This window comes from Erpetoichthys calabaricus, chromosome 2 (assembly GCF_900747795.2).
Source record: "Erpetoichthys calabaricus chromosome 2, fErpCal1.3, whole genome shotgun sequence".
Taxonomy (NCBI): domain Eukaryota; kingdom Metazoa; phylum Chordata; class Cladistia; order Polypteriformes; family Polypteridae; genus Erpetoichthys; species Erpetoichthys calabaricus.
In genome coordinates, this window is record NC_041395.2 from 67,495,688 (window position 1) to 67,639,866 (window position 144,179).

At 37.5% G+C, this 144,179-nt stretch overlaps 1 protein-coding gene across 1 annotated transcript; it reads left to right on the forward strand.

Moving 5' to 3' along the window:
* Positions 1-35,347: 35,347 nt before the first annotated feature.
* On the forward strand, positions 35,348-98,791 carry eif3m (eukaryotic translation initiation factor 3, subunit M). The gene is made up of 11 exons (XM_028793876.2): positions 35,348-35,504; positions 53,314-53,446; positions 59,459-59,597; positions 62,196-62,319; positions 68,031-68,125; positions 76,760-76,843; positions 79,187-79,286; positions 91,228-91,309; positions 97,235-97,378; positions 97,724-97,784; positions 98,575-98,791. The coding sequence occupies exons 1-11, from the start codon at positions 35,463-35,465 to the stop codon at positions 98,696-98,698; spliced, it is 1,128 nt and encodes a 375-aa protein (XP_028649709.1). The 5' UTR covers positions 35,348-35,462; the 3' UTR covers positions 98,699-98,791.
* The last annotated feature ends 45,388 nt before the right edge of the window (positions 98,792-144,179 follow it).

Genomic DNA, 144,179 nt, shown 5'->3' on the forward strand with positions numbered 1-144,179 from the left:
CTCTTTCTAACTCACTTATCCACCACAGGTCCACAAGGAACTGGGTCCTTTCCTTGAAGTCTTCAGCTAAAAGCAGAAAACAGATTTGAATATGGTACCGACCCATCATAGGGCACAATTTGTTACCAAGTTAAATTTAGCAATTAACCTAAGCTGCATGTCTTTAACATGTGAGAGAATAATCTATGCATCCACGATTAGAACAGGCAAGCACCAAGTTCATTTCAAACAGCAGCACAAACTACAGTGTCACAGTGCGTCATGGTGTAGCACCATCTTTCATTTATTAGCTATGTTTAAAATCTATCTACTGTATTTTAGAAAAGTGAATAATATAAGCCAAGTAGTGTATAGAATAAAAATCTTTCTTTTATAATTTTTACTAAGAACTAGCAGAAACTCATAATAGGCTGGTACCCCCTCTAAAGCTGGTTTCTTTCTAATGCTCTTAAAAATAAAGGTGCCAGAGTGGTTCTTCAGAGCGTTGCTATAGAAGAACCATATTTTGGTTCCCAAAAGACCCATCCACATGAAAGTTCCAGAAAGAACCTTTATTTTCACTTTCTCATATCCGAAGTATAGGGAAAGTATTGTAATCGTCCAAAAGATTTGATGTCGAGATTTTGATGAATGTCGACGTTTTAGACCTCCCTGACTTTCTCGTATATGAATATTGAAATCCTGCAAAAATTCCATTTTGAGATTTTAAAAATTCTTGACGTTTTATACCTCCCTTGTGTATATCTATGTGTGTGTGTGTGTGGGTGTGTGCAAACACGATAACTTTCACTTAGGTCAACCAAATTTTGCATACAAGTATTAGGTACAAAACATAGATTTCTATCAACTTTTGGGCTATTTCTGTTAACTGGAAGTGGTACTTTATCTTTTATTCACGCAGCTGCAGAGTCCAATTTATTCAACTTTACTTTTATAATTGTTCAATATATTATTAATTTGATTGGATTTGTTGTTGATGGTTCTTTAATTCACATAATATTTTGTGGTTTATTCATTACAAATCCATCCCTATATCTAAGTATATGAGAAAGTCTACGGGAGACTACTCCCGATTTTTTAGATATATTACATGCTTCATACAGTAAATAACCGCAAATTGATGGCAACAGATTTGTGAAATACCAATAGCTCATGATTTCAAAAGAACTCTTGTTGTACAATAGCACAGGCTAAGTCCATATTTTCTTTATATGTTAGTGTCCTGCTAAGTAGCTTACCATACATTAAAAATTTAGTTTTGTTTCCCTACATAGTAGGTCATTTTTTCAAAGTACAAAGAACCGACTATATATGCAAAGATCTGTTCCCAGAATTAAATGTTGATTTATCAGGCAATAGTTCTACAGGGAACTGCAAAATCCAATAAATAACCATGTAATGTCATTAAAGAACCATTATTAAAGTGAAGTGAGTGAAGTTCACAGAACAAGTGTGGAGTAGAAAGAGAAACTCACAAGACTATTGTAAATGCCAATAGGGACTCTGCTCTGTTGGGCCCTTGAGCAAGGCCCTTAACCTGCAATTGCTGAGCGCTTTGAGTAGTGAGAAAGCGCTATACAGCTGTGTAAGGTCAAAGAGTTGCTATTGTTCCATGGACAGAACTCAATCCTCATTGCCTATGTAAACACTAAGACCAGCTATTGAAAGGAGACTTTGCCCCAGTACCGGGGCACAGGGATTTTCAGAGAAGGTGACAAGAGCAATGTTCACAAAGCTGGAATAAAACTGCAGATTCCATTTGAAATGTGGTGTCTAGATTGTGAATAGAGAGGTACTGTCTTTCAAGAGATATGTTAGCCTCCTATTTCAAAGTCCAGTATCACCAATGAAATTGGCCTAATCAAAGTCAGTCTTCTAAGCCCTCTGAAAGGAGTGTGTACTGACTGGGATTAGGAATAACTGAATATGCCTTTTTGATATCTTCAAAATATCCCCAACAAAGGTCAGATTCTTGCCAATGTTCTGCTCACCAGTTCTGCTGGCTGTTTTACACAATCATCTGAGCCATTGATGTAGCCTGACCACCAGGCTGTTATCAAAGAAAACCAGCTTTCATCCTGGTTCATTATAAATGTTTACTTTAAGATGAGCCTCCTACAGCTCACGTGCACAAAGGTCCACTGTGAGAACCAATAAGTGTGAACTGCATTCAATGTTCTTTATTGGTGAGTGCATAAACTGACTAAGAATGAATATATAAAGATTGTATCTTTATTTTGTTATTTTTTTTGGTAAAATTTGTAATTTCTCCTTGTTCCCTTGCTTATCCTCTATTTACATTTATTGTAGTATTTGGAGTTTTGTCACAGACTCTTTCCTCACTTGTTTGCAATTAGGGCATTCATGTGTATAACCTTAATACTCCCATATATTCCTCCTTTTTGCTCTAATCTGCTGCTGAAGCATTAGCTCTAGCCGTTGTTGTTCTGCTCCATGGTAATTCTTCTTTAGTGCTGTCTTTGCAATGTTTGTGTTTTTCCTGTGTTTGTTTTTTTTTTTTTTTAATTTTTACCTTGTTCTTTGGATTTCTCCATTGGCTTTTGATTTTGGCTTTATTCACTTATACTTTTTGTGAGCTTTGTTAAATAAACTTTATTATAAAGATCATTGTTTTTTGGCTTCTTTGGGTCAAGAGGATTTATAGTTCCCCTCTCTCTCTTCTTTCTTGAGAGTCATAGGCCTGACCTTCTTTATGATTATGGGCAAAGCGTTTTTGTGTTTTGGAAGCCTTCTAGGAGTACTTGTGGCCTACTTTACACTTTGAAGCCTTTTTAAATATAGAGGACAGGATATCACAACATACTGAAAGAACAGTCAGGACATGAGAAAAATTATAAACACTGTGACAGATAGGGGGTGCTGTCGTCCCCATGAACCCTCAGACAATGCATCAGACACCAGATAAAAGTCCAAATTATTATTTTATTAATACAAATAAGTGCACAAAGCACCTCCACCTCCACTATACTCAATAAACAATCAATAATCTTCCAATAACAATTCCTCCACTCCACCCAGCAGCTCAGTCACCCTTCCTCCCAACTCGCCTCACTGCTGGGATCTCCCAGAGTCCTTTTATAGTCCCTGACCCAGAACTGCTTCTGATCCCCCTGTCCACGTGATTTCCCAGCACATCAGATGAGAAACTCCTTCTTTTCTTCAACCCGGAAGTACTTTATTTCTTCCGTCCTTGTGACTGGGAAGTACTTCCAGGATATACTGCAAATATAAATCGTTGAGCCTCCCTGCAGCGTCCCCTGGAGGCCCCCATGGTATCCAGCAGGGCTGTGATGTAAAACTCCACTGTCCATGATGCCCTGCTGGAACTCGGGGCACCTCCATGTTGCAAGAAGGGCTCCACCTGGCAGCATGGGGGTATTGGCCGGGATGAACTGCCGGCCATATACCACAACACATAAACACAAACTGGAACAAAGAGCAAGACAATATCTAAATTCAGCACAAATCCAGAAATTGAAATACAAAAGATCACTAAGAAAAAAAATTAAAGATTGAGAAACAGAAGCACAGCCTGTCTAGACTGTCTTAGTGTGCAAAAAGGGGTGCCTAGAGATACAACTTGCACAAAGGTGTGATGCTAAAGAAAAACCAGCAACAAAGCCAGAGAATGAAAGCACAGTTACAATACTGGCTACATAGGTTTTTTTCTTTTACCCTTTTTCCAGCTGAAATTTTCCATTTATAGGTGTCAAATTCACATTTTTCTTTGACCATTCAGCTCAGATGTTTTTGGCAAGGGTACACCTATTAGGAGTAAATGAAGTTTGTGACCATCCCTTTTGAGTTATTGGTGCTCCCGAAGTGAACATGGAGATAATGACCAAACTTGTCATAGGTTTCTCGGTTGTATGAAAGAGAGCTCAGCTGATGTCACCTGGAAGTGCTTTGCTTGCAGTGCTTGGAGGCAATCCCTCTGTGAATGGGCATGGGAGCTTACTAATTTGCAGTTACTAAAGGGCAAAATGTGTATCCTGGGATGGATCGTGGTGTAATTCCAAGACAAAACGCTTGCCGTAGTCAGCAGCATTTGCTGTGGATGGGCTGAATGTAGTGATGGGGCTCTGAAAAAACGTTGGGGCCTGACTGAAAGAGAGCTCTGGTGACATCACCAGGAAGTGCTCCAATCACAGTGCTTAGAGGCAGTTCCTACATGAATTGGCATGGGAGTTCTACTGTTTGCTCACACTGTAGTCAATTGCTCCTCTGGGCCTTTGTGGGTTCATGGCTGACCACGGTCAGTTATCACAGTTCAAAATTTGTGACCTGGGGTGGATCATGGTGTGATTCAATGACTGTTAGCAATGACTGTGCATTACATTTCATGATCTAGCACCAGTTTTAAGGGATTTTAAGAGGCCCTGAATACATTTCTGTTTTTTGCTATTCTAGTCCATTTGAGTTGCAAATTAATTTTTGGACTGTCTCGGTCACCATTTTGTATTTGCATATTTGCTTTGAATTTGGGTGCCCGTATTAGGACACACGATGATTGTTATGGGCGTATCCTTGGAGGTCATGACTTGCATATTTTGACACAACAGAAAAAAAGGTCTTCCAGGGCAATCCTTCCCTGTCCAAGCTACAGATTAAAAAACCTGTCCTATCACTTTCTAAAAATGTTGTATTTCATTTGTTTCTTTATTGATGTTTTGTTTATGTCCTTGAATTTTGCTGTTCAGTTTTGACCTTGATACATGGTTTTCTTTGATCTGGCATTGACCCATTTCTGTTTTCATGTTTTTCACCTGGTATTCCAAAGCTTGTCTGCCCTACAGACATAACAACAAAACAGGCAGTAGTAGTGCATACTGTGCCCATATTGTATGTTTAGCAATCCATTTACTGCACCCACTTATCCAATTCAAGGGTTCTAGAAGCTACAGACTACCCTAGAATTGCCCTGAATGGAGTGCTGGTCTATTGCAGTGTCCCTTAAACCAGATAATTATGCTCATTACCACAAAGCCAATTCTGAGTCTCTTTGTGATGTGTGGAAAAAACTGGAGTACAAAATAAAAATGCACATGGATAAAGGGAAAATGTACATAATCTTAATGGACAACATCTAAACTGAGACTAATACCCAGTCTCCTGTGAGCCATAAGACTGCAACTCGAACCATGCACCACTGTGTGGCCTCATATTTTATGTGCATAATGTACAGTAAATAAGTTGTAGTTATAGATTTTCAAAGTGAAAAGTTCATATAACAAATAAGAATGCTGCTAACTTTGTCTTGCATTTCTTGCAATTTGCATTTTACTTCATAAAGAATACATTCATATGATACTGATTATTTGTTTTTTTCCTATTTTGAGCCATCCTGAAAGCAGGTATAAAGTCATTTATTTTCTACAGCAGATAAAAAGCAAACCTTTTGAGTAAGCAGCCTAATTTATGACAATTTGTGTGCCAATAAAAACGTTCTTGGTGCAGTCAGTATAAGATGGAAAGCACCTGTGTCAGAGCACTGTTCCCCTCCATTAAATCACCACTGGGGCCCCAAAGAGCTGGGCTCACTAGCCAGCAGACTGGAAGATGATGTCCATAGCTGACATACCATTGACTCACTCAGACGTAAAGCTGTCAGCTCGGGTCCAGAATGTATGATGAGAACCTGGGACTCTGGGCACCCTCGTGAAAAATGAGACCTTATTTACTAATTGCGAGATAACAGAGAGGTCTACGGCAATCTGAGAAGGAAGGGTAGCAGGGAATACAATCTACACAATAATGTCTACAAAAACAAAAACCTAGAGTGAAATGTTAATCCTGTCATGGTGTTAACTCAAATTAGCAAAGCAAGCACAAGGGCAAAAGCAGTGACGGTGGTACACAGTTGGGCTTTATGTCTCTATCAATTATAACTCCAGTGGTCAGGCATTGCTTTGGTTGAATCTTTTAATTGCGGACTAATTCAAAGCCTGTAAAATTACAAACAACAGGTGAAACTTTATATTTCAACCAAGACAATGATCAAATAAAAATTAAGACTTTATACAATAAGTGTGCGTGGTGAAGCCTGGGAAGCGAAAAACACTTCAAACTACTTAAGAAACATTTCATTGTGTTTTTGTTTTTGTGTTTACTGTTCAGCTGTATCTCCACATGTGATTCAAATAATTGTCAGTTTTATTTAGCTCCTGAATAGGAAGCCAGACAGCTGCAATATTTTAAGTTTTACCTTGAAACTGTAACTTTTTTTGAAACAAACTCAAAGCCAAACTGAATGAATTATTTTACTTAATTGTGGACCGATGTAGAATTAAGCCAATTTAAAATATGTGATTTAATTTATCTTATAAGTCCTGGGTTCAGATTCTAGGCTTGGCACTGTTTTGCATGCAGTGTGCATGTTTCTTTGGAGACTCTGGCTTTCAGCCCACATCCCAAGCATGTGCTTGTTAATTTACTAGTCGCTCTAAATTGTTCTTGTGTGAGTGTACTGAGCAATGAACTTGTCTTCCATCCATGCGTTCCACCACTGGGACTGTTAAATTGATAAAGTGGGTTTGATAACAGGGACATCAGGGTGGAATTAGTCTGTTTTTCTTTCAGTTTTCAGCATCATTGTGTTCACACTAAAGTTAAGGTCAACTTTCATGATATGAGAACCTTCTGGTAATGCTAGTGATTTGTATTATGGTTCATTCAGATATGTTTTTAAATTAGATTCTCCTATTTGTGCCTCACTCCCAAAAGGCTTTACTAAATCCGAGCCCTGGAATTATTTTTTTTCTTGTCATTACAAATTTCTATGAGAGTGCTGAGCACTACGTGTGACTATAGTTCATCAGTAAATATATTCACATAGAGTATGTACCAACTTCCAGCAGGTAGTGGCTGGGTTAGGATTCAAATTAAACCCCTTCGATCTTTGAACTCTGAGCTTAAACCTTAACCTCTAACCACTGAGCCATTGTGTTGTTCTACAGTGGAGTAATCAGAACAACTTTAAAATGCACATTTCTAGGGAATTCATAATGTAACCCCAGTTAGCGAATACTGAATGGGATTAATGGAAGGGTTTTTGAAATTTGAGAGCAATATCAGTATATTTTTTCATCTTAAATTAAGAAGTGTGTGTGTGTGTGTGTCTTTACTGTGCACAGATGGATAATGCTAGAAGCTGTCCCATTTAAGCAAAGACTACATAAGCCATTTAATTCCTTGGGATAGATCTAGACCCTTTTTGCTACCATTTAAATATAGTAAATTAGTCAATGTTCAACTGTCTGTGTTTTTCTTAGAACACTGTAAATAAATTGAAAAATACTCCATTTTCTGACCCATTCAATCAACTGCTGGATGACAGAATCCAGAGACAATCATGGCTGCATCTAAAGTGAAGCAGGAGCCAATCTTGAATAGGGTACTTGCTAATTGATTGCAGAGCAAACTCATGTGCATACTTACACTCCTTCATCCGGAACAAATTTAAAATGATTTAAAGAATTGCACAGCCATATCACAGTTTATGTACAGTTTCTGTATTTCCTTTTCTAAGTCCATTTTTCTCAAGGCACTCTAGGTTTCCTCCCCAGAGACATCTGTGGTGAGTTAATTTGTGATTCTACCTGTCCCAGAGAAAATATGTGTGTGTGTGTGTGTGTGTGTGCGTGTGTGTGCGTGCATGTGCGTGTGTGTGCATGTGTGTGTGTGTGTGTGCGTGTGTGTGTGCGTGTGCGTGTGCGTGTGTGTCTGTGTGCGTGTGTGTGTGCATGTGTGTGTGTGTGTGTATGTGAGTGGGCCCTGCAATGAACTTGCAGGCCTCTTCCAGGGTTGGTTACTGACTTGCATCGGATGCTGCCACTGAAGGCTCTGGTCCACTGGAACAAATGGGTTTTAGAATGTTAGGATTTTTCTGGACCTGCCATACTGCAGTTGATGTTGCTGGTAAGTTCTTAAATATCTATTGTTTTAGGGATTCATAAAAGTAAACAGTGACTTATAATAGATAGATAGATAGATACTTTACTGACATATAGTATCAAACCATAAGTTATCCAAATTGTTTTTGTTTATGTTTACCAATATATATTTTTAAAATTTCCTGTTGCCTCACAGTATTATATAAGCATGTTTCCTTTAGGTTACTTTGTTAATTTCAGCTGTTTATCTATGGCTCTCTATTGAACTACAGATGTCTGTCTCGTGAAACTATGAGAGAAAGATACCAAAGGAAGGAAGAGATAGTACATTTTTCATTATTTCAAGTACATTGAAATCTTATTTTGAAAGATGCTATGTGAGACTTGACAGAAGAACAAAAAAACATTTGTTGGTTTTAGACATTTGTGGGGCACTATGGCTCTATCCACCAGTTTCTGGCTTCACAAAGTAAAGAAAAAAATGGCAGGGCCAAAAAAACTTGGACGGTCTGGTGTTTTCTTTCATAACTTTTTATCCATGCAGACAAGCTTGCATAGTGCACGCCAAGTCGAATCAACTTACTTTAAAATTAAACATAGCACAGTTCCACTTAGGATTGCATCATTTTGGCATGTAGTATCTGTGAAGATTGTTGTTTATCAGTAGTCTTGCGTACAGCGTTTATCCACTTGATTTACAGTATTTGAGCTGCAATGGACTTATGTGTTATTGTAATTAATGTATTAATCATAAGCATATTAACTAAATTGTCTATAAAATATATCTATTTTCAGTCCCACTATATCAGTCTCAAGGTCGTGAGGAGGGTGGAACATTTCCCAGCAGCACTGGATGTAAGGCAGGAACCACACCTGAATATAGTGTTAGTATATTTCCATATATCTTTTGCACTTTTATCATTTATTGAGAATATTAATTAAGTTAGACAAAAATACAATTCATTAACTACAATATGTAAAGTTTTTTTGGAAATGCAAATATTTTTTTCTGGCGTGAACATTTGTTTTTCAGTAGGTGCTGCTGCTAAATGTCCCTATTTCATTTTCCACACTGGTTCTGGAGAGTATTGCACTGTCCCCGGGCAGGTGGCCTTTCACAGTTCACAGGGATAGCAATAACGCAGTGACCACTTGAGAGAATAAGAGTCTCATTCTTCAAGGAAGACCTATCAAAGGTCAGCCTAATGATGCATGCCAAACTGCAACAAGCAAGGCCAGTTTCCATGTCTCTTATCTTTTCAGCTTGACTGAGCTATCTGTGGTAAAAAGCAGGATTACCATTATCAGCATGGTATTATATACAATTAAGACATAAGGGAAGACCCTTGTTACTGTGGCAGTTATGGCGGGAGAAAAGTATGATAATGTGCAACTGAAGGTATTCAGGCCCGATGGCAAGATAATGAGGTCTGAGACAGCTAATACATACATCAGAATATATCCTTGTGTTATCTGGACAGAAGAATAAAAGCATAGATGAGGATTTTAAATGTTTTACCTTCCAAATTAAGAGAAGTGCAGATGATGGAGCATGTCTTGAAAAGCGTTTTACGTTCACTTGTAAAAGGCATAACTCAAACCAGTTGCTCTTTAGTAACTTTACATGCAAATCCTTCAAAGTTTTTCCTATCCAACTAGAAAAGTGTCACAACTGATAAATCTGCTTTATTTTTTGTTAGTTTATAAGTTTAATATGCCTTCTATATCATTAAATATGCCATAATATACAATATACAAATAACTATTTATCTATTTTTATTACCTTAATTCTTAAATTCAAAAACTAATACATGGATTAAAAGTTAATAATTTCTTACTAGGGAACTGGCAAAAGAAATCTAAGCAAAAATAATCTACATTGTATACTTTTTATGATTAGTTTTATTTACATGAATGTAAATCTATGGGTGAATCTAGTAGATGTAAATGAAAATAGAAATTCACCTGTATTGAAGCTTTGTCATAACACAGGGCTGTTATTTAAGAAATGAAGTATTTGATGTATTATAAAGTGCTGCAATAAGCATTGCAATTTTATTCTACTTAGAAAATAAAACTAAAAATATACTGAGATTGTGTTAAAAAGAATATTTTTTATATTAATAACATGACTGATGTCTTTACTGTCATTTGAAGTGCTGCAGGTCAATTTCTTTGCAGTTCAATTTTTAGCATGGTTTAACATGTTAATTCAACATTCCAAAGATTGCAGGGATTGCATTGTGCTCAAGGAGTTGCCAGAAAAGAAAGAGTGGCATGCGACCAGGACGGGTCCAGCAAGGCACTAAAAGAGAGAAAAGTGTGACCAAGGAGGACTGAGGTAATATTCGTCCAGGAGTGCCAAGGATGCATGACTGTCTGTTGAAGGTGAGAAAGAAGCCTTGAAGGGCTTACGGCAGGTTAGATCATCTCTAGGCCAACAAAGGACCAGACATGATCCTACACTAACTGAAATGGGACAATGTTACCCTTTAAAATGTTAGCAGTGGCAGAAGGCTTCTTCCAGTCTGTTAGATGGCAGCACACAGTCCCAGAGCAGAAGGAGTGGGACCATGTTACTTTTTGAAACAAAGCACCTTGAAGACCGCCACAGAGATCTGATCTTTTAAAGGCTACGGAAAGCTCAGAGGTATAGTGATCTCACAGGCCAACACAGGACTCAGGTGCAGCACTGCCTTAGAGTTTTTAGTAATTGTAAACCTGGACTGACATGAGCCTGTGGACACATGCCAGCTCAAGCCTGAATTCCTATATGCCTGGACCTAGAAGGGCTCACCTGAAATAGAAAATGAAGCCAGGAGTGCATATGTGTGTGTGTACAAGAGGCAGATAGAGAGGGGACGAGAAGAATATGTTTTTTTGTGAGTCACTTCAAGGTGGAGAAATGGGTAAACTTATTGTAGCCAATGAGTTGTTTAGTTAGTCAATATAAGGCTTTTGACTTGAAGATAACAAGTAGGGGATTAAATGTAGGAATTGTCTGATACATAGGTGCAGGCTGTAACAAAATAACATAGTGAGCAGTTAACAAAACTAAAATAGAAGATTGAAGTTATACCCAAAAAACTGGAGCAAGAGGTCCAAACTGTAATTAAACACTCCATTACCTAACTAAATAGATTGCAAACATTCACCAAAGAATTTAGTTAGTATAAATCCAAAAGCTTGGATGCCGTATGCTGTGCACTGCCATTTTAGATAGTGTGACAATGATGATGTCATATGCAAGCCAACATCCAATCTGCATGATCAGCAGTGGGACTGTTGCCAACAACAACATGGCAATGTAAGGAATGAAAATATTTTAAAATGTGATTTATTTTATTGCAGCTTTGTACAGTAACAATGAAGAATAAAACAGCAAAACAATAAAGGTTGAGCTTTCCAATTCTGAAATTCCAAAAGCTGAATTCCTCCAAAATCTGAAATTTGTTGAGCATCAACAAGACACCACAATTGGAAAGTTCCACACTTGACTTCACTGACCCATGTGGGGTTCTGGCCAATGTTCCCTCTAATTTCGTGTTACTGATGAATAGATGTGAATAACATATGAGCTGATACTTACTGTTTATAACTGATTTCTTCACCCCACTTTTAGTTTTGGGTGCTGTGAAGCACAAACATGTGAATGACAAACACTGGGGGGCTTGGACCACAGGTGCATTACAAGGGAAAAAGGTGTGAAAACTGTTGTGCAGCAATTCCAAACTACACCCACACAACGTACAGGGAACATAGGCCCTGACACACTGTTGACGTCCATTTGTTATCAACCATCATCACCGCCAGACCTATGTGCATTTTTAACTTATTGTGTTTTTAACTTATTCTCTGTGTACAGTAACCTTTTAATTAAAACACAGCATCGTAGGTGAAGACTCAAAGCGTGCTGTTCTTTGTTCTCACAGCACTTTGCACCTGCACTTAGTGAGGAACGCTGTGCAAGAACAAAATATTTTGTATTATTGTATTTCTGAGGTGGCAATGATAGATTGGCCATATAGCTGTGTGAAGAGGATTACTTGTATTCTGTTTTATGTGTTGTATTTACCCCATTTTTGATACCCATTGCATGCTAAACCTACCTGGGAGGTGGTCTCTCTCTCACACAATTGCCCTTCCCAAAATTTCTTTCATTTTTTTTTCCTACAAGTTCTTTTTGGGAGTTTTCTCTTGTCTTCTTGAGAGTCAAGGCTGGGGGCTATCAAAAAACAGGGCCAGTTAAATCTCATTGAGGCATTCCTTGTGTGATTTTTGGCTATACAAGAAATAATTTGTTGTTGTTGCTGTTGTTTAACACCTGATGCAGGTATTATGCTGATACTATTATTCACAAACTTTGTTTCATGCAGAAATTATTAAAAATATTATATAAGATGACCTTCAGTCTATTTGTTTAAGGTATGTATGAAACATAAATAAATTTTGTCTTTAGACTTGGGTCCCATCCTCAAGATAACTCATTATCCATCCATTTTCCAACCCGCTGAATCCGAACACAGGGTCCCGGGGGTCTGCTGGAGCCAATCCCAGCCAACACAGTGCAGGAACCAATCCCGGGCAGGGTGCCAACCCACCACAGGACACACACAAACACACCCACACACCAAGCACACACTAGGGTCAATTTAGAATCACCAATCCACCTAACCTGCATGTCTTCGGACTGTGGGAGGAAACCGGAGCGCCCAGAGGAAACCCACGCAGACATGGGGAGAACATGCAAACTCCACGCAGGGAGGACCTGGGAAGTGATAACTCATTATGTATATGAAAATATTCCAATATCTGAAAATAACCACAATACTTCTAGTCCCAGGCATTTTTGGTTAGGGATGTTCAACCTGTTATGTAACATCTTAATTTAACAGAATATTATGAAAAACAAACAAATAAATTTGCAAAACAAACTATGATAGAACCACCTCACCTTGTAGTCTGGGACCAAAGCCTGAAAGACAGGCCCAGATAAATTGTAGGATTGTTGTTTACTTTCTGTTTGCACTTTTGAGTGTTCTCTGGTACATCCCTTCCTGGACACTTTATTTGTTAATAAATGTTCAACTTTTGTATAATTTTCCTTTATTGATATTATTCTGGGTGGGATGGCCAATATGAGGGAACTCTCATCTTGTTACGGCACAAAGATATATACCCTAAATTCTAAATAAAAATCATCAAAATTCTTAGTGAGTCCTAATTAATAATTTAATATCAGTTATTCAAATTACTGTATATTTTCACTTTGAGAATTAATGATGTCATGAGCAAATGCGAATTCTCTGTTGTATGTTGCATTGTAATCTGTTATTTGTTTATATATGACATTTTGTGAGTTGAAATGTGTTACTTTATACAGCGCCTAGTGACTATGATGGCTATGAAGGGATGTTTGTTGCATATAAATGCATTAATAGCATGTTGGCAGGAATGGACTGGCATGCTGTTTCTAGTCTTTCCTTTAATTTGTATTTTAGGCAAGAACTAGACTGGAGCTTTGTGTCTTATCCTACCGTTTGAACATTATTTCCTCCCAGATCTGTGACTATCACTACAACTATTATGAAGCAGTTACTTGAAAATGTGCAGGGGAAATAAAAAAAATAGAGGATGAATTTGCTCAAGTATTATGTATGGTTTACCTGAGTGAGGACCGTCTTCTGAGCTTCTTGTGACTGTTTGGACTTATGGCAACTTTTGACGTTTGCATTGATGTTTGGATTTGATGTTGTTGATGTTGATTTTTGATGTTTGTTCTGGAGTTATCAGATAGCTGGGCAACTACAGCAGAAGCGGTAAGGGAGACAGATAGAATGGTGCTTGATGTGACATCTGGACAGAGAAAGGAGAACAAAGAAACCTGTTGGTGGAATGTATACAGAAGAAGAAGTTGGAGAAGAAGAAGTGGGCTAGTCAGAAAGATGCAGAAAATAGGAGTACAATGAGATAATGCGCAAGGTGAAGAGAGAGGTAGCAAAGGCTAATGAAAATGTGTATGATGTGTTGTATGAGAGATTGGACACTGAGGATGGAGAAAAGGACAAGTACTGATTGGTTAGACATAAGGAAAGAGCTGGAAAAGATGTGCAGCAAGTTAGGGTAATAAAACATAAAGATGGAAACATACAAGCAATGAGAGTGTGTTGAATAGATGTAAAGAGTACTTTGAGAGGCTGATGAATGAAGAGATGCCTCACAGTTAGGAGACCTGGGTTTGCTTCCCGGGTCCTCCCTGCGTGGAGTTTGCATTTTCTCCCCGTGTCTGCGTGGGTTTCTACTGGGCGCTCCTGTTTCCTCCCACAGTCCAAAGACATGCAGGTTAGGTGGATTGACGATTCTAAATTGGCCCTAGTGTGTGCTTGGTGTGTGGGTGTGTTTGTGTGTGTCCTGCAGTGGGTTGGCACCCTGCCTGGGATTGGTTTTGCCTTGTGCCCTGTGTTGGCTGGGATTGGCTCCAGCAGACCCCTGTGACCCTGTGTTCTGATTCAGTGGGTTGGAAAATGGATGGATGGATGGATGAAGAGAAAGAGAGAGAGAGAGAGAGAAGTTTGGATGATGTGGAGATAGTGAATTAGGAAATGCAACAAATTAGCAAAGAGAAAGTAAGGACAGCTATGAAGAGGATGAAGAATGGAAAGGCTGTTGGTCCAGATGACATACCTGTGGAAGCATGGAGATATTTAGGAGAGATGGCAGTGAAGTTTTTTAACCAGATTGTTTAATTGAATCTTGGAAAGTGAGAGGATGCCTGAGGTGTGGAGAAGTGTACTGTTACCGATTTTTAAGAATAAGGGGGATGTGCAGAGCTGTAGTAACTACAGAGGTATAAAACTTATAAGCCACAGCATGAGGTTATGGGAAACAGTAGTGGAAGCTAGGTTAAGAAGGGAGGTGACAATTAGTGAGCAGCAGTGTGGCTTCATGCTGGGAAAGAGCTCTAAAGATGTGATGTTTGCTCTGAGGGTGTTGATGGAGAAGTATAGAGAAGGACAGAAGGACTTGCATTGTGTCTTTGTCGAGATAGAGAAAGCATATGACAGAGAGCCTAGAGAGGAGTTGTGATACTATATGAAGATGTTGGAAGTTGTAGAGAAGTATGTAAGAGTGGTACAGAATATGAATGAGTGAAGTGTGTACAGTGATGAGGTCTGCAGATGGGATTACATCAGGGATCAGCTATGAGCCCTTTCGTATTTGCAATTGTGATGGACATGTTGACAAACTAGATTAGACATGAGTCCCCGTGGACTATGATATTTGTGGATGACACTGTGATTGTGATCTGTAGCGAGAGTAGAGAGCAGGTCGAGGAGACCCTGGAGAGTTGGAGATATGCTTCAGAGAGGAGAGGAATGAAGGTCATTAGGAACAAGACAGAATACATATGTGTGAATCAGAGGGAGATTAGAGGAAGGGTTAGGATGCAGGATGTAGAGCTGGTGCAGGTGGATGAGATACTTGGGATCTACACTACTGAGTAATGGAGTTTGTGGCAGAGAGGTGAAGAAGAAAGTGCAGGCAGGGTGGAGAAAAGTGTCAGGAGTGATTTGTGCCAGATGGGTGCCAGCAAGAGTAAAAGGGAAGGTCTACAAGATAGTAGTGAGACCAGCTATGTTGTATGGGTTGGAGATTGTGGTACTGGCCAGAAAACAGGAGACAGAGATGAAGGTGGCAGAGTTAAAGATGTTAAGATTTGCTTTGGGTATATTTGGACATGTGCACTGGAAAGTGCTGGCTATATTGGAAGAAGGATGTTAAGGATGGAGCTGCCAGGTAATAAGAAAAGAGGAAGGCCTAAAAGAGGGTTTATGGATGTGGTGAGACTGGACATAAAGGTGGTAGGTGTAACGGAGCAAGATGCAGAGGACAGGAAGATATGGATAAAGATGATCCGTTGTGGTGATCCCTAATGGGAGCAGCAGAAAGAAGAAGAAGACTGCTGTTTGGATTTTGTTTTTTGTCTAGTATTCTTTTTTCTGGATGTTTACAGCTATCTGTATATATTTTAGATTCAGTTTGACACTTTCATTTGGACATTTTGCTGTTCTCTACAGCTACCTGTGTTTTATCCTCAGCAGTAGAGTGTTGTACCATGTTAGCCATAGATTGATACAGGAGAAAGTAGGGTGAAATGCAAGCTTTAGAGGCAACTAAGGCCCCATCATCAGGTAAGCAGCTAAGGCCCCTTCATCAGGCAAGACACCTGGATGAAGGGGCCTTAGCTGCTTTGAAAGCTTGCATTTGTAATCTATTTAGTTAGCCAATAAAAGGTGTAATTGCACCCTACTTTCTCCTGTGTTTTATCCTGTTTTTTTGACAGGATATATCTGCATGTAAGCGAATTTGTTTAAATCTGCATTCCACTTCAGGTTCATGCAGCTGGTTGTGCTTTACATAGTGACACATGATGTTATGCCCCAATAGCTCTGCTCATTTATCAAGAGGGTCAGATCTGGAAGGCTGTGCTGCAAGTGCTATTGTTTAGGTAGACACATCTGTACAGCATGAGTCTGACAATTATAATTTTGTAAGTGGCCTCCTTAAATAGTTAATAGATTTTTCTTTAATGAAAGCGATAATAAAAATAAACATGTTTAGCTTGGTTCCCAAGGGGGTTCACATCCTAGACCAGTCACTGTCATCTTCCTAAACATTTTCTCAGTATTCCCATCCAGGATCTACCCAATAATGCCTTCAAGCTCATTATCGATGCAAATCTGTCCACACTGGCACACAGTAACTACCCATTTTCCATTGTGCATTTTAATTTTAATCTTTCTTGTTTATGATATTTTCCTTTTTTTGTAGTATTATGTGAAATTTTACTCCAGACTAAACCTTCCCTAGTGGCACCTGGTCTTCCTTCATCCCAGAGACTTAACGGCTAGAATGTGCTCTCTGTATAATGCCACTGGGGCTTATCTATCTCTCTCTCCCTCTCTCTCTGGTACCCATAGGTAAGCATTTCTGCAAAACCTATTCTACATAAATCTGCCCAATTTCACAAAAAATGCTTACTGAAGCCTGTATGTCTTTGTCTTGCCTTTGCAGTTGCTTGAATTACAACCAAACAACAGTGTCCTTGTTACTGTTCCCCCCACATAAGCAGCACCTTCCTTATGTCTGTCCTGTCTGTGCGGCTCAATACTAATAAGTAACTGACTTATTCCAATTTGCATAGCCAGATAGCCCACGTGACTGGTAACAATCTTGCCCTAATAAGTTGCTATTGATATTCTGAATTCATGCTTCTGATCCCTGAATGTCCCATTTTGAAGATTCTGGTACTGTGTATTTAAGATTCCCTCCCTTTAGCTGGCACTTAGGGTTTGGACACTAGTTCATATCCCTTGTATTCATCTGTTTTCAGGGTTTCCTTTTTGTTTTTGGTCATAATTTTCTAATCTTTAGGTATTCAAACTCTGCCACTCAAAGGTGCAATCAGCAACCCACTAATCAAAAAATATTTTTTCTTCCAGCTGGATCATGGCAGAAACAATAGCCAGTTTAATGATAAGCTGTACTGTATTTGGAAAGTCCATCGTGTGTGCCTTTGAGTTCTTCTTTATTGAGACATTCAATATTTCCCAATAATGACTAGTATGTCTTTTTGCTGAGTAACTTCCTGTTGTTTACTATATTTTAATTGACCATTAAAGGTTCACAAAAGGGAAATATATTGCATAAATATTAGTATGCAAACATTTATGGTATTCATAAAAGGGGCAATTTTATCGCACAGTGCAATGTATTTGATGGGTATAATTTGGCCTGTGGACTATTGTGTTATTTACTTCTTTCTTACACCATTATAAGTGGTAAGTATTTATTTTGAAATAACATACTTTATTATTACCAGCAGCTTTATGGGATTGCAGCTCATATTTTATTAATGTTCCTGAAGAATCTGAATGATTCCTATGAATCTTTTCTCCTACAAGGATAGAAGCTCAGTGCATTATTATTTTGACCATTCAGTTCATGCTTCAAAATGAAAAACATAAAAACTTGTTTGTCCATTTGACCCTCTCTCCACAAATCTTTAGCTCCTTGTAAATGACACCACAAACGCTAAGAAAACAGTTAAACTAAGTGATTTATATATATCTTGTCACGTGAAAAGTGATTTCTAATACATTTGTAGTGATTGCGTCTGTAGCTACATCACTGTTAGACATTCCATTTGTACAAGTGAAACATAAGAAGGCTTCAAGGATAAAAGTGGATTAAAGCTGTATATTAATTGTCACTGAAGTGGGTCATCCTTTACAGAAAAAAGTTACTCTTTGAGATCTAGGCAGTTTTGACAGATCTTTTGGTTGTGGGAGTAGCATGTACCATGTGATGTCTATATCCTTCAGAAATTAAAAACTTATGCTACCTGCATGGTGGTCCTCACAGACTTTAATTTAATAATAGTCTCTTGATGTATTTCTGTTCCTCGAAAAAAAATCCCTGTTAAATTTGGGTAGAGTTACTTTACACAACTGATAACCAAAGCAAAGGGAAATCACAGAGAAGAAATTTACTTTTTTATGTTAGATAAATGTTGATCTTTAAACTCTAAACCCTCAGCGACCTTCCTTGGAGGTGGTAAACTGCTTATAGCAATATATTCACTGTCAGAAAAAAAATGATAACACAAAATAACACATTTCATAGATAGATAGATAGATAGATAGATAGATAGATAGATAGATACTTTATTAATCCCAATGGGAAATTCACATCATTATTATTATTACCACTATTCTGGATAAAAAAGGTCAGGCAGACAAAGATGAACTGTGGCACTGAATTCATACTTAATATTTACTTTTAATTATGGTTTTACATTTCATATTCCTAGATGTGGAATAAGAGATTTAAAAAATGATATATACATTGAAATTCAAAAAGATATCTTCAACATTACAAGGCATGAATAAAAAAGAAACTGAGCAGTTTATTGTGTTCTGCTAAAATGAATGAAAATGGCAGACCATGAGGGTACTAATACTTTAAACAGACCAGAGGATAAAAGTCAAAAGAAAAGCAAGAGTTATAGCAGGGAAGATAGAATTTTCAAACCTCTATGTCAAAAATGCTATCCAGGAATAAAAATGTGAACATAGCAAAGGATTAAGAACTTGTAGGTTGCAAAGCAAGTTTCTTTCACACCTTAACAGGCTTTGATGTCTCAGTAATTTAGATGTCAGCTTCATACCATCATATGGATGACATGTTGTCACACAACCTCCGAGGCTAAAACCCCAGTGAATGACAGTTGGGTCTAGGCAGCGAACCTGCAAACAATGGCAGTGGCCACATGAAAACCTAACAAAGCAGAATAAAAAAAATAATTACTTTGTAAAATACTCTTTCAAGAAGACAGAAAAGAATTAAATTCAGTTATTCAGATAGGAAAGCCCCAAAACCACCTTCACATACTAAATTAAATAAATACATTTTTTTTAAATATATGAAACATAATAATTTTAAAAGCATTTAAAGCTTTTGCATTTGAGAGCAGGCTATGCGATGGAGAGACACCCTGTCCAGGGCTGTTTTCTGCCATATGCCCCATAGTGCAGGTATAAGCTCCAGCTCTCCATGAACTTCAGCTGGATCAGGTAGTCTTAAAATGTTTTGTTTCATTACAGTATGAGCATTTAACAAATACAAGAACTATCATTTCACAGGCACCTTATATACAGTTAAACATCATCCACACTCTCATTTTCTGATACAGTTTCTTCCATTGAAGGGTTCTGTGGTGCCTGTGCTTATCCTATTAGCATCAGGGCTAAGTCAGGAGCCAAACCTGGATAGGATGCCGGTCAGTCACAGGGCTTGTGTTACACTTGTGTGCACACACCCTTACATACTCATGCACACATCCAGACACTCACAATCACACTCAGAATTAATTAACATGAACATCATTGAAATGTGAGTGTAAACAAGCATACTCAAAGAAATCCCATGTGAACTCATGCACTTTGTAAAAACTCCACCAATGTTGTGACAGAATTAAACTGGAGTTCCTGGAGCTTTGTGTGCTTCTTAGAGAATTATTGTTGTCATTGCTGCAAAAATAAGTAATTTTCCACAGTTGTCTTTCATTCTATTATTTTGTTTACAACTGTAAGAAATTGACAAAAAGTAAAATGAATATGTTGTGATTCCTGCCATAAAAAGCAGAGGAAAGAAAAGAAATCCTCACACAAAAGCCCACTGCATTGAACTCAATCCAGCCAGCCTAACCCCAACTCAAAGAGGCAAGTTTTTGGCCTTCACAGTCCCAGAAATGGGGTTAAGGCTTTCAAGGTACAAATTATCCACAAATAGGATGAGAGGAAAAACATAAAATATCTGGTCCCAAAGGACAACAGAAGCAAAGTTCCTTAAAGGACAAGTTTGTTATTTTTCAACTTGAAATTATTTCTTCACAAACATTGTATATATGTATTTACTACACAAAATTGTGTTCTAAAGTTATGCGTTTTCTATAAATTAAGAAAAAAACAGTCCTGGCATTTTATAAAGGAGCCTATGGGACAGAAAACAAAAGCCTAAAAACTTAAGAATATATCTGTTTTTCATGCCAAGAAAGTTGTCGAGAATTAATCTGCTTGTTGAGATTACACATACATTGTAAAGTAGTTTATACATGTAATTTTCAAATGTAAAATAACAATATCATGAGATTCAGCCATTTTAAAATGAAGAACAGCTGTATGCACTACATCAGTGCTTGTTTTCCTCCACAATAACCCTTCAGCCCCCAAGGGTGTGGTTTCGTTTCAAAAGACAAAAGCGCAACCACACTAAACTGTTCATGCTATGTACTTGGTATCATGTTAATTTAAATTCATATTTAAGTGAAGGCTAATTCTATCACACAAATGCATAGAAAACGCATCCTTACCTCATGAAGAATTGTACCAGGAATATGAGATATAATGATCTTTGTTTATTGTCATAAATATACACTACAAACACAGAAGGTCTGTTTTCTTATATTGAAACTTTTCCAATAAGGTTGGGCTTTTAGGTACCCCATCCCACACAGGCTCCATTACAAAAAAACAGGACTGGCTATGTACAGTATTTTTAAAAATTTATAGAAAACATATAACTTTAGAGCTCAATTTTGTGTGGCAAATGCATATATGCTATGGAAATTTGCATCAGTGTCCGGTTTTCCTAACGTAATTATGGTTAAGGACAGCACTCATATTCCAATAAGGGTACCTTGCAAGAATGACACTGTTTTTGTTAACCGTAAGCAGTTACATCATGTATGCTGCCAACATGAGATTGATAAACATTGTGGTTTGGCCTGGGTCAACCAATGAATCATTTATTTTTGGGCAAAGTAGCTTTGATCAGAACACTTACTGATGGTGCTTGATGTGATAGCTGTCTTGTTGGCAAAGTAACTGGCTGAACCCGCCATATTTCATATGGCCTGTACTACTCATTATAATAGCAACCATATCATTACATACAGTATGCCAGGTGATAGCTGCTACCCTTTCAGACACTGGTCCCTTACTCCTTTCCCTGACCCCCAGAGCTCAAAGGAGAGAAGCTACAATGCTGTGTAGAGAGTGCCATAGAACTTCTCAAATGCAGTTAGCAGTGGCTGGATGCATCAGGTGGGAGACTGCTCAACCATGCAAGATTTGCATCATAGTGATTACATACAGTATATACAAGATTCAATAGCATAGTTCATATATGGTTGTTTCAGGATGGAACTGGGTGTGATTTCACATTTACAAGATGATTGTGATTTATAAAGGTAAATTGTATAGTAATGTGCATACACCGGATTTTATGAATTAGATTTTTTGATATATACATTTTCTTAGTACCAATTGAGCATTGTCTAAATGCCAAAGCCTTCCTGAGTATTGTTGCTGACCATGTCCAATCCTTTATAACTGCAGTGCACTGGAAGTACTGATGGCTACTTCCAGCAGGACAATGCACCATGTCACAAAGCCACTGATGATCTCAAACTGGTTTCTTCAACATGACAATTAGTTCACTGTACTCAGATGGCCTCCACAGCCACCAGATCTCAACCCAATAGAGCACCTGTGGGATGTGGTGGAATGAGAGATTCACATAACGGATGTGCAAATCTGCAGCAACTGCATGAAGCTATCATGTCAACATGTTCCAAAATCCCTGAGGAATGTTACCAGCACCTTGTTTAATCTATGCCACGAAGAATTACAGCAGGTGTGAAGGCAAAATGGGGCCAACCTGGTACTAGCAAGCTGAACCTAATAAAGTGGCCGGTGAGTGTAATTCATGAACAGATTACTTCTGTAACTGCTGTCTTTAGCCTGTCAAGGCTAATAAATTGGGTTTTCCACCTAGACTTCAACTTTTCTGATTTTTTTGTCATTTCTCTTGTTAAAGTGCCTTAATTGGCAGGATTCTTCTGGAAACGATAAATTAGTTGATCCTGCAAAATCTAGTAGAGTCACTGCAATAGTTCAAATTCCCAAATTACAACTACAGGTAGCCAGTGATTAGACCACATTGAATTAGAGAGAAGGAGGAGGTCCAGATGACAGGGTTGCATTTTTACTTCTCAGTGCTCTTCAGTTCTGGGGATGAAAAGGAACATGTGGTAGATAGTATGTTACTCTTAAACCCTTTCCTCATTTTACCTCTGATGTTTTCTATTATAAGACTTGTAATCTACTGACCTCAAGCCTCTTTGAAACAATTCTTGGTATTCTAGCCAAGGGAAGAATCATTTACAGGGTCTAACAAAAAGTCTCAAAGACAAGTAGCCACAGTGATTTTGACCACAGCACCACTAAGAATTCAATAGCCTGTGAAGGGCTAAATAGTTAAAGTCCTTCCACTCAGAAAACAGTTGTTGGCATCTCAAGGGTTGGAAGGACACAACTGGTCATATGACAGTCTACCCAGAACTCATCTTTAAAAGGGCAACATGGTCCCAGCTCTGGATATGGACAATGTGTTACTTTCTTTCAGCTAGGAGGTGTTCAGCCTTCCTGCTAACCTACTCTGACCTCTTCCTGTATGCAAAAATAATAAAGTCAGGAATTGACACACTAACAGGGCTTATAGCCCACTGACAATGCCCTTCTTCCCACACAGTCAGTTCATTATAAAACTGTCAGTGTAGGTATTCCTCTCATTTTTATGACCCTTTTTTATGACCATATTCTCTTTCTATAACAGTCTTTCCTGCCAGGTAAACCCTGAAATACCAGGCAACCCATTGTATACCTAAGATTTTTTTTTATAACTTAAATTCTTTAATGCATGTGAACATTAGTGATCCTCTGAATTGACATGTGCGTGTATTACAACATTCCAATATTTGGGCCAATATTTAGTGTAAAAACTCTCTGTTAAAAGTTACAAAGAATTAGAAGGTAAATAAGACATAAAAATGACAGAATAGAAGGTAAGAAGGACAGAGAAATGATCTCAGTGTTTAAAACTGTGGAACCTGTTAGTCCACCAAGAAGCTTAAGGTCTCCTTTTTGAGATCATAACATAACACGTAGATACTTGCAGTACAAACACTTAACCAACATGCAAGAAGTACTGCTTGTGCATCTGTTCCTCGTGACCCTATCCATGAAAATATTATTTTCAGAATATGCATGAATGGATATATAGGAAGAAGTGATCATTATTGGAAAAGTCAAGTAACGTTAACCAATAACCCCAAACAAGTGTGTAACACATATATGTCAGTCAGTTTCCAACCCGCTATATCCTAACATAGGGTCACGGGGGTCTGCTGGAGCCATTCCCAGCCAACACAGGGCGCAAGGCTGGAACAAATCCCCGGGCAGGGCGCCAACCCACCGCAGGGCACACACACAAACACACCAAGCACACTCTAGGGACATTTAGGATCGCCAATGCACCTAACTTGCATGTCTTTGGACTGTGGGAGGAAACAGGAGCACTCGGAGGAAACCTACGCATACATGGGGAGAACATGCAAATTCCATGCAGGGAGAACCCGGGAAATGAACCCGGGTCTCCTAACTGCGAGGCACCACGGTACCACTGCACCGCCCTAACACATATATGTTTCATTTCATTTTTTTAGTTATGCACAAGTGTTGAAAGAAGGGCAGTGCAGTGGTCAGCCCTTCTACCTCATGGGTCCTGCATCCTGGGTGTGAATAGCATGCTCAGATGTTATCTGAGTGTAGTTTACACTTTCTAACAGTCTGCATGGCATTTCCTTCCACACACATACTGTATGTATTAAGTTAATTGGTCACTCTACATGGTCTTATTGTTGCTGTAGGCCCATGGGCCCTGTGATGGATGAGTGCCCTGTCTGGTGTTGGTTCCGACTTTTACCTGATGCAGCTGGGATAGGCACCCTCCTAATCCTTAAATAGAATAAACCATGAAAATGTTATGTACCTCTGAAAGAAATATGCATTTGTTCCATTCTAATGTTTTATGGTTTGTTTTTCTAAACATTCTACATCATATATTACATCTCTGTTAATCTTATTCATGTTGCTGGAGGGACAAAATTTATTCTGACAACAATGAGTACAAAGCAAGAATTCTCACCAATTCACCATACACTGACAAACTTGCATACACTGGGGCCCTTTAATGTCTGCATTTAATCTGACATCAACTATGTGGAGGAAGCCAGAGTCTCTGGAGAAAACGTATAGCCTGAAAATTCAACCCCCAGCCTCATTCAAAAGTGGGACAAAAATGTAGGCATGCCATGTGTACTTGCACAAGAGAAATTTTCAAAATCATCTTTCTTGGAATTATGTACTACAGAAATATTTAGTGCTTTCGGTTTTGTCACAACCCTCTTTTGCACAGCATACATATTTTGAATGTTTTAGCTATTAAATTGTTAAATACATCTAATTATGATGGGTCACTGCAGTCTGACATCTGCATTGACCTGATCTTGAATTCAAAAAATGGGTCGATGGATGAGAGCAAGCTAAACCTAGGCATTTTTGTAAAATGTCAAAGCTCAAATTGTTAAAGCTCTCTGTGAATTAGTATATGGAAAGAAAACAGGACATTGATCATTTGACACTTTACAAGGAGAAAATGCATTTTACAAACATACTTTACTAAATTTTACATAACATTTTTCTGGTGTGTAGACACACACAAGACTCTGGATCCTTTATTTCCATAGTTCTAACCGGTGAAACTCTGGAAAGTTAATTGACTTGCACATGATCATGCAGTGACTTAGGAGTGAGAAATTACCTGGTAGCCTCAAATTTAGGGAGACAGGCAGCCAGAGCCTGTCCCGGCAGCATCAGGTGTAAAGCTGGAATCAATCCTAGATAACATTCATGTACCTTTAAAGGCATACACCCCCTTATATTGACCAAATTTAGAAATGTCAATTAACCTAACACTCACATATTGGATACAACAGAAATTACCTTGAGAGAACCCAGGAGAAAAAAGGAAGAATGTGCAAGCAGTGATCAGGCTGGACATTGCCCAAAAGTCCATAGTGCTATTTGTCCATACCATACCCTTTTCTAAGCCCACTTAATCCTGAGCCACTTTGCAGGGGGCTGGAGACCATCCAGCAAACATAGGGCACAAGGCAGGAACAATCCACTGGCAGAGAGTCAGCCCATCGCAGGGCAGCACACTCACACACATACACACATCACATGCTCTCTAGGACCAATTTAATCATCAGTCAAAACTACTTTGCTACCATTTATTATTATAAATCAAACCTGCTTAATCCAGTTCCGGTAGTGCAAGGTAGAACCAATTTGGGACTAATTCCCACTTCATCACATGGCACAATCATCCATGCACACACATGCACAGGGCCAATGTAGAATTACCAAATAACTACTGCACCACCATGCTGCTCGATCATTAGAATTTAAGACCAATTCTACTTAATGCTAAAGACTGCTAAATGAGAAAATCACATTTGGTTGTATTTAAGTACAACCAAGATATTTTTTATAAGTTAAAAAAACTGGTCTGCGGTGGGTTGGCACCCAGCCCGGGATTGGTTCCTGCCTTGTGCCCTGTGTTGGCTGGGATTGGCTCCAGCAGACCCCTGTGACCCTGTGTTCGGATTCAGCGGGTTGGAAAATGGATGGATGGATGGAAAAACTGGTTGATACTTTAATAGCTAAAAAATAAACATTACTCTTCAGACAATTGCAGGACAAAAAAAGTAAGATGAATAACACAACAGCTTTGCGAGTATTTTTAGTTCAACAGCTGGAGCATTTCAGTTAGATCATGAAGGGCCAAGCTGCAATCATCCAGTCATTCAGGACATATTTTCCCCAATTTAATAAGATTGCCTGACATAATTTGCAAAGAATGGCTTTTGAAGTAAAATGGCATTATTTGATAAAATGAGCTTCCTATAACCCCCAGGAAACAAATTTAGCAAACTACTTCTGCCTTTTAAACTCTGTTCCTTACCATGCTAAATTATTTGTCCCCCAAACATTTAAAAAAGATTTTTAAACAGGCAACATCTTTTCAGATAGCAGTTTGTGTTAAACATGAACAGGTGCAAAGTGCAATAATTTACAGAAAGGGCTATTATATTACTAAATTAAATAGATTTGTACAGTACATGAGGCAGAATACTAGATGTGCAATACAAAGGATGCATTACTTTATCAAACATCTAACTACCCTATTTCAGCCCTGCCTAGAGTAACTGTTCTTTTCTATGCTATTTCTCTCATGCTAGGCCAGCTGATTATTTATCTTTTGTACTTCAGAGTATTTGTAAAGATGTTAACTACATACCCACTAATAAGCAATCAACAACACCTTCAGTCAACTGGATCCTATCCGTAATGACAGTTTTGAGATGCTTGAGATATTTCCATCTGAGCTGGCCAAAGGAATGCATTTCCTCCTCATTTTTCTTTTCACTCTTGGGTCTAAGAATAGGAAGTAAATTCCAAAAGCAAGAAATCCACATTTTTTTAACACCAAATTCTTAAGTTTCCAGACTGATATTTGTCCTGGGCATTTGCTCAGGTTATTTTTTATTTATGGGCATTTGCTTCATGTGTGGTTGGGAGGAGGGTAATTCTGAGGCAAGGCTTGTGCTACACTATCATCATTCACAATGTGTCAAATGCATGAATCTTTTCAGTGTTCCTATTGCAACAATATAAATTCTTTAAAAGACAGCATAAATAAAACAGGTAAAGAAAAACATGTCAACTCTAATTTAAACTCCTGACATCAAACTTCCCCCTCTCCTCGGCCCACTGTGTCTCTCTCAGATTGGCGCAAATAAATTGGTACCGCAAGGAACTATGATACATAGTGCGATGAGAGAGGTCGCAAAATCAACTGGAATGTTCAAGCAAATTATAGGAAAAAAGCCAATCTAAATCCGTTAAGTAGCTCTCCCGTGAAAAGCGGACAGACATACAGACAGACATTGGATTTTATATATATAGAGATATATAACAAAACATATTCAAGAGAAGGACAGTATGGTGGTGCAGTGGTAGTGCTACTGCCTTGCAGTAAGAAGGCCAGGGTTCACATTCTGGATCCTCTCTGCATGGACTTTGCATTTTCTTCCACATGTCCATATGGATTTCCTCCAGAGGCTACAGTTTCCTCTCATAATAAATATGCCCTGTTGCATGTACTGTATACGTGTGTTCACCCAGCAATGAACTGATGTCCTGTCCCAGTGATTGGTCCTGCCTTGCACCCTATGCTTACTGGGATTGGCTCCCACCTCCCGTGATCCTGCTCAGGATTAAACAGGCTTATAAAATGGTATAGTATTCAGGAGAAAAGAAATATCAACATTATATACTAGTAAAAATTATTAATAATGTAGTATACCACAAATTGTGGTACTGGTTTTATTAATGTTAGCTCATAAAGGAAATAGATAGATAGATAGATAGATAGATAGATAGATAGATAGATAGATAGATAGATAGATAGATAGATAGATAGATAGATAGATAGATAGATAGATAGATAGATAGATAGATAGATACTTTATTAATCCCAAGGGGAAATTCACATACTCCAACAGCAGCATACTGCTAAAAAACAATATTAAATTAAAGAGTGATAAAAATGCAGGTATAACAGATAATAACTTTGCATAATGTTAATGTTTAACATTTACATTAAGGTTTTTAAAATAATTTGTATTAATTTTATACAGTAAGTTGCACTACAATGAGTGATTTTCTACCCAGTCATACATACAACATCATATCAGATCCAATGTCTACATACTACCCGGCACCACCTACCAATAACGAATTGGAGCAGAAAAAGAGTAATTTCTTGAATAATCCTTGATGGAAACTAAATCTTTTGAGGCATTTTAGATAGTGTGGATGTATCTGAGAATGAAGGGTTTAAAATTAAGTTAAAATCTCCTGGCAACACAAATTTTTGGCTACACATGCTACATCCTAGTTACATGTATATATGTTAGCCAGGATTCATTTAGTTTTCTTCAGTTTCCCTACTACTATAATATAGCACTCTACAGAATCAAAGATTCTTTGAGTCTCTACAAGTAGGGTGGCTTTATGAAATAGTATTCTAACTCTACTGATCTTATTGCCCTAACTGGCGTGAAATATATATCCAACCCATTGTCTCTTCAAACCAGAGTATGCTGATCTGTAATATTTAAATGCTTCTCCTGTAAAAAGATCATATGTGGCTTCAAACAGCTAAGATATGATAACATCTTTTCAGTTCATGATAAAAACTTTTGACATTCCTGCTTATAAGGTTTAGTGACTGATCAGTGACTAATCAAGAGTTATCAAGTTCTGTTTTTTAGACTTCTTATATCTTTGATATATAGATACTGGTCATCTTTTAATTTGTATTTAGAATTTTTAGTAAAGATTAACATTTTGTCCTGCTTGATATAACTGAAACATTTTACATATTGAACCCTGTAGCCAGTAGAATCATTATATTAAGATAAAAAAAAAAACGGATGAAAATAGTATCCCACTAAAAGCCTCCCACACCATCACCATCTTGTACCCCAAAAACAAGGTTAAGATCCAGTGATTCATTGTTTCACTTTATTGACACATCACTTAGTAAAACATACTATAAATACTGTGGCAAGTGGCTGGGGGTGGTACCCAGCCGGGATGCCCGGGAGGACCGGAGGAGGGCTCACGCCTCCTCCAGACCACGAAGGGGCGACCACCCTGGTTGCTTTGGGGACCATGGGAACTGAGCTTGGAAGCTCAACCCTATAGTAACTATATAACTCTATATGTTACACCAATTCCTCTCCCACTTGGACAGAGGCAGTGGTGCTATAAGAATTATGTTTCTGGACTTGCTCTAGCGCCTTCAACACCATCCAACCTCTGCTCCTTAGGGACAAGCTGACAGAGATGGGAGTAGATTCATACCTGGTGGCATGGATCGTGGACTATCTTACAAACAGACCTCAGTATGTGCGTCTCGGGAACTGCAAGTCTGACATTGTGGTCAGCAACACAGGAGCGCCGCAGGGGACTGTACTTTCTCCGGTCCTGTTCAGCCTATATACATCAGACTTCCAATACAACTCGGAGTCCTGCCGTGTGCAAAAGTTTGCTGATGACACTGCTATCGTGGGCTGCATCAGGAGTGGGCAGGAGGAGGAGTATAGGAACCTCATCAAGGACTTTGTTAAATGGTGCGACTCAAACCACCTACACTTGAACACCAGCAAAACCAAGGAGCTGGTGGTGGATTTTAGGAGGCCCAGACCCCTCATGGACCCCGTGATCATCAGAGGTGACTGTGTGCAGAGGGTGCAGACCTATAAATACCTGGGAGTGCAGCTGGATGATAAATTGGATTGGACTGCCAATACTGATTCTCTGTGCAAGAGAGGACAGAGCCGGCTATACTTCCTTAGAAGACTGGCATCCTTCAACATCTGCAATAAAATGCTGCAGATGTTCTATCAGACGGTTGTGGCGAGTGCCCTCTTCTACACCGTGGTGTGCTGGGGAGGCAGCATTAAGAAGAAGGACGCCTCACGCCTAGACAAACTGGTGAGGAAAGCAGGCTCTATTGTAGGCACGGAGCTGAACAGTTTGACATCCGTGGCAGAGTGACGGGCGCTCAAAAAGCTCCTATCAATTATGGAGAATCCAATGCATCCACTAAACAGTGTCATCTCCAGACAGAAGAGCAGCTTCAGTGACAGACTGCTGTCACTGTCCAGCTCCACTGACAGACTGAGGGGATCGTTCCTACCCAAAACTATGCGACTCTTCAATTCCACCTGGGGGGGGGGGGTAAACGTTAACATTATTCAAAGTTATTGTCTGTTATACCTGCATTTTTATTACTCTTTAATTTAATATTTTTTTGTATCAGTATGCTGCTGCTGGAGTATGTGAATTTCCCCTTGGGATTAATAAAGTATCTATCTATCTATCTATCTATCTATCTATCTATCTATCTATCTATCTATCTATCTATCTATCTATCTATCTATCTATCTATCTACAGTGCATCCGGAAAGTATTCACAGTGCATCACTTTTTCCACATTTTGTTATGTTACAGCCTTATTCCAAAATGGATTAAATTCATTTTTTTCCTCAGAATTCTACACACAACACCCCATAATAACAACGTGAAAAAAGTTTACTTGAGATTTTTGCAAATTTATTAAAAATAAAAAAATTGAGAAAGCACATGTACATACAGTAAGTATTCACAGCCTTTGCCGTGAAGCTCAAAATTGAGCTCAGGTGCATCCTGTTTCCCCTGATCATCCTTGAGATGTTTAAGCAGCTTAATTGGAGTCCACCTGTGGTAAATTCAGTTGACTGGACATGATTTAGAAAGGCACGCACCTGTCTATATAAGGTCCCACAGTTGACAGTTCATGTCAGAGCACAAACCAAGTATGAAGTCAAAGGAATTGTCTGTAGACCTCCGAGACAGGATTGTCTCGAGGCACAAATCTGGGGAAGGTTACAGAAAAATTTCTGCTGCTTTGAAGGTCTCAATGAGCACAGTGTCCTCCATCATCCGTACGTGGAAGAAGTTCGAAACCACCAGGGCTCTTCCTAGAGCTGGCCGGCCATCTAAACTGAGCGATCGGGGGAGAAGGGCCTTAGTCAGGGAGGTGACCAAGAACCCGATGGTCACTCTGTCAGAGCTCCAGAGGTCCTCTGTGAAGAGAGGAGAACCTTCTAGAAGGACAACCATCTCTGTAGCAATCCACCAATCAGGCCTGTATGGTAGAGTGGCCAGACGGAAGCCACTCCTTAGTAAAAGGCACATGGCAGCCCACCTGGAGTTTGCCAAAAGGTACCTGAATGACTCTCAGACCATGAGAAAGAAAATTCTCTGGTCTGATGAGACAAAGATTGAACTCTTTGGTGTGAATGCCAGGCGTCATGTTTGAAGGAAACCTGGCACCATCCCTACAGTGAAGCATGGTGGTGGCAGCATCATGGTGTGGGGATGTTTTTCAGCGGCAGGAACTGGGAGACTAGTCAGGATAAAGGGATAGATGACTGCAGCAATGTACAGAGACATCCTGGATGAAAACCTGCTCCAGAGCGCTCTTGACCTCAGACTGTGGTGACGGTTCATCTTTCAGCAGGACAACGACTCTAAGCACACAGCCAAGATATCAAAGGAGTGGCTTCAGGACAACTCTGTGAATGTCCTTGAGTGGCCCAGCTAGAGCCCAAACTTGAATCCAATTGAACATCTCTGGAGAGATCTTAAAATGGCTGTGCACCGACGCTTCCCATCCAACCTGATGGAGCTTGAGAGGTGCTGCAAAGAGGAATGGGCGAAACTGGCCAAGGATAGGTGTGCCAAGCTTGTGGCATCATATTCAAAAAGACTTGAGGCTGTGATTGCTGCCAAAGGTGCATCGACAAAGTATTGAGCAAAGGCTGTGAATACTTATGTACATGGGATTTCTCAGTTGTTTTATTTTTAATAAATTTGCAAAAACCTCAAGTAAACTTTTTCACGTTGCCATTATGGGGTGTTGTGTGTAGAATTCTGAGGAAAAAAATGAATTTAATCAATTTTGGAATAAGGCTGGAATAAGGCTGTAACATAACAAAATGTGGAAAAAGTGATGCGCTGTGAATACTTTGCACTGTATCTATCTATCTATCTATCTATCTATCTATCTATCTATCTATCTATCTATCTATCTATCTATCTATAGGGGTCCGTGGCGCCCCAATGCCAGAGGAGCCCTTGCCCTCAGCACTTCCACCACACCCGGAAGTGCTGGGGGGAAGAAGACCAGGGACGCCCAGAGTGCTTCCAGGTGCACAGCCGGTACTTCCGCCACCCTGGGGAGTGTCGCCAGAAGCTAATCGGGAGGCACCTGGAGCACGTCCGGGTGGGAATAAAAGGGGCCGCCTCCCTCCATTCGATGGCTTGAGTCGGGAGTGGAGAAGGACGGAGCTCGGGAGGAGAGGCAAGGAGGCGGCCTGAAGAGTGAGGCATTTGGACAGGCCTGGACTTTGAGGGAGTTTTGGGGGTTGTGTGTGTATTTTATTGTATATATTTGTAAAATAATAGTGTTGTGGGTGAACCAACGATGTCCGCCTGTCTGTGTTCGGGCTGCTTGCCACAATACATATTAAAACTTTACAAAGTAGGAAACCATTATGTCCCTCTGCAAGGTTTAATACCTAGGAAAAACATTTTTAGGAATGTGATTCAGTCAGTTACAAAGACACTACAGATGCATACGTTCATTTACATACTGAATTCATGACTTCTGTTGTCTAGGGCGCTGTATCCAATTCTTATGTGGCACTCTGGCACCTTTCTGCTGCAACTTCTCATGTCCGACAGCCCATTCAGGCATCTTTTTTTACTTTGCCCTTTTGAAATATTTAAGACTTGAACACCTTTCACAATGACAGGGCATACTTACCCTCTTGGATCCTTTCTACCCACAGTGGTATGTACAGATTCTCTGTAACCGCTAGTGTAGGAGTCTCACTCTATATGTGCCTCCAACTAATCCTTTTACGAGTCTGTTGCCATCCTTGTTTCATTTATTACCCTAGTCACCCTTGTCCATCAGTTTATCATTTATCACTTGTGCCATATTTCAGGTATACTTAATACATGCCAAGTTACACATAAATATGATAACTCCAAAACTAAAAAAATGTAACTATATAATCTCTAATACCTCTTTATAGCATTAGTGTGGATAAATATATTTTTTATTTTGTGGTTTTAATGTTATTGTTTTTTGGGTTACTCATTTCAGATCTTTTCAGGTCACGTAGAAAAAACATTTTCTCATTTTTGCAAATTAAAAGAAAATTAGAAAAATTTGAAATAGAAAAAATGCAATATTTACAATTATTAATGTAAATAAATAATGAATGCTAACACACCAGCTTTAAGATTTTCGTATGTTTTTAAACTTACTTCATTCTTGCAATTGACTTACGCTGTCCATTCTTAAATTAAATGAGCATCACAGTGGCATTTTATGTGGCATAACAAGTAATATTTCTGACATGTAGCCCAATTCCATTTTCAACTAGAGTACTCCATGTTCATGTAGTGTTATTTTTCTGATATCTCAGTTTTCTTCACATATAAACAATGTGCAATTCAGGTTAATTAGGATCTCTGTGTTCGGCTGGGGGAATAAACATGTCTGTGTGGAGAAGTGCTCTTTTAAGTTGACTGGGTATCTCATTCAAGCTTGTTCCCATCTTGCACCTGCCTTGCACCTACTCCTCAAACCTCTAAAAAATAAAGCAGATAAATAAAATTGATGAATGAATTTATTTAAACAATGAATTACTTATTTGTGGTGGGTTGGCACCCTGCCCGGGATTGGTTCCTGACTTGTGCCCTGTGTTGGCTGGGATTGGTTCCAGCAGACCCCCGTGACACTATGTTCGGATTCAGCGGGTTGGATAATGGATGGATAGATGAATTACTTATTGTTGATTTGAAAAATCAAATAAACAACTGTATACATAAATCAGCCACTCAATCCATTGTTACATATAGTTTACAAAGTACAGTATAACAATGGACTGAAATTCACCCATTCTTCATATAATGTAAACCGCCCCAGTGTGACTAGAGAAAAGTTAAGACTGGTAAGTTTCCACAAAAGAGTTACAGTCAATCTCAATTCATTTTATACTGCGTATCTTTAGCTCTCTGCTCTTGGTACAAGTGTTATTTATGATAGTCCTGTGACTTCCCGCATGCAAGCTTGCGCTATTTCCATAATACTGTAACCTTCATTTGAACTCAGATTTAATCCTTAATCTTGTTTTCAATTTGTAACTTTCTGTAGCTATAGACATAATTAATAATTCAGAAATAAATCTCTTTAAGTTAGCAAAATGTTCTTTGCACTGTGACCTTTTTATGGAACTCTAGCATGTAATAAACAAAAAACGAACTTCTTTATAAGGTGTTCTAAAGTAAGCGACATTACTATGATCATATCTAAAAAGAGTTGCATTTTCTGTTGGTCTGTTAAGTATTATCTTCTTGTAAGTTTTTTTTTTGTCAGATTGGAATCCTATTTTCTTCATGGTGCTTTAAGTATAGCCTGCCTTTGGGAATAGTATATTTTCATCAAAATTTACAATCGAATGTTTATTAATTTCCAAAACAAACTTGTATGTGGTCAGCAAGGGGCAGAAACCTACCAAGGGTCCATCTTAAATGTTTGGTAGCCTTTCTCGACTGTAAATGAAATTCTGTGTTAGTTCAACTTATATATATATTAACAGGATCTTAAACCGCATAATCGTTCTGCGGAATTGAACGCATTTTTTAACTACACTATTTTTATCTCTGATAGCAGATGTACGTTTTTCTTAATGTGACACAATATTTGTGAAAATTGTCACCTTTATAAAACACAAAATTCGAACAGTTTATCAATTTAAGAATTAAGAACCTTGAAACAAACTATTAAAGCGCACAGCAGATTTACGACAAATGCATCATTAAGTAAACCAACACACCGGCAGTGTCCAATGAAAGCGTAATAAGCTTTATTACGTTGCTCATACTAGACTGATAGTGTCATACAAACTAACTTTTTTTTTGGTTTTGATAGAACTTGCGCACTCGCAATCTCGCAATATGCCAAGATTTGCGTTCTTGCATAGGCGGCTTTCATCACAAAAACTGCGCAGACTGGTTGTTGTCAGCGAGCTGTCGTGGAAATGTGTGAGCAAATTTTCTTCTGTGACACATTTTCTTTATTAAAGGATCGCCTTAAAAAATTTAAAATACATATCGCCAACGGTGGTATTATTATTCTTCTAATAACGAAACCCCCCTGACTCTCTTTGCATGCGTTTAATGAGTTTCACACCGCGAATGCTGGTCCTTTAAGGTGTTTACCCGGAAGTAGTTGTTCCCAATCGCACGAGGTCGCCTTTTCTCTTTCCTGTAAGCTGCGCTCCGCTGTGGCGTGTCTTCTAACGGAGTGCGCGATCCCATATGGTGCAACATGAGTGTGCCGGCTTTCATTGATATTACCGAGGAGGACCAGGTAAAAAAAATAAATAATAATCCACAGGTTGAAAGAGCAGCCTGTTCTAACTATATATATGTTTATTTTTTTGTATAAATATTTGAGTGAGTACAGGAGCAACGTCTTAGACAAGGAGCCTCAGGGATTGTTTTGAGGCCTACTTATTTTTAAGCTATATTATTTGATTTCCACGTTGCAGTTAGTTATTTGTTTTAAGTCTGCAAAGCTGCTGCAACTGCCATTTAACGCGACATTATTTGGCGAATACATTTTGTGGTTTAAAAATTGAAAAATTTTATTTCGATACAATGAATTGCATCGATTATTATAGTAATATGGGATGATTGGTAAAATTTTGTACGACAAACTTTTCACTATAATGGTAATGGTGTCGTTTTATTGGCATCAGAATACATGAATATATTCTCAGCTGTTGTACATTTGCATTTATCAAGCAAATGATGTAATGTTCAAGGTGACGTCTGAAGTTTTTATACACATTTTTTGTTTTTTGATTTTGACCGTACATATATTCGTAGTCGGTCATTGCCGCCTGCAAGTTACCGTTAAAGGAGCAGAGTGACTTCCAAGTCCAGGTTGCCAATGCCTCAATAAGACGAATTGTTTCTTAAAGGCCATATAGGAGTGCATGTGACTATAATATCTCTTACCAGGGAGAGCGAGTATTGCCTCTTATTTAATAATATAATCGTAATTCGGTCAAGCACGCTGTGTCACACTTAAAATTGTGAGGAAGAATGACAATGTTACATTTGACAGCATCTTTCGTGTAGTGGCAAATAATTTTTGATGTTGGATTTTCTCCCATGAAATATACATTGATTTTTCCCAATCGTTTGATTAATTAACACTGCATATATGGCTTCTGTAATGAAGAATAACACTAGTTACATCCATTGTACCAGTTTATTATACTTCTTTTTCTAGTTAATAATTTGTGTTTAAACATGATAATAACTATAAACAATAGTGCATTTTATTTGTACAACCTTCTCATGCTCAGAGCTCTTCACAGAAATTCAAAATGGAAAACATGGAGTATATGACACTGGAAAGAAATGCACCCAAAGTTTTGAATTCAAATAATAGACCGTAAACCCGAATAAAAATACAGAAGGCTGAATTGGCATAAGCTGCACTAACCTAAGAAATTTAATGATTTACTTCATGAGGTGGAAGTTCATAAATTTTCCCATGGGATTATTAAAGTTTTCTGTAGTCTAATAATAAACAAAAATAATTGTGTCAGTTGTTTGAACTGTTAAAGTGGTTGCTTCAGTTTAACACTAGAATTACCAGAGCCTACGAAAAAACTCGTAGATCCGGCCCACCTTAAATCGCTTCTTAAAACCTTTCTCACCTCTCCGCCAGCGTCTTTTGTCATCTAAATGTACTGATAAAGACAAGCTGCCAGCAGCCGGCTATTCCATCCCCCCAATGACTTAGAACGTAAACAAGCTTTTCCCAGCTAATGCCTTGATTGATTATCTGAGAGTGAAGTGGAGTTTTAGAGTAGAAATAATAAGATTGTTATTTGGAACACACGCATTTCATATGTGTTGCATTTCTACAGTAATCTGTGTAAACACATTGTTAAAACAGAAACGGTTTACAATATTCTAGTAGCAAATGACAAAATGTAGGCATAAACTATATAATGTATGAAGCCTGAAGTCCAAATATCAAAGAAACACTTTAACAAAAGGTACAAAAAAAAGCCACCGCCAAAAAAAACCGTCTTAGTGTGAGACATTGACATGACTTAACTATCACTGCTTCCATGGCGTAATAGTATCAGTCGCTGACTGGGAATCAGAAGGTCATGAGTTCGATCCTGCACAACTCCCATTTGAGAAGTGTTCTTATTTTCACTATTTTAGAATAAAATGATACATTTGATTTCAGTCTGTAACAGCCGGTGTAATTTATGATATTTGTAAAGGTTAGCTTTATTTTTTTAAAATTCACTTTTCATTGTCTCAGTCGCGTTCAGGATCCATCCCTACCGCCCCCCACCTGACACTGCTGTTTTTACATAAAGACACGCTATAGTTCTGCAGTGTATCACGATACATACGACCGCGTGTTTTTTTCCCCCAGTATTGCCAGTCCCCACGTGTTGCTGTATGCTGTTTCTTTTGTACTCCAGGACATGCAGAGGAAAGCATAGTAAAGAGCAGTAACTTCAGCGCTATATGCAATCATCAGACACTCCCCATCGGACACTGCTGTTTTCACATAAAGACGCGATAAAGCTCTGCAGTGTACTTGTGACTGCATTGTCGTACCAATGCTTGCGAACTGAAGTGTCTGCATGCACTTTTCGTGGCATTATACGTGTATTTTTTGAGCATGCCCATGTAGCTCAAACACAGGAACATATGTTGATGTAAAAGTATAACAAAACAAGTGCACTTTTATTCAAGACTATAACCGAAGAAAAAAGAAAGCAAGTTACAGTAGGTGGAATGCTAAGAACTGCTGATTTCCATTCTGTGCTATATAACTGTTAACATTTGAATCTGATGATTGCATATAGCGCTGTCTGATTTAGTGTGTGCAAGAACATGCAGGTGGCCAGTTGCTGAGTGCTACAACGCACATTAAAAAAAAAGAAAGAGACAAATATATGTCACGTTTTGAAGAAATCATTTTATGACGCGAATAGTACCAATCAGAAAACATCGTCGAAATAATGCAATATTATTTGAAAACGAACAGCGTCAGGTTGGGTGTGAAGTTATACTGGCGCTGTTTGAGTCAGATCAGAAGCTTATTTTTTCAAGATCCATAACACACAGACAGACAGAGCACTGCGTAATACAGAGACAGACAGGCAGAGATATACAAATAAACAGGGAAGGCACATGTACTGAAAGAAAAAAAAATCAACATGTGCGTTGTTTCTGCAGCACTGAATAAGCTCACCCGCTCTAACATCACCCCTCCCCCGATCTGACTCTCTAAGTAACAGCGCAAGTACAGACACAAATCAAGTGCATGTGTGTACTGTATAATATTAACAAAAAGAGCAGCTTACTACTGAAAACGGCAAATATAGGAGTGAGTGGGGATTGAACCAGGACTCTTGATTACACTTGGTTTGCGTCTGTACTTGCGCTGTTATTTAGAGAGCCAGATCGGGGGAGGGGCATGTTGATTTTTTTTTCTTTCAGTACATGTGCCTTCCCTGTTTGTTTGTATATCTCTGCCTGTCTGTCTCTGTATTATGTATTACGCAGTGCTCTGTCTGTCTGTGTGTTATGGATCTTGAAAAAAATAAGTTATAAGGACAGTTGTTCATGTTAATTGCAGTCTCAATTGTTAAAAAAATATTTTAAAAGGAGCATCCCACATGAAAATATAACAATCTCATTAACTGACAGTGCATACCAATTTACAAATTTTATGTCCGTTTGAGGTTAAAAAGAAAAAAAAGAAGTAACACTTTATCCCCAGCGGGGAATTGAACTCATGTTTGTGAGGCAGAGAAAAGCTACTTGGTCTGAGAGACAAATCTTAGCGCGCTACGCCACGGAAGCTGTTATATGGTGTGTGAAGCTTTTGTGGAAGTGTTTATTTGATCTTAGGAACTCGAGCTTTACACATTCTATAGTTTATGCCTACATTTTGTAACATTTATTACTAAAATATGAAAAAGTTTCTGTTTTAGCAATGTGTTTACACAGATTACTGTAGAAACGGAACACGCATGAAATGCATGTATTCCAAATAGCGATCTATTATTTCTATTCTAAAACTCCAGCAGTTCAGTCACTCCCAGGTAATCAAACAAGCCATGAGCTGGGAAAACTTAGTGAACGTTCTGCGACGGTGGGGGATGGAATAGCCGGCTGCTCGCTGCTCCTCTTAATCGGCACATTTAGAAGACAAAAGAGAGGTGAGAACGGTTTTAAGGTGGGCCGGCTCTACGAGTTTTTTCGTAGACTCTGGTAATTCTAGTGTTAAATGTTTGATGTCTAAGTATTCTCGATTGTAATAGAAATGTGTCATTTTTACCATTTGATTCCGGTCCACTGACCTTGAAATACAAGTAGTTCTCGACTGTACAAGCTAATTTGTTCCAAATTCTCACTCGTTAATTGAGACCTCAGGAGTTAGCCGGAGGTATTTTCCCATACAGGTGTTATAAAAACGATGACTTTGGTTCCAGCCAAAAAATGTTATAACTTTTTGCCAAATAAACAAAGGAACCACATGTATTAAGTATTAGAATTAACATTTCATGAAAACTGAACTCGCATTAAAAATAAAATCCTAGAGAAAAACAAACACTGCTAAAATTGTAACATTAAATTTTGGTCACTTTGATTTTTCTTTTAGAGTTGTCTGTTTGCACACTACTTTTCTCATTTCTTCATAAATTTGCAGATAACAAGCAAAATAATCTTTCAGATGTGCCATTACATTTCTATTCGCTTATCACTTGGATCTTGTGAGTCAGAAATTTTATTGGCTTTTCCAATATGTTCAAAAGCCAATTCTAGTGTTTTTAGCTTAAAGTCGGATGAGAGAATTTCTTCTTCATCTTCCATTTACTTTATGTTTTCACAAGCTACCATTTCGAGTAACTCTTCATTAGTAAGCTGGCCATTGTATGCTTCAAGCAGATGTTATGTCACATGTAAAAGTGAAAAAACTTAACTGTTAAGCAATTTGGAGAATTTCCTCAGTTTCATGCATAGAATCTCCAAAATTGTGTTCCAAGCAATGCTTCAGTATGTTGATGGCATCTAAACTTTAGTTTTTCCAAAAATTTTTTAAGTGTAGGACCTGCTTCTGTGTCTGTGGCTTTAAAGAGGGTTTCAAAGGTTTTGTGTAAATAATATGCCTTAAAAGTTGCAAGAACACCTTGGTCCATAGGCTGTAGGCGTGAGGTTGTAATGGGGGGGGGGGGGGGGGGGGGGTTGGGTTGTTTTGGTTAATTATTACATTCAGATGGTGTTTTTGCAGAACAGGTAGGTGCCTGGATGTATTATTCAAAATTAAAAGGATATGAAAGGGAATTTTTTTGCTCTCGCAGTATTGTTTTACCTCTGGGATGAAATAATGAGAAAACCAATTTGCAAAAAGTAAGGCAGTGACCCAAGTCTTTTTATTGGATTTCCATATGACAGGAAGGTTACCTTTTGGAAAGTTTTTTTTTTTTTTTTTTTTTTTTTTAAATAGAGCTCTTGGGTTGTCTGACCTATAAGCAAGCACTGGCTTCAGTTTTCAGCCTCCACTTGTATTGCTACCAGGCATTAAAGTTAGGCGTTGTTTTGCAGCTTTAAATCCAGACACAATCGATTCTTCTTTTCAGTATAGCTCCTTGATGGCATTTTTCCCCAAAATAATCCAGTCTCATCCACATTGAAGATTTGAGAGGGCATATAATTTTCTCCTTCAATTATCTGTTCAAATTTTTGTGGAAAAGATTTTGCTGCTTCGTTATCTGCATTGGCTGCTTCACCTTTTAACTTAACATTATACCACCCTGCTCTCTTCTTATAGCACTCAAACCATCCACTGCTTGCAGCAAAAGTTTCATTGCAATCTTCTTTATTGTCCTTGAGCTATCCAGAAATGGACAATGCTTTTGCACAAATTGTGGTACAGGTAACAGGCATGTTTAATCTTTGTGTCTGATCACTAACCCATGCTGTTAAATATTTTCCATTTGGGGAATTATGCTATCCTTTTTCGTTTGTAGTCACGTAGATTTCATGGAGTGTGCATTCTTAACTCAGGTCAGATATTTCTCTTTCTTTTTAAAATTGTATACAGTAATCCCTCCTCCATCGCGGGGGTTGCGTTCCAGAGCCACCCGCGAAATAAGAAAATCCGCGAAGTAGAAACCATATGTTTATATGGTTATTTTTATATTGTCATGCTTGAGTCACAGATTTGCGCAGAAATACAGGAGGTTGTAGAGAGACAGGAACGTTATTCAAACACTGCAAACAAACATTTGTCTCTTTTTCAAAAGTTTAAACTGTGCTCCATGACAAGACAGAGATGACAGTTCAGTCTCACAATTAAAAGAATGCAAACATATCTTCCTCTTCAAAGGAGCAAACAAATCAATAGTGCTGTTTGGCTTTTAAGTATGCGAAGCACCGCGGCACAAAGCTGTTGAAGGCGGCAGCTCACACCCCCTCCATCAGGAGCAGAGAGAGAGAGAGAGAGAGAGACAGATAAAAAAAATCAATACGTGCCCTTCGTGCTTTTAAGTATGCGAAGCACCGTTCAGCATGTCGTTTCAGGAAGCAGCTGCAGCTGCACAAAAGATAGCAACGTGAAGATAATCTTTCAGCATTTTTAGACGAGCGTCCGTATCGTCTAGGTGTGCGAACAGCCCCCCTGCTCACACCCCCCTACATCAGCGCGAGAGAGAGAGAAAGTAAGTTGGGTAGCTTCTCAGCCATCTGCCAGTAGCGTCCCTTGTATGAAATCAACTGGGCAAACCAACTGAGGAAGCATGTACCAGAAATTAAAAGACCCATTGTCCGCAGAAACCCGCGAAGCAGCGAAAAATCCGCGATATATATTTAAATATGCTTACATATAAAATCCGCGATGGAGTGAAGCCGCGAAAGGCGAAGCGCGATATAGCGAGGGATTACTGTAGACAGTTGAAGAGCTCAAAGAATATCTATCACAGATGTTTTTCACAGCCTTTCATGGTGTTGTCTTTTAATTCTATACTTTGCTCCAACTTTATAGAAAGCAGTCAAAGTAGCTTTTCATATTTACGTTCTGATAATAAAATGGCATGCAGCACTTTGAACTTGAAGCAAGTGTGACTGTGGTGTACCATGTGAGTGTGGTAGTATGAGGTAAGGGAGTGGTTTGAGTTGCCATCTCTTGCAATGCCTTTAGCTAGGCAGAGAGAAGTATCCACTCGCTCGAGCAGTATTTTTGGACCATGCATGTTGAATTACTTGCAAATTTTAATAAAATTATGATAATGCTGTACAGTGACATGAGATGAAGATTGGAGTCCTTTGGTACTGTGTCTCTTCGGAGAATCCTTGGGTACCGCTGGTTTGACTTTGTGTCGAATGAGTAGTTTCTCATTGAGTTCCGAATGAGGCACGTTACCTGTATTGTGAGGGAGAATCAATTACAGCACTACAGCCCTGTGGTGCAATTCTCCGAGGATGATCCAGCTTGCAGGATCCTCATTGCTGAGGACCCGAGGGTCTGGACCAGGCCAAGAGGATGCCCACATAACACCTGGCTTCCGCAGATGGGTGGTCATTTCCTTGGTGGCACGGAACTACGTGTCTGCCTGGGGGGATTGCCAACTGGGTTTGCAAGGTGTTTCACTGTGTGGTGGGTGCAGTAGTGCACTGTATTAACGCATGTGACCTGAACCGACTTTGTTTTTTAGTTGTTGTTATTAGTGATGCACCCATATGGAAATTCTGGGCGATACCTATAACCAATGTTTTTGTCTATCTGTGCCAATATCTATAACCGATATATTTTTTTATGTACTTGAGGTTTGAATGTTTTAGTTATGCTGAAAATGTAATTATTCATTATCAAGGAAACAACAGTAGCGTGTGAAACAGATTAACTTTTTTTTTTTTTTTTATTAACTTAATGACTTTTACACTCTTCTTTGCTATTGATATAAGCATCCAGTACTTTCTGTGGGGGGATAAAGAGCAAGATATGGCCAGTCTCTATAGAAAAAAATATTCCAGGTCATGTACAAAAATCTGCTTAATATACACAATCTTGGTAACTTAAGCACATCAAGACACCATGCCATTACATTACATAGCATGTCATTGGGTATATTAACAAAAAACTGAATGAATATTCTTTGAGCCATAATCAGATATATATTGCTTTAAGTAAAACTAAAATAAAAGGGGTAGTGAGGCCAGTAACCAGTAAGTCGGTTTCTTTAAAAGCACAAATGGTAGTTTTTTTCTTAACAAAAAGAAGCTGTTCTGCCTTTTCACCAGCAAGTCTGTTTCTCTTTTCATTTACTATATTTGACACAGCTGAAAAAAGGCATTCACTGTCTGCACTGTTACAAGTTGCCGATAAGTACTTAATCGCTTCCATGGCTAAGGTTGGAAAACGAGCTGCATTGGAGGGTGCAGTTATTTCTAGAGATAGGGGGCTTGCTGAGATAGTTATTCAGCTGAAAAAAAAAAACAAAACAGGTGTACAAACGTTTACCTATGTTATAATAAAAAAATGATTATTAGGTTGGCCTGATTTGTGCTAAAGAAAAACAGGGCAACCGCCTGTACCAACCACTGCCATTAAAAACTTGTGACATTGAAAGCTTGACATATAATGATTTGGGTCATATAAAGGGCATTCTGTATAAAGTGTGATGTAGATGCACTTTTAAGAGATACAGCACAAGCTGTTCTACAATGAAACACTGTAACGCAGGCGTGCCTTGAAATATTGAGAGACTGCTGTATATTTCAGAGTAATTTTGTTGTAAAGTAATGTTTACATTAAAACTTGTAGTTGTGGCCAAAGGTTTTGAGAATGACACAAGTATTGGTTTTCACAAAGTTTGCTGCTTCAGTGTTATTAGATCTTTTTGTGAGATGTTTCTATGGTATGCTGAAGTATAATTACAAGCATTTCATAAGTTTCAAAGGCTTTAATTGACAGTTACATTAAGTTTATACAAAGAGTCAATATTTGCAATTTTCAAGACCTCTGCAATTCGCCCTGGCATGCTGTTAATTAATGTCGGCCAAATCCTGACTGATGCCAGCCCATTCTTGCATAATCAATGCTTGGAGTTTGTCTGGAGTTTTGTTTGTGGGTTTCTGATGGTTGGTGAGAATTTGCTCTCGGAGGATGTTTTGGTACCATTCTTTATTCATCGATGTGTTCTTGGGCAAAATTGTGAATGAGTTCACTCCCTTGGCTGAGAAGCAACTCCACACATGAATGGTCTCAGGATGCTTTAATGTTGGCATGACACAGGACTGATGGTAGCGCTTACCTTTTCTTCTCTGGACAATCTTTTTTCTGGTTGCCCCAAACAATCGGAAAGGGGATATGTCAGATAAAATAACTTTACCGCAGTCCAATGCCTGTACCTTTGTAGAATATCAGTCTATCCCTGATGTTTTTCTTGGAGAGAAGTGGCTTTTTTCCTGCCCTTCTTGACACAACAACAACAACATTTATTTATATAGCAAATTTTCATACAAAAAGTAGCTCAAAGTGCTTTACATAATGAAGAAAAGAAAAATAAAAGACAAAATAAGAAATTAAAATAAGGCAACATTAATTAACATAGAAAAGGAGTAAGGTCCGATGGCCAGGGTGGACAGAAAAAAAAAAAAAAAACTCCAGAAAGCTGGAGAAAAAAATAAAATCTGTAGGGGTTCCAGGCCACAAGACCGCCCAGTCCCCTCTGGGCATTCTACCTAATATAAATGAAATAGTCCTCTTTGTAGTTAGGGTTCTCACGAAGTCACTTGATGCTGATGGTCATACAGACTTCTGGGTTTTAATCCATCCATCATTTTTGGAACATCATGGTACTTAGAGTAGATGGTGGTGGCTCCACCACCAAAAGGACACCGGAAAAGGAAACAGAAGAGAGAATAGGGGTTAGTACAGATTTTAGAGCCACCATGAATGGTTATTATAATCAATTGGATATACAGAGTATCAGGATTAAATTACAGTGAAGTTATGGCCATCCTCCAAATATCTTCGCCACACTGTGCATGCAGATGCACTCACACCTGCCTGCTGCCATTCCTGTGCAAGCTCTGCACTGGTGATGCCCCGATACCACAGCTGATCAACTTTAGCAGACGGTCCTGGTGCTTGCTGGACTTTCTTGGGCTCCCTGTAGCCTTCTTCACAACAATTAAACCTCTCTATTCTAATTGAATCAACATGACAGAGTCATCTCCAGCCTTGTCCTCGTCAACACACTCACCTGTATTAATGAGAGGATCACTGAAATGATTGCCATTAATTGCAATTCATCTACTCACTCTTCATAACATTCTGGAATATATGCAAATTGCCATCATAAAAACTGAGGCAGCAAACTTTGTGAAAATTAATATTTATGTCATTCTCAAAACGTTTGGCCACGACTGTAGATCTTGTCTTAAAATCTTTTACAGTTTAGACACATCTTTCATAAGGTACAAAACTTGAAGCTGCGTTCTAGCATGTAGGCGAACCTGTTCCTCCTTTTTGTTAATTGCTCACTAAATGAAATTCCCCCACTATTTTTCCACAGCGACTCAACTATCTAAAATGGATAAACCCACAAACTGCGCCACTGCGGTAACAGTTTTGTAGCCAATCTGACAAGCAGAAATTGCAAAAACCTGGCGATAAAAGTCGAGGTAATGCTGTTGTGTATCTTTTCTTCTTAGCTATATGTTTGTAGAGCAGTTTGCCTTGCACTCTTAAATTGTGCAGTCTCGGCAAGCTGCCTTTCAATACCAACTGAGTTTCCAGCAAACACACAATGATACTGATTGGATATTTGGAAGCTGCAGTGTATGGTTTGTTTTTTTTTTGTTTTTTTTTCCATTTGGGATGTCTAGTCAACCTAATTAGTATGATTATTGTTGATAATTTTATGATTCTGTTATTACCTCAGCAACAGTTGAATGTGGTTTTGCAGCCACATACAAATTTTCTTCAAGAATTTCTTCATACATCTCCAGCAATGAAGCAGCAACATCTGTCTGAGTGCAAATATTTTTATCTTGTGGTTTGCTGTTGCACTCTGCATCTCCTTCACCAGCTGACAACTCAACCACTTGTTTCTCAAGTGCTTCTTTAGCTTGTTTTTTGGTATCTTGGTCAAAAAATTGATCCTTGTACCATGGATTGAGGACAGTAGATAAATAGTATAGTGGCTCAGAGAATGCACCACTGAAGCATTTTGTGACATCCTCAAAGTGTAGTTTTCGCCGTCTGAACTCCAGAATCTGTCTTACCCATTTGCTAAGCAGACGTTTAAGCACTTCAACCGACGGAATCACATCCGCAATTGTAGATGAATGCACGCTTATGTCTTTACTCTACTCGAACCATTCAAGCAACTTACTAATCATGATCACAAGTCCCCACTGATGCACCGTGACAGAGGCAGAACCAAGGGGGTACCAAGGACTGTTTGTATTTCTCTCAGCCGCAAAAAAGCAAGCTGTGAGTGCTTAAAATGAGTAACCATTTGCCTCCCAGTGGCAACACAGTCACAGATGCTTTTCTGGCTTAATAAGTCTTCATTTACAGCAAGCTGCAAAATGTGAACCATGCAGCTTAAACTTTTAATGCCACTTTCTTCCATAGCTTTTGCCATATTGCAAACGTTGTCACGAAGCACAACATGCACATTACTTTTTGAAATGTTCCACTTCTTTAACATGGAAAGGTTGTGTGATGAAAGTTGCATAATGAGCACCAGAGAACTCCTTAGCATGCAACACCACTTTTTGTGCCTCAGAATTTTTGTCAATCCAGTGTGCTGTTATACTCAACATGCTTATGGGGCTGACCTCTGAGCTACATATACCTGTAGTGAAGCTAATGCTGGTGACATTGTTTCTTAAAAGCTTATGGATAAGTGTAGCAATCACATCATATTATGAAGGCAGTGTGACATTTGCAAAGTATTGCCGGCTTGGAAGAATGTAGCGAGGATCTAAATGATGTAGTAGCTGACGAAATCCCTCGTACTCAACTAGGAAAAAAGGTTGATCGAGTGCAATCATTTCCATTATTTTAGTAGTTCTGCCTTTAGCTCTGGTGCCGTCTTGAGGAAATGTCTTCACGTTTTGAAAGGTTTGCTGTATGAGGCTACTGCTAATGAGCCCAGTAGTGTCTGATTTGTCTTTTGTTTTGGTAGCATTAGCTGCTAGAAATTCCATGTATAATTCGTTATGGTGGTTCTTCAGATGGGTAATTAAATTTGTGGTATTGAAAGATGTAATTCTGCAGCCTCCTTGCATTATCTCATTTTTGCAGGTAGCAACTCTGTTCCTTTTTCACAGAAAAATATGATCCCATGGCTGACATGCTGCTTTACTAATGATATCTGCCCAATGAATGAACAACATATGTAGTGCTCCTGTCAGCAAAACTGGGAAACCCCGTTGGTTTTTATTTTTCCTTGTGTGTGAGCGCAAGGGGCTGTACTTGTATGCATGTTTTTCAGCAGCTTAATGTCTGCGTCACCAAACAATGAAAACATTTATTTAGTGAACTGACAATGTTGACAAGCCCGAATTATACTGGTTGGCTTTACTGGTTAAAATGTACACATATGACAGATTTCGATGTTGTCAATTTTTAATGAACATCGGCCGATAACAACACAGTTCCTGATATATCGTGCATCTCTAGTTATTATAGCAATGAAACAAATACAAACAGAGCAAAGTGCTTTTAACGTGTCAGACTGTGGGGTTACAGCTGTAGACTTCTGCTCCAAGCAGATCCTAATTGTGCTGATAAAGATAATTTTGCCAATAAGTAATTTTTCTGACTGTGTAGCATGATCATCTGTTTATATTTCTCACCAGCTATCATTCCATCCATTTTGGCCAGATTTCATACATCCGGGGGATTATCTGTTGTCAATTGGCCATAGTTCATCAGTTAATTACTGGACATATAGTACTGTGCAAAAGGTTTAGGCAGGTGTGAAAAAATGCTGTAAACAAAGAATGCTTTCAGAAATATAAATAATGATTGTTTATTGTTATCAATTTACAAAATGCAAAGTGAGTGAACAAAAGAAAAATCTACATCAAATCAATATTTGGTGTTACTACCTTTTGCCTTCAAACCAGCATCAATTCTTATAGGTACACTTGCACAAAGTCAGGGATTTTGTAGGATTATAGTCAGGTGTATGATCAACCAGTTATACCAAACAGGTGCCAATGATCATCAATGTCACACGTAGGTTGAAACACAGTCATTAACTGAAACAGAAACAGCTGTGTAGGGGGCTTAAAACTGCGTGAGGAACAGCCAAACTCTGCTACCAAGGTGAGGTTGTGGAAGACAGTTTCATGTCATGGCAAGATTGAGCACAGCAACAAGACATAAGGTAGTTATACTGCATCAGCAAGGTCTCTCCCAGACAAAGATTTCAAAGCAGACTGGGGTTTCAAGATGTGCTGTTCAAGCTCTTTTGAAGAAGCACAAAGAAACTGGCAACGTTGAGGATCGTAGACGCAGTGGTCAGCCAAGGAAACTTAGTGCAGCAGATGAAACACACATCAAGCTTATTATTCTTCGAAATCGGAAGATGTCCAGCAGTGCCATCAGCTCAGAACTGGCAGAAACCAGTGGGACCCAGGTATATCCATCTACTGTCCGGAGCAGTCTGGCCAGAAGTGGTCTTCATGGAAGAGTTGCAGCCAAAAAGCCATACCTCCGACGTGGAAACAAGGCCAAGCGACTCAAGTATGCATGAAAACATAGGAACTGGGGTGCAGAAAAATGGCAGCAGGTGCTCTGGACTGATGAGTCAAATTTGAAATATTTGGCTGTAGCAGAAGGCAGTTTGTTCGTCAAAGGGCTGGAGAGCAGTACAATAATGAGTGTCTGCAGGCAACAGTGAAGCATGGTGGAGGTTCCTTGAACGTTTGGGGCTGCATTTCTGCAAATGGAGTAGGTAATTTGGTCAGGATTAATGGTGTTCTCAATGCTGAGAAATACAGGCAGATACTTATCCATCATGCAGTACCATCAGGGAGGCGTATGATTGGCCCCAAATTTATTCTGCAGCAGGACAACGACCCCAAACATACAGCCAAAGTCATTAAGAACTATCTTCAGCGTAAAGAAGAACAAGAAGTCCTGGTAGTGATGGTGTGGCCCCCACAGAGCCCTGATCTCAACATTATTGAGTGTGTCTGGGATTACATGAAGAGACAGAAGGATATGAGGAAGCCTACATCCACAGAAGATCTGTGGTTAGTTCTCCAAGATGTTTGGAACAACCTACCAGCCAAGTTCCTTCAAAAACTGTGTGCAAGTGAATTGATGCTGTTTTGAAGGCAAAGGCTGGTCACACCAAATATTGATTTGATTTAGGTTTCTCTTTTGTTCATTCACTGCGTTTTGTTGATTGATGAAAGTAAATGATTAACACTTCCATTTTTGAAAGCATTGTTTGTTTACAGCATTTTTTCACACCTGTCTAAAACAGTACTGTATATTGTTGGATTCCATTTGTGTTTAATCAGTTCTACCTTGTTCTTTGTGTTTTAACAAACTTGCATGTATATGAGTACCTGTTCTATATTTAGAAATTAGTATAATTTACGTTTCTATTTTAACTGAGAATTGTTCAGTGCTTTGCGCCCTGCATTCAGTGAAGTGTTATACAAAAATAAGTTGTTTTATTGTAATTGTAAAAGTGTCATTTCTTGTGCATCATACGGTCCAAAAAATTGAATAATAAATTTGTGTTTTTCGAGGCTTGAGGGTCAAAAATGGGGGGGCCCCAAAAAGCTCAATGTCTTGCATAACTAGACATTAAGATGAGCTGAATGGTATATCATATACTGGGGTTTTCTCATATGAGTGAGGCAGAAGGCTCTAAACACAAAAAAACTGAAATAATTTCAAAATGTTCCAAAGGAATTCCTATAATTACAAAATATTATCAAAAAACCCTGAACAAATGATATGTCATATACACGCAAATGATTGTGAACAACAGAACGGAGAGTGTAAACTGAAAGAACGTGTCAAATTGTCAGGATAGTTTAAATGCCTCTCCAAACAAATGAGTTTATATTGTTTTTTAACGAATGAATTGAGTTAACTGATTTCATTGAAACAGGGAGGTTGTTCCAAAGTCAGAGTGCAATAGAGCTGAAGGCACTGTCACCCATGGAGCAGAGCACAAAGAGAGTACCAGAAATAGTAATGATGATGGAGGAGATCATAGACATAGTCTGGTACAATGCCATTAAGAGCTTAATAGGCTTTATAAAATGTTATATTCAATCCTGTAATACACAGGAATTGAGTATTATGTGGTTGGTGTTGCAGGTCTGTACAAGGACTCTTGCAGGACAATTTTAGACTAGCTGGTGCTGTGATAACAGATCAGAAGATGTACCTGACAGTAGGAAGTTACACTACTCAGTTTGGATCGTAATAAAAATGTGAACAATTTTCTCAGCATCAGAAAAGGAGAGGAATGAGCGAACATGGGGTATGTTACAGAGGTGGAATTAAGTTTCTCAATATGATGTATGTAGGGCTGCAACAAATGATTATTTTGGTAGTTAACTAATCATTCAATTTTTTTTTTTTGATTAGTCACGATTATTTCATGCCTGACTATTTTGAAGTCTGTGACCTGTGGTTGCACCTCCTGTTCTGGGCTCCAGTGCATGTCTTACCTCATCTGCTCATGTCTGTCCACCTGTGAATGTCACCCTGATGTCTCTGCATTAACACGATTAAAATTAATAATAATCAAAATAACAACCAGTAAAACATGAATTTGAAAATAATCAGATATCTTTATATTAGTGTGAGCATCACAATAAAAAAGAAATACATTAAACAATACAAACTAAAGTGCACATAGTCTTTAAACAAAAAAAGTGCATTTAACTTAACCAAAAATACATTGTTAAAACAAACGTTTTTCATGTTTTAGTAATAAATGACAAAATGTAGTCATAAACTATATAATGTTTAAAGCCTGAAGTGCAAAGTTCAAATAAACACTTTCACAAAAGGTTCAAGGATGATACAATAGCTTCCGTGGTGCAGCGGTAGGAATTGCTGACTTATAATCCAGAGTTCCCCAGTTCGATCCTGACTGCCTCGTATATTTACCGTTTTGAGTAGTGAGTTGCTCTTATTGTTAATATTATACAGTAAACACATGCATTTGATTTGCGACTGTAAATGTATAGTACTTGTAAAAGTTACCTTTTTTTTTTTTCCCCCCACTATTATTCTCTGTCATGATACATACTACCGCCCCCCCAGGAATCTGACGCTGTTACTTTTTGTCTGAAACTGGGAATAACTGTATTTGTGAGTAGTAGAGATTGTTTTGAGACAATCGAACTGGAAATTCTCTGATCTGGATAGGTAAAAGCTGACACAAATGCTGGTGAATCTGCCTTATTTGTATCTCATTGTCACTTGATTTTTTTTTATTCAGTTTTATTGAGTGTTCCTGCTTACGCTGAATTAGTATGCACCTTATGGCCCGTGATGTTTTAAGCCGCACTGACAAAAAAACAGAGACATAGATATATATGATATTTGGAATTATTCATTTTATGACCTTATAGTACATTTTGGAAAACATTGTGGCATGGATGCAACATTATTCATATTCTTTTGCGTTCCTTCTTGCGGTTGTAATCAGTGACCGCGTTTTTTTTTTTTTCTCCCCCGACCTTGCCCGGTCTGCACAAGACTCCAGGACATGCAGAGGAAAGAATGTTCCTCTGCAAGGTGAGCCATGAATGCTCTTTTCTCAGTGGACCCCGTACATGCCTTGCACAGTAAATGTGCTTTGATCACCGCCAGGTCAAGCTTGTTATAGCACAATTTGTTACTTGTAAAAGTTAGCTTTTTCACTTTTATTTTCTCAGTCTCGTTCACGTTCTCCCTCCCCTCCTGATCTGACCCTAACTAATTAACTAACAGCGCCAGCAAAAATTCTCAAGAGATGGCGGCATCATAGCTCCAGGATGCTTGAGTTTCAGATGCTCATGCATCGTGGTGGTGCTTCCATTAAAAGAAAGCTCCGCTTTGCATAATCTTCAATTTTTTTTTTCTTTTTATGTGAAGTGCTCCCACACTTTAGAAAGTTTCTGTCTCAATTTTTTTCCATCTCCTTTCCCTTCCTCTATTCGACTCGCCATTGCATCTACGTTTATTTTCCTATACATTCTTCTTCTCGTCAGACTAAGTGCAGTCTTGACAAACAATAACAAACGATACTGCTCCCAGACATTCATGTAGTGCATTGCAGTTACAAAAACCAATGTGGTTCTTTGTGACTGGAGCCTCTATTGAAGATTCTGTTTATGATGCATTAAGGATTTGACGTCGTTGATTACGTCGACTAATCATTGCAGCCCTAGATGTATGTGGGTAGAATAAGAAAGGGAGAAAGTAAAAATCACACCAAGATTCCTTGCAGAAGATGGAGGTCTGATATTATTATCACCAAGGTTGATTGAAAAGGAACTCATTTTACTAAGCAAAGCTTTAGTACCAATTAGCATGAGTTTGGCTTTTTTTATTTGGCTGCAGTTTAATTTTAAAGAGTTATGTTCCTTCCAGATTTTAACTTCATTGAGGCAAGTTATGACCTGAGACATCTCTGGTGAATTTTCTCATTCAATACTGAAATAGATCCTCTGCATAAAAATGACAAACCAGTCTATAGCTATGAATAATATGGCCAAGGTGAAGCATGTACGTAGATACAGAACTGCAGACGGCCTAGGACAGAGCCTTAAGAAACTCCTTGTGTAACTGGAGCTGAACTGGACATACTGTTGCCAAGACTAACAATTATTATTAATAGTAATTGTTCTGAATTTTACATGTATTTAGCTATTACTGTTTTAAAGGTATTTAAGAATCCCAATTGGCATAGTATGGAAGTTAAAGTTATATTTCCGGAATACTAATGTATTATTTGATTTCCTGAGCCTTGTTACAAGACTAGGCCTAGTGAGGATTATTAAAATTTTTTTTTTTTTTTTTTTAATTCAGTTTAGTATTAATAAAATTTATCTGTTATATGGTGACTATTTTTTAGGCTTCTGAGCTTCGAGCTTACTTGAAATCCAAAGGGGCTGAAATCTCTGAAGAAAACTCTGATGGTGGTCTGCATGTGGATTTGGCTCAGATAATAGAGGCATGTGATGTCTGTCTGAAGGAAGATGACAAAGGTTTGTTGTGTTTTATTATTTTGGCTGTGGTGACAGTCCCACTGGAACTGGCTGATCAGTCTCATCCTTGCTTTCTGTAGAAATTACAATTTAAGTCCACTCTTTTCATAGCATTCACTACCACAGCAAGGTAACAATAAATTGAATATTACGCAAATAACTAAAAAAAGTGGAAGAGATCATACTTATCAGAACTCAAATTTGACTCCTGAACGCATTTGTGTTTAAATGTACTTCTATCCCATTGTTGTTATAAATGCAAAGCTTAATAAATTTACATAAACAATGCTTTTGCAACAACACACTTTTCAACTGAGTTTTATCATCAAATCAATTTTTTTGTCAGGTTTGTGCCATTTTCTGTTGTGATTTTTATGTGTATATCAATATATGAAGGAGGTATTGGTTGGCTAACAGTGCTGTAGATAAATATTTAAAGTAAAATATCACAAACTCTTGATGCTTTAATTTTCCAAATCTCACCTCTTGTAAATTTTCCAATCTTTTAACCTTTGTAAAATCAAACTTGTCAAATGCTTAATAATCAGTTATTTCAGAATTCCTGTAAATAAGCCTTTGCTTTATTTTCAAGATGCCTCATACAGTATAAGAAATCAGGGGTTGTCATTGTTAATACACTTGTAAATGTAAACTACAGTACATTTAATTCACTCCTGTATCATTCACATTCATGTTATTTGAAATTTTACTGTTTCTCACGTTTTAGTTGTTATAATAATTCATGTTACTGTGACTTCAAAACCCCTTTTATTTTTTTATGAAATGTTCTTTTCGCAGCTCTACTAACTTCATATCTCTACTATTGTATCCTTCTTTTAGCGTTTTATATGTCATATCATTAGATTTGCCTTGTTCTTCAAATATGAGGTGAGCTACACAAATGACTGGCCAATATGGAAGTTTTGAAACACTAAATAATTTAACACCGGAATTAACCTTTAAACTAGTCACAGGTACAAAGATATCCATGCTTTTCTCAGTTTTCACTTTCTTGTGACTAGGGCAGCCAGAATGGGTGCCTAGACCTTGCAACCCTAACTGGGTAAAACCAGTTAGGAAAGAAATTGATTGTTGGATAGACAACAATTGCCCTCTCCATTACATTCAAATTATGAATGCAAATTTAAGCTCATATTATATATTATGGCCTCAAATGTATCATGCTGCAACTTGAAATGATTGCAAGACAAAGCTGGCTGGTTACATAATCGTCCACTTCAGGCATGCACAAATCATGTATTTTTTGACATTATTGATGATGTCATCACTAAACATTGGTCAACAGATATTTCTGTTAATTATTCATATTTTTTTTAAATATGCCTTGAACTAGAGGTCTTTGTGGAATTGCTGTTTTTATGTCTTCCACTGCCGGCTATCTAAGCAGGATCCGAAAGTGTGAGTGACGACAAAGTGCACAGTGAAGCAATGGCCCTTACTCAGCCATATATCTTTCAAGAAGTAGGGCTGCGAGATCAAATATCACTATTCAGCTATAACTGAAGTGTGTTTAAAAAATTTCTTTGAAGGCAAAAACAACTTCAGAATTTAAAGAACGGTTGTTTCACATCTCTCTAATTATGGCATTGTGTTAAGCCACACACTGGAGTGTTGTGGTATTTTATGGATCTCTTTTTGCATGTCACTTCCAGGATGTGTTCTGCCTTTCTCTCTAGACAGATGTAAATAAATGCTGTATTTCTGATTTCCTTTTATTATTATTATAAGGGCTTTAAAATCACAATTTTAAATAGCCATTTCAATGTCAGCAGTTCTCACTTTATGTGCCTCAGTCAACACATAATTTCACATGCAGTGTTTATCTTAGTTGGCTGCTGACTTGACAAAAAATAAACATTGGAAAGTTACTTTTTTGTTTGACCAAGTCTTAATAAAAATTAAAACAATTCGATACAAAAAATAAAACATTCATAATTTCATGTTGATCACCGATATTTCAAGTGTAATAAGCTATGCATTTATTTCAGCAGTTTTGAATCAAAAGATACAATTGCTTGTTTTTGTTGAAATACCATTTTGGTAATAGAACTTAGAATTTAGTGCATGTGAAGTATTATATTTACAAAGCTTGAGCCTCAATTTTATCCAGGTATAGTGCAAGTTTTCGAAACTAAGATGCATGAGTTGTGCATGTTTTGAGCTTGTGTGATGATATGGTCAGTCAGCTACAAGTGCTAACCATTTTACTTTTAATATAATAACAATTACCAAAGCTTACGAGTTAGTTACAGCACAATGGTGATTAAATGAGCCACTGTATATACCATGTTCATTCCAAAATGAAATTTACAGTATTTGAAAACTTCTGCCTTGACTAGACACTCCAATTACTCCGCACATGTTGCTGCTTTAAAAATGCTTTGAAGTGGATGATAATATGTAATATGTTAACAGCAGTGCCATCTCGAAGAGATGTGCAGTTGATGGCACTGCTGATAGCAATCAAGTTAATTGCTACAAAATCATCTGGCAAAAGACTGAATTTGTGAAATTTGTTGAGTTTATGGAGACATTTGGAGGTTCATCAATGTAAGAAGTAAAATGTTTTGAAATCAGTAAACACACTGTGGCTGTCAAATTAGCTAAATATAGAACTTTGAATATTCAAGTTAAAAGTAAGTATATATTCAATTATATTTGTAGGTAAATTTAAAGATCTAAAGACACCATGTACACTGGTACTTTACATGAATTTTAATATTATTACTACTAGTTTTATGTTTTGGCTGTACAAAGCATGAAGTGCTTGTGACTCATGCACTGCTGCTTAAAAGAAGGGGGTGAAAAATCCATCCTTCAAACAAAGAGGATACTTTAAAACACTACCCTTTACAAAAGCATACTTCTCTGTGTATACCAAGTGGTGTGTTTCAAAAAAAGCGAGAATCTGAGACACACCTCAATGCCTATAATACACATGAGACCCAGACTGTATTGTTTGTGATTCTTTTTTTTTTTTTCTTCTACCTATGAAGCTTTTTGGTCCTTGATTCCAGTAGAAACTAAGATTCATCTCTCTTTTATATAAATCAAAGCATTAGGAGTCTGGTAATGTTTCACAAATGAAGCAACTAAATGTTGTGTTGTAACGATCCTTACGTATTTCTTCCTTATTTTTAGAAGAGATTTTTAATAATAATACATTTTATTTATATAGCGCCTTTCCCATGCTCAAGGCACTTCACAGAGTTTAAGAAAGAACGGCAGGGTATACAGTTCATAGCATTGTACTAAACCAGATAAATAAATAAATGAAGAGTAAGATAGTAAATTCAGAGAAAAGCCTAACAGACAACATAATTGATGGTCTAGTGCGCACACACACACAGGTTACATGAGCATCTTGACATAGAGGTAAACTGAAAGAAGAGTAATAAGGTCAAGTAGAGCTAAAAGTCTTCCTGAACAGATGAGTTTTGAGTTGTTTTTTAAAAGAATTCATGGAGTCAGCTGATCTAATTAATTTCGGTAGGTCATTCCAGAGTCTGGGCGCTATGCAGCTGAAGGCCCTGTCACCCATGGAGTGTAGATTAGTGTGGGGCACAACAAGAATCAGAGGACCTTAGTGGGCGGACAGGCACATAGTGATGGAGAAGGTCACTGATGTAGTTTGGCGCAAGGTCGTTTAAGGCTTTGTAGGTTATTAGTAAAATTTTATATTCAATTCTGTAAGACACAGGGAGCCAGTGAAGGCGAAGCAGGATGGGTGTTATGTGCTCGCTGCCGCTGGTCCGTGTAAGGACTCTTGCAGCCGAGTTTTGAATAAGCAGGAGCTGTGATAAAAGATTAGAAGGAGTACCTGCCAGTAGGGAATTACAATAATCGATGCGGGATGTGATAAAGCATAGACAAGTTTCTCAGCGTTAGAAAAGGAGAGGAAGGAGCGAGCACGCGATATGTTACAGTGGTGAAAGTAAGAATGTTTCTTAATGTGATTTATGTGGGCGGAATAAGAAAGGCAGGAATCAAAAATGACACCAAGATTCTTTGCACTTGAGGCAGGTCTGATGAGATCACCGCCAAGATTGACTGGGAGGGAGCTCATTTTATTAAGTTGCACTTTGGTCCCAATTTGCAGGAGTTCAGTTTTGTTGCAATTTAATTTTAAAGAGTTCTGCTCCATCCAGGTTTTAATTTCAGTGAGGCAAGTTGTGAGCTGAGAAAGCTCTAATGAAGTTCCACTTTTAACATTGAAATAGAGTTGAGTATCGTCTGCATAAAAACAACACAGTCCAAAACTATAAATAATATGGCCAAGGGGAAGCATATAAATACAGAAAAGCAGAGGACCGAGGACAAAGCCCAGAGGAACTCCTTGTGTGACTGGCGTTGCCAAGACTAACAAACTTTTGCCTATCAGTCAGGTAGGACTTGAACCACTGGAGGGCAGTACCAGAGATACCCAGCATGCTCTCCATTCTGGACAGTAGAATGTCATGTCTGACAGTGTCAAATGCTGCACTCAGGTCTAATAGAATTAATATGCTGGTTTGTCCAGAGACTGCTGCCATAAGCAAATCATTGGTTATCCGTAGCAGAGCAGTTTCACAGCTGTGCTGTGCCCTGAAACCAGACTGAAAGGGTTCCATTAAATTATTACAAGTTAAGTAGTTGGTGAGTTGGGAAGCTACAATACTCATAAGAACTTTTGACAGAAAAGGTAAGTGGGAAATAGTCCGAAAATTGTTAAGATTATCAGGAAGCAACAAAGCTAACAAACAATATGCAGCAAATCTCACACACAGTTGGTGGGATGTAGATTTGGATGTAATCTGAATAAGTTTGTAGTGCTGGATACTAGTTACAAATTGCTTACAGGACCCAGTGGTCAAGAAATAACATACTGAATTAAACTATATGGGGTCCTTTTCTTTACAGATGCATCAAAGATATAATACTGGTAGCTTTAATACCTATTTTCCATTGTATGTTTGTCAAGCAATAGCCACTTAAACATGCAGACTGTGTTTGACATTGTGTGTTGGCTAAGGTAGCTAGTTGTGAATACTTGTGAAAATGCTCTTTTAAATAGCAATTTTGAGCTATTTAATAATAAAGGAAAACCAGAAATATTGCAAGTTTTTTTCATTGTCATAAGTGAGAAAAGAAGACATTTGTTTTCTATAATGGAGACTTAAAATTCAACAGAATCGGGAGAAGAATGATACTTTTGGCTTGCTGTAGAAGTATTTAAAATTCTATTCATAGAACATCCATTTATCAAAGAATAGAGCAGGAAGGTACAAAAGTCTTCTTAAACTGCATTATGAATTGGGTGTATTTTAGGAAATGGAAGTCTGGTTGTTTTGTTAATGATACAAGCTAACCATACCGGACAGAGTAACACAATGCCAGAACCTAGTGTATGGTAAAACAAACTACCATTCTTTACAATCAGTTGACAACATTTCCCCTCAAATAAAACATACAGTATATGCAAATACCCTTAAATTAAAGTGTGCAATGTGCACTTTAATCACGTCTGAATTGTTTGATTTGTATTTTAAACTGTGGAGCAGAGGATGTAAATCAAGGAGAAATGTGTGTTTTTCCAAACATTATGGAAGGCACTGTATCTAAGTAGAAGAACAGGAATTTGAAGGAAAAAAAAATGTTGCCAAAATAAAATGTATAAAGTTAAGTAAAAAAAATTTTAAGTGCCTGCTGATTACATGACCATTTCATTTTAATATACACAGGATGTTAAGTATTATCAGGTAGTCTGTGATTTTAAGTGTGAATTGGAATTTTAGATATGATTGCAGTAACTTACCTAAGATTCTTAGTCTGTGCCTTAGGTGTATTACTATATCTATAGATGTGGGTAGCAATTTTGAAATCATTTACTGGAAAAAACAGGTGGACATGATTGCAATAATTATTGGCTTAGGTTGAAATTTTAGCAAAACACTTTTTAATAGTTAATCTTTTTTACAGTGAATTTCTTTTTATTCCCTTTAAACTTTACAGATGTAGAAAGCGTGATGAACAGTGTTGTTTCTCTGCTTTTGATCCTTGAACCTGAGAAACAGGAAGCTTTGATTGAAAGTCTCTGTGAAAAACTGGTGACATTTAGAGAGGGGGAACGACCATCACTCAGAATGCAGTTGTGAGTGAACGTTGATTTTAATTCATTATTTACAGCTAATTTTAATTTCTTCATCCTTGGTTTCTATTTGTATATGTGTTAGCTTGTATTTTTTTTTTTAATAATTTTACATACTGTTTTTATTAAAAGTTAAGAATGTTATTAGTTTTTTTTTTAATTTTACTTTAAAGATGCACATTTATATGTAGCAACCACTCAAAACATTTCATCCTTAAGTAGTGTCACTTGTTTAAAATCAAGTTGTTGCCTTGGTGTACTAAAAACAAGGTAGAATTTAGCCTGCTTATTTGATTTTATTTCATTTATCTGTCTCTCTTTTGGTTATGGTCTTTAATGTATTTTTACAAATGTCAGAAGCCTTTCAAAAAATGCACTCAACAATAATGGCACCAACTCTTTTATTATAGGCAGTTAAAGCTATCAAGGACCATACATTTAAAAAAAAACAAAAAACAGCTTCATTATTGTGTAGCTATCACAAAGCTGCAAGCATGAGAGAGCACTACCATAAATACATGACATCTCTATTTAAAAAATTAAAAACTATGTATGACAATCATGCAGAATTATATATTTACATTTTATGTATTTGTGCACTTTGCAGATATTTTTATTATCATTCTAAATTATATTTATTTAAATGTAAAAAAATTTATCTGAAAATTGTTTTTCCTTAACATGTGATAAATCTTTAAACATTTTTTAAGCTTGCTTACATGTATAGTGTCTCTTTTGGAGCAAATCATTACATAGCAGAATAGAAAACAAAGTTAGTTTTTGTGGTTTTCATTCCTGCAGATTCACTTATCTGCTATAATGAAAGTTTAACCCATTCAGCCCATACTTGTGGTCAGATTATGCTTATTCGCAGCCATGTAGAGTAGAAAACAAAATTCTGAGGAACCCATCGCACAGCAGTGATTGGCAAGATTGAGCAATAAATGGTCTGTGACAACCTTAAATGTTCTGGGCTGCATGTGTATTACACTGAAAACATCAATGCGTGTCTACCCTCTGCCAAGCGGTATGGGTGAGCCATTGAGCCCCATTCATGATGGGGACTAGGGCTTCCAGTTGTTAATGAAGAATTCCTAGTAAGTGTGGGTCATCAACTCACACTGATTAAGCCCTGCCCTTTACTTCTACTGATTGGATGGTTTAGTGAGTTACTAGGATTGGCTCTGCTGTGGTCACTTGTGGCCTCTGGCAGAGAAGACAAACTTGACTGTCTTGAAGTAAAAGTCATTACAAATTTTCCATAGGTGAGCCTGTAGGGGTAGGCTGCAGGGTGTATGGGATGGGACTCATTGTGGTGAGCTGACACTCAATGTTATGTATAATGGGCAGTGCACGTTTATTCTGAATAGAGTACACTGTAATCTTAACTCCATTTTTCCCCATTTGATCAATGCTTCAGTATCTGTGATTACTGTTTTTTTTAGGAATTTAACCCCTGTGGATAACAAGAATGGATTATAAGAATTGAGCTGAGAGAGGAAATACTTTCTGCATTTCTCAGATATACTCTAGGTCCCCCTGCAGTGAGTCAGCTTTAATAATATGAGGAACACCCAGGTACATCCTTACTAAATGCCCAAACCACCTCCAGTGACAATTGTCACTTCAAAGGAGGAGCAATTTGTCTCGGTCTTCCCTTCCTTGAGTTTAGTGCTCCATCTCAAAAAAAGTGTTAAGCAACCCTTTGCAGAAACCACTTTTTCAACTCATTCTAACCCTAAGTTCAATTTTTCAGTCACTATCCAAAGCTTATTACCTTTATATGAAAGTGAACATTTAAACTGATATGTAAAGCTTACGCTTTGTCTAGGTACATAGCTGTTGTTTTACCATGACTGTCTGGCAAATTGAGATTACTACTTTAGATCTGGGGCTGCTGTCTAAGAACCAATCCACTTTATCACAAGTGAGGCCAAGAAAACCACACCCTCTGAAAATGTTAAAAATGCAACTCTTAGGTTTCCAAACTGAATGCAGAGAACCTCGGCAGTGCCTTGTCATCTTCCTTTTGAATGTTATAAACAGGAAAAGAAATGAAATATACCTTTTGCAGTTTTATAGTTCAGCTTCATACAACATGTGCAGATACAATGTTGTGAAAATTCCAAGTAAAAATGACATCCATCGGTTGCTTTGTGACCTTCATGCACTGTCTCTGGATACTACATGGTATACAGTCATAAGTCTTCTCGAAATCCACAAATAATCATTAGACGGCTGCAGTTTCCCACAAGCTGTTACATATTCATTCAATAAGAAAAGGGCTGTTTAGCTATTCCGCAGCTTCCTGTAGTATTGGTGCAGCCCTTTTAGTCACTAGTACTGTACAATCGTCCAACTATATGGCATCAAGCTTCAATATTTTGGCTATTGTTAAAACACTGGCAATACTGTACAGCCCTGTGTGAAAACTTTGGAACAGAAGAGATGTCACAAATTCAACTGTTTGGCATTTAAGCTCTGAGTGTTTGTTTTTGAGCAGTTGGAATTAATACATTTTTCAACAATATTCAAGAAAAGTGTGTGTTGTGTTAGTCTGGTGTTTGGGTGTTCAATAATTGTAAAAATATTATTTTATAGGTTAAGCAACCTCTTCCATGGAATGGAGGAGAATACACCTGTAAGATATACCGTGTACTGTAGCCTAATCAAAGTGGCAGCCACCTGCAATGCAATTTCTTTCATTCCAACTGATCTTGACCAGGTATTTATAAAATGCTATTATATTAAATTAATTTAAAAAAGGTATTTATTCCTAAACAAAGTAAAATTTATGTCTCAAGTTAAATGCAGAAAAATCTAACAATGTAAAACTGATTTAACAATGTTTCTATTGTAATATGGTATAGTGATCCATTAGCTGTAATTGTATATTATACTATCAAATGAGTATGAGAGATCCTGCAAACTGTACTTTATGTGGGAAATAGGGAAATATTACACAGAATTCAAACCTAAAGTGAAAAATATGCATTCGAAAAATAATTAATGACATTACAGCATTTCCTGGATTATATAACTAAAGGAATTTAACAGACAGACTTAAGTTGCCAAAGAGAATTGGTCAAAAACCCAAAAGACAACACAGAAATATCTTTACTTTGTTTCCATTTAGCATGGATTATAGCTTGAGTTTAGGTAAGCTATTATTGAAGTGATATAACTTTAGATATATCAAATATACTACTAATTTTATATAGGTGTTAGAAAAGGTTAGTATTGCAGGATAAATTGCAAATTAGTTATCAAGTTTGATGTGGATAACATGGTTTTAGGCTTTAGTTTTTGGAATCGGTAGTATGTAACTTTGGATTACACCAGGGCTGCAACAGCTAATCATTATAATCAACAATAATCAATTATTGAAAACATTGGTAATGACCAGTTTCTTTGACTAGTTAATTACTTCATTAGGTTAAGTATGTTGTGCTGTGCATTTGCATCACTGCTTTATTAAGTTGTGAACACATTTCAAAAAAAGCAGACAGTAAGCAAGCATCATAAAAGGTAGTGCTATACTAAGACTTCCAGAGTTGTGAGAACTTTACTCTGAGCACAGTAAAAAAGGTTGTGAGTTGCAAAATGTGTAGGTATGACCTCCTATGGCACGCAAGCACAATGTAGCTGCACAAACATTAAGGAAAAATACTGTTCCAAACTCTCTGGAGGAGGAAGGCTCGTCTTCACCCCAGTAAGTTGAACGTTACTTCAGCGTTATGTGATACAAATGCATAACACAGTATTTACTGGGCTAGGCATAATGACATGAATTATTCCTCACTTCAAACCAAAACTCAAGTCATTGTTCAGCCCTCTGCGATGCAAAAAAAAAAAAAAAAAAAAAAAAACACCGCAAATGCGGTAGAATTTCATGATAGGCAACTAAAAAAAAAAGTGTGTCATTAGCCACTAACTATTAAACGTTCAGATTTTCAATTGCCATATTTGGGTGTTTTTTGACCACACAGTCACTCGATTAAATTATGGTGCTGCGTTACACTCTTACAAACACGTGTAATGTGGATGCAAAGAAACGAGTCTCTTTCTGAGCAGAATACTTATTTTTTTAGTCTTATAAGGAAATCAAAAGCTCATTGAGAGTGCAGCGGCATATCGCTCATTCCAAGTGAAAAGATGGGAGCGGGCTGGAAAAGTGAAAGTTCCAGGCTATTTAGCTATCAGACTTCAACTGACTTTTGTAGTCTGGAAGAAGACACAATAATGTGCAAGTACTGCTTTACAGCAAGTCTACTTTAGTCGGTAAAGCAGATTTTGTGGCAGGATCACACAGTTTCAAACTTGAAGATCTAACAGCACACTCCCAACAGCAAATGACATTCAGGAGGCTGCAACAGTGTGTTGGCTGCAAGCAAATGTGCCAAAGAATCTGCAGAAGTAAAAGGTTTCTAGACATATAAAAAGATACAAATTTTCAGTTAAAATAAACTTGGCATGTTACGTAGCAAAGAGAGAACGGAGAATAGTCAGGGCATTTCCCCAATATATGACCACAGTGTTCATTGTGCTGAACTAATTTCAAACATTACTGCAGATTTACAAAAAAAATAAATAAGTAATAGTCATGATGATGCAACAGCTTGTTGGTCAGATATTAAACCAGATATTAAACCACCAGATAGTAAACCATCTCTTTTACAGAAACTGAAAAAACCCTTACATTTCATGTTTAATTTTGAAGTGTATTTAATGCAATTCTGAATACATAAGCCACATTATGAGTTTAGTTAATTTATTGAAAACTATTGTGTTTTTAAGGAAATTTTTTTGTGTGTGTATTCATTACATACTCTGATCAAGAAGTGCTACAGTGTTACAGTTCTGTTTATTACTATTTATTTTCAATGTGATAGATAGATAGGTAGGTAGGTAGGTAGGTAGGTAGGTAGGTAGGTAGGTAGGTACGTACGTACGTACGTACGTAATTGATAATAATGCAGGTAAAAAACAGACAATAACTTTGTATAATGTTAAATGTTAACGTTTACCCCCCCGGGTGGAATTGAAGAGTCGCATAGTTTGGGGGAGGAACGATCTCCTCAATCTGTCAGTGGAGCAGGACAGTGACAGCAGTCTGTCGCTGAAGCTGGTCTTCTGTCTGGAGATGATACTATTTAGTGGATGCAGTGGATTCTCCATAATTGATAGGAACCTGCTGAGCGCCCGTCACTCTGCCACAGATGTTAAACTGTCCAGCTCCATGCCAACAATAGAGCCTGCCTTCCTCACCAGTTTGTCCAGGCGTGAGGTGTCTTTCTTCTTAATGCTGCCTCCCCAGCACACCACCGCGTAGAAGAGAGCGCTCGCCACAACTGTCTGATAGAACATCTGCAGCATCTTATTGCAGATGTTGAAGGACACCAGCCTTCTAAGGAAGTATAGTCGGCTCTGTCCTTTCTTGCACAGAGCATCAGTATTGGCAGTCCAGTCTAATTTATCATCCAGCTGCACTCCCAGATATTTATAGGTCTGTACCATCTGCACACAGTCACCTTTGATGATCACGGGGTTCATGAGGGGTCTGGGCCTCCTAAAATCCACCACCAGCTCCTTGGTTTTGCTGGTGTTCAGTTGTACGTGGTTTGAGTCGCACCATTTAACAAAGTCATTGATTAGGTCCCTATACTCCTCCTCCAGCCCACTCCTGATGCAGCCCACGATAGCAGTGTCATCAGCGAACTTTTGCACGTGGCAGGACTCCGAGTTGTATTGGAAGTCCGATGTATATAGGCTGAACAGGACCGGAGAAAGTACAGTCCCCTGTGGCGCTCCTGTGTTGCTGACCACAATGTCAGACGTGCAGTTCCCAAGATGCACATACTGAGGTCTGTCTTTAAGATAGTCCACGATCCATGCCACCAGGTATGAATCAACTCCCATCTCTGTCAGCTTGTCCCTAAGGAGCAGAGGTTGGATTGTGTTGAAGACGCTAGAGAAGTCTAGAAACATAATTCTTACAGCACCACTGCCTGTCTAAGTGGGAGAAGGATTGGTGTAGCATATAGATGATGGCATCCTCCGCTCCCACCTTCTCCTGATATGCAAACTGCAGAGGGTCAAGGGCGTGTTGAACCTGTGGCCTAAGGTGGTGAAGCAGCAGCCTCTCCATGGTCTTCATCACGTGATGTCAGAGCAACAGGCCAGAAGTCATTCAGCTCGCTAGGACGTGATACCTTTGGGACTGGGGTGATGCAAGATGTTTTCCAAAGCCTCGGGACTCTCCCTTGTTCCAGGCTCAGGTTGAAGATGCGCTGTAGAGGACCCCCCAGCTCCGATGCACAGACCTTCAGCAGTCGTGGCGATACTCCATCTGGACCCGCTGCTTTGCTGGCACGAAGTCTCCTCAGCTCTCTGCTCACCTGCGCGGTTGTAATTATGGGTGGGGATGTCTCTCCTATGCTGGTATCAGCAGAAGGATGTGTGGAGGGTGCAGTACTCCGAGGTGAGAGTGGGTTAGGGTGGTCAAACCTGTTGAAGAAGTTGTTCATTTGGTTTGCTCTCTTCACGTCTCTCTCGATGGTGGCACCCCGCTTCGAGCTGCAGCCAGTGATGATCTTCATCCCATCCCACACTTCCTTCATGCTGTTATTCTGCAACTTCTGCTCCAGCTTTCTCCTGTACTGCTCCTTCGCCGCCCTGAGCTGGACTATGATTTCCTTCTGCAAGCGCTTGAGCTCATGCTGATCACCGCCTTTAAAAGCCCTTTTCTTCTGGTTCAAAAGACCCTTGATGTCACTTGTAATCCATGGCTTGTTGTTAGCATAGCAGCGTACAGTTCTTACTGGAACTACAATGTCCATACAGAAGTTGATGTAGTCAGTAGTGCAGTCAACAACCTCCTCAATGTTCTCACTATGTGATCCCTGCAGGATATCCCAGTCTGTAGTTCCAAAGCATTCTCTAAGAGCCTGATCTGCCTCAGGGGACCACTTCCTGAATGAGCGTGTAGTTGTAGGTAGGACCTTCACTCTTGGTTTGTAGTGAGGCTGAAGCAGAACCAGGTTATGACCTGCTTTCCCAAGCGCAGACAGTGGGGTGGCGTTGTATGCGTCTTTAACGTTTGCATACAGTAAATCAATAGTCTTATTTCCCCGGGTATTACAGTCCACATACTGGGAGAAGGCAGGTAATGTTTTGTCCAGCGTCACATGGCTAAAGTCTCCAGCGATTAGCACAAGCGCCTCAGGGTGCTGCATTTGTAACTTAGCAACAGCAGAATGGATGATGTCACGCGCTGTCTCCACGTCCGCCCGAGGAGGAATGTATACAATAACAGCAATGACGTGTCCAAACTCTGTGGGCAAGTAATAGGGACGCAAACTTACGGCCAACAGTTCGATGTCCCTGCAGCAAGTGGAGACTTTGACATTAACATGTCCAGAGTTACACCACCGTGTATTAACATTGAGAGCGAGTCCTCCTCCTTTGTGCTTCCCGCAGGTACTTGCATCTCTGTCCGCTCTAACTGTGCTAAACCCGGGTAGCTCCACGTTAGCATCTGGGATGGTGGTAGTTAGCCACGTTTCACAAAAGCACAACAAACTGCATTCTCTGTAGGTTCTGACATTTTTCACCAGCGCAGCCAGTTCGTTAATCTTATTTGAGATTGAGTTCACATTTCCCAGAATCACAGAAGGCACCGAGGGCTTAAAACGCCACTTTCTCGCAAGCCACTTCATTTTTTGCTTAGTGCCGGCTCTGCTTCCACGAAACCGTCTTCTTAACTTGTTGGGTAAATAGGGTACCACTCCGGCACTGGCATTTGTTCTCAGCGCTCTAAGTTGAGTACTTGAATAGACGAGTCTCGGCGTGTAAAAATCCATGCCCACGTTGTAAAAGTAAGTGTGTCCAGGAAACGAATCCTCATAAAATAAAGTGATAGGAGTGATCAATAAAAAAGAGTAGAATAAAAGTAGAAAAATAAATAAATAAAAATAAATAAGTAGAAAAATAGTCGTACACGGAGCTGCTGAAAAGGCTGCCACTCTCGGCGGCGCCTGAGTCATACGAAGAAGAATAATTACATAATAATGTAAGAACTATTATTATATTAATGTTGTGTAAAACCTGTATTTTGTTTAAAAAAATCTACAAGCAGTTCATTTTTTAAAGAATACATTTATGAAAATTTTATACAAACCTGTTCATTGTGTGAAAAGCTCCGTTTCATGCAGTTTGAGTTTAATTTCAAATACATTTTTTACAACTAATCAATCAATTGATAATCGTCAGATTGATCATTTATCAAAATAACCGTTAGTTGAAACCCTAGATTACACAAAGTATTTCTGCAGATTTGCAAAATCTTTGCTATTTTTGGCAGCATCTAAGTTTGAAATAAACTGTTTTTACTTTAACTTATCGTGCCATTAACTTTAATTTTAAATTTCCCATTAGGTGCGCAAATGGATTACAGACTGGAATCTCAGTATTGAAAAGAAGCATACTCTGTTGAGGTTGGTTTATGAGGCTCTTGTGGACTGCAAGAAAAGGTATTATCTCTCTAGAATAATTCTTAATTTGTTATGTTGACTTCTTAAATTATACTTAAGTTAATTTTCATAAGCCACTTCCAGAGCTTTGAAACATATTGCAAGCCTGACAAATCTTGGAACTAAATATCAGTTTGACAAGAATGTCTCTCTGCATCCATTCACAGCATATAGTGACAGCAACATTCACAAGGCAGGGATTCAGGGTGTGTTTTAGTGTTTTTGCATACTTATATTAATATTGTGTAGTAGTTATGTATCCAGACTACTCAGTGACATATTATTTTATTGCATAATAACATTCTAAAACTCGCTTAATTGAATTCAGGGTGATTGATTTGTGGAGCAATTCCTGAAAGTAGTAAATACAAGGTATAAAATAACGTGGAAAAGCTCATGTCCATCTCAGGACTCGCTCATGAACACACTCACAATTTGGAACCTCCATTTGACCTAACTCTGCCATCTTTGGGCATGTAAGACCAAAACTGGAGTATCTAGAAGAAAATCTGTGCTGACAAGTGAAGAATGCAGACTTCACCCAGATGAGGTTGAAGGGTTCCATTGGTGATTTTGGTCACTGCATGGTTGTTGTTGAATAGAATTGTAATTTTGTTATGTCAGATTCAACTTCACCTTTGCATTTTGTGTACACTTAAGTAATGGTTGTTTGTGAGAAGTAATTGCACGAAGGCAATTATATATCCAGTCAAATTTGTTGATTTGTGATTTTATTTCTCTTTGACGTTTTCTCATGTGGTGCCACATTCACAAATGTATTGATATTGTTGTTTGCTTGGGCTAAGCTGGGCTTTTGGCTACAGCATTTTTACTTACATTTTCCTTTTTTTTTACAATGCATTCTTTTTAGAGTTCTATTTGTTGTGTGGGATGCTGAAATAACTCAGCAGTCTTTTCACATGACTTAGTAAAAGCTGGTTTCAACAGATGGAGGGAGCCAGATATACCTGCTGACCACCAGATAATCTGACCAAATAGATTTTATCCTTCTAGAATATTGGCAATTAAGGAGTGTTAACAATAATAGATCGAGACCAGGAGCAGACTTTGGTTCATATTATAATCCAGTAGCAGCTACTGTAATGATAAAATTGAAGATAATTAAGAGGTAAAGCAACAGAGTGGTTCTGCGTGGTGGAGCAGGTAGGAATGAATTCACAGCAACAATGGAGGAAATACTGACTGAAGATGAAAGTCACCATGTAGCAAAGGGACAGTATAGAGCTGTGGACACAGCTTAAGAAATGTAAGTCAGAAGTGGCTGATACGCTGTGCGCAGACAAGGTAATGGAAATGACCCGAGAAATTTTGGACACTGAAAAAGATAGAAGTACAGAAACTCTGAGCAGGATGAACAAAAGTATAAGGGGTTACACTGACAGGTGCAGAAGAAATGTAGGGAGACCAAAGTTGAATAGTTTTCAAAATGCCAAGAACTAGATGAGAGAGACAAAATCATAGCCCTCTTTTCTATAAATAAAAAAGTTGAATAATTAGCCAAACAAAAAAGGGCATACAAGGATTAATGAATAAAAAGTGCAAGTTATTAACCGATAAAGAAGAAGTACTTGACAGATGGCTAGAATATGTGGAATATAGACAGTCTATATGGAATATTACAATGCCTAAAAACTATCAGCTTAGATGAAATTAAAGAAATTTTAACTAAACTGCTGCACAACAAATCTGAAGGTACAGATGGAGCACCAGGTGAATTTCTGTATCAGCTTGGACCAAAAGGATTACAGATTATGACAAAATTGATCAATTTGATATACATAACAGACGATAACAAGGACTTCTTCAAATGCATTTTGGAATCACTGCAGAAAATTAAAGCCATAGGCTGCAATGACTTCAAAATGATGAGCCTTATCTCACATCCTCTGAAAATACTGCTGCATCTGATAAAGAACAGAATTACACCAATTACGAAAACATCTCAAAGTCAAATGGGCTTTAGGAAAGGAACACATATGACAAAAGCAATTTTCAAACTGCATATAATGTGCAAAAGATTCAGGGAAATGTGCTTTATCAATTATCAAAAAGCCTGTGACAGATAATAGAGCAGATAATACACGAGGGACAGGAATATGGAATGGAACTCAACCTGAAGAAAACCAGAGTCATTGTAATCACCAAAGGAATAGAAAATATCTGCAGCATAATAAATGGAATACATCTGGAACAGGTAGATAGTTACAAGTATCTTGGGAGCTGGAATACAAATGGTGGTAGATTTGAAAGGCACATTAAAACTAAAATTTGAATAGGTAAGGATGCTATTTGGAAACAAAATGAGACCTCACTATGGATTTGAAGATGTGACTATTGCAGTGTTATGTATTCTCAAGAGCAAGTTACGGATATGAAACATTGACCTACAACAAACAGGCCCTCGAGAACAGCAAACACTAGTAATAACTTTTGTTTATCTTTAGTACTATTATATTTTGGTAAATGTTAATCAAAACTACTTTTAAAATTCACTGTCACAATTCTATTCACATATCCTAAGTTGTGACATCACTAGATTTTGTTTGGCAGAGAAACCATTTAATTTTTACCCTTTTGACTATTCTGATCTGTGAATATTAACAATTGTTTAAAATTATTGCTTCCCACCTCCCCAACTGTTTAGTTTCTGAAATAAAGCTGCTTTATTAAGTTTCAGTATTAGTTTGTCTTACAGAATTTTCTCCCTAACAATCAGTAGAATGAATGCTCTAGCATGACTTTTCCATAAATACCACAGAATGCATGCTGATTCATATTTAGTATTATTGATCATCACTTCTTGTAAGTAAACTACAATCTGAACTCTGCTGCATTTTGAGAATGTCCTCATTCATGATTACAAAAACTGTCCAGTGTAAACACCATTGTATATCATTTTTTTTCAGTGACAGCTGAAATTCATGACTTGTGCAGATATATATTCCTAACATAACATTCTCAAACTCATAAATCCCTTATGGATGTATGTAGAACATGCATACATAACATCAACATTGTCCATGCTAGAGATTCACTAAACTAATACTTACTGATAAGTAATGGTACCGGCTTTTTTTGTTTTTTTTTTGTTTTTTTTACAGTATTAGTAGTACCGAGAAATTTGATAATGCTCTCATGCGTGATTGCAATTTGACAAATTACTTTGGAAGGCACAATAATATATGTGAAAACATGAGTAAAAACTTCATATAAGAATGGCTGCCAATGTTGATGCTACAGCACTGCATCAACAAATGTTGAAAAGAAATATGGCAGAAGTCATATCTGTAAATTCTTTGTGTTCACACAGGAGTACAGGAATCATACTTGTTATTTAAAAAGAATTATTTAAAAAAAGAAATGGTACTGTTACCCCATTATGGAATTAGTTCAGAACAAGGTTTGTGCATGCTTTGAAATAACGTTACCAATGAGGTGTAATCTTATAACTTGTGTTGTCATGCATTTGTAAGAGGAGATGAAAAGATAATGAGATTAATATTTGTTAACAGTGTCCTGCACAGTCCCGATAAATGAATGGAGGCTTTGGATTCATTCTGTGATTGTAATGAACTGCCAGTCCCTCCTGTAAAATCCAAAACTGAGAAGTTTGAAATCACAAGAAGCTTTAAAGTTGCGACAGATCTGGAAAATTAAATTACCATACCCGGAAGGCTGTCTTTTGCAAGTTGATATGAAAAAGTATGGACGTACTTAGTTTATTCCAGACGTGAAATACAAGGTAAAAACAACAAGAAGGCAGGAGAAAATCGGTGAATTGCAGCACAGTAATCCCCAATCTAATATACAAAATACAACCTTACTTTGTGTCTAGTGGTACAACAAGAACATTTATTTATATAGCACATTTTCATACAAATAATGTAGCTTAAAGTGCTTTGAAAGAGAAAAAAGACGAAGTAAGAATTAAAATAAGAGAACACTAATTAACATAGAATAAAAGTAAAGGCCGATGGTCAGGGAGGACAAAAAAAAACTCCAGACAGCTGGAGAAAAAAAATAAAATCTGCAGGGGTTCCAAGGCCACAAGACCACCCAGCTCCCTCTAGGCATTCTACCTAATATACAGTTAGGTCCATAAATATTTGGACAGAGACAAGTTTTTCTAATTTTGGTTCTGTACATTACCACAATGAATTTTAAATGAAACAACTCTGATGCAGCTGAAGTGCAGACTTTCAGCTTTAATTCAGTGGGGTGAACAAAACGATTGCATAAAAATGTGAGACAGCTAAAGCATTTTTTAACACAATCCCTTCATTTCAGGGGCTCGAAAGTAATTGGACAGTTGACTCAAAGGCTATTTCATGGGCAGGTGTTGGCAAGTCCATCGTTATGTCATTATCAATTAAGCAGATAAAAGGCCTGGAGTTGATTTGAGGTGTGGTGCTTGCATGTGGAAGATTTTGCTGTGAACAGACAACATGCGGTCAAAGGAGCTCTCCATGCAGGTGAAAGAAGCCATCCTTAAGCTGCAAAAAACAGAAAAAACCCATCCGAGAAATTGCTACAATATTACGAGTGGCAAAATCTACAGTTTGGTACATCCTGAGAAAGAAAGCAAGCACTGGTGAAATCAGCAACGCAAAAAGACCTGGACGTCCACGGAAGACAACATTGGTGGATGATCGCAGAATCATTTCCATGGTGAAGAGAAACCCCTTCACAACAGCCAACCAAGTGAGCAACACTCTCCAGGGGGGTAGGCGTATCGATATCAAAGTCTACCATAAAGAGAAGACTGCATGAAAGTAAATACAGAGGGTGCACTGCAAGGTGCAAGCCACTCATAAGCCTCAAGAATAGAAAGGCTAGATTGGATTTTGCTAAAGAACATCTAAAAAAGCCAGCACAGTTCTGGAAAAACATTCTTTGGACAGATGAAACCAAGATCAACCTCTACCAGAATGATGGCAAGAAAAAAGTATGGAGAAGGCATGGAACAGCTTATTATCCAAAGCATACCACATCATCTGTAAAACACGGTGGAGGCAGTGTGATGGCTTGGGCGTGCATGGCTGCCAGTGGCACTGGGACACTAGTGTTTATTGATGATGTGACACAGGACAGAAGCAGCCAAATGAATTCTGAGGTGTTCAGAGACATACTGTCTGCTCAAATCCAGCTAAATGCAGACCAATTGATTGGGCTGCGTTTCATGATACAGATGGGCATTGACCCAAAACATACAGCCAAAGCAACCCAGGAGTTTATTAAAGCAAAGAAGTGGAAAATTCTTGAATGGCCAAGTCAGTCACCTGATCATAACCCAACTGAGCATGCATTTCACTTGTTGAAGACTAAACTTCGGACACAAAGGCCCACAAACAAACAGCAACTGAAAGCCGCTGCAGTAAAGGCCTGGCAGAGCATTAAAAAGGAGGAAACCCAGCATCTGGTTATGTCCATGAGTTCAAGACTTCAGGCTGTCATTGGCAGCAAAGGGTTTTCAACCAAGTATTAGAAATTAACATTTTATTTCCAGTTATTTCATTTGTCCAATTACTTTTGAGCCCCTGAAATGAAGGGATTGTGTTAAAAAAATGCTTTAGTTGCCTCACATTTTTATGCAATCGATTTGTTCACCCCACTGAATTAAAGTTAAAAGTCTGCACTTCAACTGCATCTGAGTTGTTTCATTTAAAATTAATTGTGGTAATGTACAGAACCAAAATCAGAAAAAAGTTGTCTCTGTCCAAATATTTATGGACCTAACTGTAAATGACATCAATCAGTCCTTATTGTATTCAGGGTTTTCATGGAAGGACTTGATGACGACAGTCACATGGACTTCTGGCCTTTAATCCATCCATGTGGGGACATCATGGTGCTTTGATTAGGTGGTGGTGGCGCAGGTCGCCACCACAGAAAACCGGAAAAAGAACAGAAGAGGAAAGTAGGGGTTAGTACGGATTTTGGAGCACCATGAATAGTAATGATAATTAATTGAATATGCAGAGCATCAGGATTAAATTAAAATGAAGTTATGGGAAAGCCATGTTAAAGTAATATGTTTTTAGTAGATTTTCAAAGTGCTCTATCGTATTAGCCTGGTGAATTCCTTTTGGCAGGCTATTCCAGATTTTAGGTGCATAACAGCAGAAGGCCGCCTCACCACTTCTTTTAAGTTTAGCTCTTGGATTTCTAAGCAGACACTCATTTGAAGATCTAAGGTTATGATTTGGAATATAAGATGTCAGACATTTCAATATATAAGATGGAGCGAGATTATTTAAGGCTTTATAAACCATAAGCAGTATTTTAAAGTCAATTCTGAATGACACAGGTAACCAGTGTAGTGACATCAAACTGGAGAAATGTGCTTGGATTTTCTTTTCCTAGTTAGGATTCTAGCAGCTGCATTCTGCACTAGTTGGAATCGATTGATGTCTTTTTTGGGAAGTCCGGATAGGAGTGTGTTACAGTAATCTAGTCGACTAAAAACAAAAGCGTGAACTAATTTTTCAGCATCTTTCAATGATAAGAGGTCTAACCTTTGCTATGTTTCTTAAGTGAAAAAATGCTGTCGTAGTGATCTGATTAATTTGTGATTTAAAATTCAGGTCACAGTCAACAGTTGCCCTAAATTCTTTACCTCCGTCTTGACTTTTAATCCTAATGCATCAAGTTTATTTCTAATAACCTCATTATATCCATTATTGCCTATCACTAAAATTTCAGTTTTCTCTTTATTTAGCTTGAGAAAATTACTACTCATCCACTTTGAAACACAAGTAAGACATTGTGTTAGTGAAACAACAGAGTCGGGGTCATCAGGTGCTATTGATAAGTACAGCTGCGTGTCATCAGCATAGCTGTGGTAGCTCACGTTATGCCCCGAGATAATCTGACCTAATGGAAGCATGTAGATTGAAGAGAGCAGCTGAACCAGGATAGAGCCTTGTGGAACACCATATAAAAATATCATGTGTCTTTGAAGTATAATTACCAGAACTAACAAAGAATTTTCTACCTGTCAGGTAGGATTCAAACCAATTTAAGACACTGCCAGAGAGGCCCACCCACTGACTAAGGCGATTTCTAAGAATATTGTGACCAGTGGTATCAAATGCGGCACTCAAATCTAAGAGGATGAGAACAGATAAATGGCCTCTGTCTGCATTTACCCGCAAGTCATTGACTACTTTAACAAGTGCAGTTTCTGTACTGTGATTTGTTCTGAAACTTATCAAGAATCGCATGTTTATTGAGGTGGTCATTAAGCTGCATAATGACTGCCTTCTCTAGAATTTTACTTAGAAAGGCAGGTTAGAAATAGGTCTAAAATTTTCAAAAGCATTGGAGTCGAGATTATTTTTCTTGAGTAGGGGTAGATGAAATTGTTGCAAGAACTGCCATGAAAAATAATTTTGAAAGTAAAGGTTTGGATGAGTATATACATATATAGATACAAATTGTTTGCTTGTTGTTTCAGAGTGATATAAAGTGTTTGTGTCTATATTTATATTAAAAAAAAAATACATAACTGCAACTACAATGCTTTTTTTGAGAGATTGTTTACGTGCAAGAGACTAAATATTTCCAAAAAGGAACAATGTTTCCAAAAAGAAGGATACTTTTGCCAAAACAGTACAATTTTGCAGTTCTATGATACGACATCTAAATTGGCACAATGATAACTGACAGGTTGGGGCACAAAATAAATTTGATTCCAGGGTTGTCTTGATTATATACTCTAAAATCCAGTTTTTTGGAGAGAAATCTCTAAAGCACCAATTTTTTTTTAAATTTCTTTTACAAATTCAAAGTGTTGTAGTCTCTGCTGTTCTGCCATTTGTATCTCCTTTATTGTAATAAACGAGTAACAGCCATTTATTTATGGGTATGTAATTTAGCTGCAGTAATGCCAAAAACCTATTAGTTCATAAGGGCTTCATAAAAAGCTACCAAAACAGATTTCTGTTTTTACCATGGTATTGATAGTCATTGAGTATCAAAATTTCACTGGTATTGGTATTGAATATGAAAATTTTGGTATTATGACATCACTAGTCCAGCCACAGCATTGAAATCCATTGCGCTGGATCTAAAATGCAGCAGTGCTATCCACTATACACTCACACAAATGAATTACAGCCTATATTTGTAATTGACTGCTAATTATAGAATTAACACATTAGATTAGATTCAGTAAACTGTATTAATATCAAGGGGCAATTTAGAATATGCAGTAATATCCAAAGGCACCTACATGGTTGTTTCTTTTATCAATTAACTTATATGTATATTTTTAATGAAATGCATGTTTGTTGATTCAGAACCTTTTTATGTGCAAAATTTATAAGACAGTTTGTAGAGATTTTGGGTGGGGATAGTTGTACAGAAGTGGTTTAACATATGTCTCATAACTCATCAGCTGACTGCTGTAAGAAAACCGGTATAATAGTAAATGAAATCTTCCTCTGCAAAATGCTCATAAGAGTTATGATACTGATCACAGCTGTGGAAAAATAGTTTAATTAAGTACACTAAATTGAAATTATAGTACCATAAAATGGCAGTATTGAAAATAATAAAATGTTAATTAAACTTGTGTGACAATGTCAAATGTAATCCCTTATTTCATTGCAGTGATCCTGCAGCAAAAGTTATGGTAGAACTGCTGGGAAGCTACACAGAGGACAATGCCTCACAAGCAAGAGTTGATGCTCACAGGTATCATTTTTTAAATGACAGTTAAATTTGTGTGTAGGTTTTGCTACCATCCGTTTTCTGATCTATTTGATACAGTTTAGGGTTACTTGTAGGTGTTTTACCATTTTATACCATGATTTTCTTCAAGCTATGTGTCTTTTTGAAGATATATGAAGACATTGCTAATGAAGTCCACTGCTCAGACAAGAAAAAATACAGTACAGTAATCCCTCCTCGATCGCGGGGGTTGCGTTCAGAACCCCCCGCGAAAGGTGAAATCCGCGAAGTAGAAACCATATGTTTATATGGTTATTTTTATATTGTCATGCTTGGGTCACAGATTTGCACAGAAACACAGGAAGTTGTAGAGAGACAGGAACTTTATTCAAACACTGCAAACAAACATTTGTCTCTTTTTCAAAAGTTTAAACTGTGCTCCATGACAAGACAGAGATGACAGTTCCGTCTCACAATTAAAAGAATGCAAACATATCTTCCTCTTCAAAGGAGTGCGCGTCAGGAGCAGAGAATGTCAGAGAGAGAGAGAGAAAAGCAAAACAAATCAATAGGGCTGTTTGGCTTTTAAGTATGCGAAGCACCGCCGTATAAGCAGTTGCAATGAAGGCAGCAGCTCACACCCCCTCTGTCAGGAGCAGAGAATGTCAGAGAGAGAGAGAGACAGATAAAAACAAACAATCAAAAATCAATACGTGCCCTTCCAGCTTTTAAGTATGCGAAGCACCGTGCAGCATGTCTCTTCACGAAGCAGCTGCACAGAAGGGAGCAACGTGAAGGTAATCTTTCAGCATTTTTAGACGAGCGTCCGTATCGTCTAGGTGTGCGAACAGCCCCCCTGCTCACACCCCCTCCGTCAGGAGCAGAGAATGTCAGAGAGAGAGAAAAGTAAGTTGGGTAGCTTCTCAGCCATCTGCAATAGCGTCCCTTGTATGAAATCAACTGGGCAAAACCAACTGAGGAAGCATGTACCAGAAATTAAGACCCATTGTCCGCAGAAATCCGTGAACCAGCAAAAAATCTGCGTTATATATTTAAATATGCTTACATATAAAATCCGCGATAGAGTGAAGCTGCGAAAGGCGAAGCGCGATATAGCGAGGGATTACTGTATCTTCCTTTTTAATGTTAAGTTTTCTACAAGTGTTGGTCTAGGTTGTATCAACTGTTAAATAGTTGAGATGATTCCAGTCCATGTTTAAGCCAGTCTGTATAATAGCACATCCTCCCCAGGATATGATCCAGTGTGTTTTATAGATACTTAAAGCACTAGAGAGAGTAATATGATATATTGTGATATGTGATGCTATATCTATATGATCCTGTTTTTTTAACAAATAGACTGTTGTCGGGACAATTTAATGTTTAAATTAGGCTACCTTCAGAATTTAAGCACACAGCCTAATTTAGCCTACCTCTTTAGTGCAGTTTCTGTATTTGTATTTCTTTGAAATGCTTAATATCTGCAATGTATGACAACTCCTTATCCTCCTGATAAGTTGACCTAAAAATCAACAGTATTTCAAATTCTTATCTCACCAGGTTGTAGAAACTGGTAAAGAACTCTGCACAAAGAAGGCAAGGTGGTGGTGTTTGGAAAGTGTATTTCTTTCCATTTGTGGTTCTCTGCTAGAGCAGCTCTCAATCTCTCTACCTGTTTCTCAAAACCTTCAGTGTTGCGTACTTAACCTTTAAATTTAGACACTCATGTATTTCTGTGGGTTGGGCAGTTCAAATTCTGTGTCTTGTCTTCTGTTTCTTGAAAAAGCCACAATGTTGATAGTGGCTACACCTGCTTCAGGTAGTTTTGGAACTCCTGTATGCCTACATTTTCCACATGCTATTACTTTCTGTATAATCTTCGCGGTCACTATCACTTCATTAAAGTCTGTTGAAATGATTTGCACACACAGTACCTCTTGATGTTTTGCATGCTGTAACAATAATATAGAGTGACCTAGCGACTTCCTTAGTGTTTCACATTAAGTCTACCTAACCTAATCTAGACTTATGACACTCTGTATGCCAACAGTTGCAACAGAGAAGTATGTTGGTGTTGTCTGGCCCAGCTACATTTCTTGGTTTGAAAATCTGTCCCAACTGAATTTGTAATTGATAGCCCTTCTCTACAGCCAACACATTTTGCTTTGGCCTTCACTTTTTCCACATGTCATTCATCTGCAGTATTCCCCCCGCCCCCCATTGTTCCCCCCACGGTCTTGTTGCTATCTGATTACTGTATTATGGAGATGTATATATTGATACAACATTAACATTAAGAAAACATTGTGTTTGGAAAATATATTGTTGCTATAGTTTGGTATTCAAAGTTTTTGTCTCCCCAAACAGGTGTATTGTACGTGCTTTGAAGGATCCTAACACCTTTCTTTTTGATCATCTCCTCATACTCAAGCCAGTTAGGTTTCTGGAAGGGGAACTTATACATGATGTGAGTTCAATCTTAAATCTTTTTTTTTGTTGTTTTTGAGTTATATTTACATTTTGTATTGGTTGAGACCGAGAGCTTAAAAGTTGGTACATGTAGTTTTGGTCCCCTGTAGCTATAATTTATAGTCCCTTGCTCTATTTACAGTATACTATATCAGCACCTTTTTCTCTTCTTCACTTTAAAGATGTACTGTGTAGCACCAAGATAGCGCAGGAGTCTCAGAAAGTATTCACAGCGCATCACATTTTCCACATTTTGTTATGTTGCAGCCTTATCCAAAATGGATTAAATTCATTTTGTTTCCTCAGAATTCTACACACAACACCCCATAATGAAAATGTGAAAAAAAGTTTACTTGAGATTTTTGCAAATTTATTAAAAATAAAAAATTGAGAAAGCACATGTACATAAGTATTCACAGCCTTTGCCATGAAGCTCAAAGTTGAGCTCAGGTGCATCCTGTTTCCCCTGATCATCCTTGAGATGTTTCTGCAGCTTAATTGGAGTCCACCTGTGGTAAAATTCAGTTGATTGGACATGATTTAGAAGGCACACACCTGTCTATATCAGGTCCCACAGTTGACCGTTCATGTCGGAGCACAAACCAAGCATTAAGTCAAAGGAATTGTCTGTGGACCTCCAAGACAGGATTGTCTCGAGGCACAAATCTGGGGAAGGTTACAGAAATTTTTCTGCTGCTTTGAATGTCCCAATGAGCACATTGGCCTCCATCATCCGTAAGTGGAAGAAGTTCGAAACCACCAGGACTCTTCCTAGAGCTGGCCGGCCATCTAAACTGAGCGATCGGGGGAGAAGGGCCTTAGTCAGGGAGGTGACCAAGAACCTGATGGTCACTCTGTCAGAGCTCCAGAGGTCCTCTGTGGAGAGAGGAGAACCTTCCAGAAGGACAACCATCTCCGCAGCAATCCACCAATCAGGCCTGTATGGTAGAGTGGCCAGACGGAAACCACTCCTTAGTAAAAGGCACATGGCAGCCCGCTGGAGTTTGCCAAAAGGCACCTGAAGGACTCTCAGACCATGAGAAAGAAAATTCTCTGGTCTGCTGAGACAAAGATTGAACTCTTTGGTGTGAATGCCAGGCATCATGTTTGGAGGAAACCAGGCACCGCTCATCACCAGGCCAATACCATCCCTACAGTGAAGAATGGTGGTGGCAGCATCCTACTGTGAGGATGTTTTCCAGCGGCAGGAACTGGGAGACTAGTCAGGATAAAGGGAAAGATGACTGCAGCAATGTACAGAGACATCCTGGATGAAAACCTGCTCCAGAGCGCTCTTGACCTCAGACTGGGGCGATGGTTCATCTTTCAGCAGGACAACGACCCTAAACACACAGCCAAGATATCAAAGGAGTGGCTTCAGGATAACTCTGTGAATGTCCTTGAGTGACCCAGCCAGAGCCCACACTTGAATCCGATTGAACATCTCTGGAGAGATCTTAAAATGACTTTGCACCGACGCTTCCCATCCAACTTGATGGAGCTTGAGAGGTGCTGCAAAGAGGAATGGGCGAAACTGGCCAAGGATAGGTGTGCAATGCTTGTGGCATCATATTCAAAAAGACTTGAGGCTGTAATTGCTGCCAAAGGTGCATCGACAAAGTATTGAGCAAAGGCTGTGAATATGTATGTACATGTGATTTCTCAGTTTTTTTTAATTTTTAATAAATTTGCAAAAACCTCAAGTAAACTTTTTTCACGTTGTCATTAATGGGGTGTTGTGTATAGAATTCTGAGGAAAAAAATGAATTTAATCCATTTTGGAATAAGGCTGTAACATAACAAAATGTGGAAAAAGTGATGCACTGTGAATACTTTCCGGATGCACTGTAACTCCATCACCTGCATTATCCTTGCAAATTTTACTTGTATGTTAATTTTCTGTGACCACTGTGGTTTCATTCAACATTTCATAAATAACATTTCTGAAGCAGGAATTGGAAGTGATTAAAAAATAATAAGTATTTCTGAGCTGTAGAAGGCAAGTGTAATTCATATATTAAGATTAATCAAAATCAGAAATGGTGGTGCAAAAGTTTTGTTTTTTCAATTAATACTGAAATACCCTTGTTTAATAGGAGGGTATTTGCTAGTTTGTAGCACATACATACAGTATATCTCCAGTGCATAGCTATTTCCTTTATTTTTTAAATGATTTTAATATATATTTTATTTTAAAATACCAGAACATTACAGTGGCATGCCACTCAAATCAAATATCCACCTTAACCCTTTGGAGACAGTGAAGGACCTTTGGTGATTCAGCTATACTGTGACATTTGTGCAAATTTAAACAGCATTTCAAATAATGATGCCAAAGTGTTACATTTTTTATTTTCAGCACAAACTCTGCTATAATATGCAGACAGTAAGTGGGTCAGGATCATAGTCAGGTTCTAGATTGCTCCAGAAATGCAAAAATTGTAAAGTGCGACTCTCAACATGTACAAGAATTTTGTGAAAACATACACTAGACCATTGTGGTGAAGCTTTTTGATTAGTGAAGTATATTCTTGAAGGTCCTGAGCAAGGTTATTATAGTTTTGCGTTTTTTATATTAGTTTTTATTTCTATATTTTTTCTGACCTTACTTGGAAATTCAGTTTAGTTTTAGTTTTCCTTCATTGTGTCTTTTTAGTTTTAGTTTAGTTTTTATTTGACAAAAAAGACATTTCTATTTTATTTTTATAAATATTAGTTTCAGTTTTAGTTTTAGTAATTATGGCATGGAGCGCCTACGGAGTTAGTTTTGTGTCACAATCAGACAGAACTGTACACTTAACAGATTTGGATACGAGTTTAATGTTAGTGGAAGCTTACTACACTATATGGTTTTGTTTTTGTCTGATTAATCAAAACTAGACACTGAATATGAACAATTTTACACAATTTTATAATTTGTAAAATATTTTCTCAAAAATCACAGGGGCTTAGGAAGAACAGGGCTCTTAGACTTGAATGAATGTGCAGACCCCACAAAGAGAAACAAACAAAGAACAACAAGCATGTAGTGTCAAGGTTAGGGGCAGTGAGTCTTGAATAGACAACCATAAAAGACGGTAAACCGACAATGAGCAGAGCAAGAACAGGTAATTGGAGTACAGACGGGCATAAAACAACAGACAGCATCTGAGATTAAAAACAACATATACATTATCTAAACCTGCTTATCCAGAGTAGGATTGCAGGAAATCTGGAGTCTACCTCAGCAGATTTGGATACAAGGCAGGAAAAATCCCTGGTATGCAATATGTATGATAAGGCTGAAGTTAAGAACAAAAAGAATTGTTTTATTATTTCAACTATCTATTTTGAGAAAGAGAGAAAAACATTGAAAAAAGGGAGACAAATATTTTAAAATATAATTCTGCTAATGGATTACTTTCACAATATCAGGTATTTTGAGTTGTGAATATGAACTAAAAAAGATAAATTAATAAATATGGAACAAATACAAAAACCTATCAGTATGTTTAGTTTTTCATCACTTGGCAGACTCTGTACCTTTGTTTGTATCGCTTCATTGTTAAACGATGTTTTTAAAGCAAAAGTGATTGGTCAGCAACAATATGCTGATCTTGTATGATGACCTAGTCAGTCTCTCGATCAGTGCCGTTTTATTGTCAAAAACCGGGAGTAGCCTGCCCTCGACTTTCTTGTATACTCAGATATGGGGATGGATATATGAGGAGTAAAACGCAAGACAATGATTGTTTTTATATTATGTACATTAAGGAACCATCAACAACAAATCCAATTAATAATATATTGAACGATTATTATAAAAGTAAAGTTGAATAAATCGGACTCTGCAGCTGTAAAAATAAAAAAAAATCGAGTATGTGTTCAGGTAAAGTACCAGTTCCAGGTGATGGATTTGGCCCAAAAGTTAATACAGATCTACAATTGTGGTGTAACAACCACATGCCGAATTTCATCCATCTATCTAGTTGCGTTTTTGAGTTATCGTGTTTACACACGCACACACACAATTACAAAAAACAGTATTGTTGGACACAGGTTAGTCTATAACGTCAAGATTCATCAAAATATTGAGGTTGATTTTTTTCATGATTACTATACTTTCTCTATACTTAGTATATGAGAAAGTAAAAACGATTTCTCCTGTGCAAAGTAGCAGGTGAATTGCTGTCAACAAAAAGCAGACAACGGGGAAATATACGTTACTCACTCATGATTTTTCTATCCATATGGTAAACGTTTTGTTGACCAGCATATTCTGATTTCAGCCGTTTGAATTACATCTTGATATAGAACAAGCACAAAGAAAGGCGGCACGCAGATCGCTTTCTATTTCTCACGTTTTACGCACCCACACGAAGCTTGCTGTGTCACCGCAAATGCTGTGTGAACAGCCGCCGTCCTTCACCAGCCTTGTTCACTGGATGAATATATGCGGGCGGCTCGTGGTGGATGACTTTCTGTTTGAGTTAAAACCTTACAAGGGTTAAAGACTAATGGCAAAAATATTCATTCAAAAACTAAAAGTATTTTAGTAAATTATTATTTCAGTTAGTCTTTCCAGCAACTTTAATAGTTTCGTTTAGTTTTAGTTTTTCATTTCGGTTTTGTTAATTATTTTATTTCAGTTTACGAAAATGTTTTTTTAATAATAGTTTCAGTTTTGATTTTAGTTTTCGTTAACTATAATAACCTTGGTCCTGAGTACCTGAATATACCAAAAAAGTCATATATTCAACTCAGAAAGGCTGACAAGATGCTAAAAACGTTTTACTATAATCTTTTTCAAGAAAAATGACAGTGGGCAGAGAAGTGGCGTCTATTTGCTGAATATGTATTAAGGGTGGCTATCCACACGTAAGATGAGGTAATAAACCTACCCACGCTAATCAAGAAAACAGGCAAACTAGCATGTTGTTTAGAGGTTTCACTCACAGCGGCTGATTAGAGATTGCTGGGTTGCAAAACAAATAGGTGTGGTCACAGCAAGAAACACACACACAATAAACATGCAACTTTCAGTGCAAGTTTGTAAGAAATAAAGTAGAACTATGAGAGAAAGATAGCAATTTTTCCGAATTATAACTCCATATACGGGGGGGTAAAAAAAATCACACACCATGTAAATATATAAAGTAAAACAAAATGATTGTAGTCATTCATTGTGCGCTATAAGCTCAATATAAAAATATTTGTGTCATAATGAGCCTTTCACCGTGTGCTACTTGACCTCTGTATAAAATTAGTATATGTGTCATGACATGCTTATTTTATTTACCGTATCATGAGTACAGCTTTCACTTTCTCTTGTTCACTTCCCTTTTATATGTTCTTTAGATACTGGGACAATTTAAGCAGGCTAAAACCTTACCATACATCTTTCATTGATTCTAGTGTGGAAACGTGAAAAGTTTTCACTGTGCACTGATTGTACTGTACAGGCCAAGTATGAAACTTTTTGTGTTGTAATTTCCTTTGAATAAACATCAATTTTAGTAAACTCTACTCTTCCGAAACACAATCTTCACACTAAGAACACAATCTTCACACTAAGAACAACGGCAAGTATTGCTACTTTCCTCTGGTTGGAAGGGACCACCGCAAAAAAAATACATGGCACTGGGGAACTGATTTTTTTTTTTTTTTTTTTTTTCCAAAGGCACAGCGCATACATGCAATTTCTTTTTTCCCTGAGCCATATCAAGGGTCCAACAAAACCCAGTATGCTATGGCAATTTGCTAAATGCTATTCTGAGTTGCCCCATCCTAATGCACGCCAGGTTTGGAAAGCATCGCCAGCCTAATGTTCAAAATATGCCATGTCCAGCATCATCAACTATTGGAAAAATAGATTATCATTACCATTGTGTGGTTTGGCAGTACAGTAATCCCTCACTTATCGCGGGAGGTAGGTTCCAAGGCCAACCGCGATAACTGAATTTCCGCGAAGTAGGGACACCATATTTATTTAATTATTTAACGTGTATTTGGACGTTTTTAAACCCTCCCTGTATTGTTTACAACCCACCCTTTACTCTATTAATAACAGGGACAACTGCTAAGCAATATGAAATCGGTAGATAAGTTTACACTTACTGTATAGCGAAGTACATGTAGCTATATATGACGTGATGATGGTGATGAATATGCTGCGCAGTAAAAATGATGACAATGAAGGTGATAATCCCCTGAAGCAGTAGCAAGAGCACGTTAATGCTGAATGAGTGAGATGAAACTTCCTGGTTAATGCAGCACTCCGTCGCTGAGCCAATCAGCAGCACACAGGAACTTAACTGCGTGCTCTGATTGGGTAGCTTCTCAGCCATCCGCCAATAGCATCTCTTGTATGAAATCAACTGGGCAAACCAACTGAGGAAGCAAATACCAGAAGTAAAAAGACCCATTGTCCGCAGAAACCCGCGAAGCAGCGAAAAATCTGCGTGTTATATTTAGATATGCTTACATATAAAATCCGCGAAGTCGTGAATCCGCAAAAAGTGAACCGCGAAGTAGCGAGGGATTACTGTATATGAATGGATGAAGGGGCACCTCAACATGCAATGCAAGTGGACATTATACTCTACAGCTGTGTCCCTCCTTGGAGCCTAACACCTGTTTACATTTTATTAGCATGTGAATACAACTCCTGAATAGGTGGACACACCGCACCTCAGAAACTACTGTTTCTGAGAAAAGGGAGAAGCAGTAATTGTTGTCTTAATTCACCTAATTAAAATTGTACTAAGGTTACTGATCATGTTTGCCTTATTATTAAAGCTAAGGTAAAGTAGCTTTAAAGTATTAATGAAAATAGAAAGAAAAGTGCCCCTAAACTTGCTTGGAATCATTGATGATGCTGCATTCTGCATTAGGTTATAAATAAAAGGACAAGTGTCTGGGTCCATCTGGTTATATCTCTGTCCTTCATCAGATGGTGCTTCACAAACATTTATAGTAATAAATATACAACCTATACAACCATTTACTTTGAAATTAATACAAAGGAGAAAGCGGCAAAACAGGATTTAATCCCTACCTGGAAGAACGAGAAAAACGAGCAATAAAATGAAACTCTTTAAAAACTGATTCTTGTGTTATTGTTTAATCAAGCATAGGCTCAGCATGCTTGTTCTGAAATAATATTAATAAATTCTTGCCATATTTTAAAAATGTTTTAGGCGTATCTTCCAAGAGAAATTTACATTTTTTGACATAATGTAGAATGTCACTTACCCACTGAGTTCTAGAAAGAGGGTTGGGATTCTTCTAATTAAGCAAGATAAATCTGTGAGCTAGTATTGTGGTATAAATGTTACAATTAATGTATCCCAATGTACTTAAGTACAACCCAAGTGTACACCAAATATCGCCATGAATGGATTAAGGAGTTACTGTAACACCGAGTCTATCTGAGACACATGTAAACATTTTGTCCAAACTTATGTTAATTTAGTGCATTTCCAAAACATATGGGCTAGTGATGCTTGAGGTTGGGTTTTGATTGGGTTGAAGATTTTCATAAAGTATTTATGAAGGGTTTATATAGTATAAATGAATGTTACACATTTCCAGCATTTTGTTTTGGTTTATCCATTTTAATCCAAATCAGCACCATTCCATCTTCAATTTCAAATCATGAAGTACTTTATTGGAACTGTTTTGGGAGGTTATCTACTTTTTTGCATGTTAAAACATAAGAGAATTGTAAGTTCAGAACATTCACTGTTAGGGTCTGGCTGAAGGTTGATAATATTGTCTATTACTGATGGCTAGACAAATAGTTGATTTAATAAAACATTGTTGATCGTCTCCAAACTTTTGCAAAAAATTTCCTTTTTCCATTTTTTTTTCTTTTTTTTTTCACATGCCTTACAAGACAGTTGTCAGGCACTCATATTCCCAGAAGGAGGCACATGAAATTCCTGTGTTTAGCTACTTTAGCAGGGGTGTGCAATAGCTGAGGAAAGGCAGCCTGAGTGCATCACACGCAAGTTTGAATGGGAAGAGTGCAGACATCTTTGTAGCCCTGCATTGCTAGCAGACCCAGAGTGTCCATGGTTTCACGCTCTTTACATCACTCCTTTAAGTACCTCACTGTCCATAAAATTGATCACTTACAGTGGCCACACAAGTTGGAATTCTTTTGCAGGCTTGGAAGGATTGCTCTTTTTAAAGGGTCCCCAGAAGCCACTTATTTGCATGGTGGAGTTTCAGCTCATACTGTAGGTGATTGGTCCCCAGGCTAAACCAACTTGTCATGAGCATTACAATACTTTTCATTCACCATCTGTTTTTCTAACCCTCTTATCCTAGGCTTGGTCATGAGGCAACTGGAGCCTATCTTTTTGGGTGTTATATTTTGCATAACTTATGAAGTGAGATTCAGGAGTCAGACAAGAAAAGTGGCAGTGTGGTGGTGCTTGTTTGCTCTTGTTGGCAGCCCTTGAAATGGGCAGGTACCAGCGGTGCTTGAAGTTTCAAGGAGACTCCTCCCCCTTTGATATCCTATACTAATATAGATGCGCTCCGACCTCCAAGGAGGAGCCCCCGCCCCACTGTGTAAAAGTAGGTAGTAGTCCTGAATTAGGAGGAGGAACAAGATGCTGACTAAGTACTGATAGTAATTTGGTTCCATTTCAAGCACTGCTTTCAGATAAATAGGAATGTAATTACAGTATAATATGTACACAAGATAATAAATGTAAAATAAACAAATTACACTATATATCAAAACAGTGACTTACATTTTTTAAAAAGCCTGTGCTAGCTCATAATACCATTGTTGTGTGCTTTTCGTAGCATCTCACTTGCACACATGATAAGGTAACAAAAATATGTGCAGTAGCCAAGCCACAATAAAATCAAACACAACGAAGCAAGATTTTTTTCTATAATACCTTCTGAGTTCCTTTTTTTGTTCAGAAAATAGTACAAAGAGTACAAATGAGGATGTTGTGTTTGAGTGAGTAAAAGTAAATTAGTCACTTCTAGTTTACTGCTGGTGGACATTTATTCAAATCCAATTCATTATGCAGCAGATCTAATTTTAGGGTTTCATGCTTATATGGCATTGTGATTTGTAGCAAATTTTAAATAAACATGGAACAAATCACCTTTTCATCATCGTAATAGCATTACCAAATATCACGAAGTTGTAACAATCTATGAGAGAACCAAACTACTACGTCCTGAGCTCAAATGCCTGCACACCAGTCCCCCATGATCGCTCAGTGTAGACTTGTTTCTGCGGTACATTGGCAGAGCAGCTAATTATTTGTAATCCACAAGCTTGTCTTCACCTCTCCCAAACCTCCCCACCCCAAGGCAATGGAATTGTAAATCGTTGATGTTTTGAAAAGACATTGTGAACTATATTTTAATTCACCCTTGGTGTTCCTAATATTCTTCTGTCCTCCTTAATATTGTTTACTGCTAAATTACTGAATCTCTTTGCGTCATCTTTTGCCCTTTCTGCAATATTTCTGTTCAACTGCCTTTTATCTTTCCTGAGTTTTTAATCTTCGCTCTCATAAATCCTATATATAATAACCCTTTGTTATAAATGTAAGGTGTTTGGAGTGGTATCATACTTGTAAGGGTAGATAGTATTTTCAGTTTCTGAATGTGCCAAGTGCATTTCCTGACCTAGGAGTTGTATAGTTATTCATAATTTAATAATACATTTTCATGTGGCACTTTTTTTTTTGAGAAAAAACACAAAACATCAAGAATAGGTTTCATTTCTGTGGCACAAAAATTGTTTTTCTCAACTCCCATGTCCCAGCCTATTAAACAGTTCATCTGAGAAGACTTAACAGTAAAAATGCGTAGTAGAAAGGGATAGAGAATAGGAACTGACAGATGAGCTTGTAAGGTGAAGGGAATTGCCTCTGTGCAGAATTCCTTCTTGTCACACTGTTTGAAAGTGCTCTGATAAATGTCCGTCTGCTGGTATTGTGAAGGATGTGTTTGTTAGATCACTGAAAACTACAGGAACAACAGAAAATATGAAAAGGTTAAGATAAACCGTAGATACTCAGCAAGATGTCAGTTGGTCTCTGGTCTTTTAGAAGATTTACTCCATCACTCATCTAAAATACATTTAGTGGTTATGTTTTTTATGGAATAGTTTAGCTTTTTGTTTTTATTTATTTATTTATTTTAACTTGGTTAATTGAATTTTTTTAATGGAACCCAGGACATAATAATATTTGCAAACATAATTAGATAAATGTATTGTTAATCATTTTTAAAATAAAAAAAAATATTATTTAAGACAGACGAGGTAAATAAGCTGCATCATTAAATTCATTTGTAATCTATTCCGTTCCTTATCCAGCACCTTGTCTCCTTTCAGAAATCCTCATATCCTTGCGCTGTACCCCAAGAATTTTTCTGCTTTTCTGAATCGCGCACAAAGCGTTTTCACAGCAGTGATAGCCCTCTGAAATCTCTTCCAGTTTTGATTGCAGTTGTTTTAGGCCTGAGCCTCAGGTGCTCCCTGTGTGTGTGTGTGTGTTTCTTCGAGGTGCTCCTGTGTCCTCCCACTGCTCAATCACATACAGGTTAGCTGGACTGGCAGCGCTAAACTGGCCCTAGTGTGTGTCCGTAGGTGTTCATCCTGTTCAGGGGTTGTTCCTGCTTTGTGCCCTATGCTTGCTACGATAGGCTTCCAATGCCTCTCTGCTCAGCATCAGCAGATTTGGATGGAGTATGGTTTTCACAAATTATATTTTACATTTTTCTGTTTTATACATGAGAAGTATTACTGAAAGGAAGCAAAAACACTTATTATTTTTATTATGTAGCCATTGTCATTTGTCTTTTTATGGTTCTGCTGTTGTTATGGTAATAATCCTTTCCTTAGGTCCCAGTATGGTACTGATTTTCTTATTTGGGTCCATCCATCCATCCATTTTCCAACCTGCTGAATCCGAACACAGGGTCACGGGGGTCTGCTGGAGCCAGTCCCAGCCAACACAGGGCACAAGGCAGGGAATCAATCCCAGGCAGGGTGCCAACCCACCGCAGGGCACACACAAACACACCCACACACCAAGCACACACTAGGGCCAATTTAGAATCGCCAGTCCACCTAACCAGCATGTCCTTGGACTGTGGGAGGAAACCCACGCAGACACGGGGAGAACATGCAAACTCCACGCAGGGTGGACCCGGGAAGCAAACCCGGGTCTCCTAACTGCGAGGCAGCAGCACTACCACTGCACCACTGTGCCGCCCTATTTGGGTCCTCTGGTTAAAAAGTTTAAAACCCCTTCATTTACTGAATTCAAAGGGGAACTGCTGCTTGTAGCAAAGCAGTGAAGCACGCGGTAGACTGCGGGACAGAGGTAGTGGGTTTTTTTCTTCACCCATTTATTCTACTTCAGCTTTGGCTACACAGCAGGAACAATATCTTTATTGGGATGCTGCACTCTCATTTCCTCTAAGATGGCCTATTTAGAGTCAGCAGAGAAAGTAAATTGAACAGCAGTGTGAATTGGAGGGAAACTGGAGTCCCTGGAGAACATGAAGTAATCAGAAAGACTTTAGCCGGTCCACTGGGGCTGTAAGACAGCACTACTGCTAGCTTTGGCATAGTAGTTGTGTCAAAATAGGTTTATTAAGTAACCTGCTCTGCTCCTCTTCATGAAGATTATCTGTGGTTTTTGGATGTCTATTGAGTGAATGTCCACAGGCTCTTATCAGCATGCAAGTTTGAGATAAAAAGGGTTAAGTACAGTCTGCTTTTTTAGATGTGCTTTTATAATAAAGAGTTCAGTTAATCTGTTGTGCAAAATGTGCTGCAGCCTTCAAGCGGATGTTCAGATGTGGGTGTGTATTGGTGTTCCTGTCAGTGCTGAAGTTTAAAAACAAAAAAGACATTCTTTTGTTTTAAATACAGATAAATTATAACAATTATTTCTTTCCTTTTCCAGCTTTTGACAATCTTTGTGAGTGCAAAGTTAGCTGCTTATGTCAAGTTCTACCAAAACAACAAAGACTTCATTGATTCACTTGGTAAGCTTTGGAATTTAAGTAAAAACTAAAGCTAAAAGGAATGCTAGCTTTTGGTTTTTGAGCAGTACTGTTGACATTTTATTTATATAGCCCTCTAAATGTTCAGAATTTGTGAATGTGCTCCCGTAAAATTACGTGAAGTTGTGGGATTTTTCTTTTGTGCATCTTCAGATCATTTTTGATCATTGAAAAGCCCAGGATAGTATTAATCTGCAGTTCATTTCAAGCGACTTTCTTTTGAAGTGTGCTGAACAAGTACATTCGAGACTGCTTTGTGTGCACATACAGCTAATTTGCTTTGGCACTCAAGACAGTGATGGAATTTTAATGTCAGCAGGCTCTTTATTTACACAGTGTATAAAAAGGAGTTGTAATTAACACTTGGACCCACCCACACGCCTGGGTAATTGACTGTGGCAAAGGACTGCCAGCTCATAATCTAGTGTGGATATTAAAATTGCTTTTTTTCCTGAATTGAACCCCTAAACTTTAAGGGTCACTGGCTGTGCTAAAACTACTCGGAGAGGTAGAATTTTTATTGAGGCATTAAAATTTGACATATTAATGAATAAATATGAAAATAAATGTTAATTGTGTTAAGTATTATCGGAAAGGTGAACTTTTTATAAACTACAATACAGTTTACCTGGTGAGATAGAAATGTTTTCTATTATATAAAATAAATGAATATTTAATAAATTAGTCATGTTTTTTGAATATAGAAAGGGATGTTCAGTACATACACAATTTGTTTTTAAGACTGTGTGTGTATGTGCGTGCGTGTGTGTGTGTGTATGTATATATATATATACAGTGGTGTGAAAAACTATTTGCCCCCTTCCTGATTTCTTATTCTTTTGCATGTTTGTCACACAAAATGTTTCTGATCATCAAACACATTTAACCATTAGTCAAATATAACACAAGTAAACACAAAATGCAGTTTTTAAATGATGGTTTTTATTATTTAGGGAGAAAAAAAATCCAAACCTACATGGCCCTGTGTGAAAAAGTAATCGCCCCCTTGTTAAAAAATAACCTAACTGTGGTGTATCACACCTGAGTTCAATTTCCGTAGCCACCCCCAGGCCTGATTACTGCCACACCTGTTTCAATCAAGAAATCACTTAAATAGGAGCTGCCTGACACAGAGAAGTAGACCAAAAGCACCTCAAAAGCTAGACATCATGCCAAGATCCAAAGAAATTCAGGAACAAATGAGAACAGAAGTAATTGAGATCTATCAGTCTGGTAAAGGTTATAAAGCTATTTCTAAAGCTTTGGGACTCCAGCGAACCACAGTGAGAGCCATTGTCCACAAATGGCAAAAACATGGAACAGTGGTGAACCTTCCCAGGAGTGGCCGGCCGACCAAAATTACCCCAAGAGCGCAGAGACGACTCATCCAAGAGGTCACAAAAGACCCCAGGACAACGTCTAAAGAACTGCAGGCCTCACTTGCCTCAATTAAGGTCAGTGTTCACGACTCCACAATAAGAAAGAGACTGGGCAAAAACGGCCTGCATGGCAGATTTCCAAGACGCAAACCACTGTTAAGCAAAAAGAACATTAGGGCTCGTCTCACTTTTGCTAAGAAACATCTCAATGATTGCCAAGACTTTTGGGAAAATACCTTGTGGACTGATGAGACAAAAGTTGAACTTTTTGGAAGGCAAATGTCCCGTTACATCTGGCGTAAAAGGAACACAGCATTTCAGAAAAAGAACATCATACCAACAGTAAAATATGGTGGTGGTAGTGTGATGGTCTGGGGTTGTTTTGCTGCTTCAGGACCTGGAAGGCTTGCTGTGATAGATGGAACCATGAATTCTACTGTCTACCAAAAAATCCTGAAGGAGAATGTCCGGCCATCTGTTCGTCAACTCAAGCTGAAGCGATCTTGGGTACTGCAACAGGACAATGACCCAAAACACACCAGCAAATCCACCTCTGAATGGCTGAAGAAAAACAAAATGAAGACTTTGGAGTGGCCTAGTCAAAGTCCTGACCTGAATCCAATTGAGATGCTATGGCATGACCTTAAAAAGGCGGGTTCATGCTAGAAAACCCTCAAATAAAGCTGAATTACAACAATTTTGCAAAGATGAGTGGGCCAAAATTCCTCCAGAGCGCTGTAAAAGACTCATTGCAAGTTATCGCAAACGCTTGATTGCAGTTATTGCTGCTAAGGGTGGCCCAACCAGTTATTAGGTTCAGGGGGCAATTACTTTTTCACACAGGGCCATGTAGGTTTGGATTTTTTTTCTCCCTAAATAATAAAAACCACCATTTACAAACTGCATTTTGTGTTTACTTGTGTTATATTTGACTAATGGTTAAATGTGTTTGATGATCAGAAACATTTTGTGTGACAAACATGCAAAAGCATAAGAAATCAGGAAGGGGGCAAATAGTTTTTCACACCACTGTATGTATATATATATATATATATATATATATGTATATATATATATATATGGATATATATATATAATAAAATAAATATAAAATAAATAAATGTGGATTCAGAAAGTATTCTGACCCCTTATTCTAAAATCATTTACATTCACTTTTTGCCTCATCAGGCAACACTCAGTACCCCAGAATGGAAACAGGACTTTTTATAACGTATGCAAATTGATTTCAAATGTATGCTTAGTATCCCATTAATGTAAATATTCTCACCCTTTACTTTGTACTTTGGCAGTGAGTACAGCCTCTGAAGTATTCTTGAATGTAACGCACCAAGCTTTGCACACCTGAATTTGGGGTTTTTCTGCTGTCCCCTGTAGGCCCACTCAAACTCTATTAGCTTGGTTGGACACCATTGGTGGTCAGCTATTTTCAGGTCTCTCCAGAGATGTTCAGTTGTGTTCAATTCTGGGTTATGGCTGGGCCATTCGTGTGGTCCTGAAGCTGCGTCTGTTTTGTCTTTGCTTTGTGCTTAGGATTATAGTCCTGCTGGAAGGTGAAACTTCAGCCCAGTCTGAGGTCCAGACTGCTCTTATGCAAGATTTCATTAAGGATATCTTTTTACTTTGATCTGTTTAGCTTTCCCTCGATCCAGTCTAGTGTCCCAGGACCTGCTGCTGAAAAGAGCCCCACAGTATGATGCTTCACCGTTGGAATGGTCCTGCACAAGTGTTTAGTGGTGCCTGGTCTCCTCCAAACAGGACACAGTTTAACCTTTGTTTCATCAGATCAGAGGATTTTGTTTCTCTCAGTCAGAAAGTCATTTAGCTGCTTTTTTTGCAAACTCCAAGCAGGCTTTGTTGTGCCTTCCACCACTCTGCCATAAAGCCCAGTTCAGTGGAATGTTGCAGTGGTGGTTGTCCTCCTGGAAGTTTCTTTCATCTTCACTCAGGTTCTGTGGAGCTCATCCAGAGTGACCATTGCACTTTTGGTCTCCTCTTTACCATGGCCCTTCTCCAGGTGACCAGCTCTTGGAAGAATCGTGGCGGTTCCAAACGTGTTGCCTTGATATCAGTTATAGAGGCCACTGTTATCTTGGCAAACTTCATTGTTGCAGAGTTTCTTTGGCAGCCTTTCCCATATCTCTGCCTGCACGTTATCCTGTCTCTGAGCTCTGGGGCAGTTCCTTTGATACATGCGGTCAATTTTGGGACTTTAAAGACCGGTGTGTGCTTTTCTGAGTCAAGTCTGAGCACATCAGCGACAATCAATAGAATGGATTCACAGTAATGAGTGTCTTAGCAAAGGGTCTGAATACTTGTGTCAATGTGCTATTTAAGAAATGTTTATTATTATAAATGAAACACTAAAATCACATTTTCACTTTGTCATTTTGGGGTATTGTTACTTGTTGAGGTGAAGAATGAAATTAAACAATTTAACATAAAGCTGTAAGTTAACATAACAAAATGTGAAAAAGGTGAAGGAATCTGAATATTTTCTGAAGGCATTCAGTGTTGTGTGTGTGTGTGCGCCCAAGGAAGCTTATGCTAAAGAATGTGTAAATTAATTTTGGTTTCTTTGAAAGTTTCCATAGTTTCTTTTTTAACAGAAGGAATGTATTTTTGTTTCTTGCGTTTTCAAAATATTTCATCAAATTAATAACTGTTTAAGAATGCATAAATAGTGGCGTGATAATTCACCGTCTCAGTAAGCTGAGTAACCCTGCCTGAACAGCAAACATACACTGCTTAATTGTTTTTAGGCAAGTTTTAGTCCGAATTATAAATTACAGATGTTGACAAGCTAGGCCAGAGCAGCATTGTATTTTGTCAACTGTATCGCCCTAACATATGTCGATGTTTAATGCGGTCTCAGCGGTTTACTCGCAGTGTTAAGATAATCTCAGTGTGATTTGCATTTGTTAATTAAGGTTAATGTGCATTAATTGATTCTCGCTGCTTGTGTATTCCCATTAAGTGCATTTAGTTTGTAGCCGCACTCTGGTGTAATTTGGATGAGTGAGTTATGTTTCCTGGGCTTAAGTCCTGATTAGCCCGGACATAATTAGTGTTAATGAACTTTATTGAAGTAGTCAGTGGTGTATCTCTTGATAATTGGCCATATGGACATGCCGTATATTACTCGTAAAAGCTTCTCCTCTCAATGCTGTTGAATTTCCATTACGCAGTGTAAATAACAAATGTTAATAAGTTTTTTTTATCTTATTTGTTTAGTAATTTTTTACCTTTTAATTGCACAGATCATCAAGTTACTCGTTTAGCTCACAATAAACAAGTTTATTTCCCAGTTAAGAAGCTAAATTGTAAGTCATTCCTGTCCTATTTGTTCAGTTCATTTACAGTGATGTGCAGAAAAGCTGGAGAATACAAACGCGTGTCCAGTGTAAACGCTGGCGTACATTGGTGAAGGGAGACTGGCATTCCTCTCACTTACCCCAAGCCTACTGTTTCTTTATTCTTTAAAATAATTTTCCTTCTCACACCAAATATTGTGCATTATTACATAAATGACTACTTTTATGAAAATGCAGATTTTTTTTTTTTTTTTTGAAAAATTAAACTTTGGATATATTCCTTTTTCTGATTGTTATGGAGAATAAGCAGAGTATGACAACAAGGGACTTTGGGCAGTTGCGAGGTCTTTCTAGCTCAGTGACTTTTTATTAGTTTGCAAATGTCTTTGAATTTTCCCTCTTAAGTCAAGTTGCACATTTTTATAAAAGTTTTATTTTTAATGCACTGAAATCATTAACAGATGAACTAGTACCTTGAGGTGCCAAGGAGTCTTTCTGAAACGTTATGATGTTTGGCTTTAGAAGCTCAAAATTGACAGACGCACTGTAAAGAGCAGGTGTCGTTGTCAGTCCGCTTACTCACCAGTTGGCCTTTGCTGTTGTTTTTGGTGTAATCGTTCTTAGCATAAACAGCTTAGGATCCTGGTGAAGCCGCACCGAGTGTTAAGAATGCCTTAGACAGTAATGGGCGCACTCGTGAATAGGTTGTCCTTTAAAATGTCCTGAATAATGACAAACTTCTCAGATCTGCACACATGCGTTTAAATAGCAAGCGGTTCAAATTACTTTGTGAAGTCTCGTATGAAGCTCTTTTTAACATCAGCTTTTCATTCACTGAAAGTGAACTTTACGTTTCTAATGTGGAAGAACCAGGATGAATTCCATTGGCATCAAACACTTTGAAGGATATGAGGCGGGAGCTCAGAGCAGAGTGTGTGTGTGTGCTGATGTGAATATCGTCTCTCTGTGGCCGTTTAGGTCCACGCTCGTCTCTTTAAGGAGTGGTGACTGGCAGACCCTAAGGCAGTAAGTATATTGAGTGTGTTCTGAGAGAACCTGAAAACTCAATTGACATTTTTATATTGCAAAAAATAAAAGATGCAAATCAGCCTAGAATTGTTTACTTGGCCCAGGTTGTGATGTTCACCATATTCTTGGCAGACAAAATCATTTTTCTCTATCTTGACATGTTGCAGGGTTGTCTCATGAGCAAAACATGGCAAAAATGAGGCTTCTCACTTTCATGGGGATGGCCGTAGAGTACAAAGAAATTTCCTTTGACACAATCCAGCAAGAACTACAGATTGGAGCAGATGACGTGGAAGCCTTTGTCATTGACGGTATTACTGCTTTTCTAAAATAAAAATCTGTTGACAATACAATGATAGATAAGGCTGAGAGTCTGTAATTGTGACTAATAATATGTCAGAACAGCAGTGACGTGTTTTTGTACACATTTTAAAAACAGGATGTGTTTGTAGGCCGTAGTTAAAGGAACTGTACAGGATGTTGTCAGATTGGCATAAAACCAAAGGAATTTTGAATGGCCTTCATCTTTATTACATTTAAGTTTCTGTTAAAGAGGTTTTTTTTTTTTTTTTTTTTCCTTTCGTTGGGGGGGGAAAAAAACTTCTTGAATGCCGTGACTATTTCTGAGCTAAATGTTCATTATTTGTATTTTCTAGCTGTCAGAACAAAAATGGTGTATTGCAAAATTGACCAAACTCAGCGTAAGGTGGTTGTAAGGTAGGTCTTACTCTTCTAATATTTAGCTTGAATCTTTTTGTTTTGTTTTATAAGTGATTCATTTACACCTACTTTTATTATAGCAACAGTGGTCTTCGATATTTGTGTGGTTTAGAGTTAAGCACCAGTAGTTTATCATAATTTTATTAAATCTAGACATGACTATAATTGCCTAGTATAATGAAAGCCGTTTTTTTTCCAGCACACTTCCCTTAATGACCCAGCCAAGACTAGAATACTGATGTGTGTGTGTGTGTGCGCACTGGCATTTGAGGGCTCGGTCAAGGCTACCGCGCTCTCCTCAACAATACAGCAGCCTTTGTGTTTTAGGAAATCAAGAGCCATTAAAACAAAATAATAAGTAAAGGAGAGGCACTACTGCTTTTGTTCTCATTTTTACACATTTCCTGCTCATGTATTTATTTAGTTACAGTATTGTCCTCTGAAGTGCCCGTGTGTGGTTATTTTACAGTAAATAGTTTAATAAAGGTTCTTAGTAATAAATATAAAATAAAGTCAAGATAAATGTCAGATCTGCATTGCAGTAAGATACTATGATTAGAAATTCTGTGAAGCCATTTCTAATATGAATGTGGCTGCATTCATTACAAGGGCATCACGTTTGATAGTTTAAATGTGCCGCGACACAAGGGATTGTAACTGTTATGTGAATCTCAGTGAGAGGAATTCAGATTTGATGAAAAAGGTTCTGGTGATTTCTTTGCACTTTGTTAGAAGTAATAAATCATCTGTTTAGACTGAATTGTTTGTTTGTTGTTTTTTATTTCAGCCACAGCACACACAGAACATTTGGGAAGCAGCAGTGGCAGCAGTTGTACGACAGTCTGAATTCTTGGAAACAGAACTTGAACAGTGTGAAAAACAGCCTTCTTAGCCTTTCCACCACTGCATGAAAGCATTTTATTTTTATACCGCATACTACAAAGAACTGATCTCTTCAGTTTTATTTAATAAAATGTTTTATTTTACACATTAAACATGAGTAAGACAGACAAATAAATTGAAATAACCATGCCTGACTTCATTTCTTTTAACTAAATACTAACTAGTATATTTGCTTTGCAAGAATTTGAAGATAAAGGCTGTCAGTTTTCAGAATCCGCACAAGAAGTGACTTCAAAGAAGTGAACCATTCTTCACGTGTCGTCTTTTCCTTTTATGATTTAGAAGCTGGAGTCCGGTTTGCTGCTTATGGTTTTTTTATTTTATCATTTGGAGAGGTGAATTTTCTGAAAAGAAAAACAATATGAAGGTTTTCTAGAAATTATTAAACCAGAAGACTTAGGCAAATTACATTTTTTCCATCTAGTTACTCACGTTTTAATAAAGGGTTTAATTTGGGGATATGTTCAGTACAAAAGTCACCATACTTAAGTCTGACATTGGACTCCACCAATTTTTCACTTGGCCCTTCCCTTATAAAATAAGGCTGTTTCAAGTCTCGTGAACTCTTTACTGAAATGTGTCAAGCAGTTTATTTTACTCCCTGCATCTCAATTGTAATGTGATTGGCGTTGGTGTCCACAATATAAAATGCCAGTTCCATGGACAGCAGTTAAGTTGGACTTCACTGTGAGTACGTACCCCCCGCTTTTATAATGTACATCATAGTCAAATACAGAATTGAATTTAGGCCTCACTATTTCAAAACGTTTTGTTTCATAGCACAGCAGAGCCCGTTACTCAAGTAAACCTGTACCAGTGCCACCTCGGATTACTGAAAGCATGGATAAAATGGATGGCCACAGGCATTTCAAAATAAAAATTATGGATATAATAGATTTTACCAATTTATATGATACAGTATCACTCAAACCTAATTTCATACCTTAGTGAATTTAGTGTAATATAAAATACTTGTAGTGCATCCTTTATTATACAGCTAATATGTACAATAGTTTTAAGATAAAAGGTGTGTATTGTTGTAATTATATTTTAACATGGATAGGTTATCTCACTTTGAAATTAAAAATAAAATTATAAAAGGTAACAAAAACAAATCATTTTGCAATGCATGTTATTGACAAAGTTTGTCCTGCAGTGTTTCTTGTTAGCAGTTCCTCACTTCTTTGCCACCATATTCTGCAGTCACTTCAGCATCGACATGCCGACGCTGCATTACACTTTCAGCTTCACCTCCGATAATGCAGAAGCTTTGTTACTCCAGATTTTGAACTTCAGTAGATGCTTTGATATTTTTGGGCAAACTGAACTGATATATTTGATCTTTTCTGAGATGAGGAGACATTACACTGTGTATTTGGAGATCAGTGATTCAACAGCATTGCTCCAGGAGATCCAGTAAAAAGTATGGATCAGAAATACAGAGCTCCGTATCAGCATAAAGAGACTTTTTCCAAGTTCTTGTCTTATAATCCTCCGTTTCTGGTGGTATGCAGACGCTGTTAGCCGTGGGTTCAGTATCAGTTTTGAAAAGCTTGTGTCTAGTTTGAAGTTCTAAGCAAAAGGTGTCCGCATTTATAATATGCTGATCTCTAACATGGACCAGTTTCCTGAGGGGACATTGTCTTTTTGCATGACCTTTGGAGGTCATAGCACCGGGTCAGCTCATTGTACAGCAACTCTGGAGCAATCAGAGTAAGGGCCTTGCTTATGGGCAAAATGGAGTGGGGTTCCTTCTGGCAGTGAGGAAATTTGAACTGGCAACTTTTCAGATAACAGTGCAGGTCCTTAGTGTCAGAGCCACTGCACTGCTGAAGTTTGCAAGATTAGCCAGTTTTGATCTTAACAAAAAATGCTGTTACAAAACTAAATTCATCTGATTTATAAGTCATGCTATTCTCATTATAAGGAGAGAAAAGGCTATCCAGCTTAAGAAAGAACTGCAGAGATGAACACTGCAGTATGAACTAAAATTAGTGAACACAAAGAAATAACCAACATCCAGAATACAAATAAGACTTGAAAATACAGAGGCGTGTAGTGAAAGTGAGACACATGCCAATGATGAGGAGCTGAATAAAGCAATGAGGTTCTCTAATATCCAAGATGCTAAAAATGGGGGAAAGCTGTGGGTGGCAACACATTTCATTCATATTTATTTATTTATGTTTAGACAGTTAGAAAACATTAACAAAATACAACACCAGGCACCTATTAACTATTTTTCCAAAGGAGAATAAAAAACATCTTACATCCTAGAGATCAGTCTTCCAACTGAACTGGGATGTTAAAAACCTTGGAGAAGAACAGAAAAAGAGTCCTCTTTAATAGAAGACGACTAGATGCAATTCGCAAAGGCAGACATCTGTTATCAAACCTTTGTCGACAGTTAAGTGTAATTTAACTCCCAGGGGTCTGGCCATCAAAAACATTTGAGAAAAGTCTTAAACCACCTAAGAAAACGATTTTCAAAGCTAGGTATATAGGTAGTGTTTCAGCACTGTATAACTTTAAATAATATAAACACCAAAAATTAAAAAAAAGAATTTTTTGTGTTTTCCAAAATCTTATGAATACTTGATGAACAACACAGGACCCCCATATCTCTCCTTGTGTAGTGTCCAGTACAGACCATAGGACCTGTTCATGTAACCGTCCAGACACAAGAGAGGAAGAATGACATTCATCAGCAAGTGTGCAGTGTGTGCCAAAGATGCCACTCAAATAGCTCAGCTCACGCTACTGCAGCTTACTTTTTTTATAATGCAAGTAAAATTCTAGAGCACAAGTTTTGACTAAAAAGCCATTTAGGCCCACAATATTTGTCAATCTCTATTCACAGAACTTTTCCAATTTAAAGGTCCCTGGAGTGCACCTACTCTGTGTGTCCTACACTAGTAAATTCCACAAACCAACCGTTCTCCAAGTGATAAAATGTTTTGTTTGTGTTAGGTTCCCCTAAGCAGCTTCCATCTATGCCCCTTTTTATTGTAACATTTTAAAGTAACAGCTGGAATCTACCCTAATAACCGTCTTTATCCATAGTTTTAAATACTTCCATCCTGTAGCCTCTTATTAATCTATTTACTTAAACTGCAAAGTTCACCCTCTTCAGTGTTTCTCAAAGCTCATTCCAGGCGCTTCCGGACTCATTCTAGCAGTGGCCTTTTTGTCGTACTGTATGTAGCCCACCACACAATACTAAGGTGAGGCCTCGTTGTACAACGTTAATGTAAACTTGCAGTTAACACAAAGGTTTTGTAACCCGACATCCTGTCACCTTTCTTAATCACTTATTTGTGATTTTTAATTGTAGACAGTGATGAGTCTTCTAGGACCCCCCATCAAACACCCCGAGTCCTCACTGGTTTTAATTTTAGTTCCAGTCCCTTCATTTTCTAGTATTTAATTTGAATACAACATTATTTGTTTTCATTACATGCTACTGCATCTTACGCACATTTGTATAAGTCTGTAATGAATTTCCTGAATGCAGATGGCACCGAGCTTAGTGTCATACGCAGACTTAACCTTGTTGTTAGCTTCATCTTATATATAAACGTCTACACGTGGAAGTGCGTGCGTCTGTCTGTCCGTCCAGCATGAACCTCAAAGAGCCGACAAGTTAACGAGTTGGAAGAAGAAAGAAGTACGAGGCTACAGCAGGAAGCTGAAAGAAAAGTGACTCCGCCACCAAAGTGAAAGCACCGAGGAAAGACAAACGAGAGAGAAACTCGCCTAGCCGCTAATAGACAAGCACATCCGCAAAACGAAATCGCCGACTCTGCATTTCAATTTTTTTTCTGACGTTTTCAATAGTTTCTAGGAGCCCGGGCTTACACAGCTAGTTTTATATAAATCATTTGTACAAATTAAAGAGCTGCGGCGGGCTGGCGCCCTGTGTTGGCTGGGATTGGCTCCAGCAGACCCCCGTGACCCTGTAGTCAGGCTATAGCGGGTTGGATAATGGATGGATGGAAATTAAAGAGAGTGGTCCTGCCAGCTCTGATCCCTGCGGGTCTTACTTTCAGAGCCCCTCATTTGTGAGAGGCTACAACATAAAGGAGTAATGGCTGAAGTTACCACTGGCTTCTGGGCAGACTCCTTGCTCAGTCAACCAGTTTGGAGAGAGCCTTTGCTCATGTTAGTCTTGGCTATGGGAGACATTTCTGTTAGGTAATACATTTAGTATTCAACAGAAAAAAAAACTTTCAAACACTTCATGACCGTTTAAAAAGGGAGAGCATGTCAAGTCCACACCCTGACTGGATGGGGTAATTCAAAAGAAAACCCAGTCAATCACATTATAAAAAATGGTGTTCGCACCATAGGTCTCTTGTTTTCACATAATTTAATCAAAAATTACAAAACTTACCTCATTACAAGAAAGGTAACATTATAGGTTAGGAACAGAAATGTTTATTTTGATCCAGTTTCTGTTCTAGGGGTCTTATTTATCCAACTTTGTGGGGATTTGAGTATGAAAATTTGCACACAGCAAAAAAAAAAAAAAAGTATTTATAAATTTCTACACAATTTACCATATATAAATCACAATCGCCTTGTAAATATACATATGTTTTACACACCTTGAATGCCACCCTGAAACATCCATAGACTTGCAAGCAGCGTGCTCATCAACCTCATGCATAGGCAGTGTCAATGCTGCCAACTTCACTGGCTGGTAGAGCAGCGCCATCTTGACCTGCAATCAAGAGTATCCACAAGTGGGAGTGCAGGACATTGTGCAGCAGTACAGCGCCTCTCCTCTGCGTTCAAAACATGACAGGCGTGCGGCACCAGCGTCTGAGCAAGTACAGTGCATCCAGAAAGTATTCACAGCGCATCACTTTTTCCACATTTTGTTATGTTACAGCCTTATTCCAAAATGGATTAAATTCATTTTTTTCCTCAGAATTCTACACACAACACCCCATAATGACAACGTGAAAAAAGTTTACTTGAGGTTTTTGCAAATTTATTAAAAATAAAAAAACTGAGAAATCACATGTACATAAGTATTTACAGCCTTTGCTCAATACTTTGTCGATGCACCTTTGGCAGCAATTACAGCCTCAAGTCTTTTTGAATATGATGCCACAAGCTTGGCACAGCTATCCTTGGCCAGTTTCGCCCATTCCTCTTTGCAGCACCTCTCAAGCTCCATCAGGTGAGATGGGAGGCGTCGGTGCACAGCCATTTTAAGATCTCTCCAGAGATGTTCAATCTGATTCAAGTCTGGGCTCTGGCTGGGCCACTCAAGGACATTCACAGAGTTGTCCTGAAGCCACTCCTTTGATATCTTGGCTGTGTGCTTAGGGTCGTTGTCCTGCTGAAAGATGAACCGTCGCCCCAGTCTGAGGTCAAGAGCGCTCTGGAGCAGGTTTTCATCCAGGATGTCTCTGTACATTGCTGCAGTCATCTTTCCCTTTATCCTGACTAGTCTCCCAGTTCTTGCCACTGAAAAACATCCCCACAGCATGATGCTGCCACCACCATGCTTCACTGTAGGGATGGTGCCAGGTTTCCTCCAAACTCTGACACCAAAGAGTTCAATCTTTGTCTCATCAGACCAAAGAATTTTCTTTCTCATGGTCTGAGTGTCTACCATACAGGCCTGATTGGTGGATTGCTGCAGAAATGGTTGTCCTTCTGGAAGGTTCTCCTCTCTCCACAGAGGACCTCTGACAGAGTGATCATCGGGTTCTTGGTCACCTCCCTGACTAAGGCCCTTCTCCCCCGATCGCTCAGTTTAGATGGCCGGCCAGCTCTAGGAAGAGTCCTGGTGGTTTTGAATTTCTTCCACTTACGGATGATGGAGGCCACTGTGCTCATTGGGACCTTCAAAGCAGCAGAAATTTTTCTGTAACCTTCCCCAGATATGTGCCTCGAGACAATCCTGTCTCGGAGGTCTACAGACAATTCCTTTGACTTCATGCTTGGTTTGTGCTCTGACATAAACTGTCAACTGTGGGACCTTAGATAGACAGGTGTGTGCCTTTCCAAATCATGTCCAATCAACTGAATTTACCACAGGTGGACTCCAATTAAGCTGCAGAAACATCTCAAGGATGATCAGGGGAAACAGGATGCACCGGAGCTCAATTTTGAGCTTCATGGCAAAGGCTGTGAATACTTATGTACATGTGCTTTCTCAATTTTTTTATTTTTAATAAATTTGCAAAAATCTCAAGTAAAAACTTTGTTCACGTTGTCATTATGGGGTGTTGTGTGTAGAATTCTGAGGAAAAAATGAATTTAATCCATTTTGGAATAAGGCTGTAACATAACAAAATGTGGAAAATGTGATGCGCTGTGAATACTTTCTGGATGCACTGTAGCTGCTATCACCTGGCACATGTATGACACGATTGTTGCTACAATGAACAACAATACAGGCCGTATGAAAAAATGAGTTTTCAGCCAGTTAATTTATTTACCAATAAGCCATTCACCACGTGCACCACCAGCATGTCTGCCAAAGCTACTTTGCTTGCACTGAGCCACAACCTTTGTCAGTTTCATCCTAGCATCACCAATGACTTGTGTGTTAATGGAATGTCACTGCTCACAGTTGACAAAAGCTGCTTCACTCTCGCTAGGACCCTTATTGCAATATGAATGTAGTCAAATGCTGTGATTACATTAGGAGAACTGGACATTGCTGCAAACTGCCTTTTTATATTGGCAAAAACATGTTTATGGATGTATACCCATACCATATGAATACTAGGTGTAGCACGTCGCCCTTCAGCTCATGGGTTCCAGCATGGCATGAGGTAGTGAAGCCTGACAGAGATATTGCGGACCTTTTGGCCAGTTCCCCAAGACGTGACAACAGGTAGCCAATATAAACCAAATAAACTCTCAGTGCAAATACATAGCATTGGCCCTCTTAAAAAAGAACTAAAATAAAGTCTATATATCATATACATCACTGCACATTATAATAAAGATATATTTATTATTACAAGAGTGAGTCGTCATTTAGCTGGTTTGGCTGTGTTTTCCTACTTGATCAAGAGTGTTGTCATTTCCCAGTTTCTCTGAAATGTTGGGTATACATGGGTCAGAGTTGCAGTAAATATATGCATGTACACCCCTACCACATCAAGTTTTTATTTATAAATCCAGACATTTGCATGGGAAGTTGCGTATACACATTTCAAGCCTCTTTTTGTGCATTGGCTTCAAGGAGAAACTAATGCAAATAATAGAACAAAGACATGCTGTGCACCTTTTCAAATTTTAATATATCCGTGCCTAGTATTTTTCTTGAGTATTTACTTTACGGTGGGCTTTGGACATGTAGTACGACAGGGTGGAGACCCTGGCAAGACTACTTCCACTTCCCATGTGCAGAAAGCTCAGACTGTCAGATTGTGTAAAAACAAGAAAAACGCCATCATCACAGGCTCACAAGTGTGACATTTCTCTTCAACTTCTAAGTGGTAGCACCCAGTGAGATAGTCAAAGAAATTTGCTACCCAAACTCTCTAATTTGTGATGTAAGGTTTTCCAGAAAAGCAAGCCTACGTCTGAGCTAGAATATTCATACGTTCTAAGTTAGTGCACGTAACTGCTTCTAAAGCACTCTTAACTTGTGGATTTAACATCCTGCCCTCAATCAAACTTAAGACCCACTAGTCTCTGTGGAATATGTCAGTGCTCCCGGGGTCTGAATGGGTTTTCTTCCTAAATCTCTAAATATGTGAAAACTGAACTATTACATCAGTGGGTTTGCATGAGTTTAGTGAGGGGGACTGGTGTCTAATGCCCCTCAGGCCTGGCTCCCAGTTTCCCTATTCTTGGTAGGGCTATCTCTACAATTTAACTGAAACATTCCCGAGGGGCAATTATGGATTTCTCTTTCTCTGTCCTGCTCCCCTTTTTATTCCATTGTTGATAACCTTAGCAGGAGAATGAAGCTCCAGGAAACACAGCTCTAAGGATCACTGCAGCACAAAGACATCCCTCCACCATTCCACATTCGCAGTTCCAGGAAGTGATCGATTAACCATTTCTTTGTTAATTTTGAGGTATAAATAGGTTAATTGTCTCAGCTTTCTGAAAGAGTAGACGGGATTTATATCCAGATTATCATGATATTTGGTAAAGGATAACACAAAGGATAACAATAACTCCAGGAACAATGGCAGTAAAACAAGCTGACATCATATGTCAAAATGACTACAACATCTAATCCAATAGCAAACTCCGGCCACATCAGTTTGTTTCTTGGCAGCTTTCTGCTGTCAGCCTTTCTAAGCATTCAGTTTGATTCAATGTAAAAAATCTAATAACTGCTTCGGAGAACTGATAACACCAAAAGGGCCCAGATACTGCAGGAAGGAGCCTGCTCTGAGGTGCTGCTGACAAAACCCTGTCTGTCCATTGCGGATAAGCGGCCTTTGCATTAAAAAGGAGTTCTCTCAGTAAGCCCATAAACTCCCTCTCTTCTCTGAAAGGTACAGCTTTTAAGCTGCAACATCTCGCACGCTCTGTCCCAGTCTCTGTGTGTCTAAGCGGTTAAACTGGGAAGCCAAATGTTTTTTTTGTTTCTTCCACTGTTTCGGCACAAGATGTACTTTTGTCCTCTTCCTACTATCTTAATCACTGTTGTGGGCATTTTGATATTTTGATTATTGCCATTATAGTGGTATAATTGACTTTTCAACATTTTTGTCTATTACATAATTTGTGGACATCAACAACCAAATATGTCAAGTTTTGCCAGTGCTATGCACTTTAACATCACAAGACATTTTAACATATTTTACAAAGGCCAGAACTCCATTTCCCAATATACACACCACATCACCACATTTAAGATGAAAAAAGCAAAAAGAGCAAAGATAACCCTGAATGCTCTGGTCTCTTTTTATGGAATATGATATTTAGAAATTTGTAATTAAACAAAAGCTTTATTTTGACAATTGTAAATAAATACTGTATGGAATAGAGATTGCATTTTTAAGGAAGCATATTCAAAACATATTGTGTAAAACTAGCAGAAAACAGACAAAGTAGGAATCAGGATTGTCCTTGCTCATAAAACCACACAATATATATTTTGATATTTCATAATTATGTTTTCCAGATACTCCTAGCATATTATGCTGTAATTTCAGAGTGTATACACCCTAAAAGATAATATTAAAAAGATATGAAAATTTGTTGTGTTACTGTGTTATATTATGTTATATTTCATATATTTCAAAAACATATGCAATGCATTATTCATTCAATAAATACAAATTACAGTATATTAAATATGCAAATACAAATATTCCACGAAGGAAACAACACATGGAATTTATTTTGATACATGGATTTTTTAGGGAGCATGCACCGATTACAGCAAAACCACCCGTATTGAGATCCAAGTGCAGCCGTGCAATGGGCAACACCTCAGCACCCCACTGAACAGTGTGAGGTTGTTTTTTTTTTTTTCTTTTACACTGGCTGGCGTGCCAATCCTGCCACCAATCCCCGGGTTTCCATGCAAGTTGGAGGACCTGCTTGCAGGGCCAGATGCAGATTAACTTCATATCCATAACAGAGCAATTGCAGGCTAATGGCCTTGCTCAAGGGCCAAACGAAGTGGTCTCACTTCTGGCATTTATGGGATTCGAATGGCCACAGTTAAATAAAGAATCTTAAAAGGTAAATTATTTCAAATTAACAACAATTTATTTATTTACCAGTTATTTAAATATGATTTATTTCTTGCCTGTTTGCTCTTTTGTTTTTCATGAATTTCTGACCTTAATCCGACAGCAATGTTCCTTTGTGATGCATTTTTGAAATGTGATTTTGATTAATGCTTTCAGTGACTCTGTGTATTGGCAGAAGTCCTCTTTCCTCATTTAAACCTTAATTCTCAACTATAAATGTTAGTTTTTTGGTGGCCTGGCAATAACCCATTCATTATTTGATAAATGTGCTTTTTCAGTTATAGGGTTGCAGGTTACTGCTGACATTAGTAGTCTGCAATGCAAAGCAAGTAACAGTCCTGTACAAGACACTTGACTTTGTCAGCCAAAGCTCACATCAACGCTTAAGCTTGGTGAACTCAGAGTAGCCAATTAATTAACATGCACTTCTGTGAGATGTGGGAGGAAACCAAAGCGTCCAAATCAGAACCATTCAAGCACAGCAAGACCTTGCACACCAACGCTATGTTGAGAATCAGAGCCAAATTTCTTGAGCCTTACTAGAGTATTGCTAACCATTACACTGTGACACATGATAATAATACAGATTACAATTAAAATGATGACTCTTGTTGGCATACACTGTGTACAGTTGATGAATGGTGGTGTCACTACTTAAGAATCTCATAGCTGAATCATATTTTAAGGAAGTGTTTAAACTTAATTCACAAAAAATTTCACTTTTACATTTTCATCGGTCAGTCTCAATTTGTAACACAAATGCTAAAACAGATAATAATAACAACAACAACAGCAGCATTTATTTATATAGCACATTTTCAAACAAATGATGTAGCTCAAAGTGCTAATAATAATAATAATAATAAATACTTTACATGTGTATTGGAGTAACATGATGGCATAATAATAGAAACAAATTTGACAGAAGTGCAATGGTAGCTATTAACAGAAGGCATAAGCTACATAGCTATTATGAATCACACACCCACATCTCTTGTCTTTAGGGTATTTGTTAATTTTTATCAAACAACAGTTACAATGTTACCACGTTAATTAAAAAATAGCTATTTCTGCAATTAAACAATAATCCACTGAAAACCAGGAAAAGGAGAATCTCGTTCCCATATATCACATATGTCAACTTCTCAATGCTGTGTAAAGCTTCTTGTCAGTGAAACACATTATTTGCTATTGTTAGGTCAAACAGACATTATTAGAAACTCTGTCACTTTTAAACACCTGTTTCTAATTACCCATAAAAAACAGCAGTCCAAGTTGACTTATAAAAAGGAGACAAAAAACTAGGACTTCAAATTGTGACTGTCAGCTTATAACTGTTTCAATAAGCAATTTATCCTCATAAATGTAATATATTTCGAGTGATAAACACTACAAACATTTTTTGGAAATACAACATATTGGTATTTTAAGACTTAGGATTTAAGAAAGGGAACTTTTACAAAGTTGATTTTAAATTATAATTATCATTATACGCCAGTATATTAATGTACTTTATATTAGTTGTGTTGTTAAAAAAAAAACGGGCTTTACACATCACAGAACCAAAGGAACTAAATGTTAAAAGATACAAATAAAAAGAAGATACAAATGTGCTGGGACAAAGAATTGTGTTAGAAGAGAAATGTTTGTGTTCAGTTGGTTAAATGTCAGCAAAAAGTCAATGTGCAATGCATGAAAAGAGCTTTATATGTATTGCATTATGTCATGTAACCCTTGACTGAAATAACTGGGTTAAAAACGGATGTATGGACTATAAAAATTGTTAAAACTAACATAAATGGAAAAATGGCAGGGTCTCAATATGTAACTATGTTTTAAGGTAAATCAAATTTGCCAAAAGATTATGAGGGTAGCCAACATGAAGCAAATATTTTGCTGAAGCAGAGATTGCCCTCAGCAATGGCCTTGGCAGGCTGACATTCTTATATGCTAGCCATGTTAAATGACAATTTTTGATCTCAGAAATTAGATCTATGGCAAAAGCCTGGTTAATTAGGTTGTACTGACTCTATGTAGTGTTCCAGGACAAGCCAATGTTAATAAGTGAATACTTGTTTTTTGTCTCTCATTCAACTCCACAAAGCAAAATAAGCTCAACTATTTTAACAATTATTATTGCAGGCTTCCATCAGCAAAAGCACTCATTCAGTATGTTGTGAATTCAATTCATACAACATCAATGGTTTTGAAATCTCTAATAGCCTTTATTTTTGTAGAGAATACCAAATAGGATTAAAATATGATCAATGGACAAAGACCTTGTCTGCATGTTTGTAGTTTATCATGTAGGAAGAGTGGCAGGTTTACAATGGATTAAGCTGGCTGTGCTCAGTTTTCCAAACCCTTCAGCACTGGGCCTCAAAATAGAAGCTATTGTAAAGGATCCCAGTCTAAGAATTACTCTTAACAATACGTAAAATAACATACAGTGCTGTGAAAAAGTGCCTGCCCCCTTCCTGATTTCCTCTGTATTTGGTTATTCATAACACTTCTTTCCGATCGCCTGATCTGAGTAAAAACAATACAGCTTTTAATGATCATTTGATTTATTGAAGGAAAAGGGTCCACACCTATCTCTCTCAGGTGAAAAAGTAATTTGCCCCTTAAACTTTTTACTTTGTTGTGCCAATTTTAGGAGCAATAACTGCAATCAAATCATTTCAGTAACAGGAGATCAATCTGTGGAGTAGTTTTAGCCTACACTCCTCTAATGAATTGTTTTAATTCAACCACTTTTGAGAGTATTCGACTATTAACCGCCCATTAAAAGTCCTGCCAGAATTCCTGCTGCCCTTAATTATGGCAAATTGCCCAGGCTGTGAACAAGCAAAGCATCCCCACAACATCACCATTCCATCACCATGATTGACATGATATTCTTATTGTAGGGATGCTGTGCTAGCTTTACATTTGATGTAGCAGGACCCTGTGATGCCCAGATTGCCCCATCTTGCATCACCTCCTTGTACCTGGACATTGAGAGTTATGACTGGGTTGGCTAGAGCAATGACAGACACATAAAACAAGTAAGGTGCTTTGTGCAGCTTCTATTCAAAAACAGGGCAGTGTCCAAATAAAAATATAAGGTGCAGTGCAGTTCTCTTCTTCAATAAATAAATAATTTAATAACCCATAAAAATCAATACATTCCTCAAGAAGTTAATATCCAATAAATTACAATAATTAATCCATTAAAACCAAGAATAAAATCAACCAGAATTGTCCTTTATCTCACTCTCATCTCACCTTGTTCATCGTTTTCTTGATATATTGAGCAGGGCTGAGACCCCTGTGAAGGTGGTCCACTGCCAATTCCACATCTCAGCCACCTACCATTGGCATTGGCCGAAACATATAATGCTCAACTCCATCCTTCCTATTCCTCCCTAGCATCCATAGAATTCTTAGGAATCTTTGATTGCTCCTACTCTCCTTTGTTCAGCAGGAGTGATTGGGATCTGCCCCTGGAGTGCCTCTCACTCTGCTCCTTCCTTGTGTTTCCTCGATTGCTTTGCCTCCTTCCTTCGGCACTGCCTCCCCATCCGACTCTGTCCTCTCCTTTTCCTAATTAGTTATCTTTGATTTTTTAAGTTGAGCCACACTATTTTTATTTTAAAAACCTGCACCACCACAGACATCTTACTCACTTCCACACTGTCTCCCCATCAGACTCTGTCCTCTCCTTTTCTTAATCAGTCTTCCTCAATTATTTTCCTTCCCAATTTACTCTTTAAACACTCTGGAGCACACTGCTTTCCAGCTGCTCACATCCGCACCCACTTGCCTGAGCCGTATTGTTTTCAATTTAAACACTTGCACCATCACCAACCCCTTACTCACTTCTGTGCTGCCTTCCCATCTGAGTCTGTCCTCTCCTTTTCCTATACAGTCTTCCTCAATTTTTTCCTTCCCAATTTGTTCCAGTCAGGCTCCTTTATATATGTGGGTGCAGGTGTTTTGCCCAACAACCTGCAGCATGTCAATGAGAAAACTGGCTGAACTGATCGCTTTTGCATGTGAATGCAAGATCAGCCAATTTCCCCAATAAATACTCCGCAGCACATCGACTTCCAGCAGCATGCACCCGCACCCACTACCCTGAGCCGCACTGTTTCTTATTTTAAAAACTTGAACAAGTACAAACCCATGTCTTCCTAAAAGTTCCACTTTTGAGTTATCATTCTACAGAAAATTATCCAAAACATTTTGGGAGTAATCTATATGTTTTGTGGTAAATGTCAGATGAGTCTTTATGTTCCTCTTCTTTAGCAGTGGTTTTCACCTTGCAGTATTTCCATGGATACCATTTATGCCCAGTGTCTTTTTAATGGTGGAGTCATGAACGCAGACATTAACTAACCTGAGAGAGGCCTGCAGTTCCCTAAATGTTTCTCTGGGATCTGTTATTTCTTAGATTAATTTTCTATGAACTCTTGGGAGACATTTTGCTAGGCCAAGCCCTCCTGGACAGATTTACCACTGTACCATGTTTTCTTCATTTGGAGATGATGGCTCTCACAGTGGTTCACTGGAGTTCCAGGGTTTTAAAGATTTCTTTGTAACCCTTTTCCTAATGATAATTTTCATCAACTTTTCTTTTTTAGTTCTTCTTTCAACTTCTTTTTATTGAAGCATTGTTTGTTGCTTTTGAAGACCTTTTAGCCAACTTTACTTTCCTGGAAATGTACCACTGATGGGATGTTTACATTCAACAGGGCAGGCAGCAGTCAAGCTTAGATGCCATATCAGGTCAATTTGTAACAACAGGGGTGCTGGAGCCTAGTCCAGATAGCATAGAGCACCAGTCCATCACAGGGTGACCACGCACACACACATGTATATGAATGTGTATATATGTGTATATATACATATATATATACACACACATACATACACATATATACATACATACATATATACATACACATATAAATACATACATATATACATACACACATACACATATAAATACATACATATATACATACACACACATATATAAATACATACATATATACATACACATATACACACACATATATTATATATATATATACATATATACATACACATATACACACACATGCATATTATATTATATATATATATATATATATATATATATATATATATATATATATATATATATACACACACACATATATACACATATTTCCCCTTGGAATTAATAAAGTGTCTATCTATCTATATTATACATATATACACACTCTAGGGAGACTGGGAGGGAACTCATAAAGACATGAGGAGAATATGTGAAGTCTATGCAGGCAAGACCCGAAACACAAACCCTGGTCTAATTACTGTAAGGTAGCAGCACTACCACTGTGCCACACTGCCACCCTAAGTTTAGATGTGTCTAATCTAATTTAACCTGTTATTTAAATTTGGTTAATAGATTAATTGTTCCCTTAGTTACTAAATCAATTACTTTTTTACATGTGTGATATAGATGTTGGTGAACTATGTATGAGGTTTCCTCAGGCTGTCTTTTATACTTTAGTAGTTGAGTATTTAGTATTATACTAAATTTGTTTGGAGAACACAAAGAATTAAATGTTATGAATAAGCAAAAATAGAGGAAACTGGAATAGGGGAAATGTTTTTTCAAGACTCTGTAATTCTTCATTTACTCTTTGATTATGTTTCTACATGACAATTTAAACTATTCAAAGAACATGTAGAGTTTCCAACAGGTGTGGTGTAAATAAACAGTCAATTAGAAATAAAAACACATTTGCAATCCAATCCATGTTTCAATACATACATTTAAAATCTTGTCAAGTATCATGTCCTTCACAGACAGTCAGTAATAAGATGAATTAGAAGAAATTTATTTTTCACACAAGTCCACAATTATCATTATCAGCTAAATGTGGTTCAGGAACTGTATAATCAACACATTTTTTAAAATGTCTCTTAGACAATTAATGTTTTCAACGGACTACAGTTGTTTATCCCCTCCTCCAACTACCCTCTACTGCTGGATAGCATCTTCATGATTTATATGTTGTGACTATTTCCCGCTGTTCTCTATCAACTTTAATTGTGAAAAATGGTGATATGTTGCCCTTGTTATTTTTTTCAAACTCAAGGGGTCTTAAAGCATCCAGATGTGTACAGGGTAACACATATCTGTAGAATTAGATCACAGAAGGTCTTCTCTATAATATTTTAGTTGACTTACTTTTTCAGTAGAAGGAACAAAATCTATAACACTCTGAGAGACTGTGTTGCTTTCCTTCATGGGATTACTCTTGTGGTCTATATGAATGCTGGAAGTGTTCGACATGTCAGCAGCCCTTCTAATCGTAACTGAGTCTGAGTGACAAAAAGGAAATGGTAACAACTGGACAAAGCCAAGAAACATAATTCTGTAGATAGTAGCTTTTGAGCTAGTGAATGTCTAGATTATCTTTGATCTTAAGATTTACAGCTGTTTAGTTTAAGAAAAAAAATGTCTTTTTACTATTTACTTAATTCCTGTGCACTTTGATCTAAAATCAAAATGTACATTTAGTAATAAAATATATTTCTATACTTTGATGTGAAATCCTAATGTATATACATTCCGGAAAGAAAATGCATTTTTAACATAATGACTGGTACTAAAACATTTTTAGTGGCTCTGCACATCTATTATGCTCCAGCTGGAGCAAATTTATTAACTCAATTTGTTCCAAATTAATAGTATTTATTGAAATGTTATGTAGTTACTGTTATTATACAACCTCAAAGACAAAACATTTATTTTTCTCCAAACAGAAATTGGCCACCTTTACATAAACTTTTTATTTCTAAAAAGTCATACTGTGATTGTTATATTCGGTCTACTTACCTGAGCTAGGGAATCGTGTTTGTTTACTTAAAAATAATTTGGGAATTAGCTTCTCCTGGAAATGAGTGAATAAATTTCCTCTGCTTCCCTGATGTTCTTGCAGCTCCAGTGATGGGGCCTCAGAACTATTATTATTTCTTTGAATGGCTTTATGAGAAGGAAGAAAATCTAAAGAAGTGGAAGACAGTGGTCTTTCACATTTCTTTTTTACAAAAATGTTTTGGATACTTTTATTAACTAGGGTTGTGCCTGAACTTTGGAATAAAACCTTCTTTGACCTTTCTTCTTGGTTTATCTTGCTAGGTGAGACGATTTCGCTTGTAAGACATTTAACTTTATAGCTGTTATCGTTTGTGACGCGTCCCTTGTCTTCTTCAAAATGTTCATCAAATTTTCTTTTTAATGTGTGGTTGCCATCCTGTAATTTATGATACTCATGCATTTCCATATCACCTGAATGGGCAACATTAACATCCTGCCTTTTTTGATATGAACTTGAGTTACTAAATGATTGATTGCTAGTAGCAGGGATAATATTTTCCACATTTATTTGTTCTTGGTCAGGAGTGTTTGTTATGTAATGATTCAGTGGTGTTTTCCTCATCATGTCCATTTCATCTACTGATATGCTTTTTTCATATGAATGGTTTATGTTGGAATTTTTGTTTTCAGGAGAGTGGTTAGTGATGTGACAGGTTCCATGAGTCTGAAGCAAGTTTGGTTGAAGATCCTTTTTTATAATTTCACGAACATCTATTTCACGGTTTCCATATTTGTTTTCAAATATAATCTTTTGAGAAATGCTGTCATTACAATCATTGTTATCATCAAGGAAAGCAGATGATTTTATTTCCATTTCATTTTCTAACTCATTATTGTCAAAACAAGAAAGAGAAGATGAGGCCAAACAAATCCTGTTTGGGCTTTGCTGGTTTCTGTGTTTTAATTTACATTCCATTTTGGTTTTGTTATCTTCAGTGATACAGAGTCCGGCCTTTTCAAAGCTAGGTATCTGGATGTCTTCATTTTCTCTAGCTGTGCTTTTGGACAGGAGTTCGGGGTTACATTCAGACTGGTTTAGTTTGCAGTCCTTTATTTTCTCATCTGTTGGATCAGCTGTCATGCTTAACACTGGCAAAGCTTTAAACTTAGATAGTTCACTAATACAGTCTGCAGAACAGCATTGTGAGGTGGCTGTAGAGGCATTATCAAATGCATAATAAAATAAATGCCTTTCAACAGTGTTGAATTCACATTTGCTTAAGTCTGTCTGTTGACCTTTACATGCACTACAGTCACCTAATGTATCAGAGAAGTCTGAAAATATATTTTCTTCTCCTGGGACTTCTGCCATTCTATCAGGATTTTCTTGTGGTATGAAAATTGCAGTTGTAGATTCTGATATGAAGAAACTGTTCTCAGTCTCTTCTCTGACTTTACTTTCCACAGTATAAACACCATCAGTATGCATGTCTGTAACTACAGAACAATTTGCTTCTGGAAGTTCTTTATTTGTCACTCTCAGTGCCTCTTTCAAACTAACATCTTCATATTTATCTGTGAATTTAATGTGTAACATTTAAAAAAAAATAGAATATACAAGTATTTATAAATAGCACATGGCATGCACATACAATTGATAAAAAAAAGTTTTCTTTTTTATTGTGAAGGACATTCCATCTAAATATACTCATATAAAAGTTACTCTCAACTTATTAGCAATTCAACTAAAAGATGTTACTTATTCAATCTAACAGTAAATCATTACTTTAAGCTTTAAACATTCAAGAGGGAATTCCCACTATTACTTCATTGGCAAATACAAAACACATGTTTCTCATTTAAATGGTTGTTTGATTGTTTCAGTCTCTTAATATTATTAATGAAATATCTTTGAGTCGGGCATCACTTTGAGAAAAATATGTTTAGAATTACATATATCAAACAAGTATATTCCAAAAATTGTTCTCATTGTACTGGAATATCTTTCAAGTACCATGCTTCAGAGAAAAAAGTTTATTATGGATTAGAAGCCAATATTTACCAATGCTGTAAAATGTCAAACAATGCGAAAAATGTCCCAAGTAAAAAACAAAAAAGGAAAAAAAAAAATGAATGTTACTTGTGTTGCATAATCCACATCAGTTATCCAGTCATATGCTCAACACATGATTTCTTGGTAAAATAAATTAAGGAATAATTAGCTCACATCATAAACAAGAAACTTAACACCTCATGGAAGCAACTTCTTGAACTGAAGGCAGGACTCCTGACTAATGAATGAGAAGGAGAGGTGGGTCTTTAACTCAAAAAGTCATTCCCCTAGGTTCCTGTTTATAATGTAAGAATATATTTAACATTTTTTTATTTTGCAAATGTTTTTCTCTCCATTCTGCATTAAAACATCACATTAAAATATTTTCTTGAATACTTCTACAGACTACATAGGTTAAGTTGCATATAAAAAACATTTTCAGGTGAAGTATTTCATTAAGAATTAATTTGTTGATTTAAATCGATATTTTGGAATTTGGAACCCTGTAATTTTGGTGACTTCATTTTCAAAGAATGTGATAAAGATCTATTTTTCTTTATTTCTGAACACTCTGGAAAGTTTGTAAACACTAATTGAAATTTTTCACATTTAGCATTTTACTATGAAATCATTGTTTAATCTAAAGTTGTCCTTATTTTTCTAAAGAAAAAGTTAATATCCAATTCTATATATTGTTTAGAGGAGATTGATGAAAGTAACAGAAAAATAAAATGGTAAATAAGATTTAGCTAATGTGCACAAGTAAAAAAAGATCAACTCTGTTAAAGAGGTAAGTACTATTGGGTATTGAATAGTTAGATAAGTTAATCAAAGAGCCAACCATAAGGGACTGCAAATAAGAGACTCTTTTACATAAAGATAAAAAAAGACAGGCAAATAAGTCTTATTTGTAAACATTAACATACAGTAAGCCATGCGACAGTATAAAGAAACGTAAGGAAAAAAGGGGGTAAAGAGTGACAGTATTCTGCACCAGCAGTTGAAGACAAGGAAATGATGGGCTTTCTGTGGATCAGGCAAAAGAAATGTCAGGAACATATAGGGGTCAGAACATAGCAGTATTTGATACCAAACATACAAATTATATTTACCAAGACAAATATATGGTCAAAAACAATATGCAAAAAGACTGTAACCTAAATAATTAACTAAATATACATGTCGTAATCACAGTAAATTTACTGATATTTTGGCTTTTTTACTGAGACGATACAAAAGTTAGGATTATAGTGTTTTGTGCCACCATTTTAAATACCAGAGGTATGATGATGTCACATGGCAGGTAACAGGATTTTGCCATCAGCAATACAACCATTTCCATCAATAACATGTCACCATTATTGCAAAAATAAAATAATAAAATAAAATTATTCAAATGAAAAATGATTCAATGATAATCACAGCATAGAGTTAAGCACTGTAGAAGTACCCTTGCAAGTGAAATGCCAAAGAAGACTGGCAGAAGTCAACAAAGCCTTTCCAGGCATGTGACTGGTGTGACTCTATACACAATACAGTGTGGAAGCAGCCTGGTAGTTACCATGGAGACCTCATTTTTAAGGGCTGTTAAGGAATCACTGGTATATTGGCCTCTTAAAGAGACTGCACCCTGAGGTATTTTATACACATCTTTAACCCAGTAAGTCAGTCTTAATTGAGGTTTAAAAAGTTACATCAGGCCAAGGCAAGGCAATCAGAATTGTGGAAGTGACTTAAGTAAAGTTTCATGGGCTAAGAACAAGAGATTTACAATGATTTAATTTCCTATTTATTTCATACTCTAATTAAAACACCCTGTTAAAATAACGCATTATGTCCTTTACCAGTAAACAATACACCGGTGCTGTCTTTCAACAAGCTGAAACTTTTTTTGATGATTGCATTAATAGTCTTACTCTGAAGGATTATTACAACCCCAATTCCAAAAATGTTGGGACACTGTGTAAAAACAGAATGCAAGAATTTGTAAATCTGATAAACCCTTATTTTATTCACAATAGAACATAGAAAACATATCAAATGTTGAAAGTTAGACATTTTACTATTTAATGAAAAATATTAGCTCATTTTGAATTTGATGGTAGCAACCCATCTCAAAAAAAGTTGGGACGTGGGAAATGAAAGGCTGGAAAAGTAAGTGGTGCCAAAAAGTACAAGCTGGATGAACATTATGCAAATAATTAGGTTAATTACCAACAAATCAGTAACATGATTGGGTATAAAAAGAGCATCTTAGAGAGGCTGAGTCTCTCAGAATTAAGGATAGGCAGAGGTTCAACAAGCTGCAAAAAACTGTGACTACAAATTGTTGAACAATTTTAGAATAATGTTTCTTAACGTACAATTGTGAAGACTTTAAATATTTCATCATCTACAGTATTATAAAGGCCAAAAATCAATATTGGATGCCTGTGATTTTCGGGCCATCAAGCAGCACTGCATTAAAAACAGGCATGATTCTGTCATGGAAATCACTGCATGGGCTCAGATACATTTCTGGAAATCATTGTCTGTGAACACAGTTTGCCGTGCCATCCATAAATGCAGGTTTAAGCTTTATCATGCAAAGAAACAGCAATATGTGAACATGATCCAGAAATGCAGCCATCCTCTCTGGGCCAAAGGTCATTTAAAATGCACTGAGGCAAAGTGGAAAACTGTTCTGTGATCAGATGAGTCGAAATTTTAAATTCTTTTTGGAAAACATGGACACCACATCATCGGACTAAAGAGAAGAGGGACCATCCAGCTTGTTATCACCACTCAGTTCAAAAGCCTGCATCTCTGAGTGCATGGGGGTGCATTAGTACCTATGGCCTGAAAAGGCACCATCAAAGACTGATAGGTATATACAGGTTTTAGAGCATCATATGCTCCCATCCAGATGATGTCTTTTTTAGGAAGGTCTTGCATATTTCAGTAAGACAATGCTAAACCACATATTGCATCTATTACAACAATCTGGCTTCGTAGTAGTAGAGTCAGGGTGCTGAAGTGAACTTCCTGCAGTCCATACCTTTCACCAATTGAAAATATTTGGCACATCATGAAACAAAAAATTCGATAAAGACGACCCAGGTCTGTTGAGCAGCTAGAATCCTATATCAGAAAAAAATGGGACAACATTCCCCTCTCAAAAGTCCAGCAACTGGTCTCCTCAGTTCCCAGACATTTATGGACTGTTGTTGAAAGAATAGGGGATGCTACACAATTGTAAACATGGCCCTGCCCAAACATTTTTGAGATGTGTTGCTGCCATCAAATTCTAAATGTTACATTTTCTCAGTTTAAACATTTGACATGTTTTTCATGTTCTATTATGAATAAAATATAGGTTTATGAGATTAACAAATTATTGCATTCTGTTTTTATTTACATTTTATACAGTGTCCCAACTTTTATGGAATTGGGGTTGTACCTAGCTTTTGTTTACTTACTTTATTATTGTTTCAAAGTTGGGTAATTATACTCATTAATCATTGCACTCTAAAGTGGGAACATTTTGCTCGTTGATAGAATTTTACTGTATTCTTTGCCTGAAACAATAATGACCTTATAAACAAATGTCAAGTGTTAATACTCACACAATGATTTAATTCCTTTATTCAACAGATTTTTAATTTCCTTAGTTTTTTTTATCTTTCTGTGACTTTTACTGCTTATGTCTATGTTTTTAATGAAATATTGACTTTAAAATATAAGGTTGTTTGTTTTAATAATATTTATGATGTGCAGCACATTGGTAGAATTTTAGTGCTTCTGCATCACAAAGACAGTGACCTAAGTTTGACTCCCAGCCTGGTCTATGTCTATGACGAGTTTACACATTTTCTTCATGTTCACACTGATTTTCTTCAGGTAGTCCAGTTCTCTCTTGCATCCAAAAAAAAGTGTATGTTATGTTATCAGCTTTATGAAGTAAAGGTGGATTAAATGCAAGTGTGTCCTGTGATGGATTACAGATCCTCAATCCAGGACTGATTTCCGCATTGCCTTGGTAAGAAAACGAATGGAAGATAAATACAGGGCAAAATACTGAAAACCTAGGTTTTGTTAGGAATGTTGTAATTATAAATTCTTTTAAGTTTACGACAAGCAAAAACCAGGATATCATTTCATTTTATAGCTGAAGATGTTTATGTGCGGGGCAGCAATCAAATTCAGCATTTCTTAATACTGTATTTATTTTCGGGCACAGATATGCTCTATTTACTGTGGCAAAATGGACAGACTTCACAAACTCTTGATGGGAGTGGAGACTTATACTAGTCATTCACTACGAATTTAAGGTTTGCACTGCATCTGTACAAATGATGCATATTTCTTAAATTGTCAAACAGATAGTGTACAAATCACTCAAATAATGCATGCTCTCTTTGCAAAAAAGCATATGATAGTGTTGTTAGCATAAATCTATTTAGTCTGATAAATATACTAATATTTTGACCTGAGGCAAATTTATTTTTGCTCTTGGTCGGTGTTCTGATTGTGTTGTTGCCTACTTTGTGTCTCTCTTTAGTTCTTCCTCCCTATACAATCACATGTCTACAGGCAAGTTGTAAGTTCTTGCTCAGATTTCCTATTAGATTAATCTTTACTTTGCACAAGATAGTGTTTGTTATTGCAAATTCTAGTTATTCCTTCAGCAGGATGAAGAATTCTCTGTAGAACTAACTCTCCAGTTCATCACCAATTATGTGAGATGTCATCCCAGGTTGTGGTGGTTGCTGTGACAAGTTTTTTACTCTATCACATGCACCAACATTGCAGCAGTTTTGGTTCTGCATTGTGTTAGGTATTTTGAAGAAAATGTGATTTAAAAAGGACACATTCATAATTCCTATCCATTGTGAAGACATTGTTAAAATTGCAGAGAAAGCAACAATGTTTTGTTTATAAGCATAACCTTGAAATCTTCTTTTCCCATGGCTGTATACTCAGTTTTATTAAAATGTTACGCAGAGCTTTCTCAGAAATATGCTGTGTTTACCAAAAATCACCAATATGGAGATGCTGTTGCAAGGCTAAAAATAAAATAAATGGTTTTTTTTGTTTGTTTGTTTGTTTGTTTGTTTATCTTGTAATCTTGTCAATTATGTTTTAATAACTTTTGTTTTCTAAATTCAAATTCCTTCAGTGGCACTCATAAATTATAGTGATCTTCCTTTACTATAGGTTGCAAAATTTGCAGTAATAATGTAAAGTTGGTCAACCCATCATAACATAGAAAGTAAACAGAATAAAATTAATTACAACAAATATATTTAAGGAACCCGGATTCCAGAAATGATGACTTGAATAAACTTATATATTGATTATGTAACTTGATCCCTGTTTTATGAAGAATTACAAAAATTACTTAATTTTACAAATACATGTATATACTGAAGTTTACATAGTTAGTATGTAAAATACTGTCACCTACTTTGGACAGTCCTGGTTGCTTTCTTAATTTCAATGGTGGTGCCTTCTTGCCTGTTTCCATTTGTAACTTGTTCTTTCTCTTCTAACACACTTTGCTCTGTCTGGTCTTTTTCTCCACAGTGAAGAAGGTCCTCATTTGTATTGTTTGACTTAATGTATGCTGTATCCCTTCCGTGTTGTATGTTTTCATTCAATGTGTTATTTAATTCAGTGTGTAAATGAATCTATTAAAAATAATCAACAAAATAAACATTCTGCATATGGATATCAGTGTATTAATCATGTCACCTTTAAAAGTTTAAAATCTTTTTTTATAATGAATCTAATCATCCCTTTATTTGGGAAATTTGTTCTTCCTAAATAAATGCCTGTACAACTAGTAGGAAGAAATGCTGTTTAAACAGGCAGGCTGCAAATCAATGGAATTATAGGCAAGAGTAATAATTTAAATTGACAGTGGCTTTGAGCATCGTATAGTATAAGGCATCAGGCAAGTGGACATAATGTATCAAGAATGATGCTGGTGTGGTTTTCAGTCACAACATTTCACACATGTAGAGCTGAAAAAAAATTCTCTGCTGGCTTACCAGTTGAAAATATTGGCTAAAATAAACAAAGAGCCAACTACAAAAGTGGCACTCAAAGATTCATACCTGAATATGTCAAAATAAAGTATGACTCTGTTATTTATACTTCTGCTTTGGGTGTTGTAAAAATCAAAACAAAAATCATGACAATAATAATATGAAACTTTTTAAAATTTAGAATGACCTTATGTTATATAAGTGAAAATTGATGATTAAAAAAATTTAATAAAAATTAAAACTTTAAATGTCTTGTTTGCACAAGTGTGTACTTCCTTATTGTATGACTTAAGGTGTGCTTTTTAATAGGAATTAATTCACCAATCACATTAGAAATCATGTACAAAAGTATTGTAATTTACTTCACCCGACATGACATCAACTAAAATGGTTCAGATTAGTTCTAAACAAACATATTTTCCTCTGGTATTTTTAAAGAAAGTTCCCTTGTTGCATAATGCAGATATAATCATGCTCCAGAAAGATCTAAGCAAAGATATATATTGGATTATTGTTGTGGTGTAACAATTTTGAGAGGAATACAAATATATATTTAAGCTCTGAAAAGAGGTTTTGTCCTTATCTGAAAAAAATGCATGTGGAATGCAGCTCTTCGCCCAAAAAACACAGCACCAATTGTCAAGCATGGTTGTGGCAATGATGGCATCAGCTGTGAGAGGCATTGGAGTTGATAAGACCCAGCATTCTTTTGCTATACTTTTGACATCTTGCTGAACTCTATGCCTAGAAAATGAATTTGTTCTTAGGGCAAAAGTGCAGCCAGCTCATTGCTGGCAGGTAAACTGTATATAGCAGTTACTCAGCATTTAAATGGTAATAAGGTGAAACAGAGTAAAGATAGCTGCCTTAAGTGGATATCAACTAATCTTGAAACTGTGCCATTATTTGCAATCATTTTAAATTAGATAAAACATTAATTTACTGTTAAAGTCAGCATTGTTAGTAACAAAGAAAATAACACTATTGTTTTCACTGATTAATGAAAACATGAGAAAGGAAAAAATAACTGCTGGAAGACTATTTTGAAATTTTAAATGCAAAATACATGAAGCATTTATTTTTCCAACAAACATTTAATAATTAAAATAAAGCATAAATAAATTGAAATACAACCAGGCCAGAAGGCTGAAAACTATGCTGTACCTCATTTTGGTAATTAATTTTAAATTGTTCATGTTCACCATTAGGATTTGGAAATTCATTCTTTTTTTCTTTGGCTTCCTGTCTGAGCACTTCATTGTCCCTTTTGATGGCCTGCAATAAAATTAATTACCCAAGAAATTATAAGCCCAACAATAATGAATTTCATTGTTTATTTAGGCCTGACCTTTGATTCTTAACATGCTGAGAACCTAATGGATTATAAGTTAGATGTGTCATATAGACAATAATTTTCATAAATTAGCAAAAATCTGGAACAATTGTTGTAGTAGGAGGATGATGAAGAAATTAAAAAATTGAAGATGTTATTCTTCAGTTTCAGTATGTGTTGTGTAATGTTTATTAAAATACAAAATGACAGAGAACCCTGTCAATGCACATCAATAAAATGGGTTAAACAATTTATTTGGAAGACCTTATTGCATTTAATCATTGTTGAATTTACACCGGCTGACAAACAAGTGAACTCAAGTCTCTAGTTTAATCTGCAATATTTGTGTCCTATTAAACAGTTTAAAACTAGTATGTGTATTAAGTATTAAACAATAAATAACTATAATATCAGTGTGATTTATACTTTAATTGGTCATGCAGCCATATATTTGATATTTGCTATATTTCTATTTTACATATAAGTTTAGACTGCATTTATTAATTCATGTACAAGTATTTAGCTTACACTAGGAATATCTGACAGTGTATGAGATGTAGCACAATGCTCTTTCAAGTTTAAACATCCAGGTAGATAACTCTAAAGTTCAGACAAATGATCTTTCAAATAAAGAATTTGAAGGCAATTTCTACTAACAAAAACTTGCACTGACAAGCATTGATTTAGATCACTTTATTTACTGTAATAGCTGCCCAGTATTTCTGAGAGTTTCAGTTTATTATTGGCACAGATAACTTTTGTAAAAGGCATAATGCAAAAAGTTCAAGGTAAGGTCAAAGTTGAAACAATAATACTAGCTAATCATGGTACCAAAGGGTGGTGATGTGTTATACTATGTGAAAAGCAGATTTGAACTTGAAACTGAACTACTCATGTTTATGTTTTCATCTATCAATTTGCTCTGATCATGTACTTCTTTCCTATGCATTAATACCTGTTCATATGAAGAAGTTAAAATTTGTCTGTTTGTCTCTTATATTGCTGTGTGTGTGGAATAATTAGGCAATTAGCCAAGGGTATAAAATAAACTAACCTATTTTTCCCAAGGAGCAGTGCCCCATCAAAATGCACTACAATCATCACCATTTCCATCTTTTCAGTCATATTTGCTTGATATTGACATATCACATGCTGTCATTCACTATATGAATAATCAATCAATGCAAAATAAATGTAATGTTTAGAATTACATTATGTATCCATCAATGTCAATTTTAGACTCATATAGACCCACAATCTAAACTAGCAAAATCAGATGTAAAATAGTTCATCCTCAAATTGTAGTCCATCACAGTGTGTACTCACACATATTAGATGAATTTGTAACTACCTATTAATCAAATGTTGGTGGTGTTGTAAGAAAACCTATGTAAATAACACTGGTATTTCTCAAACTCCAACAATATCAGTGACTTGGTCAGACTCATTGTCCTGACCCCATAAAGCACTGGTGCTTACAACCTTACACAACTTCAATAAGAAAAATGCTTGTAAATAAACATTTTGATTAGGTTTTTCAATTGTATACATAAATAAAATGACTTCATACAAACCTACAATATATAACCACCTAATCGTGTCTTTTGTATTTTGTTCTACTGTGTTAACTATACATCTTTTGTAAAAATAAAAAAAATAATAAAAAAAAGCATCACATAATTAATGACTTAATTATGAAACTGGTCTTTTATGCTTGGATTTTATAGGCACTGAAACTGGTATTTTATAGTCACATTCAAGTGATAAATGCTAAAAACTAACATTTCAAGTAAAGTCAAAAATAAACAGTGAATGCCTTTCAAAACATACACAGCAAGTGCAAAGGCAACATGTTTCAGATGACAGTGAATGAAGCCAAACTTTTGCATTTTATTTTAGAGTTCAAAAGGGACATCAATGATTGATTACTGATATATCACTATTCTGAACCCATCAGTAAATCAACATCCCTTTACACACGAATGCTAGTAAACCATACCATACCATTTTTATTTGTAAAGCGCTTAAAAACACAGCATTACAACTGACCGAAGCGCTGTACAGTTAAAACAAGCAAGACTAAAAACAAAATATTAAAACAAACATTAAGAGAGAATTAAAACAGAGACACTAAAAACAGGTCAAGGGACCCAATAAAACAGAGAAATAGCAAAAAGCAAGTGGAAATAAGACAGGTTAAGAATTAAAAGCCAATATGAAGAAGTGCGTTTTTAGGTGTGATTTGAATGTGGCGACTGAAGCGGCTTGCCTAACCACTAAAGGTAAGGAGTTCCAGAGCCTAGGTGCACAGACGGAAAAAGCCCTTTCACCACGAACTTTGAAACGTGCCTTGGGAACGGTTAGGAGCAGCTGATCTGCGGATCTAAGAACACGAGGGGGATTGTGACGATGGAGCAAGACACTCAAGTAGGCAGGGGCTAGACCATTTAGTGCCTTATAGGTTAAGAGGAGTATCTTAAAATCAATTCTGAAGCTAACCGGCAGCCAGTGTAGGGTTTTTAAAATCGGTGTAATGTGTTGGCTTCTGCTGCTTCCAGTTAAAAGCCTTGCAGCTGCATTTTGAACCAATTGGAGTCTAGAAAGAGTGGCTTTACTAATACCATATAGGCAGGAATTAGAATAGTCGAGCCGGGGCGTAATGAATGCATGGATTACTGATTCCAGGAGGTGGTAAGGCAGAATTGGTTTGAGTTTGGCAATTCGCCTGAGATGGAAAAAGCAGGATTTTACTGTGCTGTTGACTTGAGCATCCATTTTCAGGACCATATCCATTTTGATTCCAAGATTGGAAACAGACGAAGTTACTGGAATGGGAAGAAAGTCGAGGCCAAGGGGTAGGGTCTGTTTGCGGTCAGGACTAAAAACGATGACCTCGGTTTTTGAATCGTTCAGGTGAAGGAAGTTTACAGCCAGCCAGTCCTTAATGTCAGATAACCAGTCGAGAAGAGGTTTAGTGGAGTCAGTTGACTTGAGGGAGAAATAAATTTGGCAGTCATCAGCATATAGGTGATACGAGATTGCATGTTTTCTAAAAATTGCACCTAAAGGCAGGATGTAAATTGAAAAAAGTAGTGGCCCCAAAATGGAACCCTGGGGGACACCACATGGGAGTGGGACTGATTCAGATGAAAAATCGTCTAGCATGACTCTAAGAGTCCTGTTGCAGAAATATGACCTGAACCAGTCGAGGGCTAAGCCAGATACACCAGCCCAGGATTCGAGTCGGGAGATCATGATGTCGTGGTCGATTGTGTCGAAGGCAGCAGATAAATCGAGAAGAACCATAATCACGGAGAGTCCTGAGTCCAATGCCAAAAGGACATCATTTAGGACACGTAAATGCGCGGTTTCTGTGCTGTGTTGGGGCCTAAAGCCTGACTGAAAAAGGTCCATTACCTGATGGTCCTGTAGGTGATGAATTAATTGCTCATAAACTACTTTTTCGAATAATTTTGACAGGAAAGGTAGTTTGGAAATTGGACGAAGATTGGAGAAGACGGCAGGGTCAAGATCAGGTTTTATCACGATTGAATGTACAACTGCGTGTTTGAAAGCACGAGGAACTATAGCCGAAGATAGACTACTAGTTATGATCTTTAAGACATCATATCGAATCACAGGAAAGACATCTTTCAGCAGTCTGGACGGCACCACATCGTCCGGAGAGCCCGAAGGCTTCATTGAGGCAACGATTTTTTCCAGATGGGGGAGCGAAATGGGTTTAAAGCTGGTGAGGGAGCCGTGTACAGGAACGGATAAATCAACAGAGCCAGAAGAAGAAATGGAGATCTGGGATCTAATGTTCGTGACCTTATCCAGAAAAAACGTAAGGATCTGATTGCAAAGAGCATTGGAGGGAGAAGAGAAAACAGTTGCAGCTGGAGAGAGGACAGCATTCAGTGTTTTGTATAAGACACGTTGATTGCCAGAATTATTTGAGATGATGTCAGTGAAAAAACGGTTCCTTGCACCTCTGACTGCTCTCTGGTATTGAGACCACATGTCTCTCATGCAGTCAAAGGTAACAGTGAGACCATCTTTCCTCCATTTACGTTCTAGCCGCCTACAGTTTTGCCTGATGGAGCGAGTTTGTTCATTTAGCCATGGGTCATGCTTGACTTTGGATTGTCTCCGTTTGAGTAGGGCTACAACATCCATCACAGAACAGCAGGAAGTATAGAAGGTTTGCAATAAAACATCAGCATCCGTGGATTCACATGATGTGGAGATTGATGAAAAATCAGCTGCAAAATCTTCAGCAGCAGAAGGGAAAATGACACGGAAGGGACGGGTAGTGGTGGATTTACCATGCTCAGCAGAGACCAAATCCAAATTAAACAGAACAGGCGAGTGATCAGAAAAACTGGGAGGCAGAATGTCCAAGTCACTGATTCTGAGACCGCGAGAAAGAACCAGGTCCAGTGTGTGAGCCTGTCCATGTGTTGGTCCATTCACTAGTTGAGAAAGACCAAAGGAGTCAATAATGTCCAGAAAGTCTTTTGCTAGAGGTTTAACGGGACAGCAAACATGGATATTAAAATCACCCAAACAAAGGAAGCGATCACTGGATAAACTGGCAAACATTACTGGTTTCTCATTTTTTAAAGTAAGGTAGCTAATACTTTGCATCACTCTCACTTAAACCAACTATACACACTACGTAAAAACCTCCCATATATAAGATGCCATTCTTTCAGATGCAGAAAATGAATTATAGGGTTTCCTTAAGAAATAATAGGTCTATTCTCTGCACAGATTAAAATAGGAAAGTCAATGAAAACAATAAAAAACATTTAATAAATTATAAATCACTCTGATTATTTGGCAAGCCTGGGTAACATTACCAACTGGAATTGGTAAATCTAGCTTTAAATGATGAAAAAATGTAAAAACAATACACAACCATAGTAAACTATATGAAATCATTGTGGTTGAACCACATAGTGTATACACTATGACAACACTGGTAGGTAGAGATTTCATGCTTTGGAAAAAAATATGCTTCCAAATATATACTACAAATCTACAAATAATTAATTGATGTTGCTTGTCTTTTTCAACCACAGTACAAATTATATTGTAATGTCATCATGATATGCACTGAAAAAATAGAAATACTGTATATACAACTGTTTAAAAAGCAAGTGTAGTTGACACCCATAACGAATATTCTTCTAGAGAAAACAATTACATAATTTTGAAAAAGGAACTCTTCATGCAAATGTTAAAATTTAGAAAAAAGAGTTTTGCCTAGCTTAATTTGGTATCAAGTCACAGGTTTCTGCTTTGTGCTCTATGATAACAGGTTTACCAAGTTAGGCTTCATATTACTGAAATCAGCAAATGGAATGAAGTGTATGTTAGGTGTAAAAATAACTTGACAGAAGCCAAGTAATGCACATCTGTTAATGTAAAGATGGACATCTAGTAAATAAAACCAACTACAAAGGACCATATCTAAACCAGTGGGTCTTTCCTAAATGACAAATTATTCATTGCTATTTTTACTTTTATTTTTTTTGCTTGATCTAACAGAATTACATACTTTTTTTGAAAATAATTTACAATATACCAAAACATGTTACTGTATATTCTATCAAACAAGATATAAAAATTGGAACAATCAATGGCATGTGCCATGAAACAATCTAATCTTTGTCATAAACAATCTATTAAAAGCATAAAACATTCAAAGAAATAGTGAAACAAAAAAAAAACTTTATTATATGACAGCTAATGCAGCAGATTTCTAATAAAAGGTTTGATTTCTTTACCTGAAATAGACAAAGACAAATGAACAAATCAAGACTTCTGACCTGAAATTCCAGTTTCAATTCATTCAATTCAGCTTCCACTTTCCCTAAGACATTTGTATGGTGTTGAAGCAGCTCATGAGCATGATGGAGGGAGTCCATAACCTCCTAGATATAATTTTCAAAGAGCAAATATGTATGATAGCAGCAATGACTTGCAGCTTCAATAGTGTGTTTCAACTTTCTCATTATTTTTCTTATAATTTCTCAATCTTTCATTACAGTAGATTTAAAACCTAATATTTATTTGTTTGTGTTTACCTGTTTCTCTGTTCTTAATGCACAGTTTTCCTTAGATAGTGCTTCATTAACTTCAGCTGCCTAAATAAAAATATAAATTGTGTCAAAACTAGTTATTATAAAATAATAGATTATTTTTTTAAGTCTTTCATTTAGCATGTGCACTAATAAGTAAAACAGTGAAACACAATCCCAAGGCACTTCTATTCTATGTATATAGATATTCTATAATTGTTGGCATTAATTTGAAACAGTTTCATGTATATTTACATGAAGTAACATTTAACTTCTATTTTCAATATTACTAGTAGCAAACACCAAATCTAAGTCCAACACAGGTAATGGTTACCCTTAACATGGACTACATGTACTGTACATTAAATTATAAAAGGAAACAGGATACTGTAGAAGGTACACTGTTAAAATTAATAATATTTGGATAGTTAAAGAAAGTGAAGTGTTTATTTACAAATTTGCTGATGATATTTGAATCTGTCATGCAAAAAACTGTAATAATAAATCTTTTAACATACATATGAAGTCAAATAAAAACTCCATCATTACAACTTCTAATGCACCATTTTAATTTTGAGTTGAAGTTCTTGCTGACATTGTTCTTTCCCTTTCAAAAGACTGTTTTCTTCCCCTTTTCTGCATGTAATGGTAACTCTGGATTTAATCAGCTCCTTATTTTTATTTTCAATTTCCTCAAAAAACAAAAGTTAATATTAGAGCAAGAGCAATGCATCAAATCATAATCTATAAGTTTTAAAGCTAGCATATAATAATATCAATAGCTTTTTTGGCAAATATAAACAATGGCTATATGGTCTAAAGCTATTTTAAAGTCACCTGAATATTTTACTTTAACATTACAGTCTCAATAGATAAAAACTACAAAAGTTGTCACGTATCTAGACTGTACTATATGAAAGACCACTAATGCCATAAAATATTCATCATAATATAAATAATCTAGTTCTACAATATAATACTTTAGATGTAAGGTGTATTAAACTAACCACTACATGCTTTGATCTTGTTTAGTGTCAAATTATTGAACCTAAAGTCATAAATATTCTGCCCTTTTCTCCCCCAACTCTCCCATTCTTGTACTGAGTGTCTGTTTCATATCACTGTCTCCCTCAGACATTTTTACAGACAAATGACACAGGTTATGAATGCTGCTCACAATTAGTATCAAATATCCATTATTATACCATCACTGCAAAGTGTTCATAACAGTAATAATGCTATTCAACAATTTAGATTGGACTGTTTTATTTATTGCTTCAGAAATTAAACTCTTATGTAACATGACCATAGCATAACAATTCTGCATGTATTTATATAGTACTATACACTGTGACCTACTTTTGCATATAATGTAGTATTTTTAATAAGATGTTAAAATATCAGTTTGAACTGTTATTTATTATACATATGTTTTAAAGTGTTTTTTATCATCATGCATCATTTTTTAGAATATTCTACAATGCATAAAACATTACTGTTTTGTCTTTTTTAGTATCACTACAATCCAGACAAGGGTGCATACACAAAAATTAAACTGCTTCCAATTTCATATTGACTAATGGGAAAATTACAATATATCTATAAATATTAAGAGAAAACATTTTGTTCAATAGGACAAGAATTATGTGCCCATTTTTGCAGGATTATGATTTTTATTTTAGGAGTGAAAAACCATTGCCTTTTTACCTGTTTTAAACATTGTATAGTTGCTTCTTGATTCTTGTTTATACTTGTCAGCTTCTTATTTAAATGAATTGCCTCTTCCACTACAACAATATACAGTATTATGGAATATTATTTGTATACATAAATTGAAAGAAGCACAATATTTCTTAAATGAGAATACTGTAGTGAGACTTTGTAACTTGACAAATACACAAAACCTTGTACATTTACCCAATGTCATCCAGATGGAACAATGCTTGATTAGGTCACATTTACAAAGGCCTTAATTCATAAATTATGTCACAGCAATACAGGCCACACTCAGTCAGTTTTCCGTGAATTCCATAATACCTCGAATGTCACCAGTGTAGCAAAGGAATGAGTCATTAGTATGCTATGGATTAAGCTGTTCCATTGTGTTCCAAGAGTTTAGGTATGGTTTCAAAAGGAAGGAAGAATGGACAACTGACTGTCTAGATTGCTTTGAATGACCACAATTGAGCAGACCAACACATTAAAAAGATCTGCCACTTGTACAGCTGTTGAAACTACCAGCAGACATGATCCCTTCATCAGCGACAGGACAACACTGGACAGAATTCATGCTGTTCATCTTAGTGCAAGGTGACCAGTCAGAGACTCACTGCACACATCTTCCTACATACACAACCCTACAGCACACACTGTGGTCACAACCAACCTGATGAATGCTGCTGTGCAGGTGCTTTCTTGACTTGCCTCCTCTCCTGTCCTTAGCTCCATAGAGCACTTTCAGAATGCCCTGGATCACAACATCCAAAAACATGACTCTGTGCCTGCCAATGGCCAAAAGATTTGTCATATTCTTCTGGAGAATCTGAGGCTCACTGGCTCTATGCACCAGATGCTTCAAACAGTCGTGTCAAGTCAAGTCAAGTCAAGTCAAGTCAACTTTATTTATAAAGCACTTTACATACAACAGCCGCTGACCAAAGTGCTGAACATAGGCTAAAATAAATTTTAAACAAAAACAAAATAATAAATAAGTAAATAAAATACAATAAATAAAACTAATTAAAACATAGGAAAAACAACTAAACAGTGTTAAAACAGAGTAAAATCAACTGCTCACACAGGATCAAATGCCAAACCAAAAAGGTAAGTCTTAAGAGCAGACTTAAAAATGGGCAGTGAGGAGGCCTGTCTAATGTGGATCGGCAGTGAATTCCAGAGCCTTGGAGCCACAACAGAAAAAGCCCTATCCCCCCGAGCTTTCGCTGAGTTCTAGGCACATCCAGAAGCAGCTGACCAGCTGATCTGAGTGAGCGGGAAGGAGAGTGCATATGCAGCAGCTCAGCGAGGTAGGGCGGAGCAAGCCCATTTAAGGACAAAAACAAATAAAAGAATCTTAAAATGAACTCTAAGCTGAACAGGCAGCCAGTGCAGTGAGGATAATACAGGTGTAATGTGCTCATTCTTTCGCGTGCCAGTTAAAAGGCATGCAGCAGCATTTTGCACCAGCTGCAGCCGAGACAGGGTGGACTGGCTAACACCAACATACAACGAATTACAATAGTCCAACCAGGTTGTAATGAAGGCGTGGATTACTGTTGTAAATTGATCTTTGGAAAGAATGTTTTTTATCTTCGCCAAACGTCTTAGCTGAAAAAAACCAGATTTCACCACCGCACTGATCTGACCATCCAGTCTAAAATCCTCATCTATCCTAAAACCCAAATTTGTAATAACAGGCGTACCATATTGTGCAAGGGGACCCAAATCCACAGGAGCAGAAGTAGAAATAGACCCACTGGTGCCCTCAGGACCAAAAACTATAACCTCTGTCTTATTTTCATTAAAATTTAAGGAGTTCACTGCCATCCAAGCTTTCACCTCTTCTAGGCACATAACCAAAGTTTGTATGGAGTAAGCATCCTTGTGTTTGAGGGGTACATAAACCTGAGTATCGTCTGCATAACAATGGAAAGTTGTGGTTGCAAGAGGTAATTACACAAAATACTGAAGTTTACAACATGACTTTTGTTTACAGTTTTGTTTGTTTTCGTATTTGTTGTTGTACTGTTTTGTTTACCTGTTATTCTAAACCTTCAGCAATTATATATATACTATGGGGCTTTGCTCACCCACCTCTGACTCCCCATTCCCCCCGGGTTGCACAACACGCCAGACACACAACGCGAGCGGCAGAGACGGGGAGAAGAGGCAGGCTGAACGCACACTAAGGAGATGCAGTTGCCCCTCCAAAACCCTCTCTTAAACGGGGATACAAAGGGAAACAAATACATTTTTTTTACCTCCTCTGTGCTCAATCTGCTGTTGGCTTGCTGCTGCTGCCGTGCTGCATGATCTGCATTTCGCACAGAGCATCGAACATTTAAAAGCCTGTACAGCAGCAATCCTTTTGTTTCACTGCCTTGTCTTGCGGGACGTTAAAGTGTCTCCGAGAAGGTCATGTCTCGACCCAAGATTTATATATATATTGCGAGAAGTAGATCATAGAATGGTTGAAATAGTTTTACTGTCGAATAATGCAAAGAGTACACGACATATGTTTCGCCCTAATTCTGGGCTCATCAGGCGTACACACTCACTGCACCCCCCTCTTGGGGAATTGAACCTCGGACGTCAGCGCCAGAGGCGAAGCCTCTAACGTTGCGCCACGGCGTGTGGTAGGCTTGGGCGGTAATACGGTAATATGGTATCCCGCGGGATCTAAAAATAGAAACGGTATCAGTTTCAATACCGTTATACCATCATAAAAACAATGCACTTATATGGGAGACAAGGATTAAATATTAAATATAATTTACTTAATGCCTAAAAATGCGTATGCATGGTGCCTAAAAATGCGTATGCATGGTTGTCATCACGTGACAGCGTGGAGGAGAAAGAGAGAGGTGGGGAAAGATGGCGAGTCGCGCACCAAGTGACCTGGTCTCGAAAAAGAACACAACTTCTGCAGTTTGGCAGTATTTCGGGTTTTGACCGAACGAGAAGGGAGAGGCGGTAAATACGGACGAGGCAATTTGCAAATTGTGCAACAAAAAGGTGATCGCGAGAGATGGAAATACCTCGAACCTAAGGTCGCATATACGAAACCACAATCCACTCACTGCTGCGAGGATGGACCCGAGTTCACTCAGTGCAACAGTTTCAACGCCTCCCGATGCAGGACCAACAACATCTAGGTCCACCGCCAGTACGCAGCCGACGATAATGGGGGCCTTCGGGAAAGCAACAAAGTACAAAAGGGACAGTGTCCGTTGGAAAACCTGTACTGATGCAGTGACAAAATACTTGGCGAAGGAAATGGTCTCTTTCCGCACAGTGGAAAAAAAGTCCTTTACGGGCATGGTAAAGGTCCTAGAATCCCAGTACGAGCTGCCCGGACGGAAATATTTCTCACAAACAGCCGTCCCACATTTATATAGTAAAGTTAGAGACAATGTTCAAGTGCTGCTGTCAGCGGCAGACAGTTATTCCTTAACAACTGACATGTGGTCGTCAGTTAACATGACACCATATATGTCTCTGACTGTCCATACTATTACACCTGACTGGAAACTTGAATCCAAATGCCTCCAAACTACGTATTTTCCTGAGAGTCATACAGCGGACAATCTTGCTGCTGCGCTCAGAGCTGTACTTCAGGAATGGCAACTTGACGAGAAAAAACTTTCAGCCATAACCACTGACAACGCTGCCAACATTCATGCCGCAATCAGGTCCCTGCATTGGCCGTGGCTATACTGCTTCGGTCACAATCTAAACTTGGCTGTCACAAATGGATTGCATGACCAGAGGCAAAAAACCGAGCGCGCCCTCGGACTATGCCGTAATATTGTCGGGGCCTTTTCACACAGCTGGCAACGTAAGCATGAACTCCACAAGAAGCAAGTGGACTTGGGACTCCCAAAACATAGTCTCATAACATTAAGCATAAAACGTGCAGAGAGTTCCTCAAGGGCAGGGGCTCAAATATAAAAAAAAAAAGGGGCATATATATATACAGGTATATATATATATATATATATATATATATATGCTTTGCATCACATAAATAAATTATATTGAAAAGTAGGCTATATTAAAATAGAAAACAATTTTTTAAATTGTAATTTTTTTCCTGTATTTTTTATCAAATAAATGCAGGCTTGATGCGCATAAGGGACTTATTTAGCCTAAAATAAATGTGCATGCAAATTTGACCAAATGGAATAATATACATTAATGGACTTATTTATTTATTCATTCGTTTATTTAGGCCTATTTATTCATTCATTCGTTTATTTATGCCTATTTATTCATTCATTTGTTTATTTAGGCCTATTCATTCATTTAATCGTTTATTCATCATTCATTAATTAATTCATCCATCCATCTGTCGGCAGGACTGCGCAACTCGCTGGGGCTCAAACTGGCAATGGTGGAGCGCATCCTCGAGCAGGCCCAAGCAATCAGACACGTCCTGTCTGATGACAGAAGGAGCAGCCTGTCCCTGACCTGGCAGGACATGGACGTCTTGAAAGCTGTTCACGAAGCACTGAAACCAGTCGGTGACTTCACTGATATTTTGTCAGGAGAAAATTATGTGACCAGTTCCTGTATCCTCCCCATACTACAGCTCTGCAGGGACAATGTGTTGGCTGCGTCAGAAAATGACCTCCAGCTAACAAAGTCAATCAAAACTGGAATTCTAACAAAGCTGGAGGCCAAGTATGAATCCAATTCAGTGCGCAAAATACTGTGAAAATGCACTTTCCTCGACCCTCGTTACCGTGGAGGATATGAGACAGATGACAACGCATTGGCTGAGACCAAGGCTGAATTACTGGCTGAGATCGTGAGCTTAGAGGCAGCAGGTCCAGTGGCCATCAGAGTGGAAGAGGGAGAGGCGCAACCTGCACCCTCACGAAAAAAGATGACTCTGGGAAGTATGCTGCAAAAAAAATCTGATGCAATGGCAGGTCCCGTCGGCATCGGCACTGTAGAGGACCGAGTCGGAGCTGAAATAACAGCCTACTGTTTGGAGCCAGTTACTCAAGGAGACGAGGACCCACTTCTCTGGTGGAAAAATGCTGCCGGGCGTTTTCCCCAGATGTTGCGAGTGGCACGAAAGTACCTGTGCGTCTGTGCCACAAGCACACCATCGGAGCGTGTTTTCAGCACCGCAGGTAAAGTTGTCGGTCCACAATGTGCCCTGTTAAAGCCAGACAAAGTAAACATGCTGGTTTTTCTAGCGAAAAATCTTGACTAGATTGATGCCACTTGCCATTCGTTCCTATTCGCACTATGTTTATTTTTATTTATTTAATTGATTCAGGTATTTTTATTTGGTTTACGTTAAAAACAATATTGGAAAGAAGACTGGAAAGAAGTTTTTGTTTAGGACTATTGCTTTGCAATACGTTTTATAATATGGATGATGTTTATGTTAATTCAACTCTGGTTGACTGTTGTGGGTCTATTTGCACTTTTTTATAAGCTGCTCTTCTTTGTTATTAAAAGTTGTTCAGGCGGTGTGATTTAATTTAATTGATTTGTGTGCGTGTCTCCGCGCGAAAACTGTTCTGGATGTTTATGTTAATTTAATTCTGTTTGACTGTTGTATTTGCACTTTTTTATAAACTGCTATTTGTTGCTAATAAAAGTTAATATTGTTCTGCATGTTATTTTGTTATTGTTTCAGTATTAATGTTTGATATTCAGTTTCTGAACGGTTTAGGCACAAGCCAACAGTTTGGTGACGCTGTCTGAGCCTTACGTCACATTTTTTTTATTATTCACGGTAATACCGTATACCGAGGTAAAATAGGGAGGAGGTTTGACGGTATCCAAATTTGGATACCGCCCAACCTTAGCGTGTGGTTCGTTCATTTGACAGCACGTAGATCGGGGTAATTACATTCATGGCATTTGTAGTCTGAATCACAATCTGATTGTATGGGTGGTTACCTACCAGGTAACGCTTGTGGTTGGTCAAGTTGGCTAAAATAAAACAAAACGTTCACAAAAAGTTTGCTCACAACAATCAGACTACAAGCAAGGTACACGATACGCAGAGAACTGAGATGCGTCGGGGACCCACGCTCACTGTTCTTGCAAGATTACACCACGTTAGCAGCAGACAATCAGAGCCCAAGAGAATGAAAATCCCACTCTGATTGGTTGAGTCCCCTCTTTCAGAAGATAACAGGCTGTGTAAGAAATCATCTGGGTACTGTAACATGAAACTCTTTGTCTATAGTAATTTACAATGTACATATATTTAATGATTTACTGTACTGTATTGCTTAAATGTTCATTATTTTATATACATATTGACTTTTTACTGCATTTTAGTCAATATTTACAGTTGTGTTATAGTTATTATAAATTATAATACATATTGTTCTACCGAACTCTTGTCTAGCACGCGTAGTGACAAATGAAAAGCGTAATTACATTTCGTTATGAATTGCAACTCTTTCTACGTATTACTGTATGTAGCAGTATGTTTTATGATTTACTGTACTAGTGTATTGCTTAAATATTATGTATATATTAGTTATTATAAATTATAATATTGTTCTAACGAACTTTTGTCTAGCACACATAGTGACTGCTGAAAACCATATGCTTTGTTATGAATTGGCTGCAAAGTACACTACAGGTAGGATGTACTTATTGAATTTTTCCACAATATAGCGGAGGCTCGATAGCTGAAACGCAATATAGTGAGGGATCACTGTACTGCTATTTCTACTTTCTCTAAATCTCTATATTCCATTCCTCCTGGGCATCCCTGTCTTAATTGTAGTTGTTGTAATGTTTTAAAAGGTAACCAGGTCACTAATCCACACGGCAACATCATTGTTAAACATACATCCAATTGTAGTTCTAAAGGTGTTATTTATGTTTTGGTATGTCCCTGTCCCACGCTATATGTTGGTAAAACTATTCGGTTGATTCGTCACCAAATCGCTGAACATATAAGTAATATTTGGACAAATTCTACAAAACATTTTGTTTCCAGGTATTTTATTTCCCTTAATCATAAAGTTTCTGATCTCAGGTTTATCGTCCTCGAAATTATTAAGCCATACCCTCATAGGGGTAAATTTGATAACTTGTTATTACACAGGAAAACACACTGGATTTACCAATTAAATACTTTGCACACACCCCCCCCCCCCCCCCCCCTTGTAATTTAGTCGCTGGGGCTTTATGAATTACATGATGGGTTAAGGCAAATTCATTTTTCAGTTTTTTGGTACTTAAACTTGCTATGGTTTATTATATGTGATAGTGTTTATACCCTTTCCTTTGTCCTACTTAAGCCATTTATAAGGATTTGGGACAAGAGTGTTTCAACTTGTATTTTGAACATGGATGAGGGTAAGAGGTACCTGCTATTTAGTTGTTTTTTAACTGTTTATTTTTCAGTTGAATCACTGATTAACATTTTAATATTTATTTTTATTTGTATTTGATTTTATTTTTATACAGTTGCCATTTCAGAAAAATAAAGTTACTATGAACCTACATCAGTGAGCACCTGCAAATGTATAAGGTAGTTTTCCTTTTAATTGCATGGTTGAAGATATATAATGGAATTTCTGTATCTTCAATGGTTGATTATACAGTGTATTACTTTTTTCAAGTTTCTTACTTGGTTGCTGGGCCCTGAAGAAGAGGGGATTCCTCGAAACATGTCAGCCATATCTATACATCTTTATTATTTATTAGATCCATGTATGGCTCGCAATGTTTACTGGATGTTGACTCTTGTTAGTTGCTAGGTGATCTTTTTGGTCACATTTTTTTTGTTTAATATATCTTGATTCTGTACATGTTTTTGTTTAATGGTATACAATTTGTATCTTGTCCCCTGCTTTATGTATATATTATATTATTTTTCCATTTTGGGTTGTACATGTCCTTGGTTGTTATCTATAATAATAAAAGGCAAAGCCCTCACTGACTGACTCACTCACTGACTGACTGACTGACTCATCACTAATTCTCCAACTTCCCGTGTAGGTGGAAGGCTGAAATTTGGCAGGCTCATTCCTTACAGCTTACTTACAAAAGTTAGGCAGGTTTCATTTCGAAATTCAAAGCGTAATGGTCATAACTGGAACATATTTTTTGTCCATACACTGTAATGGAGGAGGCGGAGTCACGTATCGCGTCATCACGCCTCCTACGTAATCACGTGAACTAAAAACAAGGAAGACATTTACAGCACGAGTCACACGCGGGAACGAAGGTAAATGACGTTAATTTTTGACTGTCTTTTAATACTGTGTGAGCATACATATTAACACATGTGCAATTAAACGTGTGCATTTACGGGGTGATTTCTGAGGCTTAAAAGCTCACCTTTTATCAAACGCGGGAAGAAAGGTAACTGACGTTGTTCACTGTCTTTTAATACTGTGTAACCATACATATTAACACATGTCCAATTAAACGTGTGCATTTACGGGGTGATTTCTCAGGCTTAAAAGCTCGCCTTTTACTAAAAAGGTAAATGCAAAACTATTTTCAATCAGTTTATTGAAACGCTCCCGTTAAGGATTGCAATAACATATTCGCGAGATAAAAGAACGAAGTAGGGGGAAATGGAGGAACAGCCGCAAACAGCGAAGAGCAAAAAATTTATTAAACAATTGAGAACGGAGCGAGTTAAGCATACAAGCATGTTCATAAGGGAAACAAAGCACGGTGTAAAACGTAAGTTTAAATTAAGTTTATAGAAACGCTCCCGCTGCGGATTGCAATAACATATTCGCGAGATAAAACTTTAATGAGAAGACACGAGGTATAAACGAAGCACACGCCGTGGCGCAACGTTAGGGGCAACAGTTTCAACCATTCTATGATCTGCTTCTCGCAACTGAAAGACGGCACATGGCGGATGTTAGCCGACTTGCTGACCGCAACGTTAGGGGCTTCAACTATGGCGCTGACGCAACATCTCAGTGCCAACACTTTGCACACTGTACTTAAAAGACACGCCCTCCTCACTGGACAGTTAAAAACACCAATCAAACTAACGATGACATCAAGTATTACCCAATCAAAAGTAGGAAAGGAGGCATCTTCATAAAATGCGTGTGGGATGATTTGCATGAGACGCTGCTTTAAAAAAAAAATGATACAAAAAATACGGGATAAATCCCGTCCAGTATTGATTCAAAACGGGACGCACAATTTCATTCTCAAACGCGGCACGATTCCGTATTTTAAAGGACGGGTGGCAACCCTACAGTGCCAGGTAACCACCCATACAATCAGATTGTGATTCAGACTAGGAATGCAATGAATGTAATTACCCCGATCTACATACAAGGCGAAAGTCTTGCAACATTCAAAGATCACGGTTTGGGATACTTAGTACTTATTAAGTACAACATTGAACATAAAAGAGCTTATGAAGCCTTGAACCGAAAAAAGCAAGATCTCAGAGATCGTAAAAAAAAAAAAAGGAGGTAATGTCGTTTTACTCGCTGTACATTTTAGTCAAACATTACCAGTTATTCCACGAGGGAGACCAGCAGATGAACTCAACGCGTGTTTAAAATCCATGCTTCTCCCACGGTCGGTTATATGTCGCGTGTTCTCGGGTAGGTACACCAAAAAATGTATACATTTAAGCATGTAATGGGCAAAGAAAAAATGAGGTATACCCGAAGGCACTGCAGTAGTACTCAATGTAACTTTACTTCTTAAATGTTAATGTTTTACTGTTTAATAATTTATACGATTCTAATATATTGTTCAAATTCTTTTATCAAAATACCAGTGACAGCGCAATGCACGATAACATGGAGTGAATACACCATACGCATCTGCCCACGGCCGCCCTGGTGTGCGCAGATAGGAGTTGATTCTAAAATAAAATAAACATAAAAAGAGTAATACATTCATCACCCATAAAGTGGATAGCAGACGTGACGTATTATATGTGTACTACATTTCAAGTCAATACGTGAAACGGTTTGCAAGCTACATGTGATTTAAAATCATGGACAGACCAACGAAAAGCCACGGTAGCAAATTATAGAAGAAGATTTTACTGTTTAATAATTTATATTTATATGAAATGTGCTTCTTATATATTACTTCATATTCTCATATGATAATGATGTTAATGTTGTTTATATTGATTTCTATGTTATTGTAAGTGCATCTATGTGTGTATATGTATGTATGTATGTGTGTATATATATATATATATATATATATATATATATAAAAAATATATGTGTATATGTATATATAATATATCTGTATATGTGTGTATATGTGTGTGTATATGTGTATATGTATATATATATGACAGCAACACTCATAACAATGACAACACAATTACATTGACAATCATGTTACGTTATTTTTAAAATGTTTCCTTTACTTTTTCATAACCTCTTTAACACACTACTTCTCCGCTGCGAAGCGCGGGTATTTTGCTAGTATCATATATGTATAACTGGTTGTTTATTGACTCAGATATATTACTTGTGAAATATGATAAAACATCTGTACCTAGTGCATCTATATTGTTTATTTCTTATATATACATTTTGTATGTATGTTTAAAACAAGTGTTCATATGTTATATTAATTTAATACAGTACATTTAGTGTGTTTACTTGATGTATTTGTTACATTTTGAAAGACAGCTATAAGAAAATGAAGCCAATATATTAATTCTCAAATTGGTGTAGCATATGAGACACTGACGTGTCAAAGTAAAAAAACGATGAAAACGACTGTTTTTGAATGCACTGCTACAGGCTGATTTAACTAAAAGAATATACATCTCTTCAATGGGCAACCATAAAAACTTATGCTAAAACTCTGCAAATGCTATCCTGAATTGTTCATTACCATCAACGAATGAAGATTATACTCTACACAAGTCCTGTGACTGCGAACAACAATCTCCAAGCAGCTTTTTTTGCCACCCTCCTGATTTAATGGTTTAGTGGTTGGTAGAATTGTAGCGTGTGTTGGAATTTTTTGGGTTGGAAAACATTGCTCTACCTACACTTTTGCTCCTGATACACTAAAAATGATCTCTGTAGCTGCTATATTGCTTAAAAACCTGACACTGTGCAAAACTTGGATGGTTATGTTGCATTCTTTGCATAAATTAGCAAAGAAACTGCAAACTGGAATAATGGGTAGGGATAACCGAATGAGGCACATTACCTGCATTGTGAGGGAGCGTCAGTTACGGCACTACGGCCATGTGGCGCGTTTCCCCCGAGGGTGATCCGGCTCATAAGATTCTCATTGTTGGGGACCCAAGTGGCTGGACCAGGCCAAGGGGTCACCCACATAACACCTGGCTGCTGCAGATAGAGGGTCATTTCCGGATGGTAGGACTGGACCGTGTGTCTGCCTGGGGGGTTGCCAACCAAGATCCTGAGCTGTTTCGACATGAGGTATTGTACACTTCTCTTCTATCTATGCATTATCAGAAATGAAAGCAAAGTTGGCGTACCTGAATTTAAAAGGATTTAAGAGACTGTGGTAGAATATAAAGGCATCGCGGATGATCGATATGATTTTGCATAAGATAAAGAAGCTTGACTTGATTTTCTGGAGAAAGACAGACGAACATTTTCAATTGTGACATTGATGCCATTGAGAAGCGGTTTCCTGGAGACATTGTCTGTTACTGTCTGATCTTGTGGCTAACATCAAAAGCCTTAAAGGTGATCTCACAAATTTTCTCTTAATATCAGAGAT

What these genes read in the sequence shown, in the direction of transcription:
- eif3m (XM_028793876.2), top strand. Translation starts at nt 35,463, where the DNA reads ATGAGTGTGCCGGCTTTCATTGATATTACCGAGGAGGACCAG. An exon ending in TCTGAAGGAAGATGACAAAG is followed by an intron (nt 53,447 to 59,458) that starts GTTTGTTGTGTT and finishes TAAACTTTACAG; the next exon opens with ATGTAGAAAGCGTGATGAAC. An exon ending in GGAAGCCTTTGTCATTGACG is followed by an intron (nt 97,379 to 97,723) that starts GTATTACTGCTT and finishes TGTATTTTCTAG; the next exon opens with CTGTCAGAACAAAAATGGTG.